At 49.7% G+C, this 142,867-nt stretch overlaps 2 protein-coding genes and 1 long non-coding RNA gene across 10 annotated transcripts in view; 1 reads left to right on the top strand and 2 right to left on the bottom strand.

Annotated features, from left to right (window-relative positions):
* The window catches only part of WASF2 (WASP family member 2), a 61,283-nt gene extending 17,704 nt beyond the window's left edge, over window positions 1-43,579 (bottom strand). Inside the window, exons 1-2 of one of the 3 annotated variants that reach the window (XM_045511393.2) lie at window positions 43,453-43,579; window positions 1,984-2,156 (exon numbers count right to left, since the gene is read on the bottom strand). In XM_045511393.2, the coding sequence (XP_045367349.1) occupies window positions 1,984-2,113 (130 nt within the window). In that variant the 5' untranslated portion in view covers window positions 2,114-2,156; window positions 43,453-43,579. Of the gene's footprint in view, window positions 1-1,983; window positions 2,157-42,423; window positions 42,622-43,452 lie in introns of those variants that run through there. The other 2 variants (XM_045511392.2, XM_010947989.3) reach the window with 2 other exon arrangements.
* Window positions 42,996-50,906, top strand: LOC141579621 (uncharacterized). The gene is made up of 3 exons (XR_012511378.1): window positions 42,996-43,139; window positions 49,523-49,676; window positions 50,311-50,906. It is a non-coding gene; the product is annotated as an uncharacterized LOC141579621 (long non-coding RNA).
* Window positions 50,907-72,359: 21,453 nt separating this feature from the next.
* Window positions 72,360-136,049, bottom strand: LOC105063440 (transcription factor Gibbin). Of its 6 annotated transcripts, none has more exons than XM_074377063.1 (7): window positions 136,004-136,049; window positions 135,241-135,338; window positions 93,443-93,620; window positions 88,261-88,373; window positions 88,079-88,116; window positions 82,743-87,665; window positions 72,360-72,798 (listed from the first exon to the last, which is right to left on the bottom strand). In XM_074377063.1, the coding sequence occupies exon 6, from the start codon at window positions 87,589-87,591 to the stop codon at window positions 82,786-82,788; it is 4,806 nt and encodes a 1,601-aa protein (XP_074233164.1). In that variant the 5' UTR covers window positions 87,592-87,665; window positions 88,079-88,116; window positions 88,261-88,373; window positions 93,443-93,620; window positions 135,241-135,338; window positions 136,004-136,049; the 3' UTR covers window positions 72,360-72,798; window positions 82,743-82,785. The 6 variants fall into 6 exon arrangements, with proteins under 6 accessions (XP_074233164.1, XP_074233165.1, XP_074233162.1 ...); XM_074377064.1 differs by having other exon boundaries at window positions 135,241-135,335; window positions 136,004-136,022; XM_074377061.1 differs by lacking the exon at window positions 136,004-136,049 and adding an exon at window positions 135,569-135,985.
* Window positions 136,050-142,867: the final 6,818 nt, after the last annotated feature.

The following is a 142,867-nucleotide window of genomic DNA, read 5'->3' as shown; positions in this document are numbered from 1 at the left end:
AGCGTTGGCAGAGACAGAGACAGAAGATAGGACTGATACATTCTTATGAAGTCTGACTTTGTTTCTTATTAACTGTTCCTTCTGCAGGCAAGTTATCTTAATTTTCTGAGCCTTCATTTCTTCACCTGAAAAATGGGAACACCAACACCTAATCTCATAGGATTATTGAGAGGATTAAGTAAGATAATCTATGTCAAGATCCTATTAAACCTGGCATAAAGTAGGCAATCAACAAATGTGAGTTCCCTTCTCACCCTCTCCCTATTCTCCCCTTGAGAAATATTTCTTTCTTTCTCCTTTGGTAGATTATGAGCTCCTAGAAGGCAGAGACCATTTCTTATTATTGCTCTATCCCCTCAGCATCTGGCACATAAAATATGTTCAATACACATTTATTGGATGAATAAAGGGTCAGCTAAGCTCTACAGCATGAGGAAATCTTGTTTCCATAGGCACAAGCTGGCCCTCAGATCAGCTTTCTCAAGATAGGAGTGGTCTGATCACAAGTGGGAGAGTGAGCAATGGCATCCAACAATACTACCCCGGAAAAACACCTGAGAGAGAGCGTAACTCCTGCTGAGTGAGAATAAGAAGCATCATTAGCTAGATGTCCTTTGTCCTATGGAGAAGGAACCAGTGTGTGATTGACTTCCACCCATTTGGCCTTCTCAGGGTGACAGAGGCAGAAATGATGCTTTTAAGAAGCAGTGAGGCTCTCTGCAGCCTTCATGTGCTTCCTTGTCAGCTGTACTGCTGCTGCACTGCTGTCAACGTTCCTTTGTGCAAGACAGACACTGGCAAGGTTTCATTTCTTTCATGACGCCCCATCCAGGTTTCCCTAAGCCCTGGATCAACTGAGACGGCCTCTGGGCTAGGTGAAGGCTTAGGAATCTCAGACCCCATACATCAACTGGTCACACAGCTGTCTCCTCAGGCCCCTATTTTAAAAGCAGGGTCTATTACTATCTGGGGGGATGCAGGCTTTCTTGATATTCCACTGCCTTCACTAAGGGCAGTGACGCAATAGGAGGGGTGAATGTTTGAAATAATTTACACCAAGATGCTTTTGCTAAGGAATATCACTCACATGGCATTCTGAGAGATTCTGGAGAGCTGGGGTGGCACTAGACAAACGCAGAGCCTATCCAAGCATCTGCCCTTCCCATACCTTGGCTCCAAGCAAAGTCAGCTTAATTCAGAATGAAATCCAAACCCATGCATGTACCTACCCCACCCGAGGCAGCCTTATTCATACTTGCCAATTAAAAAAAAAATTATAGTTGAGCTGGCTTTCCCTCAGCTCCAAACAGACTGGGCTAACCCCCATTTTCCTCCTAAAGAAGAATGGCTCCAGCTACAATTTGTGTCACTGTGTTCACATAGCTTGCAAAACTCCCCAATACCCCAGAGACTACAGAAGTAATTTGTACCCTGAACTTGGACCTGGGGGCTTGCAGCACAATTAAATGAGTACCAGGGTAGACAAGTCAGCCAGAATCTCTCTGAGTGCATGTTTGCTTTACTCCTCTTTGGGAAGAAAAGGGGGTGTCGGGTAGATACAGACTATTGGAACATTTGTGGCTTCAACAAAGGCTACATTGAACAGCTCATGCAATTACAGGCACATTCCCCAACCCAAGATACTGCTCTGTGAACCTCCCACTTTACACACAGAGAATTCTGCTCTGTCATTCCATCTGCAGTTTCTGCTGCAGCCCTTCCGGCCACCATTTCCACAGATTTCTTTTGAAGCAGGTGGAGGGGGAGGGGGAGGGAACCTAGAGGGTGGCAGTAGATGAAGAAAGGGTTGAGGGGAAGACTCTGTACAAAGGAGCCTCTCTTGGGGGGGTGGGGGGGGATACATTTTCACATTACCTAGGGAAGGCAGATGGGGGAGAAATAGGAAAACGGGAGGAGAAGGAAACTAAATAAAGAGCACCAACGACCCCTGAGGGCAAAGCACAGGCTCTCTGCGGCACTCACTCAGGCTGCCCAGCTGTCGGATGACATTTGCCAGTGTGATGTTGGTCATGCATTCCAGCTCGCTTCTAACGCTAGGCAACGTCTGACGGCACAGGTGCCTTGGCTCGATGTTCCTCGTTACTAACGGCATGGTGGACCTGCTTCAGGCAATGTTCTGAATGATGAAAAACAACCTAAAAAAGAAATAACAGGAAAGTATTACTCAACCGCAAATTCCAGGCACACTATGGCTGTGTGAGTCCTTTTTTTTGTCTTGCTCTGATCTAAAAAAAAATTTTCTATCTTTTTTTCTTTTTGAAGCCCTCCCCATCCCCCCTTTTTAAGGTTTGCTATTGGAGATTTGCTGGGTAAGTTTAGAAATTCTGAGCTGGTGACTGCTGGCTAAGGTATCCAGACAGCATAAAAACCTAAAAAACCTTAAAATAACAACTATGCTCCAACCAACAAGAGTCTCCAGAGGCAAGGACGCATGGTCAGAAAACAGTCCATTCAGCAGATCCTGGATGGTACAGATTCAATCCTTGGGGTGTCCATAACCAGGACAAATCAGATTCTAGATGATCAATTATAAGAATCAAAAAAGAGCTTCTGTCATCTGATAATCTCCACAATCAAAATAAGTTGCCAACAGTGATTCCACTGATCTACACTGGGATATAACTTGTCCAGTTCTTCCCTGATGGAGGACTGTCAATGTACAACTAAATACTGCCAGTATCTATTAACACTACTAAAGTTTAGTCTGTAAATGGACAGAATGAAAGAATATCAAGGAAACTTTTACACGTTCAATAGATCAAACACGATGACAAGCAAACTGTGCTATAAGATTCCCTAGTCCTTTCTCTTCTACCCACAGCTCCCTTTCTCTCTCCCATCCGGTTCAACACACCTGGGCCAAAAGGCTCTTGAGACAGCAGGAAGTGTCTGGAGCAGATCCGGAAACCTTCCAGTTACTGTTTCTTACCCTGTCGGCTGAGCCCCTTTCCCTAGGAAATCCCCCAGCACTTTAGGTTCATGCTGAGCTATTGTTTTAGAGTTAGATTACCAAATTCCTAGCTTTACAAGGATAGGTTTTTTATCCAACAAAATGGATATGACTACAGCCAAGGCACACTGGGCTGGAACAGTTTCCCTATCTTGTGAAACGAAAGAAATCTAAAAAAGCCTAATGGACTTCATGCTAGGGAAAATGGTGAATTCAAAAGAAAAGGTAAAGCATAAAGGTAACATACCCAAGTTCCCAAGACTACAAACTCCTGTTAAAAACAAACAACCCCCCAAGAGGTTTACCTACAGCATATCTTAAAAAAGATTATCAGTTCATCACTAGAAAGTTAATTGTGAATATGAAGTGCTTAAACCAAGCTAAACATCATAGATCTTAAAAGTGAACCAACATATTGTCTGACCGAAGGGGAAAAAAAAAAAAAAGCCCTTCAAGCTCAGAGGGAGTAGAACCCTTGGAACAGACTGCTCCTTGTTATGGACATTCTGATCTGCTAAGAGTAAAAATAAAACAGGAAGCAAGCAGCTTGGGGAACAAGATTTCCTGTCACCAACAGCAACAACCCAAGAACCAAGAGAATCAGCTGTTTGCTCATAATTTTGAACCTCCCTTTAATAGTCACTGTGGCAGCTGTGCCTATCTTTGGGGTGCAGAGGTGTTTCCTGAATATTTGTCTACTGTCTAAGGAAATAATTTTCATTCCGCTCCTCTGCTAAGTTCCCCTTTGACTCAACAGGTTTTCTAATCCAAACTCTGGCGTTTCCCTTCCAGTCTAACTCATCTCCTCCTTTACATAATGTAAAGGGTATTGGGTATTAAGATGGAATCTTTAGCAATACTGAAAAGAGAGTTTAGAACAGGAAAGGAGGCAAAGGGTTACAAATAAAAGAACTTCACAGAGCTCTGCATCCTCTGAATGCCCTTAGACTCCCAAATTTCAAGCTTTCTGGAAGAACCAGAAATTCAGGAGTATAGCCAGATGGCTGAAAATATGGCTTCCTCCATTAGCAATCATTTCAGTACTTGTTCTAGCTTCTCAGAGGAGCTAAAGGAGCCAGATCCCTTGAAAGTGGCCACTGACAAGGCATTTCAGACATTATTTTTGGATACCTAATGGAAACTGGATTCCAGATGGCTAGGTAAAAGTCAGATTCGGGGTGGGGCTGGGGAAGCAATGCTTAACACCTTGGTACTTTAGCATTTATGCTTTCCCAAGTGCCTTGGGTAAGCAGACACAAATGAAGTCAATTCTATGTCATCTGGGTGGGGTTCACCTGGAATCAAGTTTTCAATAGCAGGATAGCAACCTCTTGCCAAAAAAACTCCCAAAACCAGCTAGAGTAAGTCAAGAAATTACAATATGTCAATATCCTTCAAGACAAAACAATCAGAAAAGTGAATCTGCTACTAAAAATAAAAAAGTCATTTAATATGTTTCAGAGCCACTAAAGAAAGACAAGATTCCCTAACCTATGGAATTACCTGTATCACTGCTCATTTTTCCTTCAGATAATCAAGGTTACTTGTATTCTGCCAAAGAAGTATGGAATTACACATGATCTGAACCACAACAGTAATTTGATGACCAAGAGAAAAAAAAAAATCCTACATTCCAGTGAAGATAAACTTAGAAATGGGCAAAGACTCCCAAGGTTCCTGACTCAACTCAGCTTCATATGTTATATATGTAACATATATAAAATGTCCAGTACAGGGCTAAGAAAAAAGGTAGGTATTTGAAGTTTCACAGACCTTAGGCAAATCTTCCTGTAAAATCAATTTTATTCATTGATAAATATTTTAGAACATTTTTAACCATGGACATATTATGTAGTAGAATGCAACAGTCACGTAAATTTAAAGATAAAACCCTAGTCTTTAACACAAATGTGTACGTTCTTAGCAGCACTATTTACGATAGCCAAGACATGGAAACAGCCTAAATGTCCATCAACAGATGATTAGATAAAGAAGATGTGGTATACAATGGGAATACTATTCAGCCACAAAAACCAACAACGTAACACCATTTGCAGCAACATGGATGCTCCTGAATGTCATTCTAAGTGAAGTAAGCCAGAAATAGAAAGAAAAATACCATATGAGATCACTCATATGTGGAATCTAAAATAAAAAACAAACAAACAAACAAAACATAAATACAAAACAGAAACAGACTCATAGACATAGAATACAAATTTGTGGTTGCCAAGGGGGCAGGGGGTGCAAAGGGATAGACTGGGATTTCAAAATGTAGAACAGATAAACAAGATTATACTGTATAGCACAGGGAAATATATACAAGATCTTATGGTAGCTCACAGAGAAAAAAAATGTGATAATGAATACATATATGTTCATGTATAACTGAAAAATTGTGCTCTACACTGGAATTTGACACAACATTGTAAAATTATTATAAATCAATAAAAAATGTTAAAAAAAAAATGTGTACGTTCTTTTTTTTTTTTTTTCCCTGGAGGTTGCTCCCAGCCATGTTTCTGGACCTCCTGAAAAACACACTCTCTCTCTCCTCCACTCTTTTATACTGGGTTCCTCACCTGGACCACAGAACAAAGAATACAATCAGAGTGACTATTTTCTCAGTTCTCCTCAAGAGTATACAGAGCTAGCACCATTCCAGATGCACTGCAGAAAAGTTAATACGTTACATACAATGGGTGCCTAATGGCATTAGGGTTTAATTCTCTCATGAAAATCCAGTTGAGAAAAGCTCCTCTACCATAAGTAGTCATTTAGTAGAAAATTGGTGGAGCACTAGGTATTGAGAAATCACTGAATTAAGGAAGTGACATGGTCAAATTTGCATTTTAGTCAGATCATTCTAACAGAAGAAGAGACGCTGTATTTGGGCAAGAGAAGGCTGGAGGTAAGAAGATCAGTGGGGAATCTCTTCCCAGGCTATGAAGGAGACAACAGAAATGGAGATGCCCACCAGAGCTAGCAAATATGAAGTGAGAAACCAAGACAGGTTGCAGGGGTAAGTCCAGCCCTTCAGCCCTATATGTTGCTCTCTCCTGATAGTTTCGTACAGTTATATTCACAAAGTGATAAAATGTATGATTCTTTATTAAAAGTATTATGAAAAGAACTAAATGCTAGTGCTAGTAATGAAGAGAAAGTGAAGAAAACCAAGAAAGTAGCTGCTCTTAGCTGGAAAAAGAAGTTTTTCCATTATTCCACGTGAAAGCAGAATGCCCTGTCTTCACAGAATCAATAAAGCTCTTTTTGTATATAAAGTTATACTTTACTTTGATTAGGAAAATTATATGCTATAGTGATATTTGCTAATTTGGGGATCTGAGAAGGTCTTACCTTGTGGGGTGTTACATAGGAGAGGAATTAAATTAGAAACACTGAGAAGATAAAAGTTACAAGGAAGTAGATTTCAATTAAGCTAGTTCCTGTTAATTAGAGCTGTCCTATATTTAAATGGGTTCTCTTCAGAGGTTATGAGTTCCCCTGTACCATCCTCTGGATGACCAGCTATAAGGCATGTTGCAGAAGAGTTTCCTAGACTGTAAGAAGATGTTGTTGAAAAGTCAGACTGGATGACTTCTACAATGCCTTCTAAGTCAAAGATGATATAATTCTCACTCTGGGCTTCAGTTTCCTCACCTGCAAAATAAAGGGACTAAGCTGGATGATCTTTACGAAGTTCTAAAATTCCTGGATTTGCTTCTGCCTCAGCTGCCATAACTTCCTCACTTGGCCAATATCCACTTGCCTTCAGAACACAAGGCCAAAGGCAGGTCTATGGACTGTAGAGATGGATAGATTATGGTCATGAATCAAACCCTTTTCCAGATCGAGATTCATTTAGTTACTAGGACCGGTATGATCCAGAATGATAAAATGAACATTCCAGACAGAGTCCTGGAGTTAAGTTATTTACACCCTGGGAGCTTCCCAAACCAATCTGGGAGGTGGCTATCCAAAGAAGTCCAAAGGAAAAATTGGCTTTGGAAGAGTTCCAGACATCCAAGCAGACTCAGCAGTAACCCTCATCTTTACCCCTGGCTATTTTCAGCCTAAAGGACTTGAGAATGAGTCTGAGAATAAATAAAAGACTTAAGGCATCCCTTCCCAGCAACAGACTGGCAGTATACTGAACAGTCCAAACTGCCAGTACCATGATGGGATTCATGCTTTGAATTGGAAACTGGATGAGGTATTCTTTGTGGTCCCTTCAAACTAATATTCTGTAAGTCAGTATATTTGAAGTTATCATGGAACATTTAGATATCACATTTGATCGGTATAAAGTCAAAAGGAGGCTTTGACATGTACCCTACACTCTGAACTCTCAACTCTGATCCCAACAGCCTAAGGCAGGAGTAGGGTGAGATGAGAGGTAGGGATTGGGAGGGTGGAAGAAGGTAATAAAGGAAGGCTGCATGTGGAGGATGCACTCATCTGTACCCCACATTCTGAATTCCTGTTATTATAGGACATAAGACAGACGACTGATCATTCTGGCAATGATATTTATTACTAGCTATTTACTATAAATAAATAAACAATGCTTCATTTAGAGCCAAGGTCACTGATAACACCTGCAGATTTCGATGGTCACATCCAAAAGCAAGTATATCTGAGCTATAGCAATAACCGTAACAACAGAAGTGCTTCTCAAGGCAGTTCCTCTTTGAAATATACCCCCAAAATGCTGATCAGCAGTAGCAGGGGATGAGAACACGTGGGGATATTGTATGTGTGGCAATTAGGACTTCTGCTTTCACTTCAGCATTTCCCACTGTTCTATAGTTAACAACACTTTGGATGGGGGCATACAAGAAGAGCTTTACTTTGTAGACTAGTTTCTCTTTCAAGAGATAAACTTCTTTAAAAGAATATGCATTCCACATGGGTTCAAAATCTCGACTGAAAAATCAAATAATCATTTGACTTCAAAATGACAGACAACACGCAGGTTTACTGTAATCTAAGTCTGTCTACTAATATGTTTCAAGAAGTATGAATTTACTGTTGCATATAGCAGTCCTCACTATCATGCAACAATCACAAGGAGGAATGCCTCACTATAGACTTAAGTATCCACCCACTTCCTGTTGAAATACAGGGTGGGGCTGAGCCTACAAATATAACCAGACTCTCTCTAAACACAAGAAATAACTGACAAATCAGTTTAGGTCACTAGAGTAATGTCCAAAAGAGCTAGCAAGACAAATGGAACTCGAAGGGTAGACAGAGAAAAGTATCTAACTGCGAGAACCAAGAAAAAAAAAGCTTTCTTGTGATGTAAAACCAGGAGAAACTTCCTATTTCATAAGGGACCTACATTCAATAATTGTAAGGGTTGGGGGAGGGTATAGTTCAGTGGTAGAGTGTGTACTTAGCATGTACGAGGTCCTGGGTTCAATCCCCAGTACCTCCGTTAAAAATAAATAAACGAATCAATCAATCAATAAACGTAATTACCTACCCTCACCAAAAAAAGAAAAATTGTAAGGCCCCTTCTTGTCCTGATTTGCTTTGGGGAAAGCAGCCCAGGGAAACAGGACTTTTAAAATACAGTATCTTACTCTTTGAACACACTGTACATCTATCAAGGATCATTCACATCTGGTAATTCCATAACTTTCTATTATCTTTTGGGGACAATACCACCTTTTGTTCTTACCTTTATTAGGCTTCAGGCTTTAATCATAGCTTTACTCTTAAAGCGAAAATTGGGGGATCACTTTTACCTTCAAAATTGGTTTCTTCTAGTATCAACTATTCCATAGAAGACTGACTTTTAAATGGCCCAAATTAGGCTCTTTTTAGTAGGATCCATCTGGTTGTCCAAAAGAAAATACACTTAAACTGTGAGTCAGAAACCTGGATTCTAGTTCTTAGTCTAACGATGACTAGCAACTGGGGAAAAACTTTCAATTCATCTTTTTAGTTCAGCTGCAAGCTGCACTAAAAAATGCTTGAGAGGTGCTATGCGAGACTCAGATTTTGTATGCAAAGTATTCTAAGTTCCAAAGAAAAGATTTATTCATGTAAAATATTTCCTGAATCTCCATCTTTGCCCAAGTTCCCTGTTATGTATCCACTTAAATTACACAGGATCTACATCGTCATCACTGATGACTTACAGTCACGGACACAAAGTTCATTCTACTTTCCTAATCTAACATTAATTTCTAGCAATTTCCAATTCATCAAAATGGAATGGTATGAAATACTCCAAACTATCCATCTAAGAGGGCTTACTTTTAACTTATAATTAAAAAGAATATGAAAATGAATGTATGTATGTATATGTATGACTGAAACATTATGCTGTACACCAGAAACTGATACAACATTGTAATACTGACTACACTTCAATTTAAAAAAAGGGAGGGAACTTACTTTTGATCCAGCAATTCCACTCCTGAGTATTTATCCAAAGACAAAAATACTAATTTGAAAAGATATCTGCATCCTGATGTTCACTGCAGCATTATTTATAATAGCCAAGATATGGAAGCAACCCAGGTGCCCATCAACAGTTGAGTGGATAAAGAAGATGTGTGTGAGTGAATACAGACACACACACACACAGAGAATACTACTCAGCCATAAAAAAGAATGAAATCTTGCCATCTGAAACAACATGGATAGATCTAGAGAGTATTATGCTAAGTGCAATAAGTCAAAGAAAAAGAAAAACTGTATGATTTCACTTATATGTGGAACCTAAAAACAAATGAACAAACATAACAGAAACAGAATTATAGACACAGAGAACAAACAGGTGGCTGCCAGAGGGGAGGAGCAAAGAAAAATAGGTGAAGGAGATTAAGAAGTACAAACTTCCAGTTGCAAAATAAATGTCACTGGTATGAAATGTACAGTGTGGGGAATATAGTCAGTAACAATGTAATATATTTGCTTGGTAACATATCTGGCTAGACTTACCCTGGTGATCATTTGAAATGTACAGAAGCACCAAATCACTATGTTGTGTAATAGGAACTAACATAGTGTTGTAGGTCAAATATACTTCAAAAACAAATAAACTCACAGGAAAAGAGATCAAATCTGTAGTTATCAGAGGCAGGAGGAGGGGGAATTGGATGAGGGCAGTCAAAAGGTACAAACTTCTAGTTATAAGATAAATAAGTACTAGGGATGTAATACACAACATGATAAATATAATTAACACTGCTGTATATTATATAGGAAAATTGTTAAGAGAGTAAATCTTAAGAGTTCTCTTCACACAAATTTTTTTCTATTTCTTTAATTTTGTATCTATACAAAATGATGGATGTAAGTCAAATCATTATGCTGTACATCTTAAACTTATACAGTGCTGTATATCAATTATATCTCAATAAAACTGGAAAGAACAATAAATAGGCTTACTTTTACTCCAACTGGATAAATACAAATTATGAATGATTTTACTCAGAAATGAAGAAATCTTATTCCTAACATTTGTGGGTACTCAAGTATCAGATTTCTTTCAGCTATGGTCATCAACTGAGCATTCTATTCACACAGGAGTTTAACATGAAAAACAACTAAACTGCTCTGAAAAAAAGAATACCAACTCATAAAACAAAGTACCAAACCTCAACAAATCAGTTCATAAGATTACTAGAAATATGTCAATAACTCACATAAGTCCTAATGAAGTATTATTTTTAAGAACTTCCTTTATTTATAGCCAATGATAGAAGAGAATGAGCTCCAGTTGGTGGTGGCCAAGAATTTGAGATAAGAGGATAGACACAAAATACATTCCTCTCCAAGAACCTGGGCTTGAGTACCTGGGAGGAAGCCAACCCTGGTCATGTGCTACCATATGGGAAGACACAGCTGATTTTTATGGAAGAGTGTCTAATCCCAGTTTATTACCTTACCCAGGACGGAGAAGTTGAAGCTAGGCTGTAACCTATCTTTCCTCGTTCTTGTAAGCAGCAGTCACTACTACACTAGGTTAAGCTCCCTATAGACAAGGCTCTAGAGCACCTACTGGCGGACTGGACAGAGAGGTAAGTTTGAAAATAAGGGAGGAAGGAGATAATCAGGGCTGAATCATATGTCAGGCACTGAGAGTAAGTATCATTTCAACCTATCTGCTGTCTAACCACGCATCTTAACCTCTATGATGCTTCTTTTCATATTATAAGTTCTCTCTGCAGTAACTACTCCCTCTCTGGGGTGGAAAGGCCGAAAAAGAAAAAAAGTTTTATATAAATGAGAAAGGCCAGGGAAAAAAAGGTTGCAGAGCAACAACAAAAAAAGGAAATTTAGCAAAATGTTTCACTGACAGCTCAGGGCAATATATAAATACACTGTGTGGCTATGGAGCAGACAGAAGCAGTAGTCCTGGATATACCAACTTAAGTGAGGAGAGAGACCTAGCAATCACAACTACATCTGAACACAGTGAGTGGAATTATGGAGCAAACTGCCATGAAATTCCATATAAACTATTCTATTCTGCTAGCTGTAACAAGAATTCATTCCTGAAAAAGTGTCACACACTCATCTATTACTAACGGCCAAGCTGCCAGCAACTAAGAGTCAGCAGCAAAGGGCAGCTGTACATCTACTTCCTCTCACAAGGTCTATTCACCACTCAAAACATGGGATTTATAAGTAAAAGTCCTTGAACAGAGAGGAAAGTAAGTACCCATTCTTTTCTTTCCACCATCCATTTGTTATGCAGTTACCAAAACCCTCAAAACCTAATAAGCAGTGGCAGAGAGCAGCAAGAGCATGGACATTAAGAGACAGAAGTGTGGATTTCAACCCACTACCGCCAAATTTCAGTTTTGGGACTGTAGCAAGCAGTCAATCTCTCAGTCTGTTTCCTAATCTGTTAAAATTAGTATGACTTCTTGTAAGGTTGTTGTGAAGAAAAATGAAATAATGCATGTATAAAATGTTTAACATTGTACTTGACACAGAATAGATAATTACAAAAGCAGCAGCAGCAGCAGTAGTAGTAGTAGCAGCAGCAGGAGGAGGAAGAGAAGGAGAAGTAGGAGGACTAATTCTACATCTATAGCATTTAATTAAATAAGTGGTTCTCTTAACCATTAAATAACACTATTAATAAGCTTCAGATTGTATTAATGGCTAACAACTACTTACAGCACCCTTATCAATCAATGAATATTTATCAGGTAGACACAAAGAAATATAAAATTCCTCCCTTGAGTCCAACAGCTTATAATTTAACTGAGGAGATAAATAAAATCACAGTTAAGTAACAATATAGCAAATAAACAGAAGTTCAGTTATCAAACAAATGATGTAGTCAGTGATGACAATAGAAAGGATGAAAAGATTGCTGTGACCTTAAGACTGAACAGACTTCCCGAAATAAAGATCTGAACTGGCCAGGATCTAGATATAAAGAATAAAGGGAAGGTGGGGAGGGTATAGTTCAGTGGTACAGTGCGTGCCTCGCATGCACGAGGTCCTGGGTTCAATCCCCGTTAATGCCATTAAAAAAATAATAAATAAACAAACCTGATTACCTTCACCTCAAAAAAAAAAAAAAAAAGGAATAAAAGAAGGGAAAGGTTTCTAGGTTTCCAGGTGGAGGTAACATAAGCAGAAGTCTACCACTTAGAATTTATAGAAAAAGCACAATTCTAATGGGTTTTAAGGTATTTCATCAAATCTAAGATGTGTCATGATTCAACAGATGTTAAAATGCGGAGAAAATGTACGTCTCAGAACCAGGGAAACATACTATTTCTTTTTCTACAATATGAGAAGGTGAACAAGATGATCTTTAGAAAGTTCTTTCCAACCCTAAAATGACATGATTCTATAACTCAGACTTACAAGACAATATTCAAATTTTACCAAACCATCAACACCATGAGAAGAACAAAGATAATAAAAATAAGAGAGACTGGAACCACACTCCACTATTTATTTGCAAGGCTACAATGTTTACCACCTAATTAGTATGTTCATATTTTTCTTTAAATACTTGAACATAGTTATAACAGCTGTTTTAATATCGTTGGTAATTTCATCATCTCTCATTTCTGAGTGTTTCTACTGACTGATTTTTCTAATTATGGGCCACATTTTCCTGGCAAGTCTGGTGAATTCTGATTGGATGTTGGAAATTAAAATTTTAAAGTGTTGAGTATCTAGCATTGTTGTCTTGGTTTCAAGAGTGTTGGGCCTTGTTCTGGTAGGCAGTTAAGTTACTTTTCAGTTTAGTACTTCTGAGGCTTCTTTTTAAGCTTTGTTAGGGTGGATCTGAAATACCCTTTACTCTGGGTATTTTAGCCCCAATACAAAGATATGGCCCTTCTGAGATCTCTATTGGATGCTCTCTACCAGATCTCTGCTGGAGAGTGAGTAATATGGTCTCTCTATTCTGGCTGAGAGGAACTCAACCAACTCCCTGCACGAGGACCAGTTAGCTCATAGCTTCCTGGTCAATTTTTCCCCAGCCTCCTCTAGTTTGACCCCAGGCATGTGTGTGATCAGCCAAGCCTCAACCTTGAGGAGACTTCCAGAACAGTTTTTCTGCATAGCTCCCTCTTTTCCAAAACTCCACTCCATACCTCCCAGTTGCCTTAGCCTCCCCGAACTACAATTTTCGACTCTTCAATTCAGCAAGACCAATGTGCTCTGCTTGGGATCCCCCACCCTGCTTCATGGTCAAAATATACATCTAGACAGAAAGCCAGGGTAATCATAAGGCTCACCTCCTTTATTTCCTTTCTCCCAGGGATCCAAGCCGCAAGCTTCCTATTTAAATCAGGATTGATTTCCACTCTAGTTTTGCAAGGTCCCAAATCATACAAAGGTATTGTAAAATTCTTAAAGTCAGATTAATTTAAATTTATCTTCAATATGTGTATACCATGGAGTACTTTTAAAAGGAATGACAGGAAAAAGTTGGTGTATCCTTAAAGCAAACAAATAAGAAAGCACTACAAATAGGTAGAATATCATCATCATAATCATATAACATATTTGAATAATGTATTGTTAACTTTTTGAACAATCACAATGAAAAACGACAGAAAATTTCTCTTTTCTTTTTTAAATTTAACACTCATATAGGTGCTTACCATATTCAAAAATCAATACAGCTTGGTGAACCCAGAGGCATGCTCAGTCAAGAGACTCAAGGATTCCCTGAGCTGCTAGTTACATGACTTTGCATTGGTTAATCTCTCTGAGCCTCATCTGTAAAATGGGGAAAATAAAACCTACCTCACAGAATGGTTCTAAGGATAAAATAACATACATAAGCCTTCTAGAGGGGTGTCTAGCATTCAGTAGGTACCCAATAACTGATAGCTTTCATAACTGCTAATTCAAAGGAACGCCGAGTTTGTTTGGACTCACCTCCTAGGGGTAATAAAATAATTTAAGGAGAGCAGGTCAAATTAAAAGCACTGAGCATGACACAAAGGGCTCCCCTAATTGGTTCTCTTTTCTTTGGTCTCAGTGGAGGCCAAGTAGTAGGTGGGCCTCTTACCTTCTGAAACAGGCTCTCCAGGAGTGTGAAGACAAGTGCTGAGAAAGAAATGGATGGCCTCTGCTTACGTTATGCCAATTTTAAGGATTAAGACAAAGGGTATCAGTCTTCCAAATCACAGTCAAGAGTCAATTCAATATTTTCACTTTATGTACTTTGAAAGCAAAATAGTTTCAAAGGTACTATTATCTGGATTGTGGCATTTCTTTAAAAAAAAAACTTTCATCTTAAAGGCCCAAGGCAAATGTCACCACTGCTAAGAAGTCTTCCTTGACTCTTCCAGTCTGAAATCATTTCTCCCTCTTTACAAGTGCCAAGGAAGTGTGCAGAACCTTTTATGGCAGTCACTACATTCTATACTGCAGCAGATTTCTGGAGTGTACAACTCTTTGAATACAGGAATGGAAAAACAAAATATCTTTAAATCTAACAGAAGCAGTAGTAACATCAGCAGCTATCTGGAGTCAAGGATGGGATTCTTAAAACTTTTTTGTATCCTATAGTTTCTGCCCAATAAATATCTGTTGAATTCCTAAAATGTGTCAGTATTCATTTTCATTTTCTTGAATATCTCTAATCCTCAAAACACTTCTGTAAGGTAAGCTAATAGCATTCTGATTTTACAGGTGAGAGAACTAAAAAACTAAGAGCAGTTCTGCAACTTTATCAAAGTCACAGTCAGCTTTTAAACCCAGGTCCATTCGTGTCCATGACACCACTGACTTTTCACAGAACACCCAAACCAAGAAGTTAGACAAATATGCCCATATTTCTCATTTTCATACACAAGTGCCACCAAACCCCAGTTTCTTCCCCCTCAAAAAAAGACTGCATGCTAACATAAGAAAGCCTTCTTGACATATTTACCCTAGAACTGAAATGGTGTTAATGAGAATAACACACTGCTTTCTCTCTCTCTATACCCAGTTTTAGCCAGCTGCTCAGGGACTTCACATTTTTCACTTTAAACAACATCAACACTGGCTCATTTAAAGTGCCAGCCTCAGATAACATGTTCAGATGCTGTTGCTTTCCAAACAAACTGCTGTTTTCAAACACCTAGGCATTTGGGGTTCCGTCACTTCTAACAGGTTACTTTTATCTACAGGATCCCTGAAAATCACTTTAAGTTTCATTTTCTGTGTGCTGTTCAGCGCATCAAATCTTGTCATCAGGATTTGCTTTTTTTTTTTTAAGTGCCTAATCTTTCATCTTCTTCTACAATGAACCAAAACACATTCCTATGGGTAATTCCTAAACTGTATAAGGTAGTCTCCTCTTATCTGAGGATGATATCCTCAGATATCCAAGACCCCCAGTGGATGTCTGAAAGTACCGAACTCCATATACAGTACATTTTTCCTTGTGGAGAACTTTCACCTTTTCACTTTAAAGGAAGTACTTCACAGCTTTCTCTTAGGCATACCTGAACTGCCAGAATCACTTCTCAAGCACTTTGGGGCCATTATTATGTAAAACAAGGATTACTTAAACACCTGCACTGTGACACCTCGACAACCCATCTGATAACTGGGACTGCTAAGTAACCAATGGGCAGGTAGCACACATAGTGTGGATATGCTGGACAAAAGGATGATTCATGTCCAGGGCAAGATAGAACAGGATGGCATGAGATTTCATTATGCTACTCACAATGGTGCACAATTTAAAATTTATGAATTGCTTTTGGAATTTCTGGAATTTTCCATTTAATAATTTTGGATGCTGCTGACTGTGAATAAATGAAACCGTGGAAAGTGAAACTGCGGATAAGGGGCAACAACTGTATGTATATTTTAAAATATTCTTCTGACCCTTTTTCTAAATGCACAGTTGTTTTTCCTTTTAGCCCAAGTAAAGATAATTATATCAGAAGTGAGTTTTCCCTCATCTCTCCCTGCATATGGGGAATACTGAAAAGATAAGTCTTTTTTAATTATTAAATGTAAATAGCTCATTAAATATAATCCAATTACTTTAATTGTAAAAAGGAAGTAATTACAATATGTATATGTATTCTTGCCTAGTAGATTTAATATCTTAAATTAATCTTTTCAGCATTAATATTTTAAATTAACCTCTGACATTAGAAAAAATTCAAGAAACTGATGTCTGTTTAAAAATATATATATATATATGTGTAAGGCTGTACTTTATGGATCTTTGTTGTGATTTCACCCACAAACAATTTTAGTGGGAAGAGCCCCACTCTCACAGAGAAGGGTAATTAAGTAACACCTGTCCTAACTGAACTGGTATTTCTTGTCTGCCATAAATCATGTTAAAGGGTCTGTTTTAAATTCTGATGCCTTTGTGGGACAAAAAGCCAAGAGATGAATTCTGTGGCATCTCAATAATCACAAAAGCTTTACTCAGAAAGACAATTCCAAGTCAAAATTTGTTAGGAGCATGTCTCTCATATAGTAGCCTAAATTTTCCACTACCTAATTTCTATTTTGTTACTGTCAACTGTAGTTTCCTGAGATCACCCCCAAACATTCTTCCTGCTCTCTGGTCTAGCCCCTCAAGTTTGCTGTTACATCTTCCCTTAGCAGCCACCTGGTTCTTTGATTTTCACTCTTTCTTGGTGACCAAGAGTAAGTAAACTGCATAGCTATATCTCTATGGACTGCTTGGAAAATGGCTCTGCCATGGTCTGTGCACTGAAGAACTTCTATTAAAATGAAGGGGAAAAGCTTCACAGATGAGGAATTAAGAAGACTGAGCTTTGTTTTTCTACCTCCTACCAAAATCTGTCAATGAGTGTTGTTTTAAGATATGAATATGTATTTAGAAAAATTAAAATTTTATTTAGATTAACACAGAGCATTTTCCAGACTTTAGAAATAGCAAGAACTGTATGAATACATATGTTGTACTGGTAACAACTGGGACCATGTTTGTATAGCACTCTCCCTCCAAAGTAGAAAAGTTCTATTTAACGTACAAAGAAACATCATGGGTTTTCAGCAACTCTCAAGAATTTCACCGAAACAGATTCTTCTGTTCAGATCCCTGTATTAATGAGCCAAAGATGTGGCTCTGCCTCTCTGATACCACTTCTCAAAACAAATTAATGAAACTGATAAGCCTGACTATGACTAACTCCTTTGGTCATTTGGACTGTAGCCATGCTGGAAGAGTTACTGACTACATAAGGCTGGCTTCTGCTGTCAACCAGGCAAACTATGGAAAGCTATTTTATGTTCCAAAAGGACAGTGACATGGGTTACTGTGAGTTCCCTCACCCCAAACACTGTAATGAATTCTGAACAGTTACCAAAGGTTAGCAGAAGGAATGAAGCCTGATATCTGATGATCACAGTTCTCCAGGAGGAGAGTGCCATTAAAAGACAAGAAGTAATTTCACAAGTAAAAGATATAACAGCAGCTAAAACTAAGCCCCTTTCAAGATTTAAATGATTCAAGTCTCATCTTGATAACACTGGTATTTTTGTACAAAATATAGCTTATTAGGCCAGCCCCTGAAAGGTAAAAAGATGTCTTTAAATGCCTGCTGACCTAAAATTGCCATGTTCCATGCTTTAAAGGGGCTGATTTTCTGGAAAAGGACAATAAGATGCCAAATTCTGTTCAATAGAGATCAGAATACTATTTGGTGAACCTATTCTGCACCTGTGGAAGCAAAAGAATAAGACTTGCTCACACACTCCAGAGGGAGGATGGTATTTATGTGGGCTCTCCCGATGACCTCTTTGGCAGCAAATGTTAAGAAAGTTCTTTTTTGAGGCTAAGGGGCGGGTCCAGGACTTTCAACTACCCATTCAAGCAGGGTTACGGCTCCCCTCCTCCATAATTAAGTTCCCTTTCCCACTCTCCATGCATGCATGAATTGCAATGACATTGACATGGGAGCCTGACATTAGTCTTTGAAGGTCATTTAAATCCTCCCCCTTCCAAGCTGCCTTCACAGCAATGCATCATCCACTCCACGATGCCTGAGTGTGGGGTTTGACTAGATAGTACTCAAAGTGGAGTTACCTAAAGCATAAAAAGAAGGCTCCAAATTCAGGTATCATAAAAAGAACAAACCAAAGAAATAAAACATTAGCTAAAACTCAGTTGCTCAAGAGACAACAGTAAGAAAAACATCTAACATTAGATGAATAAAAACACTTCTACTGATAATCCTTTTTATTTAGGAAAGTAGAAAAGATCATTCACAATATGGTCCCTTTATATGGCTCCACTCTCATCCCCTGTCACATCTTCATATAAACATACCCTTCCCTGAAGTCCTATAGACTTTCCCATGGCTCCCCATTGCATCATGTTCTCTCTTGCCTCCATACTTCTGCTCCAGTCTAATCATTCACCACAACCCCCACCAACTTCTAGGATCTTCCATGATTGAGCTCAAGTTATATATCTATTGACATGCCTTGCTCCAACAGAGTTTGGTACCCCTACCCCACATATTCTTTAAAGTTCCACAACATCCTGTGTATGCGTATCCCATCACACTGCATTAAAATGACTGGTTTTCTTACTTGCTCTCCCACTAGACTGTGAATTATTTGAGGCTGGTGATCAGTCATCTCTGATCCTAGTTCCTACCACCATGATAGGCACAAAAAAAATGCTCAACAAATACTTATCAATGAATGAAGCTACAGTTAGTGGCTCTTGTGCTTTGACCCTCACGAAGGTGAGGATGGTGAGGGTGTCTAGACCGCCAGTCTTACAGCACCTCTTCCTGAGGGAAGAGAACCCAATCTGAATAGTTCAAGTTCAAACTCTGTTTTAGAATTATGATTCTGTGTAGCTCACCAGATCACAAGACAGTATCTACATATACTCTCTAAGCCCTAGGAAATATCAGGTGATAGAGTGAGATGTTATAAATTAAAAACCAAGGCAAAAAATAAAAAAAAATTTTTAATTAAAAAAAATAATAAAATTAAAAAACCAAGGTCACCCTGAGCAACATAAGCTATCTGCTGCCTCCCTTCTATTCATGCATCTCAAAGCTCTTACTACCTAATGGAAAGAAAGATAAATGATAGAGTTATCAGCCAAAGAAGATAAATTCCCAAAAAGGCTAAGGAAGGTCAGAATAGGGTAAGTCATGAAAATCAGCACATGTCCACAACTTGAAAGAAATCCAGGCTGTTATTAAACTCTCCAGGCACTTGGCCTAAAATGTTATTAAGTCTCTGAACCTTTCCTTTCCCTCCCAAATCAACCTCTTGCTTCCCTCCTCTCAGTACTTCTTCCTAACCCACCTACTCACCCACCAGCTTGTTCGTCTTTCTTTCTTTCCCTTTTTTCCGTTCCTTCCTGTCTTTATAAACAGAGAGAGAGCTGGTGAGAATCTGGCAAACAAATGACAACTTCCAACTATATGTGGGATCTGTATAAAGTGATATCCAATTATTCATTCATTTGTTCATTCATTCATTCAATGAACATTACATACCAGGCACTGTGCCACACACAAAGGGTATAATTCAATATTGCCCCTGCCCTCAGAAGCTTGAAAGCTACTGAAGGAGACAAATTTAAAAGGGGGACAGTAATACTGAGTGATAAATGTGACCACAAATGTTAGTTCAAGGTGTTATGGAGGCACTCGGCTCAGACTGGGGGTGAAGGGGGTCAGTTAAGAAAGTGTGTCTTAAAAGACAAAAAGAGTTGGCTAAAAGAAGTTTCAGGTGGAGGGAGAAGCGTGTGCACAGACAGTGTTCCAGGGACAGCAAATAGCTTGGTGGCTGAGGCACAGGAAGTCACCAGTGAAGAGGCTAATAAAGCAGACAGAAACTCAGGCACAGAGCCTCGTATGCTGCACTATAGCACCTGGAATGTGCTGAAGGTTACTGGAAACTACTTAAGATTGAGGCCAGAGTGACATGATTGGATCGGATTTGCATTTAGAAAGCTCTCCGGCAGCAGTGTGGAGAACGTACTACATGAAGGGGAGAAAGACTGAGGCAGTAATCCAAATGGAAGCACTTCTAATAGATTGATAGAATCTACATTATGGGAAAGTTGCAACATAAAATGATAGAAACTGCTCCACACTGAGTTTGAGACCAACCTGTCACTGATAAGCTTTCTCTCTTGAACAATTAAATTACTTAATCTCTCTGGGCCTCAGTTTTTACATTCTGAAAAATGTGTTTATGTGTGAAAGCAGAATAGGGGGAACACTAGACTAGATCAAGTATCACCAACCTTTTCTTAATGCTTTAAAATTTATAGATATTAATTTTTTAAATTAATATGTAAGGTATAAAGAATAGTGACACAGCCAATATCAGTGTACCTACCACCTAGTTTTAGAATATGACTATTAGCTTTAAAGTTCCCTGCATGTCTCTCCCCAAACCCATCTCCTTCTCTTTTCACTATAACACTACGCCCACACTTGTGTTTACCATTCCCTTGTTTTTCTGTATAACTTTATCACATTTATCTCTAAACATTATATTATTTAGTTTCATGTTTCTGAACTTTACATGAATCTAATCATAACGTATATTCTTCTGCAACTTTTCACTCTACGATTTATTGAGATTCATTGATGTTGCTATAGCTGTAATTTAATCATTTCCACTGTTACACAGTATTCAACTGTATGGCCACATCGTGATTTATTTATCCAATTCAGAGTTGATGGATATTGGGATTTTTCCCAGTTTGGATTTTTGGTTTGTTTTTGCTAATGCTAACAGTGTTGTTATGGACATTTCTGTACATGTCTCCTGCTACACAAGTGCAAGAGTTCTTTAGGGTAGATGCCTAGGGGTGGAATTGCTGGGTCATAGGGTAAGCACATCTTCAATCATGAGATAATGCCAAATTGGTTCGAAAAATAATTGTACCCATTTACACTACTGCTTGCTGGGTTCTGTTTGCTTCATATCCTTACTCACATTTTTGGTCAGACTTTAATTTCCAATCTGATAGACATAAAACAGTGTATCACTATAGTTTTAATGTGCATTTCCCTAATTGCTAATGAGGCTAAGCATCTCCAACCCTTTTTGTAGAAAGATGCTACTTTTTATTGTTCAAAAACACTGAGACCGAATCCCTTCTCTGAAAGCCTAGAATGGTTGGAGGTCATTCAGAATGCTGCCTCCCAACAATTAGCCAGATGAAGACTGGTCTTTCTTAGCACAGAGAGAGGTAGAACTGTATAACCAAATCTCAGCCATACTGACACCTAATACACATGCAAACCTGCAAATTTTCATCTGAGAACTGAAGGTGAGTTGGAGACTTTAGAAGGACTAGAATGAGACAGAAAAATCAGAGTGGAACAATTATTGTGGTACTTAAGGCCTCTGACTATCTGATATCAATATACTTTTTCAGCCTCCTTGCTGGTCACACTTTTCCAATGCTCTACACTTCAGCCACTATTGTACTCTCATGCCTGTGGTTTCAATCAAGACATTTCCTGCTTCCTGGAATACCTTCCTTTTTTTCAGTTCTTTTTTCTTTTCCTGCTTCTTGAAATTTTATTAATCCTTCCCTGCCCAGTTCAAATGTAATTGCTTCCATGAAGCCATCCTGACTCTTCCCCAGAATTAATTAAGCTCTCTACTGCTTCAACAGCACTCTATTTTCCTCTCTGACAGCATCCATCCCACATTACAGTTATAACAGGGATAGACTGTGAGTTCTTTGAGGGAAGGTAGTATCTCCTAAATCCTGAGGTGCCAAGGAACACTGTCACCATCAATTCTTCATAAATACTGGGTAAGTGGATAGAAAGATGAACAGAATCTTCTAAGAAAAAAATCTTAAAAAAATAAAAAGGTCTTTCTGACTCTTGCTGACTGTGAAATAAGAATCAGAGAAAAGACAAGGAGAAAAGGAGTGGGAGCCAATGAAGAATAAACTGTACCAGAAACTAATACACCACTGTAAATTAAAAAATGGCTACAAGACTAGAATAAGGGCAGAGATAAGGATCCAAAATATAACGATCTGAGATATCACAATATTGCGACATGTTCATGTGCCTCTGTGTTCCTAGAATATATAGGCTTCTTTTGGACAGAGGATCATGTCTATCTATCACAGTCTTTTGTACATAATATGTTCTCAGAAGTATTTCTTGATTTACTACATCAAATAAAAAATACAAAATTGATAAGTATTTTATTATTTTGATTGATATATGGTTGACCTGAGTAACATACACATTTGTCTTTAAAATACAGACCACTTTTTTAATTAAATAAAAACTTGTTTCAGAGGCAACTCTCATTCATTAAATTAGATGTAAAAACAAAAACAAAAACACTACCCATTTAAAAATAGCAATTCACTGAATTTAGAGAAAAAATCAGGAATAAAATTTAACAGCTTTGAACTATAAAATACACATTACTTTTAAAAATAAAAATGCAATTAAGACTTACTATAAAAGCATATTTCATGATTTAAGAAAAAAAGTCAAATTTAGTAGTTTAAAATAAAAGGTATGGGGGGGTATAGCTCAGTGGCAGAGGACACGTTTAGCATTCATGAGGTCCTTGGTTCAATCCCCAGTACTTCCATTAAAATAAATAAATAAATATTTAAAATAACAAATAAATAAACCTAATCCCCTCTCCCAAAAAAAGTATGCTAGTCATTTGTTTTATCCACTTCTTCCCCAAACCTTATAACATAGTAGCTAACTAGAAGGAAAACTATCTGATTTAAATTTCAGAGTCCCTGCCCTGTCCCACCTTCTGCCTGAGTGAATGCTCATTCTGTGTGAGGATGACGAAGCAAAGAGGAAGTAGTTGAGCTTTAAAAATCCAAAGCAGATTGTATTAGAATCATTTTGAAAGCTTGTTTAGGGACTGACCAAAAATACTAGTCCTCTGTCAGTGAAGGTCAACATCTTTAACTGGACACAGTCCAGGAGACCGTTATTGCAAATAAGCACAATCAGAAGAACAGCAATGGACACTAACTACCTGGGCAACAGATCAGTAAAATAGCACATTTGCCTTTGATTCTAAACTGGTATAATCCTTCTTACCAAGCATTATCACAGCCTCCAGTACCATACAATACACATGCCCCAAATAGCTACGGGAAGTTGGACAACAGTAATACTTCTCTACCAATCTCGTAATACAGATGCATTTTACTAGTTCCTCTCCTTACAGAAATCACGTTAATAAAGTTGTTTGGGGATTTATGGTTTTAAACACCAATATTTTAAAAAACTAGACAAGTGTTACATAAATTCCTGGTGATGCTTTTCAGACTTGGAGGAAATGGAGTTTGGCAAAGAGTATTTCCCAGTGGTCTGGAAGGAAGCAAAAGAATTAACAAAATCAAGAGGAAAAAAATATGAAAATGAATCAAGTGAAGGCCTAAGGTTTGTAGTCAGGAGAAAAAAGTGTACTGTGTAAACAAGAATCCATGGTAAACAAAATTCAATTATAATGAAGCAATTATTTATGTCTTGTCACATTTGTTAAAAATAACTCTGCCAACAGGTGTTCTTCCAGGGTGTCCATCATTTTGGTTTCCATCAATTGTCCCAGAGTAATTATTAATAGTGTTCCCTGTTACTCTTAAAAAAATGAACTGGTTTAAAAAATAATCAAATCATTATATTGTACACCTGAAACTAATATAACACTGTAAATCAACTATACTTCAATTAAAAAAATTTTTAAGTGAACTGATTTACACAATAAAGTATACAATCAACCTATTCTTCAAGAACCAGGAGCAGAGCTGCTAAAACAGCTCAATATTCAGGATCCAATCACAGTCCTACTTACTTAAAATTTAGTACAGATTTACCTCATTTATCTAGCACCATGAATATAACAGCAAAATAGCAGTGATTAAGAACACGGATTCTGGAACCAAATGGCTGGAGTTGAAATCTCAACCCTTATAAACTCTAGCTGTGTGTCCTTGAGAAATTTTTTTTGGTTTTACTTTTTATTTTTAAATAATTTCAAACCTGGAGAAAAGTTGCAAGAATAGTACAAAGAACTCCTCTATGCCCTTCACCTAGGTTCACCAATTATGAACATTTTCTCATATTTACTTTTATTCCCCCCTTCTCTAAACACACACACACACAACTTTACTACTAAGTTTTTAACCATTTGATGGTAGGTTGCAGAACAAACTACAGTCCAGTTATCGCTTTAGGAAATTTAACAATGATACAATATTATCATCTAACATAAAGTCCAAACCTAAATTCTACCAATTGTCCCAATAATGCTCTTTACAAGAATTGTTCCCTTGAATCCAGGATCCTAATCCAGAACTGTGGGCAGGTTTCTTAATTTCTTCCCGTCATGGGATTATTGGGAGAAATACAGGAGTAAATATAGATAAAGAATGTAAATTGTTGGCATTTAGTGCAGGTGTTAGCTGCTTTTAGGGAACAAGAGACTCCATGTAAGGTAGAACTGTCAGATAATGGAAATAACTCTCTAGACACTATACTTCTTGAAGTCATTTTTATGAAAATCTCTGTAAAATATATTGTGCATATCCATTATTTCTTAAACAGAATATACTAAATATAATTTAACCTATTCTTGGTAACTCAGGGTCTTCCATCAGCAGTGGTACTATGCTATAAACCATGATGCTGTCAGAGGCTCCTGAGGTGTGAGTGCTGTATGCCTCTGTCGTAAAACAGCTAAAAGTTCTGGACAGACATCTTGACTCTCCTCCTTCTGCAATCATGCTTTTGCTCATTAGTATGTATTAGTGCATCTAATCTATACCATTCTAATAATGCTTATGGTCGTACAAAACTTCTAGTTAAAAAAGCACTTTGATATCATCTCCATTAATTCAATAATACCTACTGTCATTTGTTTAATTAGCTGATATGAATTTCACAAATGTGTGAGGTAAAAAGAATATGTATTACTATTCCCAATTTTAATTACCTCATTATAGATGAATAAATTGAGGCTCAGAGAGGTCAAGTGACTTACTCTGCACTACAGAGCCAAAAGGCAACACTGTCAACCCTTGCACACCTGGATTCTCTGTCTCTCAATATACACAGTTATCTCTAAATGAGGCCCTAGAGAGACACTACTTTTCAGGTAGGTGAATGAGCTTTCTGAAAGCTCTTCGACTTTCAAAAGCACTTTGGGCTTACTTTCAAATGCAAGGAGTTGCATTCTGGTAGGCTGAAAATGCCAACTGTCTCACTTTCCAGGTGTTCTTCCTCTGTACTTTCTCAAATATCCCAAGGTTCTCTGAACTTTATGGCAACACTTCATTAATATAGACTCCACACACATTCAAAACTTGAGACAAATTCAGACCTGAGCTAAAGTTTACCTCTGCACTCTATAAAAAAGAAAAGTCTGGCTAAGGAAACACTGTATAAATAAGATTGCAGGGAGAAATGTCTAATGAGCTGTTTTAAGCATTTCAGGAGTCTAATTTACATACAATTAAAGTTAAATTGCACTTCATTCTCATCTATTTATTAAACCAGGTACAGGGACCTCTATCTAACAAAATAACCTAGTAACACTATTAGCCTAGTTTCAGTTATGACTCAAAGTAACAGCTGCACCTAAAGAAAAACAACACACAACACTCTTACTAGGATTTACCCCAATTAGCCCAAATTAATGAGGTTTGATTGTATCTCCAATGGTGACCCACAAAACCTATCTTCCCTGGATGGCCTAGAGTAGAAGCTCAAATGCAGTTAAAACACCTGTCACAGAAACTAGGTAGAGGAAGCAAGGCAAAGTGGCAACGGCATAGAGCTAAGAGCTAGAAGTCCAGGGTTCTAGGCCAGATTATGCTGCTAAATCTGTGTGACCTTGGTTAAATCATTCTAGTTCTCCAGCCTTCAGTTTCCTAGGCAATAAATGTGGCCTCTAATACAGTATTTCACTAAAAGCATCCAGAGCTCTTTGACTAAAGGGCAGGAAATGTATGAGTCTGGAACATCTTATACTAGAAAGCAAGGAACACTATCGAAAACTACTGTAGTTATGTCAAAAGGCATCAGGAGCCAACTTGAAGAGGTTCCCACTCATTCAAGATGGGACAAATTGAATATCAATAAGAATAACTACAATTGATTAAAACATATCAAATATGTTTAAACCCTTTAATTCATAATGATGCTTTAAAAAAAAACTCACTGATACCTTATGGAGTATACCAGGGAACCAACTCATCATTTTGAAAACAAGCAAATAAAGAAATAAAAGTAAAGAATCAAGTGTTTATCCTGACTTTCCTGTACAAGTCAAAAACCTCAGAGTAACCAAAGAGTTAATTAGGGAAGTTTTTTTTGAAATATTCCAGCTCCTAAATGAAGAAAGAATGTCAGAACTAGAGTATCATCATTTTGCAAACATCTACTAAAGTAAAGGATTTAGGTAATCATTATCCATGACCACTTACAACACAAAAAGAGACATCTGGACATTATAGGCTGCCTGCATTACACTGCCAAAGCAGGAACCTGACTTAGGTCAAGCCTCCAGAGTTGTGCCATCCAATAGGTAGCCACTACACTCATGTAGCTATTGAGCACTTGAAATGTAGCTAGCTCATCTAAATTGATATATGCTTTAATAAATAAATAAACAAACAAACTGATAATGTGCTGTAAGTATAAAATACACACCGAATTACAAAGATTTAGTATGTAAAATATTGCAATAATTTTATATTCATTACATTAGTTAAGATGATAATTTGCAACTATCAGGTTAATAAAAAATATTATTAAAATGAATTTCATCTGTTTCTTCTTACTTTTTAATGTGCCTACTAGAAAATTTAAATTTCATTTGAGGCTTGAATATTTCTATTAGACAATGCTGCTCTAGATCTAAAAACCAGCTTACAGGGAATTACAAGAGACAGAAAAACAAATAAACCGTAAAAATTTAATTAGCAAAATCCAGAATAGGAAACCTACAGAACGACTTGCTTTCTTCAACAATAACAACAAATATATATATATATATAAAATATATATGGAAAAAAGAGGTAACAGAACCCAAAGATTAAAAGAGACTTGAGAGCCATATAAACCAAATAAATGTATGGACCTTTTCTGGAACCTGATTTGAATAAACCAAATGTTTAGAGAGAAAAGGGGGCACAGATGAAGGAAGAGAGAGAGAAAGCAATATAAACATTAACTGGATATTTGATATGTACTGCATACTGTGTTTGTTTTTAAAAAAGGAGTACTTATCTTTTATCTTTTAAAGCTACATAATGAAATTACTTACAATTTAAATGATAAGCTGTCTGGGATTTCTTTCAAGAGAATCCAGTGAGGATGAGAGAGTAGGTGGTAGTACAGACTGTAGTACAAGACTGACCATGAGTTGTAATTGTTGAAGCTGAGTGGTGAGCATACAGGGGTTCATTATATCATCCTTTCTACATTTGTACATGTTTGAAATTTTCCTTTTTGGGGGGTGTGCCATTAGGTTTATTTATTTATTTTTTAATGGAGGTACTGGGGATTGAACCTAGGACCTCGTGCATACTAAGCATGTGTTCTACCACTGAGCTATACCCTCCCCCCATATATTTTTTTAAATAGGAGAAAAATGTATCTATAAGGACACTTTCAGCTCTTGAATCTACAAAAATCTATGAAAATAAGTCATGGGATTGGCAAGTACCTCAAAAGGTCATACAATCTAGTTTTCTGCCTCCAGGAATATTATTTGCAAAATTATCTCACTCAACAAGTATTTATTGAGTAACTACGAAGTGCAAAGGCCATAGCACTGTAGAAGATGTACAGAGATATAAGAAATAGTTTCTCCTTAAAGAGTTTCATCATATAGGAGAGATGAGATAAGTACATAAATATAAAACAAAGTAAAAAGTAATGAAGTTATGGTTTACTTCTGGTTAAGTAAATCACAAAAGGCATCATAGAGGAGTGTCATATAACTAAACATTAAAAACAAGATTTGGACATGTAAAGACAATGAGTATTATGTCTGAAGTGGACAGACAGTGTGAGCAGAGGCAGATAAGCAGAAAATAATGAGATGTTTCTGGGGAATGAGATGAGGACATTATTACAAAAGTAGCAGGAAGCAAGGCTGGAAAGACAAGTAGGGCCAGGTCACAGAATCTTAAATATCAAGTTGAGTTTGTACTTTAGTCAGTAAGTGATAAGAGTCCCACAAGTGGAGTTATAGAGTATAGAATATTTAGGAAGATGCTTTACATCTCTCTTAAGCAAAGAAGAACAGAATGGAGTTGGGTAGGGAGATTGGAAGTAGAAGCAATGGTCAAGGCAAAAGGACCTGTAACTGGAGTAGCAGGAGAAAAAGACAGGGAGGGACCTGAGAGTGTCTTAGCATGAAAAGAGACAGGGAGTCCAGAGAAGTCAATAGTAACTAAGGCCTTACATCTGAGTGAACTGGGAAAATAGCAGAGCCAATGTTTGGTAATGTTGGCAGACCTATAGTAGCCCTGAAATGTGCTGAATAAATGACTGAGTGAATGAGTAAATGGAAATATGTGAGTCAGGATAAAAGGTAGCAAGTCAGAGGGCTTTGAGGGGAGTGCGCAGAAGAAAAGCTTAGCCTCCTTGTTTTAACTTACAAGGACATTAAGGTCCTGAAGGAAAATGCTGCCCAGTATGCTACGCATCTTCCTTAGAAAAGCAAAGATTCCATCATTAAAAATCTATAAAAATCCATCCTTAAAACCTATAAACATGTCTTCTAAGCAAAGAGGAAACAAGCTGTACTAATTTGACCACTAGTTCCCAAAAACCAACAGTCCATAAAAAGCTGGAGGTACAGAAGGGATATCCAGGTGGAGTGATTCAACAGGAATTCTGGGACTGGGGTTCAGAGATGGAAATACACATCTGGGAGTTAATACGTGGAAGCTGTAGTTAAAGACATGAGAGAGGAGATGACCTCCTAACACAAATGCATAAACAGAGTGGCAAGGACAGAGGACAACTTGGAGATTGACAAAGAAGAAAGTATCAAGGAAGGCAGAAGGAGAACTAGAACAATGCTTTGTCATAAAAGCTAAGAGTTTCCAAGGGGAAAGGATATAGCTCAGTGGTAGAGTGTGTGCCTAATATGCAACGAGGTCCTGGGTTCAATCCTCAGCGCCACCATTAAAAATAAATAAATAAACCTAATTGCCTCCCCCCATCAAAAAAATAAGCCCAAACAAAAACTAGTAATTAAAAAAAAACAGATAAGAAATACCGGTGAGGATGTTGAAAAATTGGAATCAACACTGCTGGTGGCAACGTAAAATGGTGCAGCCACCTGGGAAAACAGTCTGGCAGTTCCTCAAAGAGTTATCATATGACCTAGCAAATCCACTCGTAAGTATATACTCAAGAGAAATGAAAACATGTGTCCAGACAAAAAAATCTGTACATGAATGCTCATAAGCATCATTATTTATAAAAGCCAAAAAGTTGTAACAAACCAAATGTCCATCAACAGGTGACTAGATAAACCAATTAGTATATTCATCTACCGGATTATTACTTGGCAACCAATGATACTTGCAACAACAAGAATGAATCTCATACTAATTATCCTGAATGAAATTCTGACACCAGACACCCTCCCACTGTCAATGAGCACATACTGTATGATTACATTTATATAGAATTCTAGAAGATTCAAACTATTTTATACTGATAGAAAGCAAACCAGTGGTTGCCTATGTAATGGGGTGTGGGAGTGGGCATCAGAGCAGGAGGGAGTGATTATAAATGAGCAGGAGAACCCATACACATATGGTCAACTGATCTTCAACAAAGGAGGCAAGAATATACAATGGAAAAAAGACAGTCTCTTTAGCAAGTGGTGTTGGGAAAGCTGGACAGCTTCATATGTATCAAGTTAGAACACTCCCTCACACTATACACAAAAATAAACTCAAAATGGCTTAAAGACTTAAACCTAAGACAGGACACCGTAAGTCTCCTAGAAGAGACCACAGGCAAAACATTCTCTGACATAAATTGCAGCAATGTTTTCCTAGGTCAGGTCAGTCTACCAAGGCAATAGAAATAAAAGCAAAAATAAACAAATGGGACCTCATCAAATTTATAAGCTTTTGCACTGTATAGGAAACCATGAACAAAATGAAAAGGCAACCTATGAACTGGGAGAAAATATTTGCAAATGATGTGACTGACAAGAGCTTAACTTCCAGAATATACAAACAGTTCATCCAACTCAATAATAAAAAAACAAGCAACCCAATCAAAAAATGGGCAGAAGACCTAAACAGACATTTCTCCAATGAAGACATACAGATGGCCAACAGGAAAATGAAAAGATGCTCAACATCACTAATTATCAGAGAAATGCAAATCAAAACTACAATGAGGTATCACCTCACACTGGTCAGATTGGCTATTATTAAAAAGGCCATAGGGAGGGAGGGTATAGCTCCAAACCCCCACCTCCTGCCAAAAAAGTCCATAAATAATAAATGCTTGAGATGGTGAGGAGAAAAGGGAACCCTCCTACATTGTTGGTGGGAATTTAAGTTGGTGCATTCACTACAGAAAACAGTATGGAGGTCCCTTAAAAAACTAAAAATAGACTCACCATGTGATCTGGCAATCCTACTCCAGGACATATATCCAGAGGAAACTCTAATTCAAAAAGATATATGCAGCCCAATGGTCACAGTAGCACTAGTTACAAAAATCAAGACAAGGAAGCAACCTAAATGTCCATCAACAGATGACTGGATAAAGAAGTTGTCCACATACAATGGACCACTACTCTCAGCCATGAAAAAGAATGAAATAATGCCTTCTGTAGCAACATGGATGGACCTAGAGATTATCATACTAAGTGAAGTCAGAGAAAGACAAATGTCATATGATATCACTCATATGTGGAATCTAAAAAAATGACACAAATGAACTTAATTACAAAATAGAAATAGACTCAGACATAGAAAACAAGGTTACCAAAGGTGGGGGGAGGGATAAATTAGGAGTTTGGGATTAGCAGATACAAACTACTATATACAAAATAGATAAACAGCAAGGTCCTACTGTATAGCACAGGGAACTATATTCAATAGCTTGTAATAACCTATAATGAAAAAGAATATGAAAAATATATCTACGTATAACTGAATCACTATGCTGTACACCTGAAACTAACACAACAATGTAAATTAACTACACTTCAATAAAAAAAAACCCAAAGGGGCAGGAGGAAACATTTAGGGGTGATGAATATGTTCATTATCTTGACTATGGTGGTGGTTTTAATGGTATATACATATGTCAAAACTTACCAAATTTTACATTTTAAGTATATGTGGTTTACTGTGTGCCAATAATATCTCAATAAAGCTGTTGTAAAAATGAAACAAAAGCACTGCTAATTCAAGTATTTAAACTGCTGGAGTCTATAGGCAGGATAATAACTTTAAATAATAGGTACATCATTAATGGTTACTCTGTAGGGTGATATGTATGTTAATTGGCTTGATTGTGATTAATCATTTCACAATGTATATATGTATCAAATTATCATGTTATGTACCTTAAATATATAAGATTTTTGTCAATTATACCTCATAAAGCTAAAAAAATTAAAATAAATAAAAAAAATAACAATAGGGGAGAAGATAGGGTATTAGAAGAAAAAAAGATTGGCCATGCATTAATAATTGTTGAAGTTAAGAAACAGATACACATTTTCTTTACTTTTTCATATGCTTGAAAATTTGCATTAAAAGGTTAAAAAAAAAAAGTTCAAGACCTCAACTGAAAAAACAAAACTCATCAAGACTTCCCATTTTACTTAAATATAAATTCCTTATCAGCCCTACAAAGTTTTGAAATATTTTTGCCCTTAAAGCTCCTTCTACCTTGGAACTCTCCTCATCTCTTCTTTTGGCTGGTTCATTTTCACCCTTCAGTTTCAGTTTGTCACCTTCTGGGAGAAGCCTTTCCTGACCATCTTTATCTAAGTTCCTCCATTACCTCTACTATAGCACTCTATTTCATTCTCTTCCTAACATACCACAATCTCAACATTTTATTTATGTGTTTGTTTATTGTCTATCCAAGACTCCTTAAACTGCATGAGAGCAGGGACCTTGCCTGTCTTAGTCACTGAGTTGTAGTCTCTGTACTTGGCACATCACAGGTACTCAATAGTTATTTGTTGAATGTTAAACTAATAACCCAACACTGAGCATTATCTAATTAATGAACATTAAATACAGCAAAGCCCTTCAGAGAACTTACTGTTGCAAAGCTTCAGGTAACTCACACACATATCTGAAGTGAGAGGATATGTGATATAATGTAAATTAAATAGAATTAAAAATTTAAAAAACTCTTCTGAAGGCCACTGAAAACAGCAAATAAATACGGTTTAAGAAGGCTAATTTTTCCCCCAAAGAATTCATTTAGAAACAGAAACAAGAGAGTTCTGACATAACACATTCTCTAGATAAAGATATATAAACAAAGGGGTCCCCCAGGGACTGATGCTGAAACCTATCACAAGTAACATTTTTAGAAATTACCTAGAAAAAACTGTCCAGTGAAATCTTCCCAGTTTGCAGATGACTCTAAAGCAGTAGCTAAGGGGGAGGATATAGCTCAAGCGCTAGAGCACATGCTTAGCACGCAGGAGGTCCTGGGTTCAATCCCCAGTACCACCTCTGAAAACAAACAAACCTAATTACGTTCCCTCAAATAAATAAAATTTAAAAAAAAAAATTTTAACTAAAGCAGTAGCTAGAAGTATGATGGTACAAAGCTGTGTTGAGAAGTGTGGAAAATAGCTTCCATGCAGACAAAAATAAGGTAATGCAGTATTGCAAAAATAGTCCAAACTATAATTATCAGATGATGAGCTCTAAAGCTACCTGATACAATGTAAGAAAAGGGTTTCAGAGTCCCTGGACTTATCCTGAATATAGCTACAAAAAGGCAACAAAATACTGGTTGCTACTATGAAAGCTTTGGAAACACAGAACACATTATCCTGCCCTTGTACAAACCAAAGTGTATGTGCACCTAGAATAGAATGTGTAGTTGTGGCCATCACAGCATAAAAGAGGTAAAATAGATAGAGGAAGGCCTAGAAAGATATCCAAAAAAAAAAAAAAAAAAAAAGATAGAGGAGCTTATGTATGCATACAGATTTTTAAAAAACATATAGACATATAAAGGACACATTAATATGAAACAAGGAAGATGTGAGATGGTAAACAGAGACTGCATCAAATTTTAGAAGTCATAATACAGTTAAAAGTCTTAAGAAACAGGGTGAGGGGTGGGTATAGCTCAGGGGTAGAGGGCATGCCTAACATGCACAAGGTCCTGAGTTCAATCCCCAGTACCATTAAAAAATAAACAAATACCAAACTACCTCCTCCCCAAAAATAAAAAAAAATTTTTTTGAAAAGAAGTCTAAAGAAACAATAAAGTACATATATTTTTTAAATTTAAGGTCAGCTTTTAAAATCAGAAAGATGGGAGTTTTATGTCAAAAAAAGGAAGGGAACGGAACAGAAAGGAACAGAAGGGAAAGGACGAAGGAAATGAATTCTAGTTCCAGGAGGCTTAACTGTGTGATGGTGAGAATGTTACTTAATTTCTTTGAGACTCACTGCTGTAAGGATGGAGATATGCACTACCTGACATACAGTAGACACTTATTACCCAGTACTACTGCTTTTAATAGGACCAATAAAAATAATAGTTTACTATGCAATCTAACATATAATAAAGTAATAAAACTCATTACTCAGATGGGGAATACAGAATGTAAGAAAAATAATTTGAAGACAATCTAAACAAATTCATAGGTAATATTTCCCTAAGAGAAATTATAAATTTTGGTTAACATAGCCCTAAATTTTGAAGTTAACATTTTCATCTCTTTCCCACAAGCAGGAGAATTCTAGGCCACATAAATGACATATCCAACTAAACATGCCACTCACTGTCTTAATTTACAACAACTGTTAACTTTATTTGAGCAGTGGACTAAGTAATGGTATCATTTAATCCTTCCAAAGTCCTCTGAGATACGCTCCATATTTTACAGTAAAATTAAACAGGTCCCCATCTTTACAGATGAGAAAACTGAAGCTAAGAGAGTCATTACCCAAGGCTACACACAGAGCTTGTAAGCAGAGGCGCCTATGTTTGAAACCACATGGACTGACTCCAGAATCTATACTCATAACCCCAGAACTATACTGCCTCCTATCCTGAGAGAAATGCTGGGTGTCTGGGTACCAAGAATGAGGTGAGTGATGAAGGAGTGTACATAAAGGATTCAAAAAGTCTGCTTGATATGGCCAGCCCAGCCAAGGTAACTGCCAGCTAGATACTCAGATTTGGGGTGGCCACAAGCGTGAACCCTGGAATAACAAGAACTGATTAACAAGGATGTGACAAACCTAATATAAGAATGGAAGCCTAAAAATCACTAAACTATGGTCTCAGCTATGGTAAACAAAATGCAGAGAAAAAGGAATACATATCAAAATGCTAACTAGTGAGATTATGGGTGATTCTTTTTTTTTTTAATGAGAGGTACTGAAGATTGAACCCAGGACCTTATGCATGCCAAGCACACACACTACCACTGAGCTATACCCCCGCCTCTACTTTTGTAATTTCAAAGAGATTTTAAAAACAAGTAAATCTAATACATTAGAAAAAGGAAGTAAATTACATGCAAATACCAAAGCAAAAAAAAAAAAAAAAAAGGGTATGATGTAAGAATAAGCAAATCAGTAACTGCAGTATGCTGGAAAGAACTCTAGATATGCACCAAAAGACATGGGTTCATAGTAATATACACATCGAGGTGGATGAATCTCAAAAATTTTATGTTGAAAAGAATTCAGACACAAGAATGCATACAGTACGAGGCAAAATTAATATGTGAGGACAGAAATCAGAACAGTGGTTGCCTATAAGAGTAGGAACTGACTGGAAGGGGTATGAGGGAACTTTGGAGGGTGTGGAAACATTCTCTCTCTTGATTGGGGTGTTGGCCACACATGTGTTTACATTTGTCAAAACTCATCTAATTATATCCTTGCATCTCCATGCATTTCACTGTATGTAAATTTTACCTGCAAAAAATCTCATTTAAAAGAGACAGGGTTCAATTTCAAATCTGCTATTTATTAGCTGAGTGACTATAAGGCAGTTACTTAACCTCTCTGAGCCTGTTTATCTGTACTGATAAAGTGTAGCTACTAACATATAACAATTTATCTCAAGGGCTAGGGACTGACTGTAATGACACATATCAAAGTGGGAGACTGTGCTTTGCAAATTATCATCCAATGAATGTTGAAGGAACTTTAAAAGTAAAAAGGGGGCAAAGCAGGTCTTGTATTTCTCATAATTTCACAAATGGCTTTGATATCAGGAATACTACTCTTTAAAGGCGATCAGAATTCTACAAAGGGAAATTTACTTACAGCTCTCAATTGTGAATGGAAGGGAACATCATGGGCTTGACCTAAGACCTCCTTCTACACAGTTAAAAACAATTTCTCGAGATATGATTTGAGAGAACGCTTTCTGAGAGAGTACTTGCTAGAAAAATGATATAATCAGGGGAGAAAAAGTTGTCAGTTATATATATGGGAGAGTAAAAGAAATGTTCCGTTACTTTACTATGTCAGTTACAAAGTTTAAATGTCTCTGTAAGCCACACCATAAATAGGTGTTTAAGTATGTATGTGTGCATATACATACACATAGTCACTCAAATTGGAACTGAGCTGAACCACTGCTTTTTCCCAAAAGGGCCTCTATATTCTAAAAATAAGAAACTTCATTCTGTTCAACTGGAATTAGTTTTACAACTGAGAGTATGTCTCAGACTTTTCCATATTTTACCAGAAAAGAGGAACAGTTCGAAAAGTAGTATCATAGGCAAAGTTTAATAGCCTCTCCCATCAGTCTCAAACTATTTTTCTTTATGAGTGTATAGAGATCATGATGAAGATCAAGTTTTTATGAAATACTTCTATATCTGAACATTATTTCTTCTGCAAGCATTCGACAATTCTTGGTTCTGTTCTTCTCTTTTCTAATTCAATTCTGTTTGGTTTCTAAGTTAAGAAGTGTGTTTCATTTACATAAACGGTAACTATTCTGAGATACCATTCATAACTATACATTTGAATTCTCTAGAGTACTATTCATAACTTCAAATGAACAGGAAAAAAAAAACTCTCATTCAACTTCACTTTAATGGTGACTAAGACATGAATGATTATGTTATATTGCAGAGGGCTGGCCAAAGGAGTGAAGTCCCCAAATGTTACTACAAACTTGTCATCATTTTATGAATACCCAAAGGGACCAAGGACCACTGCCTTGACCAATCTACCTATCACAAAAAATACTGAGCTTAGAAAAACACACCTGTTAGCTAAATATTTTTTTAGAGTTACAAAATATCTATGTGAGGACATCCAAAGATATAACATATCTTAGCCATGAAGCTCAAAAATGAGCAAAGAAGAATCCTGACAAGTCCTGGCAAGTTTTCTATAAAACCAATGCTGGTTATTCTTTAGGTGTTAAACTTTTCAGCTATTAGCTTTTCAGAGAAACAGTCTTTCATGCAAGGTAGTAATAGTCTAGTAGTTCTTTACTCCATCTAATGAGTGACAGAAACTGAATTTACATAAATCTGCATAAATAATTCAGCTCTCTGTACAGCTCTAATATATTTAAACCAAATAAAGTAAAATTTGAACAGAATAAAATAACGTAGCTATTTTAAGGCTGTCACCTTCTGATTTCCCTCATTTATCTTTCTCATCCAAAAGTCAGAGATAAGAGACTATAACCAGAAAGAAGGAATGAAAGGATAGTACACACCTGAGGACATCTATACTCAAGTCCCTCTATGACTCCACCACTTCTACCCTTGACATAGTTTCAACAGGGGGCAGTTCTGCTCCCCTAGGGACACTTGACAACATCTGGAGACATTTTTGGTTGTCACAGCTGGGGGTGGGGGAGGTTGCAGTATACTAGGTAGTTGGAAAAGACCAGGGGTGCTGTTAAACATCCTTCAATGCACAGGACAGCTTATCACAATACAGAATATTATCCAGCCCCAAATGTCAATAGTGCCAAGGATTAAAAACCCTGCTCCAAGGTCCAAGACAATAAATGTTTGCTGATCTGAACTGAAAAGGAAAGACCATGAACTGGAAGAAACAGAAGCCTACAAGAATAAAGTAGAAGACAGAGGCCTAGTTTAAACATCACTAGCATTTATTAAGCCTTTATTGTGTGCTGAGCACCAGTCATACAAAAATGAACAATACAGTCCAGGCCTTATGGAGCTCACCATCAGATAGGGGAAAGAGTTTTATAATTTGTCTGCTATCTAATAAATGTTTTAATAAAGGAAAACACACACAAGAGAGTCACTCAACTTTTCCTAGGAATGATTCATGGAAATAGATGACATCTTAGCTCAGTTCTGAAGGATAGTAGGAAACATCTTATTTCACAGATTATATACCTCTTTCTAAACGAAGAGCCATTCGTTTCTTCAGTCAACAAAAACGAAGGAACACCAATTATGTCCCATACATCGTGTTACGTGTTGGAGATGCATTTAAATTACAACTTTCCACTTCTTCCCTTGGCATCACTGGTACTCAGCAGTCCACTTCCCCGACTCAAATCCCCAACAGTTCTTTCATTTCTACCTATTCCCAATTTACCAACTGTCGCTCCAGTCAATCTTAGCACCACCCAAGGATTAAACAAAACTTTCAGTTGCCTTTTTACAAGACTGTATCTAATTTTGCCTAGATTACAAAATCTAGGTGGTAATGCTGGCAGAGTAACTGGCAATGAACTGACTATGGGTCCAGACCTGCCAACTGTTTAATGTGTATTGGTATCTTGGAAAGCTATTTTACTTTATAAAAAAATCTGGGTCCTTTTCACCCTACCCAATTCATACAAGGTTCAATATAGCAAATTAATCGACATATATTTATTCAACACCTACAACATGCTTACACCAATAGTTCTCAACCCTGGTTGTTTACTGACATCACAGCTCCCAGATATAGATAGATAGATAAGATAGATAGATAGATAGGTAGATAGAAACATTTTTTTTTGATATAATTTATTTTCTAATGGTAAATTTTGATGCAGGATGTTCAAGGCCCTGGCCTTTAGGCTTTACAGAATACAAAAGAAGTGTGAGACACAGTTCCTGTTTTAAAAAGCTTATCCACAGCCACAACAGAGTAACTTGGAATAGTATATTTGTTCACTGATTTGTAATCCTTTTGTAATATTATCAGTGCTTATGAAACAGAAGAAACTGAGGTAGCTTGGATAAGAATTGTTCCTATTCCCTAGTCCAAGCATACATCAACTGCACCTGCAACTCCTGATACACAGTCCCACACGCCTTCTATCTCTCAGACAGTGAAAGCACCATTTTCAGGAACTATGGAGGCACTCCAAGTAAGAGGATGAATTGAGGTGGCTGTTTGTCCTGAAGGCCAGAATCTCTCAGTCATGCTGTCATGGGCCTTTTTTTAAAGAGAAGAAACAGTTTTTTGACCTCCAGCAATACCAGTCCACCTCACTCTACAGTTAAAGTGTGCAAGAAAATTAGAGTGGACTGAATTTTTTTTTTCACTTGTTTCCTTTTTTTTCATTAAAAAAATTTTTTTTATTGAAGTGTAGTTGATTTACAATGTTGTGTTAGTTTCAGGTGTACAGCTAGACTGAATTTTTATAAATTTGCTCCTAGAAGTCCTTGGTCATTTAAGGAAATCACCCAAATTCATAAAGCTGGTAGGCTCAAGTTTTTCACATAGCATACATTTGAATTTTAAAATATTCTAAATTAAATATATTTTAGATAACTCCGTACGGAGATGTACAAATTGTGAACACTTAATTAAAAATTTTAAAATGTTGACATAAATCCCATTTAACAGTGAAGACCATCCTAAAGCACATCAGCTTTAAATTCTGCAAACATGAATCTACAGATCTTCAACTGATTAGTCTTTCTCTAAATCATATAGGAAAAGGTACAATTCTCTTAACTGCTATACAAAAATTGATGAGCACAAGACCCTATGAATTACTTTTTTTTAAAAAAGAGGGGTAAGGTGTCATTCAAACATCTAAACGGACCAAAGATGGTATTAAAAGGTAAAATTCGGTACTTAAGAAAAAATGCATATTGACGCATATTTATTAGAATAACACTGTCACATGAAAGAGAGAAAAAAAGTTTCTTCTATGTAATACTGATTTTAGGACTCATGACTTTAAAATTAGCTTGGTTTACCATATTTGTCCTTGTAATTGTTCTAAGTTTTATCCATAGACATCTACAGTCCCTTAACTTCAATTCCAAAATCCAAAAGGCTGTAAAAACAAGCTTTTCATTATTCATTTGGCAGCAAATTCTAACATGAAATGACATAAGACTATTTATAGTATTTATTTATCCCAGTTGGTATGAACATTCTGACATTTTACTGTGGAAATAGTAATGTGTCTGATTACAAGGTGCTGCCCCCACCTCTCTGGGATGTTACATAATACATAGTACGTGTACCATATTCCTTTTCCAAAATCCAAAAAATTCTAAATTCAGAAGCACATTTGGTCCCCTTTTTTTTTGGCCCCAAGGTACTGTAGACTGGTATACCAAAGACTAAATCTTATCCAGAAAATGTAAGTAATACTGAGAGTGAATGTAGATCTTCACACGCAATAAATTCAACGTCTTAAATATTCACACATACACAATCCTGTAAAATAAAGAAGACTCAACAAATGTCAAAAGCCAAACACACCATTATGTGCTTTTCAAGTGATGGTGACATTTGCATCATCCAATATACAGATCAATTCCTCTTAGGCTAAAATCCACTAATTTAAACCATAGTTTTTAAAAAAAAAAACAAAAAAAAAAACCAAAGACTGCAATTGGTAATTATGTTGAGAAAAAGAATCATCCACTCATAAATAATGTACTCAGTAAAATGTTCTGATTTTTAAAAAATTTATCTCAGTTTAAGGTTTAAAATTCTTTCATTCTAGAATATAACTTCTGAACGCTGAACAAATTACAATTAAGTTTTTCTGAGAAAGCAGAGCCTTGGACAGAGCGGCAGTAACAGGGACAGTCCTTAAAGATATTTCAACAGGAAGAAGAGTTTCACAGTTCCTTCCTTCCTTCCTCCTCCAGTTGCTGCTTTTCTGGTTTTAGAATTTCAAACAAAGAAATACATATTGGCTGTACTGCTAAGAAACGCCCTCTTTCTCAGCAACTTCCTCTTCCAATTTTCTTCCCTACCATTGACATATGAGAACAATACATACTGCCAGTCCCACCATTTTGATTAACCAAAAGCTCTGAGGCTTGGAAAAATTAAGGGCTGCAATTTACAGTACCCACTCTAGGTCCACCATTTCACTCATCTAGAAGTCAAATAATAGGGAACACAAAGAAAGGAACATTTCACTTAATCAAGAGGTCGGCTATTGAAACTTTCAGCCCAGGAATCTAAAGAAATTTGCACTAACAAATGCGAAATTTTTCCTATCCCAAGGAAACAGCCTTCTTAGTGAGGAGAAAAAGTTATTGGGCTGGCACCACTCTGAAACAAGAGTCTAGTCTATGCACCAATAGTTGATGAACTTTCTTATACAGGCCACGCACGCAGTCAGGGTTTCAAATTGAGTTCTCTGAGGTTCTGACACACTTCAAAGTGAACTTTACAATTTAGAAATGGTCCTTTCCAACTCACAGACTGAACAAAGGGTATGTACTTATAATTAACCAACCAGGGATCAAGACCTAGCATGTCTCCATGCCAGAAGTCATTTCAAGTGTCTGGAACCAGACCCCTCCCCCTATCTGTGACAAAGCAAACTTCCTTTAAGTGGACAGCAAATTCCCCTTTGCCCAGTGATTCTCAAAGAAAACACTTCAATGTTGGTAAGCTCTGTGTGACCTTACTGTGTGACCTGTGGCAAGTTACTTAACTCCTATGAAACTTAAGTTTCCTTATGTGTACCTTCTCAAGGGCAGCCGTAAAACTTAACCAAGAACATGTGCCTAAACCAGATTTGACACATAGTAGGAGAGCCATAAACATTCTCCCTCCTCCTCCTAACCCTCCTGAATTCTTTTGGGCCTAAATTTCAATCACAGCCCCAGGGTCTCCAAAGATTCCTTCTTCTCTGATTCTATGGAGACCTGTATAAAACTCCCCCATCCCAGAGGCTCTAGGATCCTGGAGAACCAAGACAACCAGACACCACCCCATCATAGTCTGGGGTCCATCCAGAGCCTTCCTGGATGGGCCCCTTTAGCCAACTCTCCTTACTCTGCAGGCCATCCTGTACACACACGTAAGTACACGTACACACACACACACACACACACACACACACACACGTCCTCTCCTCCAGTCCAGTCTGCAACTTAGGCCAGGAGTCTCAAAGAGTACCTTAGTGCCTTTATGGGGAAGAACTTGCCCAAGATCTCAGACAACCTCTGAGCTCCATCTCAAGTACGTCTGCTTGCAAAGCTTTCATTTTATGGGGAAAATGGGGCCCAGAAAGGGAAGTGACTTGCCCAAGGTCACACAGCGAGTTGGTGGCACAGCCATGTCAAGTCAGGGCACTTTCGCAGCTTTACAGCCTAGCGGGGCCCTCCAAGTCTCCGGGGGGATCTCCGGGACACCTCCTCCCTCGGGAGGGGAGTGTATTGTAAGGCGCCACCCCGCGCTGACCGCTCACCCGACTTCTGCGGGGCAGCGGCAGGAGGCGCGGCCCCCACTCCCCCGGGACCCTGCGCGGCTCGGGTGGGGCGGCCCGGCCCGGCCCGGCCAGGCGCCTGACGACGGGGCCCATTCGCGGGGACTTGTTGCTCACCTGGTCTCGCGCGGTGGCCCCAAGCGAAGGAAAGGCTGGCCAGCCGCCCTCCTCCGCACGGGGTCTGTACTCAAGGGCCACCTCAAGGACTGCCACACAGCCGGACCCCCCCTCAGCGCGCTACGCCCCCAGCCGCGCTCACCCGGCCCGCGTCCGCCATTACGCGATTCCCCGCCCTGGGACTCAGCCACACCCCGCCAGCCGCCCTGATTGGCTCTCTGCCCCACCCGCCTGAGGCTTCCAGGCATTCCATTGGCCTGAATGGAATGTCAGTTAAATAGATACGCAAACGACGTACACAACGGTACTGTCCGGGAGAGCTCCACCCGAGCTACTTCCGCAATCGGAGTAAACAGCAAGAGGGCAAACTAAGTGAAGTGGGGGTGGATTTTAAACTAAACCAACTCCTTAATTCAAAGTAGGAAAACCCCACCTAGGAACGTGTAAAAACTCGTACAAAGTGTATTAAGAGACAAATCCTTTTTTTTAGAGTTCAAAGAACCAGTATGTTTGGCAGAAAGAAGGGGCTAAGCCCATGAACTTTCTGTGGACACACCTCAAGCTGCAGATAGTTTTGTCCCTTCCGTCCGGGTCTCAGGCTGGGCAGAAAGTAGGGTCGGGAGAGTGAGTCACAGGTTCCTGCCCGCCGCTAAGGGATCCGTCGGGGCGGGGCCCGGGATCCTGGGAGTGGGAGCTGGTTCTGAAAGTAAGGTCAGGTGAGTTGGACAGTGGTTCAGCCACCACCTCACTCTGCAACTTAGACAACTCCCTAAACTTACCTGGGTCTCAGTTTGTCCTTCTGCGAAATAGGAACAATCATGTCAGTCCTGTGTCCTGGAGCGTTTGTTAAGGATTCATGCATGAGTGGGTATACGTGTGTCTTGTCGATTATAAAAGTTGCAGTCTGGATATCAATGTGACATATTCACAGGTTAGCAAAGATACCACAATTCGTTCTCTAGAGCAACTCTGCAAGGCAGGTATTGTCCTTATTTTGCAGAAGAGAAAACTGAAAACTCCATGACTTACCCAAGGAATTGACTTCCATTCCTGTATTTCTCCCTTCTGGGCCGGGTGTCCCCCTGAGAAAGACTTCTCTCCTCTGACCCATTAGCGCTGCAGGGAGGGTCTTGAGGGTGCCAGGTTAGTCCCCCATCTCTCTGGTCACCATAGACTTAGACACAGCCCCCACCCCACCCCCCGCCCAGCTATTGTTAATCACCAAGGTTCCTGGGGAAAAGTGATCCTAAGAGTGCACCCGAGCTGTTTCTGGAGTCCTAGGAATCAGGAAGGATGACAGGTGGGTCAGCAACTCAGGCAGAATCCCAAATGAAGACACAGAAGCTCAGAGAGAGGGGCAGTTTCCAAGTCAGGACTTAAGTCCAGGTCTCTACTCTTAAGAACAGGGCTCTTTTCAGGATTGTTTTTCTCAGAAGAGCTGCTTTGGCTGTAATTTCTAGTCCTTTTCCCTCTCTGCAAAGGAAGGAAGCCAAAAAGGGAGTGGGAGGGGGAATAGCCTAAGACTTTAGAAGGGCAGAAAACCACCAAGTGGGTGGTGCCAGCAAGGCCCCAGTGCCCGCTGAGTCAGTGACCTCCAGGCTCAAATTGGGACGTGTGGTCTGACAACCAATGACTATTTAAATCCTGACTGTGGCCGTTGGGTGCAGGGAGGTGTTGTGCAGAGGTCAGTGACTTTGGGGAAAAACTGACCTATGAATGAATCCAGGCTTCATCACTTTCTAGCTCTCAGCCTCACCTACAGCCTCTCTAAAATGGGGACAATAGAGCAGTTGTGAGGATTCAATGAGTTAACTGTGAAATTAATGAGTCATGTGTGTCAAGTGCCTGATAGCTATTTATTCTTTCATGGTTTCATCCATTCAATAAAAAATTACCCTACACTGGAGCAGGTGTAGGGCAGCCTGCCAGTGGTGCAGCTACAATGATGAGCGAAACAAATCAGACCCTCATGGAGCTTACAGTTTGGTGAGGAAGCAAGTTGTTGATCAAAATACAGTTAGAAACTGTGATAGGAACAAGAGGGCAAAGTACAATGTGTTTATGAGAGTGAATGTCAGGGGATAGGGTGGGTCAGAGGAGGTTTCCTGAAGAGGTGAGTTGATGAATGGGAGTTAACTAAGCAGCTGGTGGTTGGGAGAAGTGTTGAAGGCCAAGGGAAAAGGTGTAGAAGGTCTAGGCCAACGGTATAGTGGCATTGGGGAGGTGCGGAGCATGAAGCTCATGCTCAGGACCAAACAAATAAGGTGGTACAGGAGAAAGAACTTGGCTTTGAAAGTGGGTCTGTTCTCCAAGAGTCTCTGTTCTTTTCTGATAGTCCCTGAAAGAATGCAAGTTTTGAGGCCTACCTACCTGGGTTTGAATCTTGGCTCTGCCATCTCACTTTGGAGTGTGTGACCTTGAGCAATCACCACACCTCTCTGTGCCGCAGCCACTCTTCTGAGAAATGGGGATGCTGATAGAAGGGCATAAGGTGAGGGGTGAGGATTTAATGTAGCAATTTGTACAAAACGTTCTGGCACATAGAAGCCACTCCATAAATGGTGCTTGGTCATCGCTGCGTGGAGGGCGGTGAGCCTGAGGCAGCAGATCCAGCAGATGCCTTTGGGAGAGAGCTGATGCAAGCGTCTGTGCACTGGGCCAATTGTTCTCTGGCCTTAATTGTAGAAGACTTCCGAGCCGGGCAAGCCTGGTTTCCAATCACAACTGTACCACTTCCTAGCAATATGACCTTGGGCAGGTGACTTCACCTCTCTGAGCCTCAGTTTCCTTATATGTAAAATGGAGATCATAATTGCTTCTATTTCTCAGAGCTGTGAAGATTAAATGAGATAGTAGAGGTGAAGCAGCACAGTGATTGGCACATAGTAGCCGTTGTTGAATGTTAACTGATGATTATTATTATTATTGATATCAGCAGTTACTATCTGTACTAGATGAGATTCTGGGGTTTTGCTTGAAAGTTGTCTGGCAACAGGAGCCTTAGTTTCTCCTTTAGGCAATAGAGATAGACAAGTTGCTTTCAGAGGGAGTTGTGCTGGGCATCTTAATAGTAATATTAAAAAGCACTCACAGTGAGCATTTATTATGTGCCAGCCATGCTTTACATGCATTAATTCATAAATCCTCATAGCAGTCCTATAAATCAGGTCCTATTATTGTCATTATTTTACAAATGAGATAAAGGAAGCACAGAGAGGTTAAGTGACTTGCCCAAGGCCAGCCAGTCAGAAAGCAGCACGACTGGAATTTAAACCCAACCTCAGAACTTGAGAGGGCTTGCTGCTCCTGAGAGGCAAGCCCTCCCTCTTCTACCCAACAGAGTTATCACCTGGAGCAATGAAGTAATTCACTGCCCATAAGTCCCAGGTTTCGAAGGCCAAGCCACATTCCTTTCTCACCAGTTCTAAAAAATAACCCCTGCCTGTTCTCTGAGGCTGATAAAATCAGGGAACAGAACTTCTTCCTCTGCAAGGGAAAGCAAAAAGACATTTAGAGTCACTAGAACTGGGTCCGAGTCCCAACTTTACCACTTAATGGTTCTGTCTTAGCCAAGTCACACCCTCTCTCTGAGCCTCAGTTTCCTTACCTCTAAAATAGGGATGACAGTAGCTCTGCCATGGGGCTGTTGTGAGGAGCAGAGAAAACAAGTCCTGTATAAACTATAAAGTACCATCAGCACAAAGCTTCCTCTCCGTGTTGCTATGGGGACAGCAAGCACTCCAGGAAAGCAGCCGAAGCCAGTATAGCATTCAGCAGGCAAACTGGCATCTCTGGAAACAGTCCTGAATTCGAGTCCCAGACCTGCTTTTATGGCTGTGTGACCTTGGTCAAGTCTGAGCCTCAGTTTTCTCATCTATAAAATGGAGTGAATAATACTGATCTTGTAGAGCTGGAGAGAAAACACAATGAAAGAATGTGTAAAAAAAAGTGAGCCAATGCCTGCTACAGAGCTGGCAAAACACAGTCTGCAAAGGGAATCTAGGGATTTAAAGCAGAGGGACCAAGGAGAATCACCCTGACCCCTCCACAGCACCTCTGTCTGAGGGCCAGCGGGTGGACAGCACTGTGCTCAGAGCCAGAATGGTCTCCAGCCACTGCTCTTTCTCTGGCATCCTCAGCTCTTGCTGGGTCCACTGCATCTCTCTCTCCCCCTCTCCCTCTCGTCAAACAAGTTCTTCTCCACTGAGCAATCCCAGGGGGCCCCCCCAACCTCGGTTCCAGCCAAGCTGCAGGCTTTCCCCGCCTCCACATCCTGAATCCACAGCCTTTGCATTTGCCATTCCTTCCACCTGGAATGCTCTCTCCTCCCGGAGCGACTTTGATGGGGAAGAGGGGGAGTAGAGTGCTGGAGGGAAAGGATCTGGAATGATGCTCCCCCACCTCCTCACTCCCCTTTCCTGCATCCCCCACACTGCAGGCCTGACCTCCCCCCTCCCAGCGTGGGGGATGAGGCAAGCGCTGGGAGGGGGAGGTAAAGGGGGAGGACTCCGTGAAGGGCCCTCTGTGGGGTTTTTCACCTGCTCTGAAGAGGCAGACGGAAATGAAAGCTCTAGAAAAACGCCTGCCGGTCTGCTCCCGAGGCCCCAGCTCAGTGAAGCCTCCCTGCCTTCCCACTGTGCCATCTTCTCTTCCTCCCCCTCCTCCTGCCGGCAGGTGTCACACAGTCAAGGAACACGGGTGGGCGGCAGGCCAGAAAGACTTGAGTTCAAATCCCATTCCTGCCACTTACCCAGAGAGTGGCCTTAGCAAGATGTTTGGCATGCTTACACCTCATTTCTTTGTAAAAGGACACAAGGATCCCTGTTTCTCAGGCTGCCGTGAGGACTAAGTGAGACCCCAGGTGAAAGTGCCTGGCACAACCAAAGATCTCAGCAATGGAGACAATAGCAATGATAGCAAACACCACAGTGCCTGGGTGTGCCTGGCACAGCTCTCAGTACCTTGCATATATTAGCCTGTTTACTTCCTGGCTACGATTACTAGCTCCATTTTACAGATGAGAACATTGAGGCACAGAGAGAGTCTATAACTTGCCCAAGGCCACACAGCCAGTAAGAGGCACAGCTTATTTCTAACACTATGGTGATCTCAGTGACAGTTGGCATGCTTATTTGCTTTTCTCTGTACTAACTCTATGCCCTCAGTAAGTACATGTTATTCTCTTTCCTCCCACCTTCAAAATCCTGCTAGAATTTTCCCTCCTCTGTGACATCCTCCAGTCTATTCATTTAAGGAGCATCTATTGTTGATGGCTCTGGCCAGGCTTATGGCTGGGCACTGGGGATCCAGGGATCAATCCACCCAGTCTATGCCCTCGAGTGGCTCCCAAGCTGGTGAAGGGGAAGATATATACATAAAAATAACAGTAAAAGAGGGAGATACCAATTGCAGCAGAAACTGTGAGCTCAGAGAAGCATAGAACTTAACTGGAGGATTAGGGCAGAGTTACAGAAGAGGGGTCATTTGAATGGGGTCTTGAAGGGTGAGTAGGCGTTCCTCAGGTGGAGTTATAAAGTGGATATATAGACTATGATGTACAGGACAGACCCTACAAAGGAGACTGAAGAAATAAAGGCAAGAGAGTAACATGCTGGAGTCAGTTGCATGCCAGGTCTCCTACTGGGTGCTGCAGATATAGAGGTGGAGAGATATTAACTGGGACCTCAAGGAGCTTACAGACTTGGTGTCAGGGGACAGAAAGCAATAAGCAAAGCAAAAATGGCAATATTAAAGAAAAATCCAAAGGGACTTTGGGACTAACAACAACAACAACAAAAAGACCTGAACCTGTCGAGGGGTCAGTGAAGGCTTCCTGGAGGAGTAGTTGATGTCTAGGCTGAGATTTTAAGATCAGAGCCAGATTATGTCACCTACTACCACTCCAGCCCATGTGTAAATTCAACATAAAAACAAAACTAACTATAAAATAAGAGTAAGGAACTCCATTAAACTTCTGATTTTTCCCATGAGGCCTATTTCAGTGGGTCTTTTTTACAATTATCAAACATCAAATTATTTCTTAAAAGTAATGTTTTTAGTGCCCCCTGCCTTGCTGGTGCCCTAAATACATGTTTGCTCTGCTCACTGGGTAATCTGACAGAGTGACAGGCCAGAGGGAGTCAGCCAGGTGAGAGGTGGAGGAGGGTGTGGCAGGCAGTGGGAATTTCACAAAGGTCCAAAGGCCCAGAGGCAAGAGAAAAGATGGCATGTTGGGGGTAAAAAGGAAATCCTTCAATGAGAGCTAGCAAATGGGAAGAGGTAGGGATGGAGTTTTAAACTGGATTCCAAGGGTGCTGGGGAGGCACGGAAGGGTTTTAACCAGGATGTGACATAACCAAATGTCGCTTTTGCAAGATCACTCTGAATATCGCTAGAGACCTTTTTATGCTTTGAATTCATTCGTTCAAGAGACACCACGTGCCAACTAGGTTTCAAGCACTGACCCAGGTGCTGGGGCTGCAACAGATAATTAAAAGTTCCCCAGATGGAGCAAGACGTGGCAAGACACTGAGTGCCCCCGCTACAGAGGGGCCTGAGTGGATAGAGGCTTGGAGTGTGAAAGTGGATGGCTTTCACAAATAGAAAGCCAAACCCTGTGCTGGACAATGAGGCAGTGAGATGGGAGATGGCGCTCAGGGAACTTGCAAGGTCCTTGCATTGGAGAGACCAAGGATTCCTAAGATAGAAGAATAAAGAAATGAAAATGGGAGGAGAGGCAATGGGTTAGGGGTGAAAAAGTCCTGATCCTGTAACCTCCCTAGAAGGTGGCCAAGTGGGCGGAGGGGCAGAGGCCCTGGCCCCCATGCTTTCTTAGCCCTGCTGAGCTCTGCAGCTTGTCTCCTCCTGGCTCTAGAAGTCAGACCAAACCCTGAAGGAGAACAGAGGCGGGTGAGGAGGGGGCGGGCGGGAAACAAGCCCAGGCCTCTCACCCCAGCAGGGCCTTCCTTCCCAGCGGCTGGAGCCAACCCTGCTGAGGAGCCAGAGGTTACAGGGAAGGATTAAGGAGTTGGTTGCTTTTTTACCCAAACTGTGGCTGCATTTCTCTCTCTTTCTTTCTCCCTCTCTTTTTTTTTTAAAGGAAAATGTTCCTGTACACGCACCCGGAGGCTTTTGCAGGAGGCGGCTGTTGGAGAACCGGGAAAACAAGCCAAGAAACAAGAGAGAGGAAAAAGACCACGCCTCGCTTGGCAGATTCCTAATGGCCCAGGAGACCTGAGGCTTTACAGTGGGAGGTCGGTGGGGGCTGGCTCGGGTGGGAGGGAAGGGCAGGCCGAAGGACAGCCACTTGCTGGCCAGTGACCTTGGGCGGGATGTGGCCTGCTTCCCTCTGGTGAGAATGGTGGGGAGGGGGGCAGGGGCAGGGGCAGGGCTGGCCGGCTGAGGTCACAGGAAGGCCCCTTTCAGCCTGAAACGCGATCTCGGGATGTGGGGCCTGCCAACCTGCAGCGACCCTGGGCCAGCAGAGATGAAAGGCTGCCTGTCCCCAGCTTCCGGACCCCCGAGGCCCCAGTGCCTCAAACCTGAAGGGCAACAAAGCTGCTGCAGCTGGCTGAAGTCGGCTGCTGGGCTCCCCACCACCACCTGATGTCATCCAGCCCTCCCTTCCCTGTTTTACAGAGGACACTCAGGCTCAGAGAGGGCTGGTGACCTGCCCGAGGTCACACAGCAAGTTGGAGGCTGAGCCAGGACTCACCACAAAGTCTTTGGACTCCCAAGTCCCAGCCTCATTCCCTTTCCCAGAAACTTGGCTGCCTGGGGGCTTACCCTGGGGAGTTGGAGAGACCCAGGGTTAGGGAGGACAGTTGGGAGCTGGGTCTGTTTGAAGTCACAACTTAATGTTGATTAAAGTGCTTTTTTTTTTTAAAGACAAAAAGAACGTTCCCAGCCCCTGCCATGAGCCTGGACTTGCTCTGCTGGCAGGCGAAGGAATGCAGCTCTGGCCGCCACAGCTGCTGGTGGCCAGCTGCGGCCTCAGCTCCTGCTGCTCCCACCCCAGCAGGCACAGGGACAAAGGCCTCTTCTCAGCCTGTCTCCTCCAGCCCCCTGGATCAGTGGGGGCAGAACATTGACCAGGAGGCTCCGTCACTGACCAGCTCAATTGCTGTTCCTCTCTGGGCCTTAGTGCCCTTTCTGGAAAATGGGGGCAGAGTCTCTGCCTGACTGACCTCTCAGCACCATTTTGAGGTTCCAAGGAGTTAAAGTTACAGAAATAGAGACCTCTCAGCATCTCTTCTGCCTGAGGGTCGGCCTACTCAGAGACCCTCCTGCCTCCAATGCCCCTCCCTCCCTCCCACTTCACCTGGCTAGCCCCAGCTCCCTCAGCTCAGCTCAGCTCAGCTCAGCTCAGCTCAGCTCAGCGGGACCATCCCTTACCCTGGGGAGCCCTCCCTCACCTTCAGACCATGCTGTTCCTTCAACGTATTTATCACTGTTATAATTAAATAATTAATTGTGTAATTGGATCTGTCTCCCCACTCAGATGTGAACTCTAGAATAATAATAGCTGACACAAAATGCTGACCCAGTGCCAGAGACTTTCCAGGTATTAACCCAGTTAGTCCCTGTTGTAGTGTTCCCATCTTACAGATGTGGTAGCTGAGACAATGAGAGATTCAGTAACTTACCTGAAGTCACAGCAAGTTGGAGGCTGAGCCAGAACTTAGCACAAAGAAGGTGCAGAATCAGGATTCAAATCCAGACCCCAGACTAGAATCAGTATGCCACTAATAAGGCAGGTTCAGCTTGTTCCCTGGCTATCCCAGCTCCCAGAACATCTGGCATACAGTCAGTGCTCCATTTATGTTGGGTAAATGAGGACACAAACAGGTGATGAATACACAGGAGTATTTGGAGAAGACTAAAGTGCCTTCCAGGAGTGAGTTTTGCAGGTGCTATGTGTGGAGCCAAGCCGTGGTGGGGGGAGGCGGTACCCAATATAGTACTAAAGAACAATTATTAGGCTTCTTTCTGGAACACATAGGCCAAAAACTTGGGACGTCATCTTTGATTCCTCCTTCCACTTCATCTGCCAGAGCCATTCAGTCCCCAGGTTCTGCTTGATGTCCCTCTCTCAGTGCACCCCCTCTTCTCCATCCTTCAACCCCCATCTTTTTCTTGGATTTTTGCAGCATCTCTTACACAGGTGTCTCTGTCTCTAATTTCTCCTCCTTCAAAGTTGTCCTCTGAAAACAAAGCTAATTGTGGGTGCCATCCCTCTTTACCCCCTCCCTCACTAATGAACCTTCCATGGCTCCCCATTGCTTTCTGGATAAAGCCCACACTCCTCACCAGGGCTTCTACCACCCAACCCCTGCCTCCACCCCTCCAGTCTCACCTCCTGCCCCACTCCTCCACATGTCCTTTGCCCAAGCTACTCTATATAGTAGATGTTAAGAGCATGGAAGCAGACAGACCTGGGTTCAAGCCTGGCTTTTGCCATTTACTAGCTGTGCGAGTTTGTAAACAAATCAGTTCCCTTCTCTAAGCCTCAGTTGCCACATATGGGAAAATGGGCATAATTATGATAGCTCTTCACAGAATTGGTATAAGGATTAAATGAATACATAAGGTGCTGAGCATAGCCCCTGACACTCCCAATAGTTCCTATAATTCTTATACTTTTCTCTGCTACAAAGAGCACTTCTTACTGTCAGCCTTACTATTCTTTATGACCTAGCTCAAATGTCACCTCTTGGAGGAAATTTTTCTTGATAGTCACACTCTGTTCCCCAAGTGAAATCAGTCTCACTTTGCAGACTCGCTTGCACTTTGCACCTCTGTAAAGCACTTGTAATATGGTTGTTGCACTCTTTCCCCCATGACCCCAAGAGTTCCCAGGGAGCAGGAACAATACCTTCTTGACTCTAGCACAGTGCCTGGCATGCAGCAGGTACTCAAAAGGTGTCAGTGGAATTGAGTGGAGGCACTACTTTCAGTGCCTTTCTTGAGCACCTTGCAGTGAGGAGAGCTGAGTGGTGAGATGGCTGGACTCTGCTGGGACCTGGTTGCCTGAGTCCCACTCCAGCTCTGGTGCGGGGTATGTTGGTATACGTGGGAATGGGAATGAGTGGAAGAAACCCCTGACCTCTGGGCTCTTTCTTCCCGGCAGGGACTCTTCAGTCCTTTAAGGGAGGGAGAGAAGGGAGAGGAGGTGAGGAGGTCCAGGTGCTGAGCAGGGGTGAGGTGGGGCTATAATAGTTGCTGGGCGTGGGTGGGAGCAGGCAGACTCCAGCTGCTCTCAGACCAGGGCCGGGCCTGGCAGGACAGGGCCTCACAACCCAAGTCCCCACCTGCCAGGCCCCGCCTCATCGTGGCACCTGGATTAAGTGACTTTTCAGGCTGTAAAACTCCATCTTGATCTGCAAGGAAGTAGAGTCCACACCTGGCCTTGTCTGGTTGCTGAGCAGGGAGAAAGGGGAGTGTTTCCTTTTATTCTTTTTGTGTCGGTAACCCCTTGCAATCCTGGGCACATCAAAGAAGGTAATACTCTTTGCAAACCCAAGTGAAGGTCACATTATCCCTTGCTGCTTCTGCCACTCCCCCTACTTAAAGCCCTTCTCTCACTGCCCGGTACCCTCAGGATAATGTCCCAACTCCTAATCCAACCCCTAAAGCCCTGGGAGGTCTGGCCCCTGCCTCCTGTTGGACTTTCACTTCCCTCTCCTCCTGCTGCCGCCTCTTCTGGCCTTTTCTCAGTTCTCCCAGCACACCTTGCCCCTTCTTTCCTCTGGGCCTTCGCGCATACTGTTTTCTCTGTCTTGAGTGCTCTTCCCTATCCCCTGGTGATTTTGTTTCATGTTTAGTACTTTCGATGCCTGAGAAATCTTTGCCTATCCCAAGATCATGAAGATTCTCCCATCTCTATTCTTCTATAAGTTTGTAGTGTCAGCTTTCACTTTAGGTCCATGATTCATCTTGGATTAATTTCTGTGCATTGTCAGCTAGGGGTTGAGACTCATTCCCACTCATTCTTTACAGTTCAGTTTATCTCTCACCTCCCTTGAGAAGCCTTCCTTGACTGCTCCCAGACTAGGTCAGTTCCTCCCACTCCACAGCCCATAGCACCCTCTACTTTCTTGTAGCACTTGTCATAATTGTAATTAAACAATTATTTGTGTAATTTGTTGTTTAACATCTCATCTCCTCTAGTATACTGTAGCTCTCTGAACTCAATACTTGTGACTGTCTTCTTAAAAAACTTGTTACTGCAATATACACTCAGAAAAACCGTACATATCAAAAACAGCTTGATGAATTTTCACAAACTGAACACACTATGTAACTGATACCCAGATCAAGATGTAGACCATTATGACACAAAACATTTTCTGTACCCAGGAGCCCCTCATGTCCCTTCTAGTCCTGACTGTCTTTTTTTAATCCTTAGATTCTCAGCTCAGAGCCTGGTATTATTAATCTCTCCAAAAAAAAAAAAAAAAAAAACTTTATTGAATGAATGAATTAGTTGGTGATTCTCCTCCAGAGAACTTGACATGGAATCTAACAGCTCTAGCTCCAGCTCAGTGTGACCTTAAGGAGGTCCCTCTGCTTCCTGGGTCTCAGTTTGCTTGTTTATGAAATGGGGGAGGGTGGGATGGAGGGAGATTGGATAATAACCCCTTTGAGGCTTTTTCAGATGTGACATTTGAGGCAGAATTAACCACCCCCCCAGGTTCTATCAATACATTATCAGGAATTATTTTGGTTTCCTGCCTGAAAATGAGGGCCTGGGAGGATTAGAAACCTGATCCATGTAGAGCATCAGGAGCCTGAACCTGAGAGTCAGAAGACCTGGGTTTGAGTCCTGCCCTCACCTCTGGGTGACCTTGGGCAAGTCCCTTCTCCTCCCTGGGCCTCCTGGGTTTCTTCACTTAAAATGAGGCATAGGTTGACCTCAAAAGCTCGACAAAGAGTGATGCTGTCTCCAGGCTTCTGAACACCAGGTTTCAGTTTCGGAGCACGGGCAACTCTGGCTCTGGGCTCCTCCCTGCCAGGCACCGTGGAGGGAGAGGAAAGCACAGGATGTGATAACCACCCTAGCAGAGGGAACTCACAGTCTGGCCAGGGGGACCCAATGTTCAGCCAGGAACCAAGTGGAAAATGGATTGATGGTCCAAGTGATTCTCTACGTGTGGGGCTGAAGAGAGAGGAGCTGGAGTGTTCCAAGTAGGGGTAGGAGACCTGGGGGTGGGGGTGGGGGAAGACAGAGATGGCTTCCTGGGGGAGAAGCCTTTGGAAATTGGCAGGGCAGCCCAGATATGGGAGGAGGCAGGAAGGAGGAAATTGGGTCCAGGTGACCACAGAGCAGCAACTTGGCCAGGGAGTAGGAGAGGCGGGAGCTTGGGCAGCCGCCCCGCAGCTGAGCCTTGAAGGGGAAGGGGGGCTGCTGCCTCTGCCTTGGCCCTGGGAGGGCGCCATCTTCTCAGGCCACAGGCTGGGAGGAGGGCATAGTTATGAGCTCGGCTAGAGGATCCCCACTCTTAGCAGCCCCCAGGGCCCTGCCCGGCTCTCCTGGGGCGGCAGGACAGAGGGTGAGGAGCAGAGTCAAGCCGCATCCCCCTCCCCCAGCTCCTTCCACAGGGCCTTCCCTTTAGCATGGATCACATTTTCTGCCTCTTCTTGGCTTTACAACCAGGGGGCACTCAGAACATCTTTGCTGAATCCCATTCCTCAGACAGATGACTGAGGCAGAGTGGTTGATAACCAAGGAAGGAAGTGAGTTGTAATTATGCAAATGGTAATAGATAGCAGAGTTCAGAGCTTGACTGCCAAGGTTCAACTCCCAGCTCTGCCACTTATGAGCTATGTGACCTTGAGCAAATCCCTTAACCCTTCTGTGCCTCAGCTTCCTCATCTCTAAAGTGGGATGATAATATGACTTATAACATTGGGTTGTTGTGAGGATTAAATGAGATTATAGATGTAATGCATTTAGACATAAAGCGCTGCCACCTCAGAGACTGCAAAACGAACAGACTTTGGAGTCACTCCTCTAGTCTGAGCCTCAGCTTCTTTATCTCTAACACGGTGCTAATAATTCCTGCCTTTCAGGGCATTTGTGAAGGTCAGTAAGCACAGGCTGGCCCCTAATAAGAGTACACCAGAGACCTTTCTCTCCCACCCCCTCCCTACCTCACCATCAGCATGTTCAAGCTCTATTCACCCATCCCCAGCAAACAGCTGCCCCTTGGCCACCCCTCAGGCCTAGGAATCAACCCTGGCAGTGGGGTTTGGACCCGGCAATGACCATTTAGGCTCTGGAAGTAGCTCAAGGAAGTTTATGGTCGGGTACCCAGAGATGGTCTAGAAAGGTGTGGAGATGGGCTCTAGGTGGGCATGGCCTCTTGACCTCTCTGACTCCTCCCTCCAAGAGGAAGGACCCAGCAGAGGAGGCCTAGTGTGGGCCCTCTAAAATGTGGGGGTTCCTGCCTCACTGGTTGCCTGGGTCTAAGGGCCAAACTAATTAAGAATAACTGACAAAGCCGAGTACAGCACATAGCAGACACTTGGGAAATTGTTAGAATGACTGCCATCCATTATCTTTACAACACTGAAAAGCAGGCACTACTGAGCCCATTTTGAAGATGAAGAAACTGAGGCTCAGAGAGGTAAAGTCACTTGCTTGGTGGTTACACAGCTATTATATAAGGGCACAGCTGAGATTCAAAGCTGGATCTGCCTGATGGCAAAGAGGCTGTTAGCCAGGGGATAGGAATCCCAAGGTCACCAGCAGACCCTGTTGGAGCTGGACCAGGAGCCAGATGCTGGGCTGGGCGTGGTGAGGTCCCAGGATGATGACCAGGTCCACTCAGGATAGAGAGGTTTAATTTACCCTCAGAAACCTGCCTGTGAGCCCAGCTTATGGCCATCTAGTAGCATTCTAGCTAAAGTTATTTTTTCACTCTACACCCATTTGCACAACCCTCCCATATGTGGAGCCATATGCTGGACCCTGGGGACCCTGGATGATTCAGACTTGGACTTGCCCTCCAAGTGCTGCTGGTCTGGTAGGAGAGGCAGATACACAGCTAGAAAACCTTACTATAGGATGAGGTGGATGAGGGTTTAAGCACATGAGCTGTGGCAACCAACTGCCGGGATTTGAGTCCCAGCTCTGTCTCATTCTCTTCAGAAATTGGGCCAGTCACTTAACCTTTCTGAGCCTCAGTTTCCTATGTATGAAATGGGGATGATGATAACATACTTCTTTATAAGACAGCCATGAGTATTAAATAATAGCATGAACATGGAATGTTTATATAAAAGGCTAGCACATAGAAAGAAATATCCAGTGAGTATTAGCCATCTTTAGTGAAGCGTAATGAGGGCATAGGGGAGAAACCTATTCTTATTGGGAAACTGGGGTCAGGAGAGGCTTCTTGGAGGAGGGGATATCTATATTGGGTCTTGAAGGATGAAGCGTTCACCTGGATAAGTGGGGGAGGGCATTCCAGGAGGATGTACTGCAGGGACAAAGGGCCAGAGGTGCGGGAGGATATGACCTGTTTGGGTGTGGCTGAGCAGAGTCAGCTGGGAGGAGTGATAGGAAATGAGGCTGGAAAGGCGGTTTCAAGGGCCTTGAGTGCCTGGCTGCCGAGTTTGGACTTTAAAGGACTGGGGACAGATCAGGACTGTAAGAGCTGGGAAGGGACATGATTGTGCCTATTTTAGGAAGATGATTCTAACTGTAGTGTGGAGAGTGAACCGGAAGGGGAGAGACTGGATGTCGTGGAGTGGATCTGAGCGCATGCTGCCGTGGGTTAAAGTCCCCAGGGGGCTCCCCACCGGCCTGCGAATTGGGGTCTGACCTCTCTTACTACCCACCTGCCCATGTGCTCTTTCCTCTGCCTGGGACACCTTCCCCTTCCCTTCGCCGCCTAATTCCTTGTCCTCCCTCAGGTCTCAGGTTGGCCGTGCTTTCTCCTGAAAGCTCGTCTAGGCACTCCAGGTCTAGATCAGGTCCTCCTATTCCCACTCTGTATTTGTGGACTTCCCTGGAGTGGACTCTGGACGAGGACATGGTCTGTGTGGTCCTGCTCATGGCTCCACTGACAGGGCCCAGCAGAGTGCCCAGCGCCTAGGGGGCGCTCCACCCACAATCGGAGGAATGACTGAACCAGTGGGTGAAGGGACAAGCCTGTTAGGGGGCAGGTGTGATAGTCTAAGTGAAAATGATGGGGTCTGCAGTGCGGTGAGGAGAGAGAAGCCAGTGAGAGAATTGACAGGACACATGATTGATGAGAGGAGAGCACAGGGGGAAAAGAGAGTTGGTGATAACTCAGAGGTTTCTCCCTCCGAGAGCCCTGGTGCCTTTAACCAAGATAGGAAACATGGATGGGGGCGGAGGTGGGGCCCTGGTGCGGGCTGTTCTCTGGAATGCCGTTCCTCCCTTTCTCCCCACTGGTGACTGTCAATGTCTGTGACTCTGTCAAAATGTTGCCTCCTCAGAGAGGCCACGCTGACCACCCTAGGTAGGCTGGCCCCCTACAAATTACTCTCCACCATCATACCCTCTCCATTTGCTTCCCAGGCCTCATCATGACTATCATCATATGTCTATTGATTTCTATTTTGTTTATTGTGTGTCTTTCTCAATAGACGGGAAGTTCCACTAAGGCAGGGCTTTTGCTTGTTTTATTGACCACGTATCCCTGGCAAGATCCCTGAAACACAGTAGGTGCTCAAAACAAGATTTTTTGGTACAAATAAGTGAAGGAAGGAAGGAATGAAGGCCTTGAATGCCATGATAGAGAATTTGACTCTTAGACTCAAGGGAATGAGGAGCCATGGAAAGTTCTTAAGGGAGGCAGTGTCAGGATTCAGCTTGTGTTTTAGAAAGCTCACCCTGGGGGTTATGTTGAAGACAGATTGGGGAGGGAGGCACGGGGGAATGGAGGAGCCACTGGGGGAGACAAAGGCAGTACCTGGGGCCAGGCTTGGAAGCCCCCCAGCCTGTGGGGGCCCGGAGCCCCTCCCTATCCTTCCCCACCCCCCAGCCAAGCCTGTTGTCTCAGAGCCCAGCAGCGGGGCGGTGGGAAGAGCAGGGCTGGCAAAGCTGACACTCACTAATCACAGCCCTCACCCCGGAGCCGCACTGACTGTCTGGTCTCCATGGAGACACGGCAACCTCCGGCCACTTGTTAATGGCAGCTCAACAAGGCTGCAGCAGTGGGGACGGGCCTGACCAGCGTGCCCCAGCCCTACACCACCTGTCGCAGCCTGGGCTTCTGCAGCAAACCCCAGGGGCCCCTAAGTTGGGGGACAGAACTGGAAGTCTGGTGGTTGCGAGGCTCCCCCCACCCCTCCGTGGCCCCACCTCCCTTGGCACTGCCAAGCAGTGAGAGGGCAGAGGCAGCCTCTGCCCTGGCTGACTCCTCCGCAGGGCTGCTGGGAAGCTGAGCTCATGCAGGTCACCCAGGCAGGGCCAAAGGGCTGGAGGGGGATGGTGAGGAGAGTGTGTGGGGGGGACATGCCTGCATCCCACACACGAGAGGAATGGAGGGGAGGGCACTTCGCCTGCCCTGACAAACCTCTGCTCTGCTAGCCCGAGGCAGGGACCCGATTGGGAACCATCTGTCCAGAACCTCTTCCCTAGTTTGCTGTCACTACATCTGAAATCTGAAATGCCACCATTAGCAATTCATTCCTATGGGAGGCGGCGTGGCATAGCACAAAAAACACTGGCTTCACAGTCAGGCAAAGCCTGTATGTAAGGCCTGGCTCTCTACCTCTGAGCATTGATCTCCCCATCTATGAAATGGGACACTGACTGCACCCACATGGACACACATTCGAACGTGCACATTTCTCCCCGCGGACTCTGACTTATCCTAGGAGCCTGAGCCTGGTACCTGTGACTCCTCCTCCCAGAGGCCCTCCTTCAACCGCGCAGATGAGCTGGGTGTCTCCTCCATTGTCCCCAGGGCTGTTCCCTCAGCATCCACTGCCCTCCAGTAACCGTCTGTCCCACATTTGTCCTCCCCACAGACTGCCCTCCAGGGCGGGGCAGAGCGAGTGTCAGGAGGGGTTTGTCCAATAAAGGAGGTGGGTTGGGGAGAGCCTCCCGCCCTCTGCCCTTTGTCCTTCTTCTGCAGAGTGCTAAGCCCCTAGAGCAGTGCTTAAGGGCCTCCTTTCCCTCTCTCCTTCATACCTTTGTTTTTCCATCTGTCTCTCCATCCAGACATCCTGCAAACACTCCCTGAGTGGGACCTCTGAGAAGGCCCAGAAATGACCCCAGCAAACAGGTGAGGCAGAGGCCAGATACCTGCACACACCCGTGCCAACCGGGACCTTCCGACAGCTGCCTCCCCCAGCCGTGTTTCTTCTTGGTCACTCCCTAGGCAACATTCCAAGCTGAGAGGGCCCTTGGAAATCATCCGGTCTAATCCAGCGCAGTCAGATGAAGAAACCAAGGCCCAGAGAGAACTGTGGCTTTCCCAGATCCCACAGCAGCTCTGTTTTTGAGTTGACAATGTACCAATTATGTGGGCCTGCTTGGGAGGTGGCTTTTGGCTCTCTTGGTTCTGCTGACAGCTGTGTTCCCAGTGGCAGCTGGAATGCTGGTGGGAGGCCCATCTGGCCTTTGCACCCTGACTCCCCAGGGTAGAACCAGGTGGCTCTGGGGGGCCCAGGGCCGGGAGGGGTGTGGGGGAGCCTCAAAGGGGCAGCCAGGATACCAGCGGGAACGTGGGATGACTGGAAGATGAAGGAGGCAGCATTGATTCTAGAGACTAAACGAGGAGCCTTGAGCTGCTGTCTCAGCTCTGCCACACTCACTGGCTGGGCAACTTTGGGTGCATCATTTGAACTCTCTGAACCTTAGTTTTCTTATCTGTAAAATGGTGCTACCTTTGTACAATGAAAACATCTTGTCAATGGAGACAGCCATACAGAAGTGAGGAATTTTTAACTGTTGAACTGAAAAGCTGAGTCTCTGAAAGGGGAAGGGACTAGCCCGAGGTCACAGGGTGAACACACGTTGCCCTCCCATGAGTTCTCCACGCCGAATTGGAAACAAGGTTTGGAAGCTGGAAGGAGCGTCCAGATTAGACTGTTCAGTTGCTGAAGGAGGAGGAAACAGTACCAGAGGCGGGGGTAGCAAGTTCCCCAAGGTCACCCAGTGAGTCTGGGGCCAACGTGGGCCCAGAGCCCGGGCTGGGCACGAAGTCCCCTTGCCCAGCTGCCTCGCTTGCTCATCCAGCCCCCTTGGTTTTGTCTCCCCCAGTGAGTGGGCGCAGAACGGGCCCAGCTTCCTTCCTGCCGCCCTGCCCGCCGTCTGCCACGTTGGCAGCCGCCCGCAGCCTTCTCGCCCCTGCTGCTGCTGCTGCCGCTGCTGCTGCGGCATCAGCCGAGACCAACCAGCAGAGAGTTTGCCCAGAACAGCCAGGGCTGCAGGAGCCCGGGCTGGGCTGGCTGACGCTGCCAGACAGGAGGGAGCGAGCCAGCCGGCAGAGGGAGGGAACAAGGGCTGAGCCAGCCCCTGACCTTCTTAGCCCTTCCCCACCCTTACCAGCCAAGAAAGGGAGGCAGGAGACTGGGGCTGGGGGCTTGGGGCTGGAGTGTCTGTGTGTAAGGTTCGGATAGCTGAATCTGCCCACGTGCACCCTGACGCATGCAGGGCGGAGCATGCTGGGGGTGATTTGTGAGTCTGTGTTTGCCTGGGTGCGCAGGTGATGCTGTGTGTGTGAGTTTGTGCTTGTTTGTGCATACCCGGGGGCCACTGCATGTTTGCGTAAGCACAAGGGAAAGCTGTGTGTCCTGAGTTTGAACACATGTCTGTGTTCAGAGAGATGCTGCGTCTAGCAGTGTGTGCACATGGAAGACGACTGTTAGTGACAAGAAATCCTTGTGTGCACAAAAGGCTCGGCATCTGTGTCTGAGTTTGTGCGCTTACCTCATGTCTGGGTGCGTGGGGCCCCTGTGAATTTGCAATTGTGTACAAGAGGATAACGCCGTAAGTGTGAGTTTGGGCTCATCTGTGTGTGCCCAAGGGACAGTGATTGTGCGTGCACGGCGGAGCACTGCCTGCAGCTGGGATTTTAGGCGGGTGCCCAGGAAGACACTGTGGAACAGTGTGGACTGGTCCAAATGTCCAGGACATGGGCGCAGGGTGTCTCTGTGCCCGGCAGACTTTGTAAGTTTGCTGATCTCTGGCGATGCAAGGGATCACTGTGTGTGACTGTTGGTGCTTGGCTGTGTGTACAGACAACAGGCGGGGTTGTGTTCCTGGGCTTGCATCCACACAGGGCAGCAGTCATGGTGGTGATGGTGGTGGCTGTGCTGGGCAGGAAAACAATATGCTAAGGGTTTGCACTTGTTTCTCTGCTCGGCAAGGCCCTGTGTGTGACTGTGTTTGTGCGTGTCTGTGAGCATCGTGTGCTGGAAACTGCGTGCTTCTGAGTCTGTGATAAGCTGAGTGTAGGAAGTCGAGGATTGTGGGGGAGGACATGGCTGTGTTTGTACTTGTCTGTGAGCCTGGGGTCAGATGCGCTCCATGTGCTACCTCCTGTGTGCACAGGTGGCCGCTATGTCCACCCGTGTCTTTGTGTGTTTGGGTCGTCTGAATGTGCACAGGAGGAGGACATGGAGGGGGGATTTGAGTGCGTGCCTGTGCAGGCCCCTTTAACGTGGCAAGTCTAAGAAATGTCGGCCTTCTTGGCAGCAAATCTGGGCTTGGTTCCACTGGGGGTGTCTGCAGAGAGGGGCTCTTAGAAGGGACGTGCTTGAGCGAGAGAGACAGGAAGGGAAGGGGGGGCCAGCCCCAGCTCGGGGTTTCCAGGAGGGAAAGCCAGACATTGGAACTTGTCAACGCTACCTCCTTCCCCGCCCCCACCGCCCCAACTGCTGCCTCCCCTCCTGGCGCCTGAAGGCTGCTGGCAGCCGGACAGACAGACAGACAGTGCACACAGAGACTGTCTCACCAGCACAGAGACTGAATGTGAGCCCCTAAATACACAAGCCTGGACGCCTAAGGTCCAGAGAGGGCAGAAGACATAGCTAAGGCTTGGGGAAGCACGTGTGTTTATATGTGTTGGGGGCAGGGGGTGCTGTTGGCCTCTGGTGCTTTAATCCTGACTAGAGCTCAGGCCTGGGAGGGGGAGGAGGCAGGGGGAAAGCCTCTGAGGAGGGGGCTCTTATTACTCTAATCAAACTCCCTCCCTGTTTATACAACTGCTGCAGTGTCTTTGAGAATCTCATTGCCTCAGACATCACGAACTGCAACTCTCTCTTTGTTAGAAGCAAAAGAGAGACCTAGAGAGGGGCAGCACCTGGTCAAGGGTACCACAGCAGAGTTAGGACTAGAACCCAGGGCTTCTTCTTCCCCTAGCTGGGTCTGCAGTGCACGCTGGCCAGTCTTTTCCTATCCCGTCCCCCTCCCACTTCTTCAGGATATGACAAGGACCTCTTGCTTTTTTCTTTTTTTTGGTCCCAAGTGATGTCTGTCTGCTTGTTAGTCTGTATATCACAAGGGCTCCAACACACTCAAGGGCAGAAGAACCTGGGAGAGAAGAAGAGAGTTTGGTTCTGGGCCAAGGGCTACTGGGGAGGTGGGGGTGGGATGGGGAGATGGAGAAATGGAAGGAAAGGAACTCAAGAAGAGAGGGAGGAGGGGAGGAGAGCAAAGCCGGGAGGGGATGGGGGCGGATCTGAGAAGCAGAGACTCTCCTTCGGCTCCACCTCTAGCCTGGGCACCAGGGGTGAACTTGAGCTCAGAGGGAGTCCTGCCCCTCGCTGGGATGGGGACTCCAGGATTTCTCTAAGGCCTGGACTCAACCCCCAAACCCTGGGGGCAGCAGCATTCTGGCTGCATGTGTGGTCAGAGGTGACCACATTCACCTTGTGAGAAAAGAGCTGCGGGGTGGTGTGGGCGTGAACCTGAGTATGAATTGATTTAGGGTGTGTGGCCTCTTTGGAGCATGGGAGTTGGGTGTGTATGTGAAGTTGTGAGTGTGACAGGACTCTGTGTGTACACCTGTGAACGTATGGCAAACAGGCTTGGGCTTCACTGGGTGGGGGAAGGATTGTGGGAAAGTGTGTGTCTGTGATACTCAGGGAGAGAAATTTTACCCTGAGGGAATAGTTGTGTGCCTATGTGTGTGAGTGTGTGTGTGTGTGTGTGGTGGGGTTGTGTGCACTATACGCTGTTGTGAAGGCTGTATTCCATATATGCAGGTAAGTAAACTATATAGCTATGCACAGTGTGTGTGGGGGGCTGGATCTGTGTGTGTGACTCATGTGTTTGAATTGCATAAGTATTTATATGTAGAACTGCATATGTGTGCAGCTTTGTACACATATGTGATTGTTTTGAGGTACATAGTGGAGTTGTCTGAGTCTTGACTCTGGTATGTGCAGATGTGTGTATTTGTGGGGCAGTGAATGTCAGGGAGCTGTTCACATGTGCGGTTGTATATTTTGGTGGATTGGGTTAAATGTGTGGTTCTTGAAGCAATACTTGGTTTATTTATTTTTTTGTTCATGGGCAAACTTTCCCTACCAGAATGTAAACTCTATGAGGGCTGGAATTTTTGTCTATTTTGCTCACCAAACCCTTAGTGTTTGGAACTGTGCCCAACACACAGTAGACACTGAATCATATTTCTTGAATGAATGATGGAGTCCATGTCTGCTTGGCTAGGTGTGGGAAGTGTGTTACATGTCTGGACTGTGTGTGCATGTATCTGTGTGTGAATGGATACATTGTGTGTCCAGGGGTGTGAGGTTTCGGGTATAAATGGCACATGAACCAAGAGTGTGCACAGATGCGTGTGTGTGTGTCTAAATCCACCGCGCTTAACTGTACGCCTGAAGCTGTGACCCTTAGGTGAGCACTGGGAGTATTGGGGGATGTAGCTGTGTGCGTGCACAGTTGTGTGTGCATGTGCAGGGGGGTGGGAAGGCGCTGTCGGCTTCTCCCAGCCTTCAGCACTCACTCAGCTTCACCCCAGGTCGCCTGCTGCGAAATGTCAGTGGCAGAGAAGCTAAAAATATCCGCTCTCCTCCTCCCGCTCACTGCTTGGGCTGATGGGGCTGTGGGGCCCCAGCAGGCCCCTTGGGCCCTGGAGGGAGGAGGAACTGCTGGGTGAGGGGCGGAGTGTGGGGTAAGATAAGGAGGCCCTCCTCAGCACACACCCTCCCCCCTTCCTCTTGGGCTCCAAGACCAGGCCCCAGGCTCACCTCTGTCAGGAAGCCCTCCAGGACCCCCCAGGAGCGGCCACATGCTGGTATGTGTGTGTATGTGTCTGCCTATGGTGTCCAGAACTGACTGGGAGGGAGATATGGCCTCCATCAGACCAGGGGTCATCTGGGCAGGATAGGGCCTCCTCTGGCAGTCCAGGAAGGCACTTGGGAGGACAGAGCTTCAGATCGGGGGCTCCTGGGGATGAGCTGTACCTTTCCTCTCAGTGCGAGGGCTCCCAGGGAAAGAGCTGGTGGTGTTTCTTCCCTAGCACTGAGGGTCAGGAGTGTAGGCCAGGCTGTATGAGTTCATTTGGAGCTGGTCCTGGGGCCACTAGGGCCCTCTGACTCCAAGGCACATCTGCTGCTACTCAGGGCTTGTGGGCAGGGAGGAGTCTCAGCTCTGCCCACACCCTAGGCCGGCATGTGTTTGTGCTACGGGTATTTGTGTGGGTGCGGGTGGGACATGTCAGGGCCCGTGGTCCTTCAGGGACCTGTGTCTCTTCACATATTGGGCTCCTGGGTGTGTCTTTGCTTATGTCAGTGGTGTCAGCAACTGCCTGCCTTGAGCATTGTGGGCAATCAATAAAAATTTGGGGAGTTTTGTGTTTCTCTGTGTGCATGTGGGTAACTCCATATGTGAGTCTGGGTTTCCTCCTTTCATCATGCAGACCTACAAACTCTAGTTGGAATGAATTGTGCTAGTGTAAGAGCTGCTGGTGTTACCACGTGGGGGTTTCAGTGTGTCAGCCTGTTGGAGTGTGTGTTTCTATCAGATGGTCAATGCCTTTTTGTCCCCTGTATCAAGAGGTCTGTGGGTGTGTCTGCATGTTGGGGTTTCAATTGCTTGATTACTGCATTTCTGTGTGTTTGTGTGTGTCTGCCTGGATGTCATTATGTCAACGGGCATCTCTGTGCCTGTGTGTGTGCCTGTGTCAGTTTGATTTTGTGGGTCTGTGTGTCCATGTGTCCCAGTGAGTGTTGGAGTTGTCTGTGTGAGTTGAAATCTGTGCACAAACTGGGCACCCCTGCCCCCCAGCCCTGTCTTAGTCTCCCACCATTTCTGTGTTGAAGGCCTCAGGTTGTGTGTGTGTGTGTGTGTGTGTGTGTGTGTGTGTGTATGTGTGTACATCAACTTTCTCCAGCCCCAAAGCCTCCAGCTCTGAGATCTGCCCTCCCACTCTCTCTCCCGTTGGACTCGAGGTGGGAGCTGAAGCAGAGGGCAGGCAGGCAGGCACAGAGCCCACCACAGCCGGGGGCCAGGGCCAGGCTGCCACCAGGGCACTGCCTCAGCTTTCCTCCAAGCAAGCGGTAAGCCAGAGCCTCGGTTACATGTAAACACCAGCTGTGTCAAGACAGCGCAGCTTCTTCTAGGTCAACAGACAGCTGTGGGGTTGCTAGGCAACTGCCTGGCTCCCCCCTCTTAGACTCCCCCTCCCACTGCCTCTACCTGCAAATCCTCTGCTGTCTCCCCCGACCCCAGGATACCACCACGCCCCTCTGAGCCAATTAAAACAGTGGGGCTGAGAGGGTAAGGGGTCAAGGCTGCTTAAAAGGGGGCTCTGGGACTGGGATCAAGGTATAGGAAGATGTAACCCTTCCAGTGCCACTGCACCCTCCCCTCAGTCTTCAGCACACTCCTCCAAACCCCCACCTCACCAGTCAGACTAGGGCAGAACTGGCGTGATGATAACTGATGGTCTCCCAACCCCACACGTCAAGCCAGAACTGGAGAGATGCTGGAAGCAGATGGAGAGTGAGTGGCGTAGACTGTATTAGCGATTGGTCAAGTCCCTCCCCCTCCTCAGCCAGGCCTGGGGAAGACTAGCTGGAGGGCCCTCTAACAATAAAAGGGTTAAGTTCCCCTTTATTTGGCTCCCAGGATAACTACCCTCATTTCCAAGGCAGCACCTGAGCTCCCAGCTACCGAGCCCAGTTGGTGCCCGCGTCCAGGCCAGGCAGCGCCCGAATCCCCCCAGGCCATCATCCCGCGCCGCCGGCTTTCACCCGGCCTAGGCCACCTCTGGGGGTCCCGCAGCCCCGGGCCTCCCGACTGCCCCAGGTCCCTGGCGGGGGGCTCTGGCCCTGTGAGTGGGGTGCGTGGGCCGAGTCGCTGGCCGGGGCGATCCGGGAGGAGCCTGAGGAGGAAGGCGTGGGAGGAGGGAGCAAGGCGGGCAGGGGGCAGCGCCCGTGGCCGCTCCATTAGTATGCGGCCCTGCTCTGCTCGCCATGGCAACCGCTCCCCCCGCGCCGCGCCGGCCGGGCAGCCCCGGGCACAGCGCGCACCTTTCCTCCCACAGGTGGCGGCGCGCACGCACGCACGGGCACGCACACTCGGGGCGCCTGCGGGCGAGCCGTGGGCACCAGGTGCGCTGGGCCGCCCACCCCCGACTCCCGCTCCCGCCTCCTGTGGGCGTGTCCCCAGGTGCTCCAGAGTGAGCCCCCCCCGGGGGGGGTGTACCTGAGGATGTTCTGCCTGTGCCTGGGTGTGTCCCCAGCGTGCCTGTTGTGCCCCTGTCTCTGATTGTCCTTGAGGGTGTTTGCCTGTGCTCATTTGCCTCCTTATTCCTGAATGTACTGACTCGGAGTGTGACTGCCATGGTGTAACTGAGTGTGCCTGTGCCTTTGTATATCTGTGTTCGAGTGTGTGATTGTGTCTGCTATCTTTGTGCCTGTGTGTCTGTATGTCCCTGAAGGTGTGTGTATGTTTGTGTCGATGTGTGTGCCCATGGCCCTGGGTTTCCCTCTGGAAAAATGCTCCGGGTATGCCTGTGACTGTGTATGTGTATGTGCCTGGATAAGTATTTGTCTGTGTGTGTGATTCCTTTGGTAGTTGCATGTGACCCTCGGTGTCAGGAATCCTTGTGTGTTTGGGGTTGCAGCTGTGTGTTGAATTGTGTACCTGTGTGTATGTCCTGTGAATGTCCCCAAGAACCCATCTCTCCATGTATGTCATTGTGCTTTCCTGTGAGCACCCTGAGTACGTGTCCTGGAGTGTGGCTGTGTGTCCAGGGGCTGCTGGCTCTGTGCCCTCCTCAGCTTCACTCCCTGCTGCCTGAGTGAGCCGACACCTGCTCCCTGAGCACTGGGCCCCCTCCTCCCACCTGGCAAGGACAAGGAAGGACATGCAGACAGAGGCAGACATGGAGGCAGAGATAGACTTGGAGGGGGACACAGAGAGTCAAGTAGGCTGGAGTGGTGGTGACCTAGAGTCATATGATCAGCCTTAGAGCCCAAGATCCAGAAGAGAGAAACAGAGATGCCAAGATCCGGACATTAGAGAGAGGGAGACCCAGAGTCACACAGAGATGCAGAGCACCAAGTCTGGAACTGCCAAAACAGACCAGAGATCAAGGATGTGGCTCTCTGGCCTCCCTCCCTCTTTCTCCTTCCCTTGCTCCCACTCTAGAGTTTTCAGCCCCAGCTGTGCCTCCTCCACATACCCAAATCGGAATTCCCTTGGCCCTGGAAGTTTGTGCCCTGGGACTAGAACTCAGCCTCCTCCTTGAAGCAGCTGGCTCTGTGTATGTGAGTGTGTGTGCGCGCACGCACGCACGCGCGCATGCATGTGCACATGCCACCATCTATATGCTGTTCTGGGCTGGTTCCTCCTTTGCACACAGCCCTCCCCCATCACCTCCTCCTCCACACACGCACACACATACACACACTGTCCATATTTTCACTGGCCCACATCATACACACCTTTATACACATGCCAGACTCACTGAAACCTGGAAGCATGCCCTGGATCTCCCTCTCTCAAACACATCTGCACACGGGGCTGGAAGATTCACCATGCACACAGCCAACTATCAAGTCTCACCTTCCTAAGCTCTCCTAGCCAGTCATTCACCCCTCAGCAGCCCCTGAGGGGTTCCCAACCCCTGCCACCCACAGGGAAAGACGTAAGACCAAATTTGTCAATTCCTTATACACACAAAGGCAGGGACCTCATTTGTCTTGTTCACTGTTGTATCCCCAGGTGCCTGGGACAGTGCCTGGAATCTCATAGGTGCTTGAAGGAATGTGTTTACACAGTGTCTCTAACAGTCACTGAGAGAACCCATGTTAACTTGTAGCCAGCCACTCAGTGAAAAACACTGATGGATGGCACAGGGTACACACAAGGTTTCTTTTGCACATCTAGGACAAGACATTAAATATAGGTGTGTGCATGTGGGTGGCTGCTGCTCATGTGCAAACACTCAGCACAACAGCTAGATTAGAGGTTCTCAACTTTGGCTGCACATTAGAACCACCTGGGGAGCTTTTAAAAATCCTGATGCCCAGGCCCCACCCAGACCAATAAAATATCTAGGTTGAGAACCACGGATCTAGATAAATGGACTTGAAAATATTGACCCAAGGATTATTACCAGGGATGGGGATAGACTGGGTTTTCATTTTGAACAGGATAATGAAACAGACTCCTGATGGAAGTTGCTTGGGTTTCAATCCTGGTGTCACTATTTACTCTTTGAGTGGTCTTTGTAAATTACCCCTCTGCACTTGAGTTGCCTGCAAGGATAATAATTATTACAATAAAGCCTCATGGTATTGTTGTGGGGATGGAATTATTTTGTATATATGTATTTAGTACATGGAAAGTGTTATATAATTATTTCCTATTCTTATTTCTATCATTAAAGTTTTTTATTATAGGATGGATTAATTTTTATTTCTTTGTGTGTGTGTGAATTAGGTTTACTTATTTATTTACTTTTAGAGGAGGTACTGGGGATTGAACCCAGGACCTTGTGTATGCTAAGCATGTACTCTTATCACTTGAGCTATACCCTGCCTCCCTCCCTAGGATGGATTAATTTTTGGATGAATTTTGTCAGCGAGGTTTTTTTCTCTCCTTTGAATTGTTATGAAAAAGTAAGGGCTTGGAGCCGGGTTCTGGGCCAACCTACTTCTGCCACCTCCTGTGTGATCTTGGACAGGTCACTACTCCTTGTCGCTGAATCTGTCCTCTCATCTGTAAGTGAGATGAATGTTTCTCTCTACCTCAAGGATCATCTTGAGGAATAAGCACCTCAGGGAAGTGTTTAATAAATGGTGGCAAAACCCAAATATCTAGGAGCCACTTTACCTTGATGTGTTCTGGGATCAGGTGTGGGACTAAGGCTGTTAAGGCCCCAATTTCTGAAAACAACAGATCAAAACAGGGTGACCCCCATCCCTGGTCCACCCACCTGGGCAGAGTCTCTGCTGCCCTTCCCCGAGAGCCCAGAAAACCTTCCATCCCAAAGGCTGGGCCCTTGGACCCGGCAGATCTCCCGAGTCTGCTCTCCAAAATACACCTCAGCCCTTCGTGTCCTGTAAGCTTCAGAGCTCTAGGCTGAGACCACACCCCTTCCTGAGCTCCGTTCTCCCCAGAGGCCTTCCCTTAACCTCTCAAAGAGTCCCCATTCTGACCAAGCCTCCCTCCCAGCCAGTAAACCAGAAGGCCTTCTCTGGATTCCATCATTCTCCTGGTGCCCTTCACTTTGCAGTGAATCCCCGGGCCTCCAACAAAGCCCTCTTCAAGTTACAGAGCTCTGTGCTGAGCTGTCATCACCTCCCTAGGCTCCCATTTCCTTCCTGGGTCTCCCCTCCCCCACCCCAATTCTTGGGCACACAACCCTTCACTGTCTTTCCTCCCCATCTTGTAGAGCCCCTTCTACTGAACAAGCTCCTCACTGTCCCCTTCCCTCACTGTGTACCCCCCGCAGCCCTCAGCCCCCCTTACCAGGCCCCACCCTCTGCCCAGCCCCCCTCTGCCCAGCCCACCCCACCTGGACAGCTCCCCCAAGTGTCTTCCGCTTCTTCAGAAGCCGCTAAACATACTCATTTACTCCCAGCTGAAAATGAGCTTCCCTTGGCCTCCCTTACTGGTTCCTTTGGTACCACTCACCCCTTCCAACCAGCCTCCCCACTGCCTCAGGTTGACCTCCCAAACCCACATAGTGTCTACTCCAAACAGATCCCTGTGTGGCTTCCACCCCCGCCATGCTCTCTCACCTCCAGGCCTGTGCATAAGCTCTTTCCTCTTCTGGGAGCTCCCTCATTCTTCTGCCTAGTACCCTGGTCTTGGCCTCCAGAAAACCCTCACCACATCTTACTGCTCCCCACCCTGACTCCCAGCACCATCCTGGACTACACCTTGAGTGCAGTGTTAATGCCTCTGCCCTCACCATGCAGGAGTGAGGAATCGTCTTCATCTGAGTCTTGGGGCTGCACAAAGAGGGCTGTGGGAGGCTGAAACTTCACACCCAGCACAGAGGCTGCAGTTTTAGGGATGTTACCTTGCTTTGTCTGAACCCATGAGCATCCTCTCTCAGATGGGGTGCCCAGAAGGTGGAGGTCTCACTCCTCCTCAGACTGTGGGTTCCTCTGACTCTCCCAAGGCCCGGGCCTTGCTGGTTGGGTCAGAGAGGGCAGGCCACGTGGAGCTGTCCCCTGGGGCCTTCTTGAGCTTCAGCAGGGAGAGACACAGAGAAGTCCTGTTCCACAGAGCTTTAACATAAACTAGTCTATGGGAACATAGACTTGCTAAGGACCAGGCAGCCCAAAGTGGACATTATTTGGTCAAGGGCAGCCAAGAGCTCCCCAAGGTCAGGGGGTGGGAGTCAGTTCGGCCCTTTCAGGTCTATCTACCAGAAATAGGCACAGGATTAGGGAGTTTTCTTTTTCCTTTACAAAAGCTGGGAAGAAATACAGACCTGGCACTTGGGGTTCAGGGTGGAAAGGTAAGGGAAGGCAGAAATATTGGGGTTATTGACCTAATCAAATCCTGGAGTTTGCACAGGTAGATGCATGTGTGTTGGGGCAAAAAGGAGGGGGGCTTGGAGACAGAGGAGACCCAGGCCTGAGGTGAATGGAGACACACTAACAGCTGATACTCCATTTCTTGTGGGTAAGGGGGTGTCCCACAAGGGTTCTTGGGCTTAGGATGGAATGAATGTCTCAAAGACAGGTATCTCTGAACCAGAGTAGAACTGTGGGCCTGAAGGCTGGGGGAACACAGGACAAATGAAGGGGCTGGAGTCAGAGACCTTAGGTCCGAGGATGGAGTGAGGAGAGGGTCTAAAAGCAGGGGAGGCCCAGACCTGATTCATAATGGGGGTTCCTCAGTGAGAGGAAACCTAGGACCTGGGGAGAATAGGGGTCTCAGAATCAGGAGAGACCCAGGACCTAGGGCAAAATGAAGCTCTAAAAGGCAGACTCCTTGGACCTGGGACAGAATGCATGGACCAGAGGCCAGGAAACCCCAGGGGATAAGCCTGGGCAGCCCAGAGACAGGGGAGACCCAGGGCCTGTGGTGTAAAGGGAGGGGCCCAGATGCAAAGGTGACTCAGACCTCAGGCAGAAGGGAGAATTCCGTGGGAGGCAACATACATTGGTACCTCAACTCTTTCGGGGAACCAGTGGCTGATGACGAACCCCCCTCGCCATCAGGCCCCTTCTGCTCTGTCCGCCCTCACTCACCCCCTTTCACAAGACACAAGGTGGGTTTTTTTTTTTGTTGTTTTTTTTTTTTTTTTTGCTTTTTTTCATTTCTTTTTAATACAAACTTGGATCTTTGGGTGTGTCCTGCCAACAGAAAACAACAACAACAACAGAAGAGAAAACCCAAAAGAGTGAAAAATAAGAAAGAAAAAAAAAAAAAAAAAAAAAAAAAAAAGCTCCCGCAAGAGGTTCATCTCCCACCCCCCACCATGCGAATTTGCACACCACGGGACCACAGCAGGTTTACAGAATGCAATATACAATCCACGATTTATAATAAAACAGTATATACAATAAATAGGATATTGTTCATTTTTGTCAAACGACCTGTAGATAAATTTCTCAGTGCATACTTGCAGGGGCTCTGGACACCTCGGGGCCCCGCTCGCAACCTCTTGCACACGCTCTCTCTCTCTCTCTCTCTCTTTTTTTTTGTCTTTTTCTAAAACTGTGTTTTGTTTTTAAGTTTTGTACATTTTTAAAAAGTATTTACAATTGCTGGTTTTGTGCAGAAAGGGCTCACCTTCGGCTTCTGCGTGGAGGAGGTGGGCAGGGAGGGGTGGTGGGAGATGGGGCTGCAGGGGGTGCAGGGGAGGTGGGGTGGGAGGCAGAGGGGCAGGCGCTCCTGCCAGAGGACGAATGTGGACGCTGGGAGGGGTCTTGGCGTTGGTTTTCTGAAAGCTGCAAAGAAACACAAGAGAAGTGGCAGAAGTCAGTGGCAGGGACAGACACTGAGACACAGCCATTTAATAGCTCTATGACCTCAGGCAAGTCGGTGAATCTCTCTCTGTGAGCATCAGTTTACTCATCTGTAAAAGGGGGGTAACACTATCCTGTAAGTTTGTTGGGAAGATTCAGCAGTTTAAGGCAGATCAAGCCTGGTCCATAAATGTGTAATAAATGATACTGATTAGTACTAGCCATTATTTTCTTGGGGCCTGAGCCAGCTAGGCTCTTCAAGCCTTGGTTTCCTCATACAACAATGAGCTTAGTAATTCCTCCTACTGAGGCTGTTCTGAGGAATGACATAATGGGAAGACAGGGCCTTAGCACAGCACAAGTGTGAACTGCTGCTTTAATTTCTTCTAAATCCAACCCCTCTCCCCATTCCCTACCAATGCCATTCTGTTCCTTAGAGAGGTGAGGTGATGAGGAAGTCTGTCTGAATAAAGAAATTGCCCAACACAATACCATCTGTGTTTGGCTGCATCCCCTGCCTTCCTGAAGCTCAGACACTCCCAATTCGCCTGTCCCTACAATCACCAGACACTAGAGATCTGAAGTACCCCTTTTCCCTAGATGGTCTGAATTATGTTTGCAAGGCTCTAGGGACCTAACTTCCTACCCAGACCCCCAGTCTTGCTGGGGTGAGCAGGAAGATGCTCACTGGGACAGGAATGGGCTCACTTAGTCTCAAGACCTCCAGTCATTAGCCTGGCCTTTTGGAGTTCCGTCCTCTTCTCAGAGCCCCGAAATTCATGTCTCCTACACTTGGTGACTGACCGTCCCACCAAAATTAAGGGGCAGGCATAGAGGTGCTAAAACCACCTTCTGAGACTCTTGAGCAAGCCTGTCTGCCCTCTCCCACCCTTGCAGGAACCAGGCGGCCACAGAAAGCCTTTCCTCTCTTGTCCTCTTTCTTGGCTTCCCTTTCTAACAGGGCCACATTTAAATTCTGCTCAGCCTCGGCTGCTGTCTGCTGGGCAATCAGCCCCGGGAAAGACTTTTGTCCTGAGGCTGGACTTGCCAGGACTCCTCCAAGGGCCAGGGGAGCCAGGTGGGCTCCTGGGAGGTGGGACAGCACCCCATCCTGGTGCATCAGCCCAGGTGGCTTACAGAGGCATGAGGGGTGGGTAGGAGCTATATCTTTGTTAAGCTGTCTTCTGCTGGTGAAGGGAGGATGGAATATTAGCTGTAGGGGTAAGAGGTATGCTTGGGGCAGGGGGTGCTGTTGGGTCGGATGTCAGTTCTCCAGTTAGGGTGGTATACAGGGTATCCATTAGGGGGCAGGACTATTATTTTATCTGGGGGGACAGGTTCAGCTGGAGGGCTGGGGGCATCTATCTGTAGGACAGCTTTATTGCAGTTGAAGAACAGTTGCCAAGCTAAGGAACCTCTGTTGGGGTGACAGACATAGTGTATTGAGGTGACAAGTGAGGGGAAGATTTAGGATGGGCAGCTCCAAACCACTCAGCAAGTGGATTGTACTGAACCCCAGCCTCCTGGGCTCCCCCTAAGGGCCCTGGGGCAGGCTGGGAGCCTCTGCACAAATCCCTGTCGCCCCCGCCCCCTCCAGCCCTTAGCCACTGCCAGTGACCCTCTCCAAGCCAGGTCTCCATGGTGATCTCAGCCCAGCAGGCAGCTCCTGCCAGAACCATTCCCGTGGTGCTGGCGGCCAGGCAGCAGGGAGGCTTTCTCACCCTTTGCTAAGCCACCGCTCTCACCTTCCTCCTCCCACTGCCCTCCCAGCTTTCATGACTTGGCCAGAATCTGGGGGATGGTGGAGGGTGGGGGATGGGGAGAGAATCAAAACCAGAGGTTCCTGAGAAGGGGAGAAGGCAGAACACTGTGGTCATGCAGAACCCTGACCTCACCAGGTTCAACTCACCACAGAACAGAACCCATGCTGCTGGGCCAGGCAACCCACGCTGGGCACTGGAGACAAAGCAGAGAAGGAGACAGATCTGGTCCCTGCCCTTGAGGGGCTCACAGAGCAGTGGGGGAAGCAAAGCAGATACCAAACCAGGCATTCACAATGCAGGGAGATGGGGGTGTGCCAAGAGAAGCCCTGGAAGGGTTGGGATGGGGGTAGGGGGTGGCTCAGGGAGCACAATGGGGGACACCTAACCCAGTTTTGTTGGGAGGGACTGTGGCTCTTCAACTCACTATTGAGCTTGGCGCCCAGCACATGCTGGGGTCAGGAATGTGAGCCAACTGAATGACAGAGCAACAAACGGTCTAAGTCCGATTAGCAAATCAAGGTCCAGCTCAGGTCTTGCACACCTCCGGACGCCTCCTCAGACCACCCTGTTACCATAGCTACGGGGGCACTTGTCATTCCCTTCTGAGCTCCTCCTGGGCAGAGACCTGTGTGTGGTACCTCCCTATCCCCAATGCCAGCATGCGCCTGGCGCCCCAGGACACCAGCCATTGTGCATGAGACTTAACCTTTTAGTGCCTCCGTAACGGAGGACCACGCAGCCACATTCCATGGAGTCCTCACGCTCCAGCAGTTTTACCATCTGAGGTGCCAGGGCTTTAAGTGGTCTCTGTCTGTCAGTGGGGGCTGGCACTGGGGGCACCGAGGGATAGCTGAGCAGGGATTCAAAGCGCTGCGATCACATATAAATCAGGTTGTTCAGAGAGAGAAGTTCTCCCCCGCAAAAGGAACACACGTTCATGTGTTCGTTCAAGCAACCAGCAGATATGTATTCACACCCACTAACTGCCAGGCCATGAGCTAAGGTCTAAACCCACCTTCTATTCTCTGCCCTCCAGAAAGGGGTTTTGACATCAAACAAGGCAGTGGAGCAGAAGGCAAAGAGTGCATGCGAATTTGAGAGACTGATTTGCTGTGTGACCTAGGGCAAGTCCTTTCCCTCTCTGGGCTTCAGTTTCTATATAAATTAAGGGGGCTGAACAGAGAATGGGAGAGATCTTAAGGCACTGAGACTGCATATCAAAGACAAGGGGTCAGAGGCAAACCACAGCTGCCCAAAGGCTGATTCAACGCCTCTGACGTTTTCAGGCAAAGTCAGGCATGAATCCCTCAAATGTGGAGAGGATACTGCTTCCCTGAGGCCCAGACCACACCTGACAGATAGAGATACCCTCAGGTAGGGTGGACCTAGAGTTCACTGAGGGATGAAGCTTCCAACTGGGGATGGGTAGGCAGTGGGGTGTGGGTGTGGAGCTCTCCTCTTCACTCCAGAGTTTTCCAAAATCTGTCCACCAGTGACCAGAGGTGTTTCTTAAACTGTAGCTCTGCCAGTCGTTCCCTCCTTGGAGGTCTTCCCCTACCTACCCTCTGCTGGGCATAGAGGAGGGGGATGCTGGCAGGACCAAACGGGATTCACATCCATGGTTTCCCACCAAGCTGTGTGACCTCATGTGTATCTCCTACCTCTCAGAGCCTCACACTGCTTACCTGTCCTGGGAGGAGACTATACACGCCCCCCTAACACCCACTCTCCACCTTCCTGATGGGAGATGCCTATACAAGGACAGGTGTCACCAGTGGGTATGCGCTGGGCATGTGACTGAATGGAGCCTGATGAAGGGGCAAGAACAGTGGAACTCGGTGATCCTCAAGGGACCTTTCTGGCTCTACCTTTCCATGCTTCCCTAGACAGCTGGCTGTGTGTCCTTGGGCGAGTCCCTCTTCCTCTGTAAACTGGAAGGGGCTGTACTTGAACTCAAAAGCCCAGTTAATCCTGAGAGTTGGAACCAGTTTATTTATACACCCCTTTCCTGCCCCATTTTCAGGAGCACATCTGATTAACAGTGGGGTTGAGAGAAATCATCTCATGCTCATTCCCCAATGCCTAACCTTTCCCCTTACAATTCTCCCTAGCCTACATGCTCCTCTTTGACTCAAGATTAAAAAAAAAAACTCTGAACCCTGAAATGTCCCAGGCGTGATGAGACACTGGGGAGGGAGATGGGAACAGTGCACAGAGATGAGTAACCGGCCTAAAGGAGCTGATGGCGTGGTGAGGAAGACATTCCCAGGAAGGGCTGTCACAGACGCATAAAGGGCTGGAGATTAATTGCGCCTGGGAAGGATCCTGGAATGCTTCTTGGAGGAGGCAATGTCTGAGTGAAAGATAGGAGCTGACAGGTGGAAGATGGATGGTGGCTAGGAAAGGGCGGCCCAGGCCAGGGAACAGCGAAAGCAAAGGCACAGGGCACACTGGGGAAAGGGTCTGGAAAGCTCCCTCCCAATCCCACAGTCTAGAGTGGGAAAGGGAGGCTGTGTAAGCAAGAGGTCAGGGCTGAAGCCTTGAATACTCAGAATACCAGGCTAGGAAGCTGGGCCTTTATTTTGTAGACAAGGAGGCTGGAGATGGGAGGATACTATCAAAAGGTGTTAAGCAATGGAGTCACAAGAGCAGATATGTTTTAATCAATTCATCCAGTAAATGTTTTGAGGGGGGCTTCAGACACCAGGTGTCCAAGGGTGAAGGGCAAGCACTTCAGCGGCCACATGTGGGGGATGGGCTCAGGGAGTGAGGCAGGTGTTGGGGCAGAGACCTGGTGGGCTCTAGTTGCACTGACCCAGGTGGCTGAGCTAGGGCTACGGCTTCTGGGTCTCAAAAATTTCTTCAAGATCCATCTCCTGCCCCTCAGGAAGCTCTTGCTGCCTGCCCTGCCCGTAGTTCAAGAGGGTGGTCCCTGGTATTTCTGGTGGGACCATTTCAGTACCCTGCTGGGGAGTGATGCCCACATGGAGGCTTTTAATGAACATCTGTTTAAAGGCTGCAAACTCCATGAGGGCAGGACACTGCTTGTCTTGTTCAGTGGTACCCTTCGCACCAGAAGCAATGCCTGGCCTGGGGCAGGTGGCTCATTTGTGTGGGCTGAACACAGAATTAACCTACTTCCTCCTGCCCTCCAGCACAAACAGAGGCCACTATGGCAGCAACAGTTATGAAGACAAAGATGGCAAATCTGTTTGTGAGATTTTATGAAGAAAGTATGATGTATTACAAACTCACAAGGAAATCTTTTTTCAGATTATCTGCACTGAGAGAGAGAACTGGTGTGGATAACTGGGTGGACAGGGTTTCGAGCTGACCTGGGTCATTTAGAAGTCTGGGTTCTGCTGCCCATTAGGCTTCAGGTCCCTTGGGGTGGGGCCTGTGACTTACCTTGTCTCTGGACCCCCCGGGGAGGAGCCGGCCCCATTGTTAATGCAAATAAGTAGGTGGTATTTCAAAGCCTCCCGCCAAAGGCCCCAAACCCACACTGGAATATAAGATCCTTCCTAGGAGGGAAGTAGGGAGAGCAGGTGAAGGAGGGCTGGCTACCGAGTCCTAAGCATGGAGGAAAGGGTCAGAGGTATGTGACTCACACAGACCATGGGGAGGCACTTCATCCACCCCTCTACCAACCACTGATTACGTGCTTACTGCATGCCAGGGAATGGGCTAAATGCTTCATGGGTAATCTCATTTAATTCTCACCAGAGATGTAGTGAGGTGACGTGACTCACCAGGTCACATAGCTGGTAAGGGATGGAACCAGGCTCTGCAGAGAGGCCTGTCTGCACCCTGAGGCATGCTCCTAGCCACCACCCTCCAGTTTCAGGGCCTTGCTCCCTTGGGTTCTTCCGGGTCCACAGGGATGTGGGGAGATGGGAGAGGAGGAGCATGAGAAGGCATGTTCACGGAGAGATTATATTTCCAGGAAATGAGGGCTCAGAACAAGAAGGCCTGGTCTGAAAACGGTTGTGCGAGAGGCAAGAGAGAGGACTGGGGGAAGGACAGCCCCAGAGAGTGGGAAGAGGAGCCCAGAAGAGGCAGGGCAGGCCTGCCTGACCCCTGACTTGAGGGCCTCTCGCTCGGGGCCAGAGGCAAGATCAGGTGACCTTTTGAGGTTTCAAGACACAGAGAGACAAAGCCCAGAGCGGCCAGGGGCCGGCCCAGGTCTGGGCATGCCTGCTGACCCGGGCTGGATGGTGGCCTTGGAAGCCGCTTCCTGCTCCAGTCAGGCACCAGCTAGTGTAACCTTGGAGGACCTGTGACATTTCTCTTGGCCTCAGGTCCAGGCTGGAGAGGGAGGAGAGGGGGACTTGAGATTCCCAAACACATTGGAGGGCCTTCTGACCCTCCCACCGGGCCCCAGGGTCTAGTAGGGCAGATCTTCAGCTATGAGGGCCCAGGGCGGAGTCAGTCTGTCTGGCTCTGCTTTCCATCTAAGGGACTAGAGGAGATGTCGCCCAGGCCCACGCACCCCCCCATCCCCCGTCCGCTTCCCTCTTTGTCCCACCAGCTCAGCCCCTAGACCCGTCAGGTCTCACATTCCCCACTCTGGCTCAGCTGACTCTCCTCTTCTCATTCATACTGGGATGTGACCTGCCCCCACCCACAGTTCCTTCTGCCTGGAATGCCCTTCACCCATCTCTGGGTGTCCAAATCTTGCCTATTCTTCAAGGACGAGCTCAGATGCAGCTTCTTTCACAGAACCTCAAAATCCATTTAAAATGTCAGACCCAGAAAGAGTTGTAGGGAGCATCAACCAATCCGTCATTTTGTGGATGGGGAATCAGGGGCACAGGGCAGTGGGAAGCAGTAAGGCAGAGTATCCAGGCTCGGGGGTGGGAGGATGGTGGTGGGAGAAGGATGGGTTCAAATCCTGACTCCACCATTTACTAACAATAGATCCCCTGGGCAAGGTTCAGGGCTGCAGTGTTTCCTCAACTCTCTGATTCGGGGATGGGGCCCCCCTACCTGCCAGGCTGCTGTGAAGGGTCAGTGAGGAAGCACTGCTCAAAAGGCTCAACATAAATGTGTCCCTTTTCTCATCAAAGTGGCATTGAGGTGACTTCTGACCCCACAGTCCCTTCCTGGTGCACAGGCTTTGCTTCACCCTGCCACTTCCCACCAGGTGTTTCAGGTTCTTTGTGTGCTTGTTTTAGCTTCCTAGGGTGGATGGGGGCGCCAAGGACAGGGGCTACATCTGCTTTGTCTTCCTCATGCCTGGCATCAGGACAGACACAGAGGGCCCAAGATGTGAGGCTGAGCTCAGTGACTGCTCCCCCTGTGCCCAGTGTCAGAAGGGCTCACTGCCTGTTGGTGAATGAGTGTGTCACGTCCTCTCTGCTTAAACCATCTATTGACAGTGACAATCCCTCTATTAACTCTTCTTCCTCACCATTCTCCTTCCCTGTATCCCCAACTCTTCGTCACTCCCACGATTCTAATCAGTCCCTGGCACTGAGGGGTTGCCCTAGATGAGAGAGTATGCGCCATCTTAGGTAAGGGAGGCAGACGGCCCTACTACCACCATGGTCCTAGCCACCATCGCTGCTTTCCTGGGCTACTGCAGCTGGTCTCCCTGCTCCCACACTTGCCCTGTTTCACTGTGACCCATGGTATTCCAGCTGAGAACTCGTCAATGGTTCCCCATTTGTCTTGGAACAAAGTTCAAACTCCTTCCAGTGTCCTGCATGATCTGGCCCTACCTGCCTCACCCCCTCACTCACTGTTACTGTCTCCCCGTCAGTTCCTCAAAGCTGAGCTGCTTCCTGCCTCAGGGCTTGACCCACTGCTGTTCCCTCTGCCCAGAATGCTCTTCCCATTCCCTGTTTGGCTGACGCCCCCTCATCTTTCAGGCACCAGCCTCAGCATCCAGTCAGCCGGCTGCAGGCTCTCACAGCCTCCTAGTTTTTCTTCTCTTGCATGGTCTTTCCTACAGCAATAATTACCAAGTGCGTTGTGTCATTCTGTTTACTGTCTTTCCCTCTAAACTGGAGGTCCCCTGAGGACCAGGACCTCATTTGTGGTGTTCACTGTGGTGTCCCCAGTGCCCCGCATGCAGTGGGTGCTGGACAGATGTCTCTGGAACAACTGAATGCATCGGTCTGAGGATAGTGCTGTCTGCTCCCAGCTCTGAGTGGGGAGTGGGGCCAGAATGTGGGGCTGGATGGCATCCCAGTTCCTCCTGCGTTCAGGCCTCACTGGGTGGTTCCATTATGTGTCTCACTGAGCCATGACCTGCCCAAACACCCAGCCCCCACACCCGTTTATTTTCCCACCCAGGGACTGGGAGGAAAGGTTTTTGGATTATTTCACATTTCTGGATTATCCATGAGACATCTCCCCTCCAGTGAGAAGGATCAAGAGTTTGACATTTTAAACCCTAAGCAGCTTCTCCCTGGCCTGCTTCAGATCTGTGACTGCTGCTTGCAGTGAGGTGCGTGGGGAATGGAAGGCCATTTTAAGCTTGGTCTGGCTTTATTAGGAGGAAAAATATGCTGCCCCCATCTTCCCCTGAAAAATCTGGCCCATGCAGAGTTTCAAGAGCCCAAGACTATCAAAGTCAATCTCCTTGAACAGATGGGGAAACAGAGGCAGCGGGGTGGAGGAGGGGCAAAAGCTTGGTCAAGGGCACGTAGCAAGTTGGCCAATTTGGGAGTGGTCCTTTCCCAGGCCTCCTGACTCCCACGTGCTGCCCTTTGCCACCTTCAGGCACCAAGGGAGGTGAGGTCAGGCAGAGAGGGGGTAATAAGTTTCCGCTGACATGACTTCAGGACCCTGAGTCACTGCGGCCTCAAACGGCCTTCCCAGAGCAGGGACGGGGCTTTCCAGGAGCCCTGCTATTCCCTCTCCAGGAAGAGACACTCCCAGGAGGCTGTGGTAGTGGCAGAGGTCGAGGGTGAGGGGCTCGGACAGGCCCCCAGCCCACTCTACCACCACCCATCACGTCTTGGTCGATTTTGTGACAGGTCTGTTCCAAAACTGAGTTCTGATGGGCCAGTTACTGCTGTATTTCTGGAATAGTCTGTTCATCAAGAAAATGATTCCTCCAACCCTGTCCCCTTTTACCATTTTGGGGGCATTTCCCTTCTTTATTTTCCTTTCCTTTTCTTTTTTTTTTTTAGGGGGGAGGTAATTAGGTTTACTCATTTTAGTAGAGTTTTAGAGGAGGTACTGGGGATTGAACCCGGGACCTTGTGTACGTTAAGCATGTGCTCTACCCTCTCCTCTATTTTCCTTTTCTTAAACACAAAATCCAAAGAATACTAAAGAAGGTCACACTACCTGATAAAACAAAACCTAAATACCTAACACTATTTAACTGAATTCTTAGAAAAGCATTTGGCCTCAGGAAAGGGACTGAAGAAAAAGGCATTTTCTAGGAAGGAAACATCCTGCCAGGGCATAGACCCATTGGTGGCAGGTTTCCAGACATCTGGGATCCCACTACCTCTTCTCTACTTCTGAATCCCTACCTTCCACAACCCTGACCACTGTGAGCCTGGCTCAGGCCAAAAATGTTGAAAAATAGCCTTGGGGGTACCCTGGGAGATCAGAAAAGGACATACTGGCCTCACCCTCAGCCTGGCTCTAGCCAGACTGCATCTTGAACTAAATGAAGCTCCCAGAGAAATGAGGAACCCTGGCAGGGTCAGTGTCTTGGACGGGACTTGGCAGATAAGTATCCAGCCTGCTTCTTCCTTCGCTCATCTCACGCGGAGTGACACAAACATCCCCCCTTGCAAGAGGTCAGATGGTGAGTATTTCCTAGGACTCAGGTGGTCCCTACCCAGGACCTAGCATGGATGAGGGAAATGAACGCTTGATGAACCAAACTAGATGGCCCTATCCAGTCTATGGGATAACAGGACCCCCTGAATGTCCAAGGACATTTCAATAACAGGACCCCCTGAATGTCCAAGCCCCACACTGGGTTCCCCACCCAGGCACCCATCTTTTCTCTAAGACTGTTTCCAGCATCTAAAGCCAGACTCCTTCCTGAATCCCAGCTCCCTGTTGTCAGGTCCCCAATCTTGTCCTTAAATCCTTCCTGCTCATTGCTAACCCTCCTCCCTCTGCCTAAGCTCTAATGTTCTCACCCCCACCCTCAACCCTCTGCCCACTGCACCAACTCCCCAGACTCACCCAGGAACAAAACCTCGAGGTCCAGTTGGCACTTCAGTTGGCACTACAGGGAGGTGACGGTGAATGTGTCCTCAGGGTGAGGTTCTGCCATGGGCCCCAGGAAGCCGCTCTTGGGGCCCCCACCCAGGCCGGGATGCGCCTGTGGCATAAAGCCTGGATACCTGTAGGCGGTATCCTGCAGGGGCAGCAGCGAGTCCCTCGGCACGGGGGACAGGGTCAAGTCACTAAGGAGTGGGCAGCCATAGCCAGCAGCGGCTGCAGCAGGGCCACGGGGTGGGCCAGGCGGCCGGGCCATCTCCAGTGGCTCCTTGTCGGCCTTAGGTGTGGCCGGTGGGCTAGCCAGGTGTGGGGCACTGAGGCACGCGGCCTCCGTCCTGCCCAGGAAGTCAGCTAGCAGCCCTGAACCCACCTTGCCTTCATAGGGTGGGCTGCGGGCAGCTGAGCCTGGCGGGTACCAATACGCTGTGCCCTTGCAGCTTGGGGAGTCGTAGTGGGGCTGGCCCAGTGGCAGGTCCCGGCAGGTTAGGTGGGCCTGGGCTGCAGCCACATGGCCCAGGCTGGCCCCCTGGAGCCCATGCTTAAGGGGCTCACAGGCAGCCAGCTTTGTGGGCGGTGGCCGCAGTTCTTCCTTAAAGCCCAGGGTAGGTGAGCAGGTGGGTGAGTATGCCTTCTGCAGCCCAGCATCAAACACCGTGGGTGGGTGGGCCAGTGGCGGGAAATGCTTGCCATCCAACTCAGGCGCACCCAGGCTGGGTGAGTCGCAATGGAAGCCTTGGCCGAAGGTGCCGTCAGATGGCGTGGACGGGTTCATGGAGTAGGGTCCCATGAAGTCACAGGGGTCTCGCTCGCCCACACTGAAGGCCCTCGACTGTGAGGGCAGTGGTGACATGCTGCTGTCCCCGCTGTAGTAGTCCAGGCCGAGGTCTGGGCTGTCCTGGAACAGTGGATTGACCGGCTGTGGCTTGGGGATGAATTTGGCTTTGGCCGCCGCGCCGCCCCGTTCCTTCTTGGCTGAGCAGGCCCCTCCGCCCCGTCCACCTCGTGGCTGCCGGGGCCCGGTGCTCCGTTTGGACGGATAGCCCGAGGCAGTGGCCGAGGCGGATGATGGGAAGCCCAGATGTGAGGCCTCAAATAGGTCCACCTTCTTCCGCCGTCCGCGGCCTGGCTTAGAGCTGCTCTGGAAGAGGACGCTCTGGTTCCAGTTGTAACCAGGGGCAGATGATGCCTCATTCCAGTCCATCATCAGTTTCTCCAGGCTGGACAGGCTCGACTGGCCCTCGCTGCTTGAGGCCTCACTGTTGGCACGCCGGAAACCACCGCCGACGGGCTGATTGAACTGGGTGCTGTCGGAGGACGACTCGGAGAAGGTCTCGGACACGGCTGTCTGCTGCTTCACCTTCTGCGGCGTGTAGTTGGAGATGTCCAGGATCACGTTGGGCTCGCTGACGTGGCAGTCAAAACTGGGATTGTAGAGCTGACTGAAGGCCTCTGAGGCCCAGTCCAGGCCTCCATAGCCCTGCCGGAAAGGCCACTGAGAAGCCCCCGCAAACTGCCGACAGTTCTCCGGCGAGGGCTGGTAGGAGGAGGATGACGAGGAGGCGGCAGAGGCAGCGGAGGTGGCAGAGGCTGTGGTGCCCTTAGGCACCATGTAGCCGCCGGGCGAGACAGTGCTGGCCCGGCTGTCACAGCGCAGGGGTGTGGGGGCTGAACCAGAGAAGGGGGCCCCCTCAGAGCTGTTGAAGAAGGAGGCCTTGCTTGGTGGCAGGCAGGGGCCACCAGTAGGCGGTGGGGCATAGCCAGCGCTGTGGGCGCTGCTGGGTGAGGCAGGTAGGCTGTTGCCGCTGCCATAGGCAAAGCTGCAGTCCTTGCTGTTAGCGCAGTCTTGGCCCGTAAAGGGCTTAGCGGGGGCGAATACACTTTGTCCAGCCCCATAGCCACTGTACTGTTGGGGGTAGGTGTTGGCGGGCGGGTGGGTGGTAGGTGAGCGGGCCACGGCGGAGGGCGGGGGAGCCAGCTTCGGGAAGGTTTCGGCTGCCCGGCAGTCTGAAGTGGCTGGGGTGATCCCATAGCTCGCTGCCCGGCCTGGTGGGAAAGTCTGGCGAGTGGGCAGTACAGGCTGGAAGGGGGGGTCCGCCCCAGCCCCACTGCTGCCCACCGCCACTGAGCTGGCCTTGGCTCCCCGGCTGGGGAAGGTGGCCAGGCCCCGCTGGGCAGGCAGGGTGCTGGTGGGGGGCCCTGTGTAGGTGCCTGATGCCTTCCGGGACTCGGGGCGAGAGGCTGAGAGGGCAAAGTCCAAGAGGTCGGAGGAATCATCCGAATCAAGCAGTGAGCGAAAATAGCCGGTGAAGAGGTTTTGGCGCTCTTGGCTGAGCTCAGTCTGGCCCGCAGGTGCGGCCGTGCTGTAGTAGCTGCTGCGGCCCGAAGCCCCACTCTCTAGTCCAGTGGAGGCAAAGGCCCTGGCCTCAGTCCCTTGGAACCCACAGTTTCGGCCAGCCTGCCCACCTGGGTGCCCATGGTGAGGGGCCCAGCCACCACCCTTATCCCCAGCCCACTCAGTGCCTGCTTCCCCAAAGCCTGGGCCACTGGGCACCTGCTCTGGGAACAGAGTCCCGTTCTTCCGGGACCGCCTCTTGCGTTTGGGCTTCCCAGTCATGGCGTCTACCTCCCCCCGGCCCCGTTTGCGTGGATGCCCCAACTCAGTGAGGCTCGGGCCTCCGACCCCAGCAGCTGCCACCGCTACCACCTTCTTTTTCTTGCCAATGCCCTCGAAGAAATCACTGAAGGAGCATCGGGCTGCCTTGGCTGCATGGCCTCCACCCCGGCCACCGAAACCACCTGCTTTGCCACCTCGCCGTCGGAAGCCCTGCACACGATGCAGGAAGTGGGAGATACTCTGGGTGTCGGGCGCCTGGTGCACTGACTCGGGCTCACTGGGTGTCCAGCAGCGGGGTGGTGAGCACCGCCCAGCGCACTGGCTCTGGCGGTTCAGGAAGGCCAGCTTGGCGAGGACGTCTGAATATTCAGCCTTGCTGTCATTGGCGTCTGCTGCATAGGATGGCTGGGGAGATGCCAGCTTCTGCTTTCGCCGCCGCCGCTTCTTCACCTCTGGCAGGGCCATGGTGGCCGCTGCCACCGTGGCTGCCTCGGCCGCCACCACTGCCGGCTCCTTGGGCTTGCCAGGCCCCAGCAGCAGGTTCTTAGGAGGGCGGCCACGCTTACGCTTGAGAATGATGGGCATCTCACCGGGCGGGAAGACCACCACCACGTTCCGCCCATTGTTCTTCATCTTCAGCAGTGGGGTGGGCTCTGCTGACACGCGCAGGCCCAGCTCCTTGCCCTCCACGCTCAGGCTGCTGCTCAATGATGACACCTTGTATGTGGTCTTGTTCCGCCGTCCCAGGGACACAGGGATCTTGGCCATCTTCACCACCATGCGCCGCACGCCCCGGCACTTGCCTTTGCGGGTAGGGACCACTGGAGTCTGGGAAGATTCGGGCTCCAGCTCTGGGACTGGGCCTGGGCCTGGCAGGGCAGGAGGTGGTGGAGGCGGTGGTGGTGGTGGTTCAGCCAGGGCAGCTGCCAGGCCGGTGGGCATAGGCAGGGGCAGCAAGCGGCCCTCAGGTCCGGCATCTGCCTTGCGTCCCCGTCCGGCTTTCCGTCGGCGACACAGGATCTTTGGCCTATCAGTGCGCCGCAAGGCGTATTTGGGGTGACCCTCAGGCCCAGGAGGGCCATGGGGTGAGCACAAGTCCAGGCATAAGGGCTCAGCAAGTGGGCAGGGCCCCAGGGGCTGCTGGGGCTCCAGACGGCGGCCGGGGACGTCAAGCAACTTGGGCAGGGGGTCAAGTGCCTGAGGGTCAAGCAGCTGCGACTCCAGAGAGTCGGGCAGGGTATCCAGGGCCTGTAGAGCCAGGCCCGGCAGCCCCAGAGGATCAGCAAGAGGTTGCAAGGGCGGCAGCTCCAAAGCTTCCCCGAGCGGCTCTAGTGCCTGCGGGTCCAGGAAGCGGGGCTGGGGGTCCAGGAGCTGAGGCTCTGGCTCAGGTGATGGTGGCTCGAGGGCCTGGGCCTCTAGTAGCTGGGCCTCAGGGCAAGTAAGGGAGGCCAGCTCACTAAGGATGTCAGCATCAGCGAGTTCTGAGTAATCAGGGCCATCTGGCTCGGGCTCTGGTGGCAGACCAGTGGCCGCTGCCGTGGCTCCGGGACTACGGCCTTGGCCAGGCTGGGGACTGTCCCGTGACTCAGGCTCAGGTTCAGGCTCGTAGAGAGGGTGGCTGGGCCGCTCAGACTTGGCATGGGGGGTGGCCCGCTCCTCGGGGCTGCGAATGCTGTTGGCCAGGCTGGGTGAGGAGAAGAAGCTATACTGAAGATCACCAGGGGGTGGGGCAGGCGGACGGCTAAGCCGCAGCCCACCACAGTCCAGGTGCACGCCGCTGTGCTGCAGGTCCTGGGAGAGCCGTGTCAGGTCCTTCATGATGTCAATCAGCTGGACCACTGGCCGCAGGTTCACCCGCCCGTTGTCCCAGCGACGGCAGGAGCTGCTGCTGTCTCCCACGGGTGTGGGGCACCGGGCCTGTGAGACAGGACGGGCTGCCCTCGGGGGCAGCGGGTCGTCCGCCTTGGCAAGCACTGGTGGGCGCCGGGTGCTGGGGTCCCGGCGTGGAGGTGGGCGCGGGTTGTCGGAGAAGGTGTGGGCGAAGGCCTTGTCGGGTGGGCTGGCAGGGGGCCGGGCGGGAAGCAAGGGCCGGGGGGTGGGGGGGCCGCCGGGGTAGTACTTGGGCTCCCGGAGGTAGTCAGGAGAGCTGCACACGGCACTGGAAGTCACCACCAGGCCCTGGGGCTTCACACGCATCCTGACCTTGTCCTCCGCGGGCCGCCGGGCAGGGCCGGGGCTGACATGAGGGTGCGAGAAGCCGGGACCAGGACCTGCCGGGCAGGACAGGCGAAAGGTCCCTCACTGAATACCCAGTCCTCATCAGATTCCCACGTTCTCAATGATCCCCTGGCAGACACCCGCCCCCCCCGAGTCCCTTCCCGAATCCCAGTCCCCTCACTGACCCCCAGCTTTTCCCAAGCCATCACATGCACCATGAACCCCTCCATGGCCCCCAGTTCCACTTATTTACAGCTCACTCACTTTTGTCTAGACCCTAGCTAAAGGCTAGGGTAGAAGAGTTCACCTGCTTTTGAGAGGGAAGCCCATCAGCAGGGTGGAGCGACCACTCCAGATCAAACAAGGAGAGGGCCAGGCCCCTGCCTGAGGGCCCAGAAGTCCTATCAAGGACATGGCCTCCTCCTCTCCCCATCCCCAGGCCTCTAGAAGAACCCCAGCCACTCACCCTCGGCTCTGCCGCCTGGGCTGTCACACTGGAGATCTCTGTGGGCAACAAGACAGGTAACAGGAGATCTGAATGGGCTGGTGGCCACAGTCCAACCACTGCCCGCTTGCCCACCGGGCTGGTCTCCCCCACATTCCTAACCCAGTTCCCCAGGTGCTCCCTCCAGTGCACACCCAGCTAACCTGAAAGAGAGGGGGCTCCCAGGCCTGGGGGCTCTGCCAGTCGCTGGCTGTCAGCTGGGGGGTGCTGTGGAGCAACTTCGGCCTGAGCCCAGGCCTCGGGGCGAGGACAGCGCCTGGAAAGGACCATCGCTCAGGTTTAGTGAGCACCTACTGCGCGCCAGGCACTGGGCTGGAAGCTGTCCAGGCATCGTTTCATTTAATTCTTCATATCAATCCTGCGAGGTAGGGGCTATTAATAACCCCATTTTGCAGATGAAGAAATGGAGGCTCAGAGATGAAGTAACATCATTCATTCATATACTATTTATGGAGTGTCTACTTTGCACAAGGACTGTGTAGACAAACATTGATCAGATAATCATAAATGACTTAATTATTAGTGGGATAAGAGCTGCAAAGAAGAAAATGAAGAGTGCCTGAGGTCAGAGGTTACATAATCATACCATGGAGTCAACAACAATAAAAACTCTGGGGACACTTTCTCTGTTGCCAAACACTGGACTAAGCGCTTTATATGGATTATCTCATCTATCCCCTCTGCAAACCTGAGATCAGTATGATGATCATCCCCACTTTTACAGATGAGGAATCCATCCACTGGAAGGTGGTAAGAGCCATGAAGGCAAAGATTTCCATCCTGTTTACTTCTGTGTGTATCTCCCAACACCCAGGTCAGCACATGGCCCACAAATGTGTTTCAAAAAATATTTACTGAATGAATGAATGAATGGATGGACAGATGGATGGATGGAAGGATGAAGCACACAGAAGAATCAGCCCCACTTTTTCCCATGAGGCCCTCTCTCATTCCTGTCTTGACGCAAAAGTGGGACCCAAGTAGGACGTGGAAGGAGGGAGGAAGACTGAGAATGTGAAAAGGGACATTCTCAGACCCCCATGCCACCTCTGGCCTCAGTCCAGCACCTGTTACATATTTTCAGAGACCTCTTTATTTCACCTTCACAGTATTTATCACGACTGCAGCCAATTACTTGTATGACTAGCTGACTGGCCAATGTGTCTCCTCCCTGAGTGTGGGCTCTTCAGGGGCAGGGACTGTGTCTGTCTTGTTTACTGTTGTGTCCCCTGACCCTGGGGCCTGGGCTATGGATGCTACATAAATATTTACCAACTGACTCCCTGAGCTGGTCAGGGCAGAGCTGGGATTTAGGTCTAGGCATGTCTGACTCCCAAGGGAGCCTGGGGACTCAGGGCCCTGGTTGATCCCCAGGAGTTAGGGAGCAAAATGCTGAATGGGCCCTGAGTGCTGGGAGGATCGCTGTAGGAAAGCAGCAGAGCTGAGCTGGAGACAGGAAGGTGTGGGGAGGGCACTCATTTACTCCCGTTTGGTGGGCAGCAATTTGCAATCTACGAAGCACCTCCACATATATGACCCACTGAATCTTCACAGCAACCTAGGAGATATGGTTTATTATCTCAGTGTTACAGAGGAAATAGCTCAGAGCAGTTGTGTAACTTTCCTGAAGTCACATAGCTGTTAAGTGGCAAGATCAAGAATTCTGTTCAAAGTCCAAAGCCTCCTTCTACTCCCAGCTCCTACAACTCTGCTTTGGCCACTCCTGAAAGTACTCCTTCTAGAGCTGACATCTAATTTAAGACTGGGAGCAACCTTAAAATCATCTAACCCATTGGCTTCCAAACCCTGGGCCTAGGGGAGCTTTGTAATATTCCAGATACCCAGGCCCTAGTCCAGGGGAGTCTGACTCATAGATCTGAAGGGACATCTGGGAATCTGTATTTTTAATCAGCTCCCCCAGTGGGTACACTGTTCTAGTGCCACCTTGTGCCCCTCCCATTTGACTGACAAGGAAACTGAGACCGGAAGAAGGAAAGAGACTTTGCCCAAGGCTACAAATTGGCATGGGGAGGGCCCCTTTGTTGCTCATCCAAGCAGAACATCTCTCTGTTCCCCGGCCCTTCCCTCTCTCAGGCCTCAGCTGCTCCTCACTGTCCCACTTACTGGATCACTCAGGGTTCTGCTCTCTCCCATGCCTGCCTATAGACTGTAAACTGGCCCCTCCTAGGCCAGGCTCTCTGTTTCAAGAATCTCACTGTAGCTCTTGCAGGAAGGACTGTGGGTAGCACACTCACAAAGGAGGAAAGGGGCTCAGCCTCTGGAATCTCCAGGTCCGATTTCCAGCAAGTATGGTTGACCCACGCTCCCAATGCCCTCTTTGAGATGCTTACCAGAAGCCACCATCCCTCCTTTAGCGAGGGTGGGGCTCACCAATCCTCCCCACTCTGGAGACCTCCCACTTGGGGCCCGAGGGTGTGATCTTGGCAGAAGACAAAAACTCCTCTCCAGTGGTTGCTTCTGTTCCACCCACCCGTGAAGACCTTTGGGCATGTCGTCCTGCCAGACCTCCTGACTGTCCACTGCTCTCTCTCGTAGCCTCCAGGATCTGAGGGAAGCAGCTAGCTCCCCTCTCCACCACACCCAGGCAGCCATTTTCTTGGGCCCCTCCCAAGGGCACCACCTATCCCATGTCTGTGAACAAAGTCAAAAAGGTCTTCTGTCTGTCTGTCTGCTTCTGGGTCAGTGTGTCTGAGCCTGCCTATGGGGACACCAGCTGGCTGGGAGGGGGCTGGGGGCCCCAACCTGCTGTGCACAGTGCCGGGAAGGGCCAGCCCACATCCTTAAGTCCCCAGCCCCACCCTCCCCCGCTGTGGCTGTGACCACCCCACCCCTTCCCCAGCCAGCCTCCCCTCCCCCACCCACAGCCTCCCCAGGGGAGCCAGGCTGCCAGCCCCAGCTCTCACTTCCGGCCTCATGACCCTCTCTCCAGCCTGCATACTCCTCCCCCCTACACCATTTCCCTCCCAGCCTGGATTGAAGGCCCAGGGATGTCCTCAAATGGAAAACTCTGCATCAAAGGGGCTATTACTGCTGCTGTGAAACTTCCCCCATCACCTCCTTTTGAGGCCTTTATCTCCTAGGATCTGCCCCCTCAGGAACTACGCATCACCCCTCTGTTTCCTTCTCTTCAGCCCCGTCCCACCCACCCAACTGTACCTGAAGGTCTTCTTCCAACCTGACTCCAGCCCCAAATCATAGCAAGAATAACAAAGGTGAAATAATAATGGCAGTTGTCACTTATTTGGCATTTAAATGGAGGCTCAGAGAGGTTAAGTTATGTCCTTAAGGACAAACAGCCACGACATGGAAGAGCTGGAGTCTGAATTTGTTGGGCTCCTCTAAATCAAACTTCTTCACTGTCCAGAGTCAGCCCCCTCCCCTGCAGCTTCCTGCAACTGTCCTAGTCCCAACTCCGGGTTCTAATTTTTGACTTCTACCCTCTCCCAGCTTCTTCACCCCTCCCACCTAGGTCACCCGATGCACTACCCTCCCTCACCACTAGGTGTCCCCTTAGAGCTGCTGATGCCCCCAAGGGGAGAAAGCCCCGCCCCACCCTCTGGAGCCATCAGGGCCACCCCCCACAACACAGCACACCCCACCCTACCCTACCCCCAGCTACACAGAGCTCCTTTGTGCAGCCCTTGCCCACCCGCTTCCTGCCCGGAGTGGGGCACCTGGCAAGCAGGTCTGCCCTAGACCCCGCCCCCTGCCAGCCCCCTGCCCTGGGTGCCAGGTGTGCGGGCACCACTGCCAGCTCTGGCTGAACCCGAGGGTCACCCTGCCGGGTGGCCCTCCCTTCCTCCCTCCGAGGTCACCCAGGGACTGTGCTTCCCGCCCTGCTCCGCCCCCATCCCCTCCTGCCCTTGGCCCTTCCAGACTCCTGTCCTTGTCTTTCCTTCTGTCTCCCGGAGGACTCCCCTCCTCCAGCCCCACCAGGCCCTCCCCACAGCCTCTCACCACCGCCCACCTCCTTCCCCTGAGAGCTCCTTGTTCCACCCCCCTCCCCGCCCAGGTCTGAAGAACTCCTCCTCTTGGAAAGTTGCTGCTGGAAAGGAAGTGACTTCAGCAATTTGGCCACAAGGCTGGGCACTGCTGAGCCCAGCTCAGCTGAAGGCTTGCCCAGCCCACCTCCAAAGCACAAACGGGGCCACGTGCACACACCACCCCCAGTGTGCAGCCGGAACCCTGAACACATGCTTACCCAGTGACACGCGGAAGGACCTCTGTGTACACACCCTACTCCACCCCAGTGCACTCACACATCACCCCAGTGTGTTTGGATTCTTGTCTACACACCTCTCCAGTGTACACCAGCACCTTGCATCCAGTGTGGCACACACAACACTCCAGTCTTCCTACACCTGCCCAGGACACACTCTGCAAGCTGCACACACTCACTCCAATGTACTACATACGCAGCCGTCGAATGTCCCCCAGCCCAGTCCGCTTATATAACTCTCGTGTATAGAACCCTGCATACCTAAGGACAGAGTCCTACACGTGCCTCTGGCACACAAGCTGGAGTTACTTGCACACAAGATGCCCTGTACATTTACAGTCGGGTACACCCAGCTCTGCATCCTCCCACAGCTGTACCTCCCCACCCTTACAATCCCAGGAGGCCCCACCCCCAGACCTCAGGCCCCAGGAATGCTCTTTTGGAAGCTGGGTGGGGTCCCCAGGCAGGCTGGGCTCTAGGGAGCTTCCTGGAGCCGGAGGCTTCATGTGTCAGTTTAGGGAGGTGCCTCTGCAGGGCAGGGCGGCCCCACCTGGCCTCTGTGGCTCTTGAGCCTGGGTGGGCTAATCTGGGCCCAGAGTAGGGAGGTGGGTCCTGCCCCTCCATGCACCACCCCCATCTCATCCCAGGAGGGTGGCCTAGCACACCTGAGCTACCCAGGTCCTCTCAGCATCTCACCCTGGCCTCCCAGCTCTCTTCTTCCACAGAGTCCAGTAGAGAGGGGTCCTGGGGGGCCAGCTTCACACATCAGGCATTCTGGTTTCTACCTCTGCCCTGAGCTCTGCTCACTGTCACAACCCCTTTCTCTTCCCATGTCTCTCAGGTCGTCAAGGTGCAGGGAAGAGTTCCCAGACTAGGAGGCAGGACTCCTGTTGTATATCCACAGGCCTTGCCTTTCTGGATAATGGGGAGTCTGAGTAAGCTGGGTCAACATATTTTGATTCTAAAGGGCCTCTTTCTGGCCTAAGCTGGGAGGGGGGAATCCCTGCTAGGACTGGGAAGGAAGTACCCCTGATCCCCACTTCCTAGGTGGGCCAGGCACAGACCTAGCTTCCCTGTACAGTTACCTGAGCAGGCTGTGTAGACAGGCCTGGCTCAGCAGCAAAGGCCTGTCTTCGCCGGTGATTCCAGGGTTGTGTCTTCAGCCGCCTGAGAGTCGCCCCGAACCCGGGGCCCTCTGTACGCACTTAGCTGGGCAGGCTCCGAGGTCCAGGCCGATGGGTAGACAGGCAGGCAAGCTCCCATCTGTGGAAGCAAAAACAGCACCACAGATATAAGCATGGATACAGGGTGAGCCAGAGGGACCAGGAGGCCATCCTGGATGGGGTTCGCTCTTGCACACAATGAAACTGGCTACAGTCTCACTTTATTGGGGAGCTCGAGCTTATCTTCCGGTCTCTATTGGGAGACAGTACCTTTGTACGGGTAGGTACATGTGTGCATGAACGTGAACACACACGCTAAGGTGGAAAGAACCTGGCCTCGGGAGTTAGAATCGTCCTTGACTCAACTCTCATCAACTGTGTGATTTTAGGCAAGTCAGTTAACCTGTCTGGCTCTCAGTTTTCTCATCTATAAAATGGGGAGAGCTTATGAATGGGGAGAAGTGCTCTAGGGAAACTATAACTGCTAACAGCTTATTTACTATGAGGGTGGGAGAGCTGCTGTTCAAATTGATGGTGAATGCAGACTTCTGACAGGAGTGTATATGCAGCTGGCATTTACCCTTCTCCTTGTTTTCTTTAATAGCCATGGCCCTTCTCACCACCCCCCTGCTTCCTGCCCATTTGTCTGCCTCCCTGAGGCCTGTGCTGGAACCCAGAGGGGGTCTGGGAACCAGGCCTCATGGATTGCTTATAGGTTTTGGTTGCCTGGGAATCTGTGTGTCAGAGGTCCTGCCTGCATGAATGCACGTCTGTGGATGTGCAGCTGTCTGGAAAAATATACCTGTGTGCGGCTTCCTGGGTCTACTCAGCCTTCTATACGCTTCTCTGTGTATTTTCTATGTCTACTCGGGGACATGTGTGTTTTAAGAGTGTACCTGTACGAGATTGTGATAGGGGGAGCTGATGTGTCCCTGTGTTCTGTGTCTTCTGTTATACGAGTGGGTGTGTGCATCTGGGTCTGTTCAGCTCTGTGTGTGCCTCCAGCTGAGCCTATCTTTGCACGCCTGTGGAGACACAGAAGTGTGTGTGCCTGTGAGTGATAGGTGTGCCAAGCTGTGGTTGGGAAAGGAGTGCCCGTCTGTGCACACCCTGCCTGGCACTCTGCATCTCACTGTGTCAGGAGCCCAGTGGGCTTCTGCTCATTTCAGACTCTCTGGGTGTGTGTGTGGCGGGGGGTGGTGGGGTGGGGATGTGCGGAGAATCCTCTGCTGTCCCTGCAGGTTTCTAATCTCAAGGCCTGTGACTGCGGGCACTGGTGTCACTGTGGATCAGTGTTACCTTCCTCCTACCTCTGCCTTTCTCTGGGTTTTCAGGGTCACGGTGTGATGGCGTGACTGGTCACAGTGTCCCTGTGGGTCTGTTTCATCGTGGGTCAGGACGCGCTCACATGTGTGTCCCTGCATGTCTGTGCGGTATGACCTTACCATGGTGTGTCTGTATATGTCAGTGGGGCCCTGTGCCGTGTCACTGCATGTCTGAGCCAGCAGAGCCAAGTCTCAGTGTCAACGTGTGTGAGTGGGTCTGTGTGCCATGGTGTCAGCACAACGGTGCCTCAGTGTTTGTGTGGTACCTTTAAGTAACTTGTCAGTGCATGAGTGTGCCTGTGTGCCTGTGCATGTGAGACTCTTTGTGAGGCAGTGTGTCTGTGTCACTGTGTTTGTATGCCTGCTTCCCTCCTCCCTCCCTATCTCCTGCTCTCTCTCTCTCTCCCTCTCTCTCTCTGTAGGAGCCAGACAACTCCCCAAGCCTGGATTAGGGACAATTTATCCACAGGCAGAGAAGGAGAATTCCAACCTGCTAGAGCCTCCCTCCTCTGATCCGTCCCCCCTCTTCCCCGTGGTTGGGTGGGCACAGAAATGCCGCCCAGCAGCTCCCAAGCGCTCGGAGAGCCCCCACCACTGGAGCTCCCCAGAGGCCCAGGAGGGCGGAGAAGATGGAAATCTGGGTGGCCCCAGAGCCCTCCAGGAGGGGTGGACTGGCTGCCCCCCATCCAGGCCCCCACAGCTCAGCTCATCTTGGCCCTGCTTTCCTGCATATGGTGGTGGTGGCTGGGGGAGTCTGCATGAGGTCTGCCTGGCCTGGGGGCTGGGGCGACCTGAGGAGTAAAGCTGCTCCCTCCACAACCTGATACTCCCCACTGATACACACAAGCTCCCCCTACCCCCTGAAATGGAAATGCCTAGGGAACTTTCGACTGTGCCACATAGGCTGGGGGAGATGCTGGAAGGCAGGGGACAGCACTGGGGGGGGGAATGCTGCGGGGTGAGGGGAGCAGAGGCTGAACTGGGACTAAGGCTCCCTTCTCGGTGCTCCAGGCGCAAGGCAGAATCACATGTTTCCCATTAGCTGCTCTGGCCTCCTTGTTCAGGGGGTGTTGGCTGGGGGAGATTTGTTCTGGTTGCAGACACCAGCCGAGACCACACAAGAGAGAGAGAGGAAAAGACAGAGAGAGAGAGGGAGGGAGAGAGAAAGAGAGGGAGGGGTATTGAGCGCCAGAAGGAGAGGGAAAGACAGGAACAGAGAGAAAGAAACAGAGACACACAGGGAGAGAAGGAGACAGAGACATGAGAAGCAGAGACAGGCAGTGCCAGAAACTGAGAAACAGGCTCACACGAACACGAAAGCAGAGAGACAGAGATGGGAGATGCTAACAGAGAGTGGGGGACAGGGACAGTGACAGAAGATGGGGACCCAGGTGGAGAGAGGCTGATCAGAGGCTGAGGGGAGTTGTCGGTGAGGCACAGAGTCAGGCCAGGAGGGACTGGGAGGGAGAGGGCTGGGGGAGAGGGGCACTAGGGATGCAAGCCTGAAGGAGGGGACCCAAGGGTGACAGAGGGAGAACCTGATGCAGGGCCAGAGTGGGCCAGGGCACCATGTGGACAGCAGCGGGGCCAGGAGGGCAGGGGTGGTGGGTGGGTACATGGGCACAGGGGCGGGTGGCGCTGGTGGGCAGGGGGAGTGGACGCTCCAGAGCCAGGAGCCACAGGGCGGGGGCGATCAGCAAGCCTGGAGCCTCCCGCCTCCTGACCCTCAAGCCTCAGAGAGATAACAGGCCCGAATAGTGCTGACTTGCGGTTCAGAAATCCAATATCCTCCGCGGCGCACTAATCGACTACCTGAGCTCCCGGCCCGCGCCGAGCTGCCCCGATTAATCCTGCGGCTCCACAGCCTTAATTAGTTTAACAGTTTCAGGGGCAGAAGAAGCAGGGAATAGGGTCCCCTAGCCTGCGGGGACACAGTCTCCCATGCGGCCCCACCTCCCCAGTCACACCTGCCCCAGCCCCAGAGGCCCCTTTTCACAGCATCTGAAAAACACTGGGTCCTTCCTCCTGGGCAATAGTCCCAAGGGCTGGCACCTGGGTCACAAAGTAGGTCTTGTGGGACTGAGACCCCACATCCCAACTTGTCCCTGTGCCCAGGGCCCAAGTGCTGGGTCTGGTCTGCCCCTAAGGCCCTGCCAACCATCAGCCCCACACCACTGGGCAACATGTTGTCTCTTTAGGGTGAGAGACAAGCTCCCAAGTTACTGACAACCTCCCCAACAGCATGAGATAATCACACATGTCACTCCCCACGATGGCAGTGAGACGGGCACATGGTGACATCTCACACATACCCAACAGTCAGAGACACAGGCGAACGACTGGGTGAATACCCTCCTGACAGGACAAGCGAAGCACAGAACCTGTCATGTCCTCAAAAGCATGAGCCCCAGACAGTATGGGACAGAACACAGGTTGTTACCCTCACAGTAGTGTAACCAACATAAAACCAGGCACCCCCTCACCCACTAACAGGATGTAAAATGCAAAGAGAACCTCTCTTTCTCCCTCCCTCACACACATACACATACACACACACACACCCCCCAACACCTTCCAGGTGTGAGAAAAGTACTGACCCCTCCTCTCACATACAAAGTATAAGCCAGGGACACAACCTCGCCCCTTCCCCATTAGTCCTCCCTCTAGACTGTGGGATGGGTACACGACCAGTCACTCGACTGCTGTGGACAGGTGACAGCCCACCCCACCCCTCCCCCTCACTGCCAGCCTGGTGGGGCTGTCCTCTGCCTGCAGAGGCGTCACAGCTCACAGGGCATGAATGTCACCCCAGCCCTGCCAGAGCCGGGCACAGCCACACGTTGCCCCAGTGACAAACACCACTGGCCCCAGGAGGTGGAGGCGCACAGGGCTCTGGGCGTGACCTTGGTCCCTGGACACCAGGAGGGGAGGCGCCGAGGCCTCTCTCCTGGGTAACCCAGGGGCCTGGTGCTGGGAACAAAGCCGCCTGGGCACACAGACAACCTGAAAATGCCCCCTCCCCGAGCAGTCTCCCCTACCCCCTTTCTAATTGAATGTAGTTGTTGTTGAGGGAAGGGGCAGAAGGAGGGCTGTCAGCGAGGCCTGAAGAGCAGTTCCTGTAAGACTTCTTAGAGGTGGTGGAGGGGAGGCAGGTTAGGGGTTGCTGTCACCTTGTCCTCAGGGCCCAGGACTGAGGAGGGAGTAGGATGAGAGCTTCAAACTCCCACTGTGGCCAGGGGAGCCCCCCCTCTCTGACAAAGGCCCCCTCGCCAAATTCAGGCCACTGAGCCTGACAAGGAGGCCAAAGTCCAGGGACATGACTCACCCAGGGAACAGGCCCAGCCTGCTGGCCAGAAAGTGAGAGAGGCCAGGAGCCAAGGGGCCTGGGTTCAAGTCTGAGCTCCTCCCAGGCCAAGCTGAGTGACCTTGGAGCAGAGGCTCAGTCTCAGGCTTTGGGGAGCCAGGAAGGCAGCAGCCAGGGAAGCGCTGAGGCTGCAGACCAGCAAGCAGAGCACTGGGGGCCACAGAAAGGAGAATCCAGCAGGTCCAACCTCTGGCTCTACCACTTCCTCACCAGGAACCTGGACTTACAGTGCCTCAGTTTCCTCCGCTGTAAAGCAGGGGTGGATAATGTCAGCCTCATGAGACAATGTGGCATGAAGTGGGCAGGTGCTCAGGGAATGGGAGCTTCTCATTGAAAAGGAAGAAACAGACTAAGAGAAGGCAGGAGACTTGCCCAAGTCACCAAGCAAGTTAATATCAGCTGAACTCAGCCTCCACCTCCAGGCTTCCCACCTTCTGTAAAATGGCTTGGAGATCGATAATGTGTGAGTGCTTGTGATGGGGGGATGCTAGGGTGTTGGTTACAGAGCTGCCCTACTGTCCAGTGAAGATCAAGGAAACTGACAGGAGACTGTCACATACCCTGACCTTTTCCCTAAACCCCACTTGGCCCACCTTCAAACTTTGGACCAGAGGGCCATCTCTAAGGGAGGGAGGCAGCCTATACCCCAGCTCCCCATTACCAGCGCCAGCACCTGGTGCTTGGAAGGACTGGGGGATCTGGGATGTCAGTGTCTGGGGCCTTCTCAGGAGCCCAGAGAAGGACAGGCCTAGCCTGAGGTCACACAGCATGAGAGCAGCAGAGGCCAGAGTCCTGGCCAGGGACAGCCTCAGAGTAGAGTCCCTCTAGCCCCTGGGGTGGCTGGAGCTGGGGGGCCCTGGGGGACTGAGCAAAACGTGGCGACAGATGGCCTGCCGAGGCAGCGGCGATCTGGGCGGCTGGCAGGCATGCTTGCTCCCGCGCAGGGAAGCGGCTAATTTTAGCTGAGGCCTCGATGCCAGCTTTGTTCCCCCCACCCACCCGCCGAGGGGGCCCAGCATGCTTTGCGTGCAACCCGCCTCCCCCAGGCACCCCTACTCCCCTGCCTGGCCCCTTGGTGAGTAGTGCCCAGACCCCAGGGGCCTAGAACTGTCTGCCTGACCAGGTCTCATCACACCCAAAGGCAAGGTCTGGGCCCTGGAGGCCTGGCACCCCTACGCCAGGTCCTGTTTCCCATGACTCCAAACTCATTCCTTGAAGAGGGGTTTGTGGGGAGGAGAGCTAGAGGCCACTGCCCAGACTGGGACGGAGGGCCTGACAGCAGGGGCTGCCAGTCTTTGGGGGAGGTGGAGTACTGCCCTCCACCAAATACTTAAGGAGACAGGACCCTTATTTTAACCATCCTGAGACAAATTCCTCTGTGTTCTAGTCCCCTTGATACTGTGAGCAATGGATGGGAGTCACTCTACCCTTTCCCTATTCTTCATAACTCTGACTTTGCTCCAGGAACTTAAAGTACTTTAAAGAAATCAGAGATAGAGCAAGGGCAGTACTGCTGTAACTCCAGGGGAAGCTGAGGCAATGTGAGACATCTTTGTAGCAGGGAAGGAGACAAATCCAGGAATCAGTGAGGGAGGCCTCAACATGCTCTTCTTTGAATTCTTAGAGCTAGAGGGCTTCCTGGGCCAGCTCAGCCCCTAGGACTACCCTTTGCTTTATCTGGGCTGGGAGAAGTTAAATTAGATGGATGGAGCCCATCCTCTAGGACCCTGGGAAGGGAAGGAGGCCTGGCACTCTTAGTTCCTAGTGCCCCACCCCTTGTAGGCTCTTTGACTTTAGGACCTCCCATCCCCATCTCAGAGTCAAATACACATGCCCTTTGGGGTGACTCTGGAGGGTCCCCCTCTCCCAGTTCCAACCCAAGGGCTGGCCATAAGGGAAATGACCAAGAAGGAAATAAAGAAGACTGGAAAGAAATCTATGTATTTAGAGGGAGAGAGTCAGAGAGAAGACAAAGAGAGAGAGGGAGAAACCAAGGTAGAGAATCAGATTCAGGAAGAGAGCAAAGAAAGAGGAAGAACGTGGGAGCAACAGAAACACGGCAGAATGAGGTTAAAGAGAAAGAGACAGAGGAAAAGCTAGAGGAAGGAAAAGACCAAAAAAGAGATTCAGGAAGAGAGGGAAAGAGGCTGAAGGAGAAGACAAGGAGACAGAGAGGCAGGATGAGGCAGAGACAAAGAGAGAGCAAGATACATGCAGAGGGGCAGGAGATGGAGGAGCCGCCACAGACCAGCGCAAGGCACAGAGAACTGAGGACACCGCAGGGAGCTGGAGACAGACAGAGGGACTGGCACACACAGAGACCAGCAGAGACAGTGGGAGAGGGCGAGAAGCACTCAGAGACTGGGGAGGGGAGGAGGAGGCACTAAGTGATAAAGTGTGTGTGCTGTGGGGACAGCAGGAGTAGACAGAGGCAAGGAGGGAGGGGGCGTGAGGAGGAGGAGGGGGAGATGTCGTCGCCAGAGCTGGGGGGGACACAGGACAGAAATGGAATGTGGGTCTGGGCATGAGGCTCACAGATGCATCGGCTCCGGTTTCAGCTGGGGCAGTTGGCTGCGGGGTGGGGGGGCAGCGGGGAGAAAGGAGCAGAGCTGACAAGGGAGGGGGGGCCTGTTGCCATGGCTGCGGGCACGGCAGGGGCACAGTCTGCTGGCACTTGGAGTTCTGGGCATGGTAGGGGGCTGACTGAGGGGAAAAGAGGGGGGTGATGAAGAAGCCTGGCCCCTGCCCTCAGGGCTCTACCAGGAAGAAAGTTTCCAGAGAAGATGGGAGCTGTTGGGAGCTGAGGGCGGCTCTGGGCCCTGCTCCACCTGTGACGGGGGCACCACTTTCCAGGTCACCTGTGGGCATCCCTGGTTCCCACCCAGGCCACAGGCTGGCCTCTGGGGATCCTCCATCTCTATTCCCTCCAGTCCAGCTGAAGAGCCGCATGCTGCTGCTGCTGCTGCCACTGCTGCTTCTGCTTGCAGGGGAGCAGCAAGATTGTGAATTCAGGATCTGTAATCCTAACGCAGAGCCCAGGCCTACCGGGCTCCAGTTGCCAAGGCGACGGAGGGTCAGAGGGCAGCGCAGGGCGCCCGCTCCTCCAAGTCAGAATCCCAATTGTTAAAGCCCAAGAATAAACAGCTGAAGCGGCCGTGGGGGGGCCGAGAGGGGGGCTGAGGTCTGCATCGGCTCAGTGTGGTGTTGTCAAGCGAGATGTCACTAATTGTCTGAAGGAACGGGCTGAGGCAGCTCTTAACTGCTTCTGTGCCACCGGAGACACCTTGGCTGCCTGGCCCTATCCCCGGGGCCTCCCAGCATTCCACTGGGCCAGCTTGGTGGTGGGGGGAGTGCTGGCCCAGCATAATCCCTGCCTCCCTTGCACTGAACCCCCACATACTTTGGCTCCCAATGTTCCTCCTTGCCCAACTTGGAACCTCCCACCTGCAAGCTAAATCTTTTATGTCCCCAGAACCGGTACCCTTCAATTACTGGAACCACAATACTTCTTATAGCCCCAAAATGCCCCTCTGGCCTGCAAAAGCCCTCCCAGCCCCCTAACATCTCTTCTTCCTCCTCTTCCTCCTCTCAGAAGTCAGGGGTTCTAGGACAAGGTGTGTGAATTGTAGAGGAAGACAGATTTTGGATTCTTCTGAACTTTGGTGGATTGGAGGCCCTCCTATGGGGACAGGTAAGGTCCACGGCATCCTTCTGTGAAACTCCCTACTCTTAGTCACACAGCAGAACCAAAGACCTGAATGGAGCTCAGAAACCTGGTTTCTAGCTTTGATTGTTCTACCTACTTGCTGTGTGATTTTTGCCAAGATGTTTTCCCTCCATAGGCCTGTCTCCTCATTTACCATCCATCCTAAACATTTAGTAGTGTCTATTCCGAGTCATGCCATGTCTGGAACTCCTGCCCAGAGGAACTCCCAATCCAGTGGCTGAGAAAGGCTCATCATACAAGGTAGAAAGCAATCAGAGAGCCTTCAGGTAAGGTATTCCATCAAAAACACCGAGCAGTCTGGTAAACAGTAAATCGTTCAGTGGATGGCTGCTGGTGTTAGTAGTAGTACTGGTATCGCTGTCATTACAGAGGGTCGTTAAAAGGGTGTAGGTAATCAGAAAAAAAAAGATTGGGAGGAGGTCGGTTCTGTAAGGCTTCCTGCAGAAAGTGGTACCTGGTAAGATTTGGACAGGTGGGCAAGAAGGTAGAAGGCTCCAGTAGAGAGGAGGTTCTTGTGAGGTTCTTCAAAGGGAGTTGAGCTGTATGGTCTCAGGGTCGTGTGCTCAGTCCCTTCCAAAGCAGGAAGGGCGAGGCCTTCAATGGTCTCCCCGCCCCATGGGCCGGCCCTGCCTTCTCCTCCACCCACTGCGCCTCGGGATTGTCAGAGAGCGGAGCCTGGGAGGGGCGGACCGACCGTGGGCACGGCTCCCGGGGATTGGTAGCACCTGGAGTGATGTCACACGGGGCGGGGTCAGGGCTTCAGGCCCGCCCCCTGCCCCAGACCCCGGCTCCTGGCCCAAAGCGCGGGTCCCAGGAGGGGGCGCTGAGGCCACCTCGCAGCCCCCTCAGGTGGAGGGCGGGGCCCGGGCGCTGTCCGTGGGCGGGGAGCTGGGCGCGGAAACAGGGGATCCCCCAGAGAGGGCCCAGCCCAGCCCGGGGCTGGACTCGTACAAAAGGCGACTTGTTCTTTCTTGGGATGCCTGCGCCTTCTCAAACATACCTACAGCCACACTCCGGGGACTGCCACACCCACACATGGCTACACAAGCCCGCCGGGGGTGGGGAGTGGGGGGCTGTCGCCAGCCCCAGCCCCAGAGGTGGATGTTAAGAAGAACCTTGCCCCAAACACCCCTTGCCACAGACTAAACATCGTTCACCTCGCCCCATCCTACCCCAAGTGACCTGGATACTCCCACAGCCTCATGCACAGTCCTGGGGACACTGACCCAGTCACATTTTCATAACTATCCTCTCCCTCAGACCAACTGTAGCTCACCCACTCCTCCCCTGGAGCCAGACTGCTAGCTTCAATGTGGGTGCCAACTAGTGTGTGACCTTGGGACACAACGAGGTCCATTAAGGGTTACTTTTTACTGAGTACTTGTTTTGTGCCAATAATTGCCCTTTATGGTGAGTACTATTAGTCCCATTTTGTAGTTGGGGAAACTGAGGCTTAGGTTAAATAGCTTGCCTAAGGCAGAAGCAATTATTTGAACCCAGGTCACAGTTGACTTCAGAGCCCACATTCTTCTGTGTATTATCTCTACCTCCCATCACACCATCTTACAATCTAAAACCCCACCACACACAGCAAAGCCATCTCAGAGTCAGGGTGTAACTCTCCACCCAATACATCTCAATGTCACTGTCTACTATCAGGCAGCTTCTCTCACTAATTAGTATGCATGTTGGGGGAGGGAGGGAGGTAGAGTCTGCTAACTTTAAGCTTCCCCAGTCCCCAGCGTTGGCCATCAGAGTCATTATAAATGGGACATAGAGCAAGAGCAGAGCCAGAACAGGCTACCTCTAACCCTTCCAGCAGGCTCACCTCCACCTCCCCTGACCCTAGGATGACAAAGCACTGCCATACTGACTGGGACTCCAAGCCTGCAGCTCTCCTTGACCCCTTGGGCCAGAATCCTCCCTTAGCCCCCAACCCCTGCTGAGAACAAGTCGAAAAAAACTCTTTCCTGGGGATGTCAAAGCACCTTTCCTGGGGAAGGCCGCTCTGTGATCCCCTGAGCAGGGCTAGGGAGAAGGATCGAGTTACTCTTTCCCCAGCTGTGCCTGGACTCCTTAGGGCTGACCTTTCACCTCATCCAGGCCAGGACCCAAAGGGGGCTAGAGTCCAGCCCTCACCTCCTGTTAACCCTCTGCATTCTTCATCTTTCCATTCCAGAGCCCCCGCCAGGTCCCGGCGGGTCTCAGGAAGCTAAGCCGGGGATGCCAACCTTTCCCCACCCTTCCATCCTGGGGTCTGGTTTCCCAGGGAGCTTTAGAGAATGCTCCTCCCTGCCCCCTGCCCAAGCTGCCCTGCCCTGCTGGGATCAGATACCTCCGCCCAAGCAGCTGAAAATGACCTGGGCTATTTTCGCTCTGGGATCACATTGCAAACTCCCCCTTGAGCTGGCAGCTTCCCATAATCCCTCCAAACCATTGCCCCCCACTCCTCATCCCTTACTGAGAACCACTAACAGGACAGGAGGGCTGTTGGGGATCACTGGCCTAAGCCCCTCATATGGGGATACTGAGACCATGAGGAGTCAGGCACTGGGCTGGGCAGAGAACCAGGCTTCCTGGGTCCCCGCCCAGGCCTCTTTCTACTGTCTAGCACAGCCTGCTCTGTACCCTAGATCGCAGTGCCTCTGACCCAGCCAAAAACCCAGCCGACCTCCTCCAAGCACCAGAAAGTCACACTGCAGACTACCCACAAATCTCTGTGCCACCCTGCATGTTGGAAACTGCTTCTGCCACACTCTTCTCTTTGTTTAGACTTGGGACCAGGTCTGTACCTGTATCACAGCTAGACGGACCACGGGAATGTTTTGGAGGGGTGCAAACTGGGAGGAAAGACAGGGAGACTGAGGCCCAGAGGAATAGAAGGCTGATTCTGGCTTCCCAAGGTTCATATTGCACAATCCTTCCATGTTCCCAGCAGCCCCTTGCCCCAGCTTCTCAGTAACCCCCTTCCATTTCTGCAAACCCAGCCCCCTCCAGGCCCCTGCCCCTCCACCTCAAGCCCCAGTCCTCCTGGGCAGGAATGTGACTGGTCAAGTCTGAGCTGACCACATGAGTGGCTATAAGGCGACACAGACCCCCCCATCCTCCCATCCCCCCAGCCTGGGGGAGCTCACATACCAAGGCAAGGTGGCAGGGAGCGGGGAGCTGCTTTAACCCTTTGCAGCCAGGCTTTCAGGTTGAAAAAGAGAGGTACTCTACTTCCAATGGCCACTCCCATGTGAGTGCTGCCAGACTGGGGAGTGCAAGCAGAACCTATTCACCCAGGAGGTGGAATGGGGGCATTTGCCCTGCTAGTCCCTGTTCAGAAAAATTACCCTTTGCCACCCCAACTGTTTAATCTTATCTCCCATGACATTTAGAAAAAGTCATGAACTGGTGCTGAGGTTGGAGAAGGAAAGGAGGCATCATGAACCCCAACCTCAGGAGCCCCTAGTCTGATGGGAGAAATACAACCCTACCCTGGGGAGTCTGATGGGGGAGGCCAGGCACAGAGGCTGGGACAAAGAGCTGAGAGCAGAGAAGAGCATGGAGCTGGCAGAAGTGGGAGGAAGCCAGGGCAGGAGCAGAACAAGCCAGGTGGGGTCAGATCGGGCAGGCTTCCCGGAGGCCCCTCGACCCACACCCCTCCCCCCAGGCTCTGGAATCTCGGGGGTCAGGGCTGAGGGACAGCCCCACCCCCTGCTCCCCTCAGGCTCAGGAATTCCACCAGCCAAGGCTGGGGGGGGGGTGCGGCTGCTTCGGCCTCAGTCCAAGTTGGCTCCCAATGGACCGGGAACTGCAGCTCCTCCTCGGCCCCCCCACCTCCACCCAAGCCCCTGGGCTGGCCCAGGGCCCCCCCTCTCCCCCTCCCTGGCTGGCATGGTGAGTGCCAGGCACTGGCAGAAAACAAACCCGCCGGGGTGGGTTTGCAGGGAGCGGGGTAACCTTGACACAGTTGCGGCAGTCGCTAATGGCAGACACACACTCCGCCTGTTCTGGGGGGACTGTTGCCGTTGCTAGGAAACCAGCAGCCGCGTGAATGGAAATGGGTCAGTAAACCTGGGGAGAGATAGTGTGACACTCGAACCACTGCAGCTGCTCCAGCCCACACCGAAATCCCTCCTCTTCAATATTTATCACTCCTTCCTGGGCCCTCAGCTTCTGCCAGGCCCTGCACCAGCCTGGCCCTCAGGGCCCCCCAAGGCTCGACAGGGGAGGTGAGAGAAAAGAGATGGTGGGGGGGTGCTTACTTGCTTCTTGGTGGGCCCCCCAGTTGGGATGGAACTGGTTCTGGAGGAGATTGAACAGGAAACAGAGTCTAATCCCGTGGTGGGGAAGGGGTTAAAAGGTCAATTCACGCCTGTTCCTGATTTAGGCACTGTGGTAAAATTACTGCTAGTGTGAGCGGGTTGCAACTGCCTGCTTGCCTACTTGCCTACCTGCGGAGGGACTGATTAAGACAGGAGATCTCTCTCCCAGTGTGTAAGAGATGGAGGGGGAAGAGACACCCAAAACATGGCCAGGATTCCCTCACCTGCCTGAATACACCCTTCCTTACAGCTCGGCAATTCCCCCAATATAGCCCAAGGCTTCCTAACAGCCAGAATTGATGCTCCTAGTACAATCTGATAGCACCCCAAATGGACAAAAGCTGCCTACTGCCTTAGTGTTGTCCTGTACAGACACTCCCCCAAACAGCCAGACACTTGCCGTTCAGAAAAACTTGACAACACCTTACAGATTACCCACACGATAGAAGGTGACAACTACAATTCAGAACAGTGCAGTTCAGCTCAGCACCTATAAACAGGTCGACAAACCTAGGCACAGGCAAAACTGTGTCAGACTGTGCTGAATCTTCTATCACTTCCCCATAAGGCTGGAGCTTCCCCAGACAGCTTGCTCCAACCCAAAGCCTGGCTCTACAGTTCATCTTTTTTTTTAAATCCCTCCCATTGTCAGCCTCCTTGTCTTGCACACACTCCAGTAAACTGCCCCTGTGATTGCTCTTCTGGACACACTATTCCACAAGCTAGCTGTCTCATGCACCGCGCCCCCCATTCCCAGGAGGCCGACTGGTCACTGACACACACATTCCCTTCCCCTAGAAGCAAGCAGTCTCACAGCCCTGCCTGATACAAGCTCTTGTTCTTAGGCCCCGGCCTCTCTGCTGACAAGAGGAACCCTGGGAATCAGCAGCCCCACTCAGTTGGGTGATAGGCCCCCTCCACAATCTCAGCTAGTATCCCTGGAGGTCTGTCTTGGGAAGGGAGGCACTCAACTTTCTTGGGGGGAGGATACCTAGACAGGAATCTCCCAGCTGACTCGGTTCTGTGTGCTCCTATCTCCTAGGATACATCAGTCAACACAGGCTCGGGGCCTGTCAGAGCTGGAAGGTGCCTTAGGGAGTCACTAATCCAGCCTCCTCCACTGTGCAGGAGGAACCTGAGGCCCAGAGAGGGGAAGTGGCCTGCCCAAAGTCACACAGCCCAACTGCTGCTTCCAGCCCCTTTCTCTTCTAAAGTCCTTCACTGAGAGTCCTCTATGGTAACTGGGGGTTGAGGGTACAGTCAGCCCAGGAAGGCATCCCTGAGGCAGAGGGAGGTGGGACTGGATCAGCTGGGAGAGGGAGAGTCTGTAGTCCTAGAGCGTTTATGAGAACTGCCCTGCAGTGTATTAAGAGACATGTGCACCTGGTAGCCTTGGAATCTGGGCCACATAAATTTGCTTGAATTTGTACTTTGCCAAAATTATCTGGTGGACACTCACCCCGACCCCACTTCTTATCCCAGGGCCCCAGAGAGCTGCCTCCTCAAACCAAAGGTAAAGGATGGATGCTCTGTTCCCCATGCCTGGCCTTGAATGGGAATCCCTGCCTTTTATTATTTAAATAGAGCTCTGCCTGGAAGCCTCTGGGATGCTGTGAAAATTTTCTGCAAGGTAGTTTTATTTCAATTCCATTTTGCAGGAAAGCAAAATGAGGCTCAAGTTGTAGTTTGCTCAAGTTCACACAGACAACAAATGGAGCCTTGAGTTCCTTCCAGTACACAAGGAAGGCCTATCCAACAGGAAACAGGGAGAATAGGGGTGGGGGTGGAGGGGTAGGGGGAGAGAGCAGGGTGGGAGTTGACCCAGGCCCAGGCCCAACATCCTGGGCTGAGGGGGAGCCAACAAGTATTTGAATTTGAATCTGGGTATCTGGGTTCCACCCCCACCCACTCTAGCAGAGGTGGAGTGAAAGGTCAGCACAGAGATGGGAGGGAGAGGAAAGCAGAATTCCACCAGCTCCTAAGCCTGCCTGAGGCCATACCCCAGGGAGCTGGGCCAGGGGCTGCCCCAACTTCCCTGGCCCAGAGCTCTCTGCTAGCCCCCGCCCCCACCTCTACCCCCACAGCAGAAGGAGTACTGTGGTCTAGTCGATCAGCCCCCCTCCCTGGTCCTCAGTCTCTCCATCTGTACTAAGAGCTAGGACTTCTAAGGGCTCTTCCAGCTTTAACATAGTGTGGTGACCAGTCCTAATCCTCAGTCCCTAGCACAAATTTACGTCTCTCCTCCAGACTAGAGCTAGCTGAGAATAACCTTAAATATGTGTTTAATGAATAAATGAGCCTCAATAAAACCAAGATCTTTCTATCCTTCCCATTCAACTGAGAGGCACTCCTTACCTTGGGAAGCCAAATTTCTCAGAGTTGTTGGAGGGGAAAGGGATTCAAACACTTTGAAGGCTCTGAATGGGGCTGTATGATACACAGGTGCTCTTTATTTCCTGGCCCTACTATATGCAGACACTATGGTAACTGCTTTAAATGTTGTGCAACTTAAAGCCCCACAACAAGGCGATGGCCTACCTACTATTATCTAGCTTTTCAGATGAGTAAAGGGACTAGAGAGTGAAGGGACTTGCTCAAGGTCACACAGCCAGTGAGTGGCAGAGAAGTCCTGGAACTGTACCTATTCCCACTGCTTGTTTGACATGGTGAGGGTTTGCTTGGTAGGGGCAGGACATGAAGTTGAAGGAATCATTGGCAAGGGTAGAGCGGCTCCACCCTAGGAGGGGGAGGTGCTTGCCGAGTTGCCAAACGGTTCATCAGTTTCCAGAGCACCAAATGGTACTGGAACTAGCAGAGTGGTGGGAAAGCATTGCTTCTCCTCCCCAACAAAAGGCAGAGTAGACCTCTTTCCCTCCCCCAAGCCACAGTGCCAAGAGTGAGCCCTAAGAGGCCACTTACCTACTCCCCTGGATCTCAGGGCTCCTGTAAAAGGAAGCCCCTCCCTCCCAGGAGCCCTTTTCTGGACTTCGGGACCTGCAAGGTGCAGAGCTGCCCCCAAAGAAAGCTGCTGCCGCCGTCGAGAAAATTGTCCAGGACTTTGCAGGCACATCCGACCCCCACCGGGTGGGCAATTGCAGGGGATGAGGGTGGGGAGTGGTTGAGAGAAGGCTGTCTCGCCTCCCTCCTAGAAGCCCTTAGGCGCGTCTTGCTGGAGCAGGAGGCTCTGGTCCGCAGGTCCAGCCCAGCCGTTCTCTGCCCGAACGGTCCGCCTCCTTGTTTTCCCGCCGCCGCCTCTCGGGCTACCTGGCAGGCCTGCGCTGCCCCCTGATCCCTGCCACCCCCGCCCCCCTCCCAGATGAGGCCACGGAGCTTCTGACTCCTGGAGGAGGTGACGGGCAGAGAGGGAAACCAGGCGGCTGGGGGAGGGGCGCTGCCTGCACCTGGCCCCTCTCCGCCGCCCCGGCCGGGAGGGGCGGGACTGGACCCCCGCCAGACCCGAAGAGCGCGGCGGGGGAGGGGAGGTGTGCGGCCCTCCTCGCGCGCAGTCCGGGGGCGGGTAAGGTACTTTCCCCCCACCACCCTCGCCGCGGGGGCGCCCCCTAGGGTCGGGCTGCGAGGCGCCCCTTCCCGAGCCGTGCGCTCAGCCCGCTCCCCTGGCCGGCCGCGCTCTCCAGCTGCAGGAAATTCCAGAAGCTCTCCATCATCCCGGCGCAGCGCGCAGCCCGGGCTGCCAAGGCTCCCCGAAGGAGAGCCACATGCCGGCCGGCCGCGCGGCCCGCCCTTGCCCCCCCCCCCTTCCAACCCGGCCGAGCAGCCACGTCGGGCCGGGCGGGGGCCCGGCCGGCCGCCCCTTCCCGCGCCCCGGACCCGGCGGAATGCGTGGCAGCCTCGGCCGGGGACTATTTTGAGCGGGAGGGGAGCGGCCCAGCCTCGGTGTTTTCGGCTTTTTCCTGGCCCCCGGCCCGCCAGCCCGGGCCCTCGGCTGCCCGCGGAGTGGGAGGGGGGGTTGTCACGTGGAGGGTGGAAGGGGAGGGCCTCCGCGATCCGGCTGGAGCTGGGGCCCGGGCCCGGGCCCGGGAGGCGCCCGGCGGCGGTCCGGACCTGCGCTCTCTTCCGAGGCCGAGCCGCGGGATTATTAATAGCGCGCCTGGCTCCGCTGCGACTCCAGGGCGCCCGCTACCTGCACGCCCCTCCTCCGGTGAACACGGGCGGCCTGGGCACTCCCTCCCCAGAGGCGGACTCGGGCCTCACTGGATAGCGCCACTGTGCACCAGTGGCCAATCACCGGCCTCGATTTCCTTACCTGTAAATTGGGGGCGAGCTACCTGGCTTTACATGGTGGGTACTAGAGGTTTTGCTTGCTGTGTGCCTCTCCTTCGCCGAAACTTGTTCCCTTCTGGGGGCCTCAGTTTTTCCGTTTATAAAATGAGGGGGTCTGAGAGGACGCTTTCCAGGGGAAGAATCTCTTACACTTAATGCATTTTCACTTAAAATCCCTTTGCACTTATGGACTACGCAATGGCAATAGCCAACACCGGGTACTTGCCCTGCGTTATTAGCATGCATTAACTCACTTGATTATAAAGTTCCCATAAAGCAGGTATTACCCCTTTTTTTTTTGCTGATGAGGAAACTGAGGCTTAGGAAGGTTAAGTGACCTGCCAAAGGTCACACAGTGGTAGAAGCCAGAGTCAGATGAACTCAGGCTCCAGATTCTGAGTAAACCACTGAGCTATATAGTGCCCTAAGACAAGCAATACAAACACTGCCCTCTTTTCATAGAAGAGGAAACTGAGGCTTAAAGTGATTTGCCCAAAGTTGCCTTTGGCCGGTTAGTCACAGAGCTGAGCATCCAACACAGATCTTCCAACTTCTAGTCTAAAGCCCTGCTGCAGCCCTCTGAATCTGTTCAGCTCCTGCCCTGGGGCAGCTAGAGGGACCCCTAGAATGGGATCCAGAAATGGGCACAAAGCTTTGTCCAGGTCATCCTCTGCTCCCGAGGGTCAGACCAGACTCCCGGGCTCCCAGGGTTCACTAACCCACCAAATTCTAAACTCAGGCCAGCCTCAGAGCCACAGAGGTGAGGGGAACCTGTGGGTGAGGGGCACCTGTGGGTGAGGGGAGTTGGCGTACAGGGGTAACAGCCTGGGACAGGGCCTGGAGTTGCTTCCTGTTCCCACCCCCTGCCCCCCAGCAAGGAAGCACAAAGGTTGGCAGGCCCCCTACTCCGCCCCGGAAACCTGGCAGTTTATTTCTGTCTCTGGGCCCCCTGTTTCCACAGAGTCAGTCCAGGAAGGCTGGCAGCAGCTGGCTTAGAGGGGTGGAGCTCCTGCTCCCTCCAGGGTCCAGCTGCTACCCTGCTCCACCCCCACCTGCCAGGCCACACAAGACTCCAGAGTCAGAGGTGACACTGGGATGAAGGAAAGAGGAGCTGGAGGCCAGTTGGTCAGCCTCCAAGGGAGGGACCCCACCACCACCACCACCACCAACTCCCAAACCAAAGTCTAGATGCTCTCCCTGGATGAGGCAGTCTACACCCAGTTCAGGTCGGCTAAGAATATAATCTCTGGTGTGTCCAACTCTATTCCAGATCATTCTGGCTCATGACTCTTCTGGCACCTGGTACCAAAGAAAAGACTGCTTCTAAACTGCCCAATGCTGGTAGAACATGCTATCCAATATGGTAGAACCTAGCTATTGGGCACTGGGAATGTGGCTAATTGGAATTAGGATGTGCTGTTAAGTATAAAATATACACCAGATTTTAAAGTCTAAATACAAAAAAAAAAAAGAATAAAATATTTCAGTGAGTTTTATAAATGATTATATGTTGAAATGATAATATTTTGGATGTATTGGGTTACATAATCTTATTTCTTTTTACTTTGTTTAATGTGGCTACTAGAAAATTTAGATTACATACGTGGATCCTATTACATTTCTATTGGACAGTGCTCTTCTAGAAAATATGGTGCTCTGGCTTTGGACCAAGACTTTGCCTGCTCTAGATCAATATCTGTGTGGCTTTAGCTCACCCACTTCCCCACATCCAGACCACAGCCTTATGTGTGGGTCTAAATCTCACCACCCCACACCACCCCTTCCCAGCATTCTGTGAATCTGGCTCAGCCAGAGATTATGGCTTAGTCTGCTTTAAACCACTGTCTAGTACATTTCTTGATCACCAATGCCCAATATCTCAATCCCACCAAGAGTGTGACTAGATCACCTTCCACGTTAACCGGCCTGACAACCCCAACCTTGTGTGCTTAGATCCCTGTCTAGTAAGATTTAAGATCTAAACATCCATAGGAAGAATAAGGGTCTAGATCAGGGGTTTGCAAACTATGGCCTGAGGGCCGCATCCAGCCTGCTGTCTGTTTTTATAATCCAAGTTTGATTGGAACATAGCCATGCTCATTCATTTTTTGAATTGTCTATGACTGCTTTCAAGGTACAATAGCAGAGTTGAGTATTCATGACAGAGACCCAATGGTCTACAAAGCCTAAAATTTTTACTGTCAGACTATTCACAGAAAGTTTTCCAGCCCCTATTCTAGATGACCGACAAGTCCAACCTGCCATAAATCTAGGTTCCAGCCTAAGACTATGGCCTAGTCTAATCTACATCATCTCCTAGATGGTACTGCTGATCAAGATTTAAACCAGAACCTAATATGCACTCTGTGCTGTTTGGTTCCAGACTCCACTCTAATCTCAAGAGATGGGCTCTAGTACTCTTCTCTGGGATGGAAAGGGTGTCCCCAGTTCTGAGCTCCCCCAGGAAGATCAAGGCCCACTGGTCCTTCTCAGTGGCCTTGGGAAGGAGGAGGGAGGGTAGATTCCAGAGACAGCACTGGAGGCTGAGTCAAAGAGTCAGGGGTAAGCTCTTCCTGCCAAGGTGGCAGAACATAATCAAGCCAAGAAGACAGAGTAGCCCCACCCCTTCCCAGCAGGCTCCAGAGCAGGTCACTTAGCTGGGGGTCACGTGGGACGGATACCAACCCCCTGGAATCTACACAAGGAGCCTCCAAATGGAATCTTCACTTCCAACCACATTATATGCCTATCGCCTCAGGACTGAGCTGGCATCACTAGCCTCCTTTCCCACAGTTTCCCTCTAGCTCTGCTTCTCCATAGCTTTCTTTGAAGATCCTCCCACACCTGCCCTCCTCCCTGCCATTTCTCTTTCCTCCAGCCTAGAATCGTAGCCTTAACCTTAGCAGTTAGGATCTTGGGCTCTGGAGCTGACAAACCCAGGCTCAGTTCCAGTTCTGACTTTGGGCAAGTCACTTCACCTCTCTAGGCTCCTCAGTTTCCTCATCTGTTAACAGAATAATAATAATGGTACCTGCCTCACAGGGCTATTGCAAAGAAGCAACAAGATTATGACATACATCACTTTGCCCAGCACCTGGCCCATAATAAGCATGTAATGCTACCTCCTGTTTTTATTACTATTGATGAGCTAGCTTGGTTCCATGAATGGACTTTGACAGGTTTGTAAACCTCATACAATTATAACCCAAATTTATTTTTGCATCTTTTTGAAGAGAAGGCCCATCATCTTCTCAAAATGGATTCTTAGCCCAAAGGGTAAAAAAAAAAAAGGGGGGGAGGCCTTTAGTTCAGTCCAAATAGAAGACAGGCACACATAGGAGGACTAGCCCAGGGTGTCTCAGAAAACATGAGGCAGACCCAAGTCGTGCACCCAGGAGTACTGTCTCCGAGGCCCCACTCTTTCGCTGGGCCAAGCTGTCTCTCTATTCTGACATCATCATTTCTTGCCTGCTCAGTTATGACAGCCACCTGGAGGGCTCCCCACTTCCAAATGCCTCTACTGAATCTGCTCCACCTAGTGCTAGATTCATCTTCCTCAAATCTCATCCTCATGACACTGTGTCCCTGCTCCAAAAACTAATAGCTCCCCACTGCTGACGACAACGTCAAGGCCGAGGTCTTTAGCCTGATATTCAAGAGCCTTAACAGCCAGCTCTGGCACCGCCAGCTTCCTCACTGTTCCCTCTTGTCTGGTCAGTGGAGCTGGCTTCTTCCTCTCCTCTTCCCCTCCCCATCTGCACCCCACCACCCACATGGTCACTCAGTTCTGGACAGATTCTGCGTCTTTGCTCAATCATGCAGTGTCTCAGGCCCAGCCTGCTGCCCCCGCTCTGCCCTCAGGTTTGCCCCTGGGTCCAGCCACACTGAACTCACTCTGATCAGGCCACTATGAGGTAGGCCGACCATAGCTCTGACTCCAGGAAGTATGCCTCTGCCCCTGCTCTCCAGCTCAGCTCCATCCCTAGGCACTGACTCCCCTGAGCCCCTGCCCAATTAACTTCTCTCTCCTTCAGTCCTCTGTCCTTCACTCCTCTTGTCACAGGGAGTCATAGGGAGTCAGCTGGTACAGCCTGTCCTCAGAGTCATGACTCCTGGGTCAGAGTCTTTTCTTTGAGTCTCAACGCCCTCCCTCATCTATAAAATGGGGACAGCAATACCTACACCTTGAGTGATTCTAATGAAGGATACATGCCTTATAAACCGGAAGGTGCTTTTTCTCCTAAAACCTGTTACACAAATAATGCTCTCATGGAGCTATACGACAATGCTATACAACTGCCTCCCTTTATAAGTTTACTTAAAATTGCAACCACCCTGCAACTTTGGCACTCCCCAAGACCTTTCCCTGTTTCGTTTTTCTCCTCAGCATTTATCAGCATCTAACAAACTATATATTTTACTGATTTTTGTGTTAGCTAGTTCGCCCTCTAAATATAAGCTCCTTGAGGGCAGGGATTTTTATCTACTTTGTTTTCTGCTCTGTGCCCTAAAAAAGTGCCTGACACCAAGTGTGCACTTGGTAGTTAAGGAATGAATGAATGAATCAATTGCTTGGTATATGCCCGGTCTTGTGCTATAAGCACCTCTCACAGATCATCTCATCTTAGGACAGAGGTACTTTCATTACACTTCATTTTGAAAATGAGATGTCAAGAGACTTGCCTTGATCACAAGGTAGGAAGCAGCCTGGCTAGAATGTGACTTTCTCCAGAACCTGCCCTCTTGGTCACTATGCTCTATTTCCTGTCTAGATAGGAGGTTATTTCTGTTTCTACATTAACTAAACCTCTTGATTCTGTCACCCTCCCTACCTCCCTGGGGCTGTCACTCTCCCTATGCTCCTGAGGCCACCAGCCCTCCCAACCCCTGTTCTAACCTCTCGCAGCCATTTCCTCCCTCTTCTCAGCTCTAAGCCACACTGCTCACTCACCTCAGGGCCTTTGCTGATGCTGTGCACTCTGCCTGGAATGCACTGGCTTGGTGTCTCTTTCAACTCTGCCTGCTTCTCAAGACCCACCTCTCTGGGAAGCCTGGCCTCCAGTCTTCACTCGCTCCCTTCCCTGAGTTCATGCCTTGTTGTTTACTGCTGGGAAAACCCACTGGGGGAGCACATGCTGACCTGGTCCAGCCTTTCACTGTTTGCTGAATTTGGAGGCTCTGCCCCACTTCTGTCCCTCTCCTGGCCAGGTCTCTCCCGCTTTCCTCTCTGGATCACTGCCCCCGCCCCACACCATCTTTTAATCAGGTTTAAAACTTTGTGATCAAGAGCCTGGCTTTGGAGTCTCTCAACCCACTACAAGCTGTGTTTCTCTGGGCATGTCACTACACCTCTCCCAGCCTGCTTCCTCCCTGTAAGGGGGTTACATGAGCACCTGCCTCATGAGCTAAGGAGCCAGCACATAGTAAGCACTCAATAAACATCAACTTGTTTTCACTTATATAGCATTTTATCGTGTCACTCATTCCCATTTAGACAAAGACCCCTAAAAGCCTCAGCCTCCTCTCTTCCTCCTCCCTTAACCGTTCTCCTCCTCTCCAGAATATGACTGAGGATGATGATAAGATTGCTCACATGTATTGACCGCTTATCATCTGCAGTGAGTGGACATACGTCAGGCACCCAGCAGGTGCTCAATATTGCTTACTGAATAGACAAATTAACCAGTTTAATCCTCACAACACCCTATGGGGGGCCACTATTATACCCATTTTACAGACAAGGAAATCAAGCCCCAAAGAGAGTAAGCGACTCTTCATGCTTGGGATTTAAACCCAAGCAGTCTGACTCCAAGGCCGAGACCCTCACTGCCCTCCTCATCCTCACTATTCCCACCCTGAGCTGCTCCAGTGCCAACCACAGGGGCAGGTCCATGTGTTTTTCTAGACGTTGACCTTAACATCTAGATGGATGCTCACTGAGCCCCTGCTCCAGAGCTCAAACTCCTCACATTTTATCTCACTTGAGCCTAAGGAAACCCTATGCAGTCATTGCCATTATTATTTCCCCTTGACAGGTGAGGAAACTGAGGCTGAGAGAGGAGTCAAATAACTAAGGCCACACAGGATTCAAAGCCCAAACTCAACTGCTTTGTGTTCTGTCATGTTTCTCTCCCACTGTCTTATACATAACTGTTGGTAAATGTTCACACACATCTGCCTTGTTTTTCCAGTCAATTAGATAGCAAGCTCTCTGAGGGCACAGTCTGAGGTCAACCCTTCCATCAGTGTTTCCATGTCCCTCACCCACTACCATGGCCAGCACTGTGGAGGCAAAGGCTGTGCTACAGAGGCTTCTATGCTGATCGGCACCTCCCAGCCAGGCACACCCTGACAACCTGCCTGCTTTCCCCACAAAGCAGAGTGATTTGCGGGCTCTGTCTGCCCTATGAGACTTGGGTTGGCGAGGGTGGGGCTGGATCTCCCCTTCAACCTAGGCTAGAGGCTCCCTCTGAATTCCCGGGATGCCATGTTTCCCGGGAAGTCAGGACCCCATCTCCCACTTAAAGCATTAATGGGGCAGGATAGTACCATGGCTCAGAACAAGGATTCTGGATCCTGGTGTTTCAAGTTCAAAGGCTGCTCCACCAGGTACTGGCTCTGTGACTTTGGACAACTTACTTAACCTCTCTAAGCCTCAGCTTTCTGATAAGTAAAATAAAGATAAAAGGGTTACTATGATGATTAAATGAACGTCTGTTTATAAAGTTAAAAGAGTATCTGGGACTTGGCAAATGCTATGTGTTTATTAAATAAATAGAGTTCCACTTAGCCATGGAAGGGTCCCCCTGGTAAGGTACAGGGCAAGTGACAAAGCAAGCCCCAGTTCCAAACAGACAACTGAAGACACTGAGGGAAATGGAAAGAGGTGGCAGAGACCTCACACCTCTGGCAGCCCCTTGTGAAAGGGACCCACTCCTCCCTCCCCACATCCTCGAGAGCCAGAGGACCCCATTTCCTGGCCCCATCAGTCTTCTGACCTAATTCTCCTACCCTAATCCCCAAGCCACTTCCCCTCCCTCCCCTCCAATTAACTCTTTCCTTGCAGTCAGACAGATTACAGTCAGAATCCAGGCTCTGCTTCTCTTAGTTGCTGTGTGACTTCGGGCAAGTCACTTAACCTCTCTGACAGCTCACTTCCTCATGTCTAGAAGGGATAGAGACCTTCTCCCCTGGAGGTCTGTCCTAGAGATTAATAACTGAAATCATGCTCATGGATGTGTTTACAGGTGCTTGGACACTCTAGTGTCCCTGGGGCCTGACTACAGATGGGTGTGCTATTTGGGCACTGGGGTGGAGAAGGGAACTGCCATTTAAAACTGACCCCCATGTTATAAGTTTCCCCAGCAGCCCTTAAGCACCGCTTAGGTTGCAAGCCAAGTTCCCTGTCTTTTAACCTACCACCTATGACATTAAAATACTGTTTACTGCAGGACAGGCCAGGGTCTCATATCACCAGGTTACTGCATCTGAGGCCCTGAAGCAGTCCTAAAGGGAGAGGAGGAAGAAGTGGGGGGACCACAAGTGAAGGGGGAGGAGAGGGCTCTTTTGGAGGGGAACTAGGGAGAGGGGAGAAGACCCCTGGGTTGAGAGAGGCAAAGGGGAAGAAGGTCAAGGCCCCAAGGCCCTCCAGCTCCCCCACAGCTAACACAGCCCAGTCGGCAATCACCAGGCCTGGCCTTCCACCCCTCTGAAAAGGAAGAGGAGCCAGCGGCAGCAAGTTACGATAGATGATTACCCGCCACTAATTAATTAAAATAAACAGCAAATTAAATACAGCAAAATTAAAATAGCACAGGAAATTAATTCTCTACTAGCCCCACCTCACAGGTGAGATGCTTAAAGAGCCCCTTGCAGCCAGGATCCCGGGCAGTTGAGGGGTCACCAGGACTCGCCTTAGACCACAACTCCCAGCAACACCAAATATCAATGAACCCGGTTACCACGGGCGTTTACCTGGCTCTGCCACCCTGAGGCTGGCCTCCTGGATCCTTACCCCCTGGGGACTCTAAGGCCTGGACCACATTCCTGAACCCAAGCCCTGCTCCTCCATCAGTGGGCAGGAAGAGTCCTGACACCCTCTGGGCCAGGGATTGGGCACTGTGCTCTCCTGGGCACATGGCCCACACCTGCCACCACATGGGTCAGGGCAGGAGGAAAGAGGGACCTTGGCCTTCTATTCTGGTTCCCTCTGGGGCTTGGAGTCAGATCCTGGCAAAGACCACCCCCCCCACTTCCATGCTGAGCTCCTGGCTCCTCATTTAGAATGCCTCAAACCACCTCTAGGGAACCCCTCATTTTGCTCTTTTCATTGGTTCAGAATCCTTAGGAGAAAGCACTGCTGAGGCTCAGAATCCCAGCCAGAAGATGCCTAACAAAGTTGGCTAGACCAACACATAAGACATGATACCAGAATTCCCTCCTAAACAAGACTAATCACCCCATCACACAGATGGGGAAACTGAGGCCAAGGAGGGCAAGGCATTTTTTCGTGGTCACCCAGTGGCTTCCTGGCAGAGTCTGGAGCAATCTCTAATGGGCAGGCACATTACACGTCATCACCAAAACATGGGATTTCTAGAGTGCAGCTCAGCCGGTACTGACCCCCGTCTTAGCCTGGCTCCAGAGATCTCTCCTCCATAATCCCATCCCACGACCTGCCACCCTTCCTCCTGTGTCCCACACAATAGCCAGTTCAGACTCTTTGCCCTTGGTCTATCGTTCACACGGTTCCTTCTACCTGAGGCTCCTTTGCCCACATCTGCCTGCCCAAGTTGGAACAGCCTCTTTAGGGTCCAGCTCAATACCAGCTCCTCCGTGACCCATCCTCCTTCAATCTTCCAGGACGTTTTGCCTCCACCTCACACCAGCCCTCTGTTGTTGTCCGTGTGAGCTGTGGTTATGATGTGTCAGCTTCCTGAAGCCGCAGACCACACCTGGACCCCAGCACCTGGCACAGTCCACAGCACTCAGTAGGTGTTCAGTAAATCTCTGCCTCATCTGATGACCCTCCACCCCACCTCCATGTCCTATTGATAACTGACAATAATGACTATCATTTACTGAGCATTTACTATGAGACCAGATCCTGTACCGTACCATTCTCACATAATGGACCCGGGTCACAGAGGTTGTGTGACTTTCCTGAGGTCGCAGCTCTGGAACTGGAACTCGACTGATCCTTGTTCCTAAATGAATATCCTTTCCATCCCACTCGCTTCTTCTAGGTCCGACCACCATCATCTCCCCACCCCTTCCTGTCACAAAACACTTCCCACAGCTCCTTGCGGCCCACTAGACAAAATCCAAGCTTCTGGGCAAGGCATCTAAACTCTGTGACATCTGACTTCTGCCCTCTTTGCAGCTTCTCCTCTAGTCTCTGAACATCACCCCGTTTTCCAGCATATCATACCGTGATTCACTTCCAGGCTTTGCATATGCTGTTCCCTCTGCCAGGAACACTCTTCCCATATTTTCCCTCCTGTGAATTCCTACACATCTCTCAACATCCAAGATCAAGGGTTACCTCACAAGCTAGTCAGAAGAGACTAGCAACAAACAAAAAAACTGGTCACAAAATTGAGAGCTCTATGAGAAAAGGACCCATGACCCGTATCCCCAATGCTTAGCCCATAATCAGTGCTCAATCAGCGTTTGTTGAATAACTCAATACTCCATATATCACTGTTGACAAAACAGAGATGACAGAAGAATACAAGGCCACAGTAAGCAGGGCTGGAGGTGGAGGGGAAGAGACTGAGGCCAGGAAGGCCAAGGATGTGATGGGGAACCGTGACAGATACTTCAGGGGCTGCTCTGCAGCAGAAGCCACACTCTTGGCAGAGGGAGTGTTTGTGAGAGACAGAGGAAGGAAAGTGATGGCGTGAGGGAGGCTCTGAAAGTATGTGTGTGTGTGCACGCGTGCATGTGAGAAAGTGGTGCGGATGTATGTGGGGGAGTGTGTGTGTGTGTGCTGCATTTGTGAATTAGCCTGAGAGAGCAGTGGTGAGGAAGTATGTAAAGGCACGCATGTCCATGGCTCGTGGGGGTCTGTATGAGAAGGTGAGGGGGTGTGCCATGAAGGCTGCGGGTGTGTGTGTGCGCTGGAGGTTGTGCACGACTGTGGGGCGGCGGGGGGGAATGTGATTGAGAAAGACAAGAAGGGGACACCTGAGGAGGGTGTGAGTGAGAAACGGTACATGTGTGGGTGTGGGGGGTGTCATAAGCATGTGTGGGAGGAGATGGTGTGCCTGTGAGTGTGGCCAGTGCGAAGGGTAAGGTAAGAGATGTCAGGGCTCTGGTGAGGGTGTGGCTGCCATGGCCTCGGTCACGGGCCCAATGCCAGAGTTGGGGGCTGGCCCTGGGCCTGGGGCTGGGGGCTCTGACTGAGCAGAAGATTCCTCAGAGTTCTCCCTGAAGCCACAGGCACCAGATTACCAGGTCCCCAGGCAGGGAGGTTGAGAAGGAGGCCCAGATGTGTGTGTGCCTTACATCTGTCCAAAGCAAAACCTCTGGGCATTTATTTGTCTTTGTGTGTGTCCAGGTGTGCACGCCTGTGCTTGTGTGCACACTGCCGGCTGTGTGTCTGTGCCTGTCTTTGTCTCTGTATGTATCTGGGCCTTTGTCTCAGTGTGTGTAGTTGTTGCTCAAGGCTTATCCAGATGAATGTGTCTGGTGTGTGTGTCTAGGTGTATCTGTGTCTGTGGGGCACTGAGTGTCCTTGATCTGTGCATGTCTAAGAAAGGCTGCAAGCATCCTCTCGGACAGCCTGTTTGTATCTAGACGGCCTTAATGTGAGTAAGACAATGTTGTGCTTTTGAGGTTGTGTGTCTTGATCTCGGCGTATCTAAGTGTGAGTGTGTGCTTGTGTATCTGTATGTGAGACTCTGCCGTGTGCTGTAATATGGAAATATGTGCATCTGCGGGATGTGCATTTGTTTGTGAGACCAAGGATATGTGTGTGTCTCTGTGCCTCTGTGTGTGTGTGTGTGTGTGTGTGTGTGTGTGTGTTGGGTGTGAGGGTGTGAGGGGTTTGTCACAGACTGGTGAGCAAGTTAATCTCAGACTCCGTGACACGTGGAATAAAATCACGCTCCCATAATGGGATCATTCGTCTTCCTGTCCAAGGAGAGAACCAACTCTTCTTCACCCTCCGCCCTGGGGGAGCCAGTGGGGCCGGGGCCAGGCTCAGGCCCCCATCCAGGCCCTTTTTGGCCTCAGCACCCCACCCCCACCTCTCCTCTGCCATACCAGGCCCATTCTGCCTCCAGAGTGCCCTGGTGCCCATTGCGGGCTGGGCTAGGCTCCAGGCCATGTGATTGAGCCTGAGGCCTGTCCTGGGCCCCCCAGCCCCACCTACTGCTGAGGAGGGCCCTGCCCCAGATGGGAGGGGGGGTGCAGGAAGGAATCTTTGGGCCCCTCCTCCTCCCGGAGGGGAGGGATGAGCTGCAGGCCCAGCCGGCCGGGATTTTCCATCTCTCAGCAACAAGATTCCTGGTGAGCAGGCTGCGGGGCTTGGCAGGGCGCCTGCCGGAGACCCGCCCTCACCCGCCAGGACTCCTGGGTCCCCAGGGCCAGGCAGCAGTGGGTTCCCTGGGGAGCTAGGAGGGCCCCAGAACTTCAGGCTGTGGCTGCCTGGGCCTGTGGGAAAGCCAGACCCTTCCAGGCTCCCACCCCTCCAACCAAAGACGGCCCCTCAGCCCCCTAGGCAAACTGCCACTCTTCTGGCCTCCCCCTAGCCTCAACTTTTGCTTCAGAAAGCCATCACAGACCTGCCACCCATCACCACCCACTCCTGCCTGAAACTCGGCACATGCCCAGCCTGGGTTCAAGACCTCACCTCTCGGTCTCAGGGCTCCCAAGGCCAGGGCTGTGCTTCTTATTTCAGAATGGGGCTTCTGAAGACAGGGCCATGTGTCCCACAGCTGTGAAATCCCTCTCAGTATTAACACTCCTTCCTGACCGAGCAGACAGGCACCAGGAGAGGACTTCAAACTCAAGGCTGGGGAAACTGAGGCAGTGAAGCCCTTCGCCTTACCACCACTGAGAATCAGGCCAAATCCAGCAGTCTAGACATGCAAATTCTTAATCCTGCCCTATATCAAAGGCTGCAACTCCTTCCCCATAGTGGGTGCAATTTCAGGAGGGAGGGAGCATCAGTTCGAGGGAGAGGGGAATGGGCAGGTGGACTCCCTCAACCCCCAGCCTTGGATGAGTCGCTGAGAGCAGGTTTGGTAAGAAGGTCAAGGAGAAGAGAACTGAGATGCTCCAAGATTTATGAGCCTAATTCTTCTCCCTTAGATTCCCCTCCAAGCCCCCTAGCCCTAGCCTGGTCCCTCCAGGGTCATGCTGTGGCCCCAGGCCAATGTCAAGGCCCTAACCCATCCATCAGCTGTTGCCAGGGGGTTTCCACCACAATGGGTTCAAAGGAGGAGCTCAACTGACACTAGGGACCCAGATTAATGGGGAGGGGCATGGCCCTAAAGAGGCAGCCAATAGCCCCCTGAACTCTCCCAGGAACTAGGGGCTCACAACCTCCAGGGCAGAAGCTAGGCTGGTGGGTGGGGCCCAGGAGGAGGTGACCTCCCAGCCCTGGCACCACACCTAGCCCCACCCTTTCAACAGGCCAAGAGACCTGGGATCCCGTGGGGCCCTACAGCTCCCAGGGTGTGTGACCTTGGGTGGTTGCTGCTTGTCTCCAGGCCTCAGCCTCCCCACCACTCAATGCAGGAAGTGGTTCAGATATCTCAGGTGTCCCCCTCTTTAGTTCCACTCCTTCAGCACTAAGCCCTGCCCTCTCTCCAGTCCAGGAGTGTCACCTAGAATCCAGGCCAGATGGGGTAAGGCCTCGGCAGTTACCTGGAGGAGTCCCTGAAGCCACCCGAGTCAGAACTGAGGAGCCTATGGTGATTACCCCTCTACCACATATCCATTTTCCAGAAGAGTGAAACTGAGGCTCCGAGAGAAGGTCTGGGTCTGCACCAAAACCTGAGTTTTACTGGTGAGGTGGGTGGTTAAGAACATGGGCTCCGGGGACAGAGGACCTAGATTAAAATGTCAGTTGCAACAGAAACTTACTATGTGAAGTCCCTTGCCTTCTCAGTCTCAGATCCTCATCTGTAAAATGGGTAATAGTGCCTCCCTCCTATGACTGTTGAGTTGAAATGAGAAAGTGCAGGTAAAGGGCTTGGCCAGTGTGGCAAGTAGCTCAACAGCAGTAGCTACCAGGACCGTGAGTAGTATTAACACAAAGCCAAGTGGCCCGGGGGAAGGGGAGGAGGGGTCCCGACCTGGCTCATCCTCTAGCCCAGGAGGGCCAGCCAAATTCCTTGAAGCCCCCCAGCTGTCCCCCCTATTCGTTAAAGGCCTCTTATTAGTGAGCCTGGGCACCTGCCCCTCCACACGTAATAAGCCTCATTAGTATCTTAGCCCCAAGCTCTGAGCCCGGAGTCTGTGCATGTGCACACGCAGGAGGGTGGGGGGCTGTAACAGGCCACCAGCCAGGAGACAGCATCCTCGCCAACCACACCCCCTGCCTGTCATCAGCAGGGCCCGTCACCACCCAGCTTGTCACCTGCCTGCCTCGCACCCGCACCACCTGTCACCCACCCAGCTCGTCACCCACCCAGCCCATCACCTGCACCACCTGTCACCCACCCAGCCTGTCACCGGAGCTGCCTGACAGGCATCTGGGTGGGGGACAGGAGATGGGGAGGAGAAGACCACAGGGGTGTGGAGCTGGGGGCCCCAGAGACCCTGTAGGACCCCCACTTCAGCTCGGCATCCTGCAGCATCGCCATGGCAACCTCTCAGCCGCAACCACTTTCCCAAACATCCCCCGCCCCCCCCAGGCCCTGCTCTTAGCTGAGCTGAGGCTGAGAAGAGCCCTGAGTGACAGCAGAATGGGGCGGAAGGAGGTGTTCATCTGCTGGCTGGCCTTGGCCATCCTGCCCTCTCTGGACTCGGTTACTCCATCTGCAAAATGGAGGGGCTGGAATGGGGGAGGCCCTTGGAGAGCAGGCCATCCCTCTCCAGCCTGGACTTGTGGAGCCAGAGGCCAGTTAACTTGTGAAGGCTGGGGGAGTGGGAGAGTACAAAAGGACAGGGGGTTCTGGGTTCTTCCGCATTCCTCTGCCCCTGGCCTAGCCCAGAGAGGCCGGGCCTCTGGCCCAAGCTCACACAGCAAAAGAAGAGGAGCAGGCTGGAAGGGAGAGGGGCTCTGCCACAGGACTGCCAGCTGGAGTTGCCACACTGGGTGACCCAAGGTGACCGGGGGCTGAGTTGGCCCCCACCTCCAAGCTGCATTATTTATAAAACCCAGAGCTTGGAGCTGAGCAACAGCTGCGGCACTGCCCCTCCAGGGGGCACATGCCACGGTGGAATGGTGGTGCCTCCTCAGGGGACCCCCTGGAGTCCCTGGCTCCCTCCACAGCTGGCTGGGGCAGGGGCTGAGGTGGGAGAGGAGCAGCAGCGCCATCCTTCCCCTCCCTGCCCCCTCTCCTCGCCACTCCTCCAGGCAGGCGGCGATAGGATTACTTCTGCATGACTGCCCGCTCCACAGGGTTCCAGAGACCCTCCTGCCTGCAGCAATCTTTAAAATTCCTCCAGCCCAACCCCGCTCCCTTTCTCCCTACAGTGACTGCTCCAGCTTCTACTGCAGTGTGCCTGAGGCTGCCACCACCCAGCAGGCTGGGGCCTGGGTCCCTGGCGCCATGGGCAAAGGTGGACCCATCCCCAGGGTGGAGCCTGGTGTCCTACCGAACCCTCTGAGGCCCAGGCTCTGGTCCCTGGTGCTGGTCCAGCCCAGAGAGCGCAGCTCAAGCTGGGGTCAGGCATGCCAAGGTCGATGGGCACATACATGCAAACACAACTGGTGGGTCTTGGCGTACCTGCCCGCGACCTCTGCTGCCAAAACCAGAATGCCCCCACCTCTGCTCTCACTGCCCACTCCCTACCTTACCATCCCTGTTACCCCTGGGGTGGGCAGACAGCTGGGCCCAGCCAGCGCCTGTGGCTCCCCAGGGCACATGAAGCAGGCAGGAGATCGATTCACTGAATTTTTTAAGGCTCTAATGGAGCCTGCATCCTAAGACTTGTTGGGGCCTGGGACACAGGCGGTATCTCAGGGACCCCTCCCTCAGCATAGCAGTTGCTTCCTCTTTCAGGTCTTGGGCGCCAGGGGGATTTTTCTATGAGCCTACCCCCAACAAGAGAAGAGGCACGAAGGGCCCTTGGCAAAGAGATGGGATTGGGGGGCTGTGAGCAATACCCAGAGCCCCCCCCCCAATCTCCCCAGCCCTGATGCAGGCAGAAGCAGCTCAGCCTCTAAATCACTCCCCTCATGCTGCCCTCTGAGGCGGATTCTGTGCATCTGTAATTAGGGGGTGGAACAGATGGTGGAGATTCCGTTTAAAATCATGCATCTAGTAAAGTAACCTTCACTGTCGGAACTGACTCCCAGGGAGACCAAGCCCCAAGCCCAGATCTGGGGTGGAGGGGGAGCATGTCAAGCTAGCACCTTCCCCATCTTTTCCCCTGAAGCCCCAGGCCCAATGTCCCCCTCAGGTGAGCCATGGAGGAGGAGGATTTGGTAAACACCTGAGAAAGCACAGGCTGGGGGTTAATCCCCCTGCCAAGCACCCCCTGCTCCCCCTCCCCCACCATACATGCCAGAGCCAGGGAAGGCTGGGTACTCCAAGTTCTTGGCTGAGAGATCAGGGTGACCAGGTGCCAAGAGCCCCCAAAGAGGCCCCAAACCCCCAAAGCCCAGGCCAGGGTGCCCAGAGCACGGGGTCTTGGGTGGGGCAGCTTTGAACCAGATATAGAGCCTCACTGTCCAGGAATGAAAGGCCTGGGGCAATAAGGGGGGATGGAGATGCTTCCCCAGGCAGAGGAGGTGCTGGGAAGTGGGGGAGGACTGGACAGCAGAGAAAGAGAGAAAGCACACAAGAGTGAGCCAGTGTGTGTTCAAGGCTGGGGCTATCCGGGGCGGGCGGGCCGGCCCGGAGGGCGGGGGGAGGGGGTCTGGGAGAAGGGGGCTTTGGGGGAGGAGGGCTGGGGAGAACAAGGTGGGAGAGCGGTGATGGCAAGCACTGTGGTGGGGAGGGTGTGCTGGAATGTGTGATGGTGGGAGTGAGGGCTGCAGAGTGAGGTAGGGGTGCAGGGAACAGGGCAGAGCAGCTCTGAGGGGTGACTGGGTGCAGGGTTTCGACTGAGCTGAGGTTGTGTGTTTGTGTATGTATGTGGGACTGGTGTCTGAGGCGGTGTGGGGGCTGTCCCTCGGCCCTTTGATGGCTGAGGAAAGTACTGGGGCTGGAGCCTGTTGGGGATGTATAGAGGCCTGTTTGAGGAGGTGCTGGGATCTGGGGGGGTGTGAGTGTGTGTGCGCACCTGTGTCTGGGAAGGTACGAGAAGCTAGGGGGACGCTATCCGTTCAGAGATATATTAGAACTGAAGCTATGTCTGTGTGTTTGAGAGAAATGGTGTGGCTATAGGGGGTGTTCTTGTCTGAGTGGGTGTTGTGTGTATGCGGGGGTTGTTGAGTTTGGAGAGTGGAGGGGGCTGTATCGGTGTGTTTTAGGGAGGTGCTGGGCTGTAACTGGGGAAATGTTGGGGCTCTGGGGGGAACCTGTGTATCTATAATCTGTTAGGTGCTAGGCTCTGAGAGTCTGAGCATGTGGGAGGTATTAGGGCTGTAGTGTGGTCCTGGGTATGTCCGGGGAGGTGTTGGGTTGGAGAGGAAGTTGATATGTCTGAGGATGCAGTAGAAGCTGTGTGTGTATGTTGGGGTGTTTGGGGGTCTCATGGTGGGTCATAAAAACCTGGGTTTTGGCTAAGTACTAGGGCTGGAAGTATGTGTTTGGGTGGGTAGCCATGTGGTGGTTGTGTGTTGGGGGTGGGCTGGGGCTGTGTGCAGGCAGGGCAGTTGGATGTGAGGAAGGTGGCTGGATGTGGAGAGGCTGTGTGTGGAGATTCTGGGGATGTGTGTTTAGGGGTGCTGGAGCTGTGAGTAGGAAGCAGTAGTGTATTTAGGAGGTGTGAGGGCTGCAGTTGGGTCCCTGTGCCCAGACAGGTGATGGGGCTGCAGGGTGAGGGTGGGTGCCCCTCTGAGATGAAGGGCAGTCCTGACCTTGCTCAGGGGCCCGCCTGGGGCTGTCTGCTAGAACCCCTCTGCTGGGGGGTGCCTGCCCCACCCCTAGACCCCATGTGGGGGTGTCGAGACAGGCAGTCCATCTGTCTCAGCCTGTGCCCAGGCCCGAGGAGCAGAGCCACCTCCTCGCTCCCCGGGGGGCGGCAGCAGATCCCAGCCCACCCATCTGCCTTCAGATGGTCGAGGCAGGAGCCTCCACTAAGCTGCCTGGAGGGCATCGCAGTGTTTGAAGAGGCACAGGCTGGGGGGTGGGGGGAACTGCACAGCAAACAGTCCTCAAGGAGGCTCCTTCGAAAACCACTGACGCCAGGAGAGAGGAAGAGGGAGGACGGGGTGGGTATGTCTGTCCTTGTGCATCGGTGTGGGTCAGCGCCCGACTGTGAGCCTTGGAGCCCCTTTGCATGTGTTCATGCCAATGGCCTCTGTTCAAGCGGCATCCTTGCCTTAGAAAACAGCCCTTCAACTCAGGCTACAAGCTCACAGCCCCACCCAGGCAGCTACCCTCTCCTATGTGCACCCTGCCTACACTCACACGCAAACACCCCCCCACACCTTCACACCTGCAGAACACTGCACCCTCACACACACACACCTCACCCCCAGGGTCCTAGTCCTTCATATATGTATGCCCATTACACACACTTCCACCCTGTAAAACCAGGTACAGCCACACACACCTGTCACATACATGCCTCCACACATACATACCTGACAAGGAGCTATCACACATACACCCACACATTCCACACACCTTGATCTCCCTGTCACACCCATATTCCATCTCACATGCACTCTCTCTTACACACACTGTTAACAGACACTCACCAGCCCTTATACCTATACACACGTGCGTGTTTGCATGTGCACGCGCGCGCACACACACTCTGATCAACTCTCAGTTCTTTCACACCAACCAATTTACCTGTGTCCAGGCCAGGCCCTGCAACTTCCCAGGAGGGCTCCCATTGGCTGAGAGGGCCTCCTGCCTTCCCACCCTGCCAGCTAGGTAAGAGTCAGGGGCATACCGCCTCCCCCCAATCCCCCGCCCCCGGCACCATGGCTCCCTGGCAGCCCTGATCTTCACCTCCAGAGAGCAAGAGCCCTCTCTCTGCTCTGGTGTGAGATGTAGTTGTGTGAGAGGGTCACTGTGTTATGTGTGTGTGTCAACATATCCTGAGACCCCATGACAAGGTCTGCGTGTCACTGCCTGTTGGGTAAGAAAGCCTAGGGACAAGTTCACCAGTTGTATTGTGAGACTTAGGATGAGTGTGAGAGCAGAGACTTGTATGTCATAAAGCGTGTATTTATGAGTGTGAGGCAGGGCCTTTGTGGACAGGTGTGAGCGGGGGCGGGGGGCTTTTATCCAACCTGGTGAGTGGGAAGTGTTGTGGGATATTTTCTGAGACAAGAAGTATACACAACTGGAGGAGGGGTCAGGGTTAGGAGAGGCGCCCTCCGCAACTCCCTGCCCCTACAAAAGATCAGGGAGGAGCAGGGAGGAGAGGGTGTGTGTGTGTGTGTGTGTGTGTGTGTGTGTGTGTGTGTGTGTGTGTGTGTGTGTGTGTGTGTGTGTGTGTGTGTGTGTGTTTCTCTTTTCCTTGCTCTCTTTCTCCCTGACCTCTTTAGCAGCTGGAAACTGAGCCGGGGGTGGAAGGAATGGAGACTTGGCTGGCCTGGGGGTTTCGGAAGGGAAGCAGGAGAAAACACCTTCCAGATTCTCATCAAATCCTTGTTTGTGGTTTGTAGCCTCAAGTCTCTCCTCTCTCTTCCTCTCTCTGGGTTTCCCCCTTTCTTTATCTCCTGCCTCTCCCCCTCTACCCCAGATCTCTCCTCCCATCTCAGTCACCTTGTCTCCCTCTTTGAATCTCCCTGTCTCCAAGTCTCTGTCTCTCTGTCTTTCTCTCCCCAGGCCCTTCCATTTTTCTGACTCCTCTCTCTGCCAGCACCTCTGTCTGTCCGTCTCTCCCTGTCCTGGTCCATCTGTCCGTCTCTCTCCGTCTGCCTGTGCGTGGGTGTCTCTGTCCATCTGCTCCGCCACCCATCTGTCTGGTTGTCTGTGCTAGTCCTTCTAAGGGTGCCCACTCGCTCACCAAGGCACCCTCCCCCAGGTCAGCAAAGGCCTCTCCTGGCTCAGGGGGTGTGGGGGGGTGCAAAGCTGCAGCTTCTGGAAGCTTCAGTAGCAGCTGGGCTGAGTTGGGAGTTCGGGGCCAGCCAGCTGCAGAAGCGGCCCCTCCCCTGGGCTCCCAAGCCAAGGACCCCAGAGCAGAAAGAGGAGAGAAAGCAGGGCCTCACTGCAGCTGAGTCTGTGCATGCATGTGTAAGGGGGAGGCAGGGGGGCCTCACTTTGCCCTCACGTCATTCCCCCCCAAAGCCAGGCCCTGTAGGAGAGGCAGCTTCAGTTCCCACCTTCCTCATTTTCTAGTCAATGAGGGGATGAGGGATCCAAGAGGGAAGGACCCGGAGATGCCAGGCCTTGGGTGAAGGAAGGGTTGGGAGCCATAGCTTTCTGTCAGCTGGGTGGGAGGGGGTCTTCCCCTCCCAGGCAGTCCCTGGGGGAGCCCTCCAGTTCTGGTTCCAGCTCCAGACATGAGGGGCCGCATAGGCAGTTCTCACCAGCTCCCACAGGGACCATTCCCACCTCCCAGTTTTTCCAGAGCCTCTGACCCACAGAGAATCACACAAGTGTCTCCCCTCCTCCTAACTGGAGGGTGGCTCTGGACATGTGGAGATCTTGGCCCTGTCTAGGCACTGACCATCCTGAGAGGCCCCAGGCAGTCCACATACCACTGCCAGACCAGCCCCCACCTCTGACTCTCTCTCTCTCTCATACACACACACACACACACACACACACAGCCCACCACCCCCACTCCCTAGCCTAGCAACTCAGAGGGCTCTCAGCAGGAGCCCTACCCCAGAGACTCTCACCCTACCTGGACTGGTGGCAGCCTCCAACAGGGCCCCCAGCACAAAGCCAGAAGCTTGAGAAGGTATCCCTCAACACCTCCCAGGAGGCTCTGCCCACCCCCACAACTCTCTGAGAATAGCTCACAGTCCAAATCCCACAATAGATGGGGAAACTGAGGAAGTGATGGGACAGCACAGTCATTCCTCCTGAAGTCCTGGGGTGGGATCATAATGAGGAATAGGGAAAGAAAGGGACGCTACAGAGGCAGAATCTGCCTCCTTCCTGACCTGCAGCGGGCAAAGTCCATACTGGCTGCACCCTCTGCACAGCCCTACACAGCCCAACGCTGGGCCAGGGCCAGGGCCAGGGCTGGCTCCCTCCCTCTAGAGCTCTCCTTGCCCCTGGCTGGGCCCCCTCCCTCTCCTCGCTTCTGAGCAGCCCTCCCTGCCCTCTCCCTCCCAGCTCTGGCTCTCTCATCCTCAGCTCTTGGAAGCCTGACTCACTGTTTCCCCTCCTCTCGCCCCTCCCTCCCTCTCTCCCGGCAGCGGCACCTCCCCCTCCCCTGGGGGGCTCTGGCCACAAGGGTGCCCGCCTGCTCCTCTCCCCAGGCTCTGGCCCCCCTCCGCACCCAGGAGGCCCCCTGCAGCTGTTCCAGCTCTAACTACAGAGAGGTGAGGGAAAGAACCTAGGTCCCAGGCCAGTCTCTGCCAAGTGCCTAACCTTGGGCCAGAGGCTCCCCTCTCTAGACTGGGTTTCCTCCTGTCAAACAAGGTGGGGGGGAATCCAACTGGATGATGCCCCTGGTGTCTCTAATGTTCCTAATGTTCCCCGCTTTTAAAACCCCGATGCCTCCTGCCACAGAGTGCCCACAACCTGTGGGGCACTGTACCTGCCTCAAGCCCCGCCTCCAGGTCCAAGGAAGAGCTCAGGGCTCTGTTCCCAGGCATTTGGAGAAGACAGTGGGGAGACGCTGCCCTGGGGCAGGAACATTAGTCAAGTGACCCATGGAATCCCCTGTCTCCCAGTTCTCCCTCCTTCTGTGGGAGTCCTCCTCCCTCTTCCCAGAGATACCCACTTGTCTTTCCTCCAAATACAATCCAGTAGCATTTTATCTTGGGTGAGAGACCCTCAGTGTCCGCTCATTTCGAGCTGTGGGGTGGGGAGTGGCACATGCCTAGGCCTTCTTGGTCCTCTGGATGCCATCTCCAGGGGCTCTGATCCTGGCTCTTCTCTGTCACTGTTTTCTCCCTCATCCCCTCATTACTGGCTTCTGTCACCATCTTTCCCTCTTTCCACCTTGCATGTGGCTGTCTGGGTCTCTCTCCTCCCCAACTCCCCCAGCTCTCTCCCTGGGGGGGGGGTCCATCTGCTGACATTAGCAGCAATTTTACCTTTGCTCCCTGCCCTGCGGTTCCCGGCTCCACCCCATCCTGACTCCCCTCTCCCCAGCTCTGTCCCAAGAGTCCCAGGGGACCCAGAGACAGAGCTGGGCTCCATCCCATAATAGTGAGTCTGCTTGACCTCACTAATCAGACCAGAAGCGCCTGGGCATCTGGTACGAAGGCATGGCACCCTTTGGTCTTGGGTGGCTGGCACAAGACACAGAGCTCTGTATTCCAAAACCAAAAAGAAAAAAAAAAAAAAAGAAGTTGACCTGGGGTGGGACAGAGTGGAGAGGAGGGGAAGTGAGGGGGATCAGGTTTGCCTGGAGGAAGCCCCTGTCCAATAGGGAACAGAGGCAAGAGGAGGTAGTGGTTGGAGCCAGTGCTCAAGGCTGATCTGAGAACAAGCAATATCCCTCTGGGCTCTGCCAGTTCAGAGTAGCCCACCCCCCTTAAAAAAAAAAGGTCTTCTGCCAGGAACAGTCGCCCCTCAAGCCTCCAGCATAGCCATACCAAGCAGGTGGAAATCCCATCCCTTAATCTCCTTTAGAATCCAAATCCATCCTCCCCACAATACACCTCCACTTAGCTCAGCAGGAGGTTCTAGAAGCCTCCCTGCCAAAATCTAAGCAGGTGAAATGAGGTGGGGCAAAGCCCCCCAGCTCCCAAGCTCTCTCACCAAAGGTCCCATCAAGGGCTGGGGAGCAATGCAAAATAATCCTGGAAACAATACACCTCCAAACTGAGAAGCAATGCTGTCCAACCACAGCACCTGGGGGTGCTGGGGCACTCTGCCCCCATGACCCTGTTCCAGACCCCCCAGCCCAGCAACCATAATAAACAGCAAGCTCTTTTTTTTTATGACACCAAATTTCTCCAAGCCCAACAGCTCCTTCCATCACTACCTCAGCCATAGATCACATTAAAAACTCACAGAGGGCAACTTAAATACATCACATTTGTTTCTCTCTATATTATTTCAAAAGTAACGGCATTAAAAATGGATTTTACTACAGAAAATAAATATCAGCACGTGGGCTGGGAGCCCAGGCAGGGGGAGAGAGCCCACCAGGAGAATGTCCCTGAAGGCTTGGGCACAGCTTAGCCACTGACCAAGGAGACAGCTGAGAGGCCAGACTACCCGGTGGTGGGAGGGGGATACCTGGGGAGGGGGGCAATGCCTTCCCTGCCTACCTGGCACCTGTCCCAGTGCCAGACCAAGAGGGACAAGAGTCACTGGTTTGAACCGGAATCCACTGGTCCCCCAAAGATCATGCCCTCACTGATCTTTGCTACCTTTGGAGGGTGGGAGCTCTGGGGCAAGAAGTTCACTAGTCTCTGGGGGTTATTCCAACTATTGACACAGCAGAAGAAAAAAATGAATTCAACTTACTATCCAGTTTGATTTTCCATTACTATAAAAATAAATATACATCTGCTCAAAGGAGGGAGATGGCAAGCTGCATGCACATGCCACCTGGGGGGGGGTCCCCCTACAGCTCACCACCACAACCCAGCCTGCCCCCACAAGTGGAGGGATGGGTCAAGTGTAGGGGATGGACTGACTGGTAATCTTTCATATACAGCCCCAGCTCACACAGCTACACACACTGGGCCACACGGAACAGGAACAAGCCAACAATAGAAACACCCCAAATGCTCCTGGCAGGACTCTGCCCAGGCCTGGGCACATGCCCCCGCCCCGCCGGCGGCAGCAGCGGACAAAATGTGGCCACCCTGACCCGGAGGCAAAGCTTGTCCTCACACCCTGAGCGCTGCCCAGGGAGCTGGGGCCAAGTCCCGCCTGACACCAACTGGTCCGGCGGGAAACGCCTGCCCAGCCAGACAGGCACAGGCCCCCCAAGGGTCCCTCCTTGTACTCAGGGACCAGGCTGGTGCAGCCGGGCCCTGCCTCCCAGGGTGACGCCTGGGCCCAAATTCAGCTGGCCCTGCCAGTCAGGCACTGGTGCAGAACGGAGGGCACCAGGCTCAGCCCCTCCCAGCCCAGCCCCAGGGCCCCCAAGCTAGGAGGGAGGGGGGACTCCCCACCCCTCCACATCTGGCCCTGGCCCCCAGGGTCTGCGGTAGAGAATTCCCGCCCCCGCTTCTCTCTCTCTCCCTCCTCCCTCTCTGTGCCCGCTGCCCGCCTCAGGGACAGCCCCAGCTCCCGCCTCCGGCCAGCAAGGCCCACATCCTTCCTCCCTCAGCTGGCCCCTTCGCCTGGCAAGAGGCTGGGGGGTCAGGCTGCTGGGGAACCCCTCCAGCTCCCAGCAGTCCTCATCCCCAGCCCCCAAACTCTGGGATGCTGTCCCTTTTCCTGTAGAACAGGAAACAAGGTTATTTCCTAGACTCTGAGCCAGCCCCCTGCCCCTCTGGCTCTGCCCGGGGACCCAGGACCCAGCCAGGGTAAGGCGCCCTTACCCAGAAAGCAGAGGGATTCAGCAATTCACCCCCAGCTACCGGCCCAGGGGGCTGACAGCTGTCACTCAGCACCCCACCCCCTGGGGAAGAGGGGGCCGATTCAATCAGAGCCTCAGAGGAAACGCATTGATAGGCGATTATTTATTTATTTATGCAAAAGTGAGCCGACTTTGTTCGCCAGGTAACCGGGCACGCGGCCCAACCCCTCTGGCCCCGGCCGCCCCCAAATCCCTCCTCCGCCCCACACCCCCTCCGGGTCATTAGGTCCCCGCCCCTTAACTCCCAGAGCACCATAGGAACCTTGGGATTTGGGGGTTGAAGGGGAGGGGCTCCTCCCTCCGCAGTCTCCCCCTTTCCCAGCGCCGTTCCTAAAATCCAGCCTTGTTCTCCGCTCCCACGGTCCCCCCCTCCACACCCCCCCCCCCACATTCTCAGCAAGCTGGAGAGCAAATTGCAGTTTTAAATCCAAAAACGGAGGGAGGGGGAAGGAGGAGGGGGCGCGCGGCAGCTCTGGGCGCGCACCTCGCCCCCGAGCCGGGGGAGCCGCGGGGCGGCCAGGAAACCCGAGAACCCCCCCTCCCCGCCCCCCCTTCTCGTCCACCTCCCCCTCCCCCTTCCCGGCGCTGCCTGCCAGGCTTCGAGCCGAGCCCAGCCGAGCCGCGGGCCCCGGTGGAAACAAAGACCGACCGCACCGCGGGCACCGCAGCCACCGGGTCCGGCGGACCGGACCGGGGCACGCGAAGGGGGCGCGGGGCCCCCCCGGTGCGCTGCACAAAAGAGCACGGCCGGCTGGTCCCCAGCAGGGGTCTAGTGTTAGGGAGGAGGAGCCACTCACCGGAGTGCTGGGCTACCGGCTCCGTGGGTCCGAGCCAGGCGAGGGGCTTTGGGGGGCGTCTGTCTTCCGGCGGCGGCAGCGACGCGGGCGCCCGGCTGCTGGAGAGAGGAGTCGTGGAGGAGCCCTGAGCCGCCCGCCGTTGCTGACAGCATGGCTCGCGCCTCGGCTCACATTCTCCGCCGCTAACTCCGCTGGACACGGCCCCCCGCTCCCGCGGCGCCCCCCACCTCGGTCACTCCTTTGCTCCCTGTGCCCCCCTCGCTACCCCCACCGTGCACACACTCTCACAGCCCTGGACACCCCCGCCCCCACCTCCCCAATTGCAAACCTGGGAGGGAACGCGCCCCGCGTAGTCCTCCTCCTGCTCCTCCTCCTCCGCCCTCCTCCCTCCCGCTCTCTCTGGCTGTCTGTCTGTCTCTCTGACTGTCTCTATCTTTCGCTCCCTCTGCCTTTCTCTGCTCTCAGAGCTGGGTGGGAAAAGGAAATGAGGACAGAAAGCAGACGCTGGCTTTGGGTGGTGGTAGCTGGATTCCCTCTCTCCCTCCCTCCTCCTCCTCCCCTCCCTCCTCCTGCCTTCTGCTCTCTCCGCTGTGAGCGGGGCTGAGCGCAGCCTGGCGGGTGGCTCGCTCTGCCTGCCCGCCCGCCTGTCTGTCTGTCTGGTCTGCCTCGCTCGCTCCCTCCCTCCGTCTCTCGCCCTCGCCCTGCCTGCCTGCCTCTCTCCGTCTCCGCCGCCGCCGCCGCTGCCTCTGCGAGCTCGCCTTACCTTCGCCGCTCACCATCCGGAACCCCAGGGGGGAGCACGCGCGCGGCACGCCGGGACTTGTAGTCCTCGCCGCGGCCGCTCGGCGCGCGGGGCGGGAGGGGCGGCGCCGGCTGCTCCGACGGCGCGGCCGGGACCCCGCAGGGAACCAGAGCCCTGGCCCCTCCGGCGGGGGCGCGTCCTCTTTACCTAGGGGTGCTAGTTCTCCCCAAGGATTGGGAACGTTTCCCACGTTCCTTGTCCCCCGGGGGGGTCTCTGGCTCGAACGGAGGTTGCGGGTGGGAGCGAAGAGGTAGGGTCTGAGAATGGAATGAGAGTAGAATAGGGAATCGAGGGATTAGCTAAAAGGCCTGCGACTTTCTGGGGCGTCCCAGTTAAGTGGGAGAGGAAGAGGAGGGAGGGGAGGATCAGCTTCTTGAATTTGGGGGCGTTTTCTCCTGAAAAGATTTCATGTTGAGTAAAGTGCGAGGGTTTATGGCGGGAGGGCTGCTCCAGAAATCTCAAAGCCCACCAGTACCTCCTCCCCACTCAGTGACCCCGGCTCAAGTTCTGAGCTCTGCCTTTAGCGCCCCCCCCTACCAAAGCCTAGCTTTTCGAGAAGTCCAAGGGCGGTGAGGGCACAAAAGTCCTGGATAATCAACAGATCACAGACCACCCGCTCCTGCCCCCCCCCCGCCCCGCCCCGCCGCTCCCCTACCCGACCCTGGGCGCCTTGCCTTCTTGAATTAGACTGAGCTTTTTCCTTGTGTCAGGAAGCAAGATTCAGATTCAACAGTTCAGAGCTCCTGCTGTGCCCAGGGGGCTGGACTCAGCACTTTCACCTACCTCCTCTTCAGGTCACATCTGTTATCCAGCCCCTCGCTTCAGGCCCCCTGCCTGGCCTATCCTCACAGATGGGAATGTGCACTGCCAGGGCCTGGTTACTAAGAGAAGGTAGCTGGACAGGAAGGAGAATTGATGCTGCTATTTACTGGGCACCACAGGGCCCTCGAGTCCAGCAAAGACCTGGTGAAATGGTACTGTTATTTCCATGAAGGGCCCATGTCCCCCAGTATGAAGTGGTAGAGCCCAACTGGACCAGGGACTGTTTGAGTACAAAGCCCACTGTTTAACCTCTGGGCCATGGCAGGGAGCTGTGACTCCCCAGGCCTCCATCGGACCTTCTCTCCCAGCGTTCGTGTGCCCTCCCTTGGCACTCCAATTCGACAAATGCTAACTTAGGTGTGCAGGGCTCACAGGGAACATGGAGATGAATAATGCATGGTTGCAGTCCTGTCCTGCGGCTACCAACACCGGCCCTGACTGGTCCTGCACTAGTCCCACTTCATCTGTGTGTCTGACATTCCTTTGTCCAGTGTCTGCTGGCTTTTTCTGTCTTGTCCCATGTCTGAAGTTCCTTCAGCAGTGCCTTTGTCCTTGGCCCACCTGTTTCTGGCTCCCACTTTGGCCCTGCGGGGTGATGTGGGGTGATGGCCAGCATGTGACAAAGGCAGGTGGTGTCATTTTGCCAACTGCAGCTCCCTATCACTACCTTCCCTACACCTCAACTCCTCCCAAGCCCCTCCTCTAGGATGGTCTGGAACCCCCAAAGGGCAAAAGAAGATACCTTGGGGAACATGCTGTTGGCTCTTTGTTGGGGTTGGGGCACACAGCAGCGATGGGAGAGGTCTAGGGCTCTAAATAGTATGCTTATTGATCTGGCATCACAGAGGCAGGGGTGAGGGGGGCGGTGCTGATGTGGCCAGTTGCAGAGGCCCCCATCTGGGAGCAGCTTCTCCTTGCAGGCAAGCCCTGGGTTCAAAGATTTGGTCATTGAACAGGAAGTACTGTAAGGTCAGATATTAGTGAAAGCAATGGTTAAGGTTGTTAGGGGCCCCTTGCAGCTCCAAATCCTGGGTCAAAAGTTATGACAAATAGATGAGACTTGCCCCAGCTGGTCCCCCACTGGTGAGACTTCAGCATTGGGGAGCGTAAGAAAAGCCCATGTTTCCCTTTCTTTTACCCCTTCACAATATCCTTACCTGTTAGGCTCTGCCACAGGGCATGAAGACCCCACCCAAATTGAATCAAGGTTTGGGTGGGAGGAATTGGGTGTGAATGGTTTGGGGGAGCTAGGGAGCACCAGGTAGATTGGGATGAAGAGAAGTTTGGGAAAGACATGGGAGCAGAAAGGTTAAGTGATGAGGTGCAGAGGACAAGGCTGGTAGGGCCCTGGTCTCCAAGTGTGAGATGGGGATAGAAGTTAGGTAGGGTGGTCCAAGCATACCCCTCCCACACAAAAAGGCTTCAGTTGCCCTCTCCCCAGAAAGGGTGGGTGCTATTAGTCCCTAAGGTGTTGGGCATAGCTGGAAACTAAGCATTACAAGGTTTCCCAGTCATTTGGGAGCTTGTCTTTCTCTTGGATCCTATCCAAATTGGGTTGGGTTGGGGGGTGCTCTCCCCAAACTCAAGCAGACTCTTCCTGTGGGTGGCTGCTGCCACCTAGTGTCTAATCTCCATATCTGCTTCAGTCGCCTTGTCTAAAAGGGGGCTTACCCAGTCCTTAAAAACAGCACCTGGGGTTGCTACAGTCCTGGCAGGGTAGCTGTAGGCTCCCTGAGAAAACAGACTTAAAGGAGGGGACCTCAGTTCTGGAAGAAACTGCATCATTCCTTTCTGGGCTCAGCTCACTTCAAGCACTTTTGTTTCAATGTAAGTAGAAGGTGGTATAGCTAGACCCTAGGAAATAGAGGTGAGAGTCCAGAGGTAAAGTTGTAGGGCCTAAGGGTTTGGAGGCCATGTGGAATAGGAGCCCGACAGACCTGGTTCTGATTCTGCTATTCTGCGTCCTTGACCTCTCTGAGTCTCAGTTTCCACATGTGTAAAATTGAGGAGTACTCTGGCCCCTGTGTTACAGGCAGGGATGTGCAGAAGATTTACTGAACACATGGATGTGAAAGCACTTTGAAAACTGGCAAGGGCATACTGAGGGCCTAGCAAGTCATGATGACAATAATGACAATAACTGAGGGGTCACAGCAGCCTGGAGCCAGGCCCCTGGAGCTCTGGGAAAGGGCAGAGTGAAGCGAGACTTGGGTCTCACTGCCCTCCCTGACTACAGAAGCCCCCCCTCTTGGAGCTCCCTCAGGAAAGGTGTGGATGGCTAGGGAGGGGTTCAGCCCAGTCCACAGAAGGGGAAACTGAGGCGAAGAGAGCCACCAAGCTACAGATACAGGAACAAGAGGCCCGTTGGACTGGAGCCATCATGGCCTTGGTTTTCCCCTCCTCTGGATGGGAACAGCTCAGAGCGGGGGTCCCAGAAACCATGGAAGCAGGAAGCCCTTCTTCATTGTGGTACAGTGGGAACTAAGGCCCTCAGGTCCCCATTATCCCTCCTCCTGTGCTGGCCTCCCTCCACTTCTCCCTCCCTGCAAATCCTCCCACATTCCTCCAGGCAACAGGAAACCCCAGCTGCAGCCCAGACTTCAAACAGCTCCTCCCTCTGGGCAGGGGGTGTGGGAGGAGAGGCCAGAGGCCAGAGGGCAAAGGTCAGCTTTGTTCCTGCCCGAGGTGGTGAGGAACCCGGGGGAGAGAAGGGGGCAGGGTAGGGCCCTTGACAGGCACACTGCGTGCATGTGAATTCCTGTGTCCATCAGGGTGTGCACAGTTCTCACTGTCAGCCTGTGTCTGGGGCTGAATATGTGTCCTCTGTTTCCTTTCAGCTCAGGGACCTGAGTTATGTGTCTGAGTGTATGTCAGTATGTGTTTGTTTGTCTGGGTGCCCAACCTGGGGTGCCACTGACTTGTCTGTAGGTGTCATCACATGTGTTGATATGTCTGGTTCATAGGCCTGCCCAAAGCTCTGTATTCTCCTATGAGTGTGACCTGGTGTGGTTCTTTGTGTCCAAGAGGAGTGTTCCTCTCCCACATCTTCCTCTCCCATCCTTCCTCTATGTTGGTCACCAACGGATTCTGTCTAGAAAGTGAATCTGATTTTGCCGCTCCCCGGCTCAAAACCTTCAGTGGCTTCCCATGGCCCAAGGCTTGGATTCCTAGCCCAAATGCATGGCAGACAAGGCCCCGTGTCTACTTCACCATCTGCATCTTTAGCCAATGAACCTCCTCAAATTTTTCACTCCAGTCACACCTACTTAATTGTAATTCCCTGCACGGTCTCGTTTCCTGCCTCTGAGCTACTTAATTCTGTCAAGTCTGGAATGCCCTCTCTCTCTTCTTTATCAAGCAAACTTTTACTCCTTTTTCAAGTCTCCAGTGGTGAAGCAACACCTCCACTGAGAGGACAGCCCACTGCCCGATTGAGTTGGAACCCTCCCCTGTTCTCCCACATTTTCTGCTTGTGTCTGTCCCCTTCACCCTCATCACCATTTAACTGTGAGCTTTCTGAGAGCGGGAACTGTACTGTATTGCTCTCACCCATCCTGAGGCATGAGGAGGGTCTGAAGGGACCTAGTCCCTACCTGGGAGGCAAGTTTCCTGCAGTTTTGGGTGTAGAGCCCAGAGTGACCGCTAGAGGGAGTGTGGACATCAACCATCCAGATGCGCAAGTGTGTATGTGTGTGTGTGTGTGTGTGTGTGTAATGGATGACTAGGTGGGAGGGATGCTTTGATATTGTACCTGGGAGAACTCTTGGTGTGGATAGTGGACCCACCCAGCTTAGTACTGGAGCACTGGGATCCAGAATAGACTCCTCCTAGTAGGTCCTGGGCCACCCAGATTTCTTCTCTTTGACTTTTCTCCACAACTCTGGGGCCATAGCCCTTGGTTTCCCCGACCCTCCTACCTCTTACTGCTGACCTTCCAACCTTCTTCCATGCCTCAGCTTTTTCCTCAACCCTCCCATACGTAATTATTTGCAGTTGCCTGACTTGGCCTTGCTCTACCATGCCTCTGGACCTTTGCACATGCTGTTCCCTCAGTGGGAGATGATCTCACCCTCTGGCTGCTTCATCAGGCAGACTTTTCTTTCACATCCTCCAAGAAGTCTCCCTTGGCCTCCAGACTGACCTTGCCCCTAAATGTTGTAATTGCTTACTGTTCTGCGTCTTGGACAGGACCAGCCTCCAGAAGACATCAGTAGATGTGTGTGAAATTAATAAATGACTTGGCTCTTTTATGACTACCGTCCTCAGCATAGATGGGGCTACCTCTGACCCCTATCTGCACCGTGTCCTCCCTGGGCTTGACTCCGGGTTAGTATCATATTTTCCCATGCTGCTCCATCAAATAAGGGAATGTGACACCCAGGGAGACATGAGACTTTGAAGTTACACAAACCTGGGTTCCAATCCTGACTCTATCACCCAGCTGGATGACCTTGATTGAGCAAGTCTTGTAGCCCTTCAGAGTCTTTGTTTCCTCTATTGTAAAAAGGGAATAATCATACTTCTGCTCTGCCTCCTGGTGAAGCTCAAATGAGATAATGCATGTGAAACACCCAGCATTAGTCAATTAGGTGTCTTCCTCCCTCACCATGAACTTGGAAATAAAATTGCCCTCTGAGTCTTAAGCCAGTAAAATCACGCATCACAGAGGAGAAGAGCCAGGTGGGGGAGTGAATGAGGCGAGAGATGGTTTTGTAAATGACTGAAGAGTTTTGTGAACAGTGGAAACCGCAATCAAGGTGACCCGCCTGTAATCTCAGGGAGGCAGGGCGAGGATGTGATTGAAATTGAGAAAACAGAGGACTAATCAATTGCATTGTGCTCTATCTGAAGGGAACAGAAGGATGCACAGAAAAGGGGGTGCAAGGGAGAATTCATCTGGCTGCACCAGAGGTGGGGACAGGGAACCAGTAGACACAGGGATTCCAGGCTCAGGCTGCTCTGGTCTCTGCTGAGGAGTCATGAGGGCTTGGTGAACTCCAGGTGGTTCATGGCTCTGCTGAGCCTTCATTTAAACTAAATGGACGTCCCTAAAGGCACCAAGCAGGGCCCCTTTGTGCAGACAAGAATATTCTGGTCCCAGGAAAAGACTCCAGAGACTAAGAGCACTGATTCTGGATTCAGAGGACCTGTTCTGAGCCCCTGCTTTGCCACTTATGCCCTATAGTCTATTTACTTCACTGTGTTTCAGTTTCTTTATTAGTAAAATCAAGCCACAATAGCCCTCTCCTCATAGGGTTCTGTGAGGATTAAGTGGCAGCATGCACTTAGTGGGATGCCTGGCATGGAGTAAATAATTGGTAAATTGTAGTGACAAAGACAGCTAACATGCACTGTGCATTTTATTGTCATTTCACAGATGAAGAAATTGAGGCTTGGAGAGATTCACAGCTTGAACGACATGACACAGCTAGTGAGTGGCAGAGGCAAGATTCACAACAGGCACTACAGCTCCAGATCTGTGCTCCTATCTCCTGACTCCATGGCAGGTAGAAACACTGGATCTCTGGCTTATACATCAGGTTCTTGTGAGTTCGGTTGTCTAGAGACCATGGCCTTGGGGAAGCCTTGGCTCCTGAGAGTTGATGTGCCAGAGCTACGGCTCCCACCCCTGTGACCATTTCTCTAAGCAGCCCCTGGCTTCTCCCCATCTCATTGCTCCCATCAGCAATCCCCAGCACAGGGCTGAACAAAGGAATGCTCAGTCTGCATTGGTCACCTTGTCCCCTTTCCCTTAGGTCAGTCAACTTGGGAGGGCTTCCAGGGAATCTTTCTACCAATATCTAAGGGAGAAGGATCCCCCAAACATCCACCTGGGGCAGATAGGATCTTTTCCTAAAGCCCAGAGGCAGTGAGGTCTGGTAGAAAGATCATGGGCCTTGGTGTGATACCTGGGTTCATGTCCCAGCTCTGTCACATATATGTGTGACCTTGGTACATCAGGTAACCCCTGGGCTTCCTCATCTGTAAATGGGGGGACTAATC

Source organism: Camelus bactrianus, chromosome 13, assembly GCF_048773025.1.
Source record: "Camelus bactrianus isolate YW-2024 breed Bactrian camel chromosome 13, ASM4877302v1, whole genome shotgun sequence".
NCBI classification, from domain to species: domain Eukaryota; kingdom Metazoa; phylum Chordata; class Mammalia; order Artiodactyla; family Camelidae; genus Camelus; species Camelus bactrianus.
The sequence above is the reverse complement of the archived record's forward strand: the minus strand, read 5'-3'. Positions and strand labels throughout refer to the sequence as shown.

Excerpts from the sequence above, each read along its gene's own strand:
- LOC105063440 (XM_074377063.1), bottom strand. The coding sequence starts at position 87,591 with ATGCGTGTGAAGCCCCAGGGCCTGGTGGTGACTTCCAGTGCCGTGTGC.